This window comes from Schistocerca gregaria, chromosome 1 (genome assembly GCF_023897955.1).
Source record: "Schistocerca gregaria isolate iqSchGreg1 chromosome 1, iqSchGreg1.2, whole genome shotgun sequence".
In the NCBI taxonomy this organism is placed as follows: domain Eukaryota; kingdom Metazoa; phylum Arthropoda; class Insecta; order Orthoptera; family Acrididae; genus Schistocerca; species Schistocerca gregaria.
The window spans coordinates 332,880,934-333,023,098 of NC_064920.1; the positions used below are offsets into that span (position 1 = coordinate 332,880,934).

The 142,165-nt window shown below is 39.3% G+C and overlaps 1 protein-coding gene across 1 annotated transcript; it reads right to left on the minus strand.

The window, feature by feature from the left end:
* Window positions 1–8,687: 8,687 nt before the first annotated feature.
* LOC126291951 (esterase FE4-like) lies at window positions 8,688–106,566 on the minus strand. The gene is made up of 11 exons (XM_049986062.1): window positions 106,506–106,566; window positions 94,142–94,285; window positions 84,178–84,303; window positions 66,021–66,171; window positions 62,966–63,151; window positions 60,752–60,951; window positions 52,539–52,704; window positions 39,185–39,366; window positions 21,356–21,488; window positions 9,618–9,747; window positions 8,688–9,251 (listed from the first exon to the last, which is right to left on the minus strand). Exons 1-11 carry the CDS (start codon window positions 106,557–106,559, stop codon window positions 9,098–9,100), a joined length of 1,626 nt encoding a protein of 541 aa, XP_049842019.1. The 5' UTR covers window positions 106,560–106,566; the 3' UTR covers window positions 8,688–9,097.
* Between the last annotated feature and the right edge of the window lie 35,599 nt (window positions 106,567–142,165).

The following is a 142,165-nucleotide window of genomic DNA, read 5'->3' on the forward strand; positions in this document are numbered from 1 at the left end:
GGTGTCTCTCCTTTCGTACATGTCCGAAATAACAAACACTACGAATCGCAATAGACAATCTTGTTGTTGTTGTTGTTGTTGTTGTGGTCTTCAGTCCTGAGATTGGTTTCATGCAGCTCCATGCTACTCTATCCTGTGCAAGCTTCTTTATCTCCCAATACCTACTGCAACCTACATCCTTCTGAATCTGTTTACTGTAGTCATCTCTTGGTCTCCCTCTACCATTTTTAGCCTCCACGCTGCCCTCCAATACTAAATTGGTGAGCCCTTGATGCCTCAGAACATGTCCTACCAACCGATTCCTTCTTCTAGTCAAGCTGTACCACAAACTTCTCTTCTCCCCAATCCTTTTCAATACCTCTTCATTAGTTATTTAATATTCAGCTACCTTCTGTAGCAACACGTTTCGAAAGCTTCTATTCTCTTCTTGTCCAATCTATTTATCGTCCATGCTTCATTTCCATACATGGCTACACTCCATACTAATACTTTCAGAAACGACTTCCTGACACTTAAATCTATACTCGATGTTAACAAATTTCTCTTCTTCAGAAACACTTTCCTTGCCATTGCCAGTCTACATTTGATATCCTCTCTACTTCGACCATCATCAGTTATTTTGCTCCCCAAACAGCAAAACTCCTTTACTACTTTAAGTGTCCCATTTCCTAATCTAATTCCCTCAGCATCACCCGACTTAATTCGACTACATTCCATTATACCCGTTTTGCTTTTGTTGATGTTCATCTTATACCCTCCTTTCATGACACTGTCCATTCCGTTCAACTGCTCTTCCAAGTCCTTTGCTGTCTCTGACAGAATTACAATGTCATCGGCGAACCTCAAAGTTTTTATTTTGTTTCCTTCACTGCTTGCTCAATATACAGATTGAATAACATCGGGGATAGGCTACAACCCTGTTTCACTCCCTTCCCAAACACTGCTTTCCTTTCATGCCCCTTGTCTCTTCTAACTGCCATCTTGTTTCTGTACAAATTGTAAATAGCCTTTCGCTCCCTGTATTTTAGCCCTGCCACCTTCAGAATTTGAAAGAGTGTATTCCAGTCAACATTGTCAAAAGCTGTCTCTAAGTCTACAAATGCTGGAAACGTAGGTTTGCCTTTCCTTAATCTTTCTTCTAAGATAAGTCGTAGGGTCAGTATTGCCTCACGTATTCCAATATTTCTACGGAAGGTCGGCTTGTACCAGAGTTTCCATAGGTCTGTAAAGAATTCGCGTTAGTATTTTGCATCCGTGACTTATTAAACTGATAGTTCGGTAATTTTCACATCTGTCAGCACCTGCCTTCTTCGGGATTGGAATTATTATATTCTTCTTGAAGTCTGAGGGTATTTCGCCTGTCTCATACATCTTGCTGACCAGATGGTAGAGTTCTGTCAGGACTGGCTCTGCCAAGGCCGTCAGTAGTTCTAACGGAATGTCGTCTACTCCCGGGGCCTTGTTTCGACTCAGGTCTTTCAGTGCTCTGTCAAACTCTTCACGCTGTATCGCATCTCAGATTTCATCTTCATCTACATCCTCTTCCATTTCCATAATATTGTCTTCCAGTACATTGCCCTTGTGTAGACCCTGTGTATACTCCTTCCACCTTTCTGCTTTCCCTTCTTTGCTTGGAACTGGGTTTCCATCTGAGCTCTTGATATTCATACAAGTGGTTTTCTTTTCTCCAAAGGCCCTTTAATTTTCCTGTAGGCAGTATCTGTCTTACCCCTATTGAGATAAGCCTCTATATCCTTACATTTGTCCTCTTGCCATCCCTGCTTAGACATTTTGCACTTCCTGTTGATCTCATTTTTGAGACGTTTGTATTCCTTTTTGCCTGCTTCATATACTGCATTTTTATATTTTCTCCTTTCATCAATTAAATTCAATATTTCTTTTGTTACCCAAGGATTTCTACTAGCCCTCGTCTTTTTACCTACTAGATCCTCTGCTGTCTTCACTATTTCATCTCTCAAAGCTAAGCATTCTTCGTCTACTGTATTTCTTTCCCCCATTCCTGTCAATTGTTCCCTTATGCTCTCCCTGAAACTCTGTACAGCCTCTGGTTTAGTCAGTTTATCCACTTCCCATCTCGTTAAATTCTCACCTTTTTGCAGTTCCTTTAGTTTTAATCTACCGTTCATAACCAATAGATTGTGGACAGAGTCAACATCTGCTCCTGGAAATGTCTTACGATTTAAAACCTGTTTCCTAAATTTCTGTCTTACCATTACATAATCTACCTGAGACCTTCCAGTATCTACAGGATTCTTCCATGTATACAAGCTTCTTTTATGATTCTTGAACCAAGTGTTAGCTATGATTAAGTTGTGCTCTGTGCAAAATTCTATGAGGCAGCTTCCTCTTTCATTTCTTAGCCCCAACCCATATTCACCTACTACGTTTGCTTCTCTCCCTTTTCCTACTACCGAATTCCAGTCACCCATGACTATTAAATTTTCGTCTCCCTTCACTATCTGAATAATTTCTTATATTTCATCATACATTTCTTCAATTTCTCCGTCATCTGCAGAGCTAGTTGGCATATAAACTTGTACTACTGTAGTAGGCGTGGGATTCGTGTCTATCTTGCCCCCAATAATGCGTTCACTATGCTGTTTGTAGTAGCTTACCCACACTCCTATTTTTTTATTCATTATTAAACCTACTCCTGCTGTACCCCTATTTGATTTTGCATTTATAACCCTGTATTCATCTGACCAGAAGTCTTGTTCCTCCTGCAATCGAACTTCACCAATTCCTACTATATCTAACTTTTATCTATCCATTTCCCTTTTTAAATTTTCTAATCTGCCTGCTCGACTAAAGGGATCTGACATTCCACGCTCCGATCCGTAGAACGCGTTTTCTTTCTCTTGATAACGATATCCTCCTGAGTAGTCCCCTCCCAGAGATCCGAATTTTGTTAATCACTTAAATATCGAACGATGTCCAGGCTGTCACAGGGCGTTAAAATATAGCTACGGCGGCAGATGAAAATTTTGCCTGACCAGGTTCGAACCCGGATTCGTGGTGTACAGCACACATATATGCATATGCAGAGTATTTCAGAAGGAATAGTAGAGATTTTAGCAGATTGAAAAGTGGACGAACTGCATAAAATGTTCCATATAACTGCGTGCGCTTTTTATTGTGTATAGAGATACAGCTGTTAGTACGTAACCCTAACAAACTCGAAGCAAAGGCAAATGAGGACCTTCAAAGTTGATTTTCAAAAATTCCTCCACCAACTTCAATGTACGTTTGATTTCTCTTGATAACACCATGTGTAGCTTATCTGAGGCCTTCTTTGCTTTCTTTTATGAGGGCCGCACTATTCATAAACCGAACGATTATATCGGCTCTTGGGTTTACTTTTTCTTTGTAGACTTCGCCTTTCAACCATTCCCGCAAGCAAAAATCAAAAGAGATAAGGTCCGCAGACCTCGGTGGCCAAGAATTGTGCCCATTGATTGATCCACCTTCCAGGAAATGTTAGGTTTGGATGATGTGTCACCTGACGACTAGAATGTGCAGGAGCCCTGCCAAGCTGGAGGAACAAACGCATTCTTGTAGCCAAAGGAGCCTCTTCCGATAATGCTGGAAGCTGAATTTCAAGGAAGTGTAGACAACAGAGTCCTGTAAGGACCAACAAACGAAATGAAAATGCCTTGAACCCAGCTGTATGTACTCAATAAAAATTGGAAACGTGTTATAAGGCATTTTTTCTGCAATCTGTCTGTACTACCACCTCATACAATATTTACTGTTTCTCCTTAAACATCCTGTATAATTATTCAGGTCTCGACGGGCCATCGAAAGTTTTCACGTCATCGTCTCCGAATCCTCGCGGGAGCACAGTGTGGCTGCGAGTGAATGGAATAATGGACCGGGGGGGGGGGGGCGAGAAGGAGACCCGGGGAGGGGGGGGGGTTACCACTTATGTCGTATGCGTCACGTCATCGTCTCCGAATCCTCGCGGGAGCACAGTGTGGCTGCGAGTGAATGGAATAATGGACCGGGGGGGGGGGGGGGCGATAAGGAGACCCGGGGAGGGGGGGGGGGGGGTTACCACTTATGTGGTATGCGCCAAAGATGGGAATTTGCTTGTGGTGAGGAGCGTGTGTCGATAGGTCCAGCAGGCAGGTTGGCCGTTGTGTCCATATAGTGCAATGGTCACCGCGTATGGTTAGTAAGCAGGAGGTCCAGGTTCGAACCTCGGCCGGTCACATATTTCATCTGCCGTCTGTGCTGTATTTCAACGCCCTGTGACAGTGTGGACGTCTGTCCTTCAATATTTAAAATGAAATTGTTTTTTGAGGCAATACAGGTGATTTGCGAACATTTGTCTTGCCATCAATGTAAAGGGACTTCAACGGCATCCATTCCGTAGTCATTGGTTTGTGGTTGCGCTAACCGATGTCATATACATGCGAATCATATTGTAGCGCATATGTAGTCAAACAACGAATGGTCAGTATACAAGTATTTACGAACAGTAGAAGCAGGATTGCAGCGAGCTGATCACTTAACCAAGTCCAACATAGAGTACCTGTGTAGTAAGTCATTTCAGTTGCATAGCTGACGGTAATATTCGTCAAGCAATTCACTGCAGAATTAATGTAATACCGACACGATGATCTCTGTAGTCGCGCTGTATCATTAGTAGCTCGTGAATGGAGTACTATGTTCATTAAATCAGATTACTCAAGCTGATGTCAAATAAAGAGAAGCGACGACGCCACCACACTACTTTCACTTAGGTAGTCAGCGCTAGATTATGTAACGTTACTGTAAGCAGGTTGACAACATAACACCACCGCATGCATTGACAACACACAGTTGTTACTCGCAGTGATTACACGTTGCTGATGTTTGTCAAGAATAGCGGAAAGCGCCTCATGAAAGTGAAATTCTATTTGCATTACGCCTAGGATATAGAGAATCCTAAATAACAGTAAGAGATTACCCAGCGAAGAGAAGAGTCTACGTATTGTTCAGAGTTCTTGCAGTTTCATATTAATGCAGTTCCCTGTAGTTTCACACTAACGGATTCTTTTGGCTATCAGAATACTCATATGGGAATTATCAAAGTGTAATTGGTAGTACGCTCGACTACCTTAATAACACCTTATTTTGGATTGAATACGACTCGGAAAGCGTCTCCAAACGACTTACTGAGTGAGCCTGAAGTGCACTTACAGTCGGGTTGCCTGCCGCATGAATTCAGTAAAGTGTTGTGGCAGCTGGCAATCATTGCTGACTACAGACATGTGCAAATATCTTCACTGTTCTAGGGGAACTCGTCTTTGTTGCATTTTTTTCCATACCGTAATTAGCACAATAACATAAAGCTCATTCTGCTGAAGAACTCAATGCCGCAGAAGTGAGACCTAGATCACAGAATGTCGTTAACTGTGAGAATTACAATTGTAATTTCACAGCTCTTAAAGAAACCTAATATTCAGTCCTGAATCGACCTCACATTTAACTTTTGCGAGAGGTCCTGCCTATCGAAGTTCAGATATTACTTTTGGAAACACTTTGCAGTATTCAAAACCATTTCTAAAACTTTCCAGAGGTCACATTCCGCAACTAACACTTTCCAAAATCAAATCCGTTCCAACACTTTGCAAGATTCTTATCTCTCAACTAACACTTTCCTAGTTCCTATCCCGGACGAGCACCCAGTTGTGAGCTATCATCCCAAAGATGTTCGGGCTCACATGCGGTTCCTCTTCGTCGAAACGTCTTGGCTCAAATTCGTCTAGGGGTTGAACGGCATGTGTCGTATTACACACCTAAATTAGACACTTGTGACCCTTTGGTTAAATTGTCTGGCTAATGCTAAGTTTGCGAAACTGTATGAAACATACAATGTTAATATAACACATAAAAACAGTAATAATAATATCGGGATCCAAATTAACGATTCAGAAAGCAAACTAATAGCGAAAGTGGTCACATTTAGAATTGCTATTACACTCGAGCGCATATCCATTTGACACAATTCGACCATTCACAATCTCATCGCGAATTACAAGTCCAATACTCCACCTCGTTAACTTCCGAAATGTTAGAGTTCAGGTAAGGCGCGCGGCTGCTCACCGCTCAGACACTAAGTCCCGCGATACCTCACAACGCGACATTTTCTAAGTCGTTTCACTTCCTACCTACCTAAAGACCGACCGTCCGCTTTCGCATCTCCACCAGCACTGTCTCTCTGCCCGCCCCCGGCCGCGTTTCCCGCGCGCCAAACATCTTCACTCAACTGACTAGGGCAGTTCCCTTTCCTGAAGCTATCCAACTGATTGACTACAGCTTATTCTACATTTACATTTTAACATATTTAAATAATCAAAGCTTGACCACTTTCACGTTCTAAATAAAGTAACATTGATATCCATTACATAATAAATGTTCTTTTACGTAAAACCAATACGGTTTCCTTCTTAGCTTTGAATGTCATGGCCAGTAGCCTGGCCCCAAGGCGCTTTCTGATAAATAAATAAAGAACAAAAGTAACTATTATGCACTAAACTTTACAACAAATATTCTATTACTTAATGATTGAATAAGGTGTCATGCTGTCATCGTTCAATGTGTTTTTACTGAGGAAATGGTGTCGGATCTTAACTGAAAATACTGATAATTTAAATTTACTATACCTTTCAAACAAATAAAGTTACAGACTTGATATTTACAATATTTGTCATTCTAATGATGCGCTTCTATATGAAATGTCGATCGTTAAGATCGACCAAAGCTTTCAGATTTTAGCATTCAGGTCTTTGTTACAAAACTTGTTAATTTCCTAAACAATTATAGACATGATCAATATTCAAGTTCTATTGGGATCACCATGCAATTTTATGAAGGGCTGTAGAATAAAATCACTATGGCTTCATTCCCTGAATTACCACAGAATTAAATAATTTTCATGCATGTTTCCCTTTATGGCTGGTCGTAGGTCCGCCATATTGAACACTGCTATGTCTCCCTGTCCACAAGCAGCTTCTACGGAGTTTCCCCATGACGTAGTGTCTCGTCTATCTCTCTCGCACACTACAGCACATATCCCTCATCCAGCATAGTAGACGCCTGTGAATTTCTCCATCTCGTGGCGAAGCTGCGCTCTTTGTGGCACACAGTCCTGGACGACAGGGTTCGTTTGTCAATTTCTGAAGGCTGACTCTTTCGACAATTTACTTAAATGAGAGCTAAATGCTCGTTATCTCACAACATCGGCGGTAACTGCCTAGTCCGGCTACTGCTAACCTCTGACCACCTCTTTATGATGACGCAGACCGTTGCAGGGAACCCATCACTCATCCTCGGTTGGCAGTCGTGAACGCGAAGACGTTAAGGTGTGTTATGTGCACAACGCGGCGATTCTCCCTCCTGGTGGTCAGACGTGGTCGGTTGGAACCATGGCGACGAGTGTGCCTGCCTGTACCCATGTTGACAACTGTCAATATGAATCACACGAAACTCTGGATATAGCTCGATTCGACCATTTGGTCAAATAAAGACCCAGAATGTGCTGAAATGCTGTCGCACACGAGTATGTGGCATCTCCGTGCCCTTTGCATTTGTGTTTTTTTTCCTTTATTGGATTTCGATTTCCCCTGAAGGGGGCAGGCTGGCAGCAGCTTAGTACGCCGCTCTTCAGCCTAGAGAATTTTTAAAACATAAGAAGATAAGAAACAATAAAAACAGGTGATAAAACAGTGACATACAATGTAAAACGGCGGAAAATTGTGGAAAGTTAAAACTTAATAAAATACACAAGAATCAAACAGGGAAAGCAGTAGGCAGACAATTAAAAAACACAGCGATGGTCTGGATTCTGTTCGCAAGAGATAGAAAAATCACACCCTTCGACCGCATGATGTTCATTCGCAACACTTCGGAAAAGACGCACAACACTTGCCAGTCACTGGGAACACTGCACTAAAAAGTCAGCACGAAGATGACACACCACCGGCAAGGGCAGAGGGTGGGGATCGGGACCTGGACAGATGAGGGGAAAAATAAGGGAGGGGGGGAGGACAGGAAAAACGAAAGGGGGGGGACCAACGAAAGGGGAGGACTCAGTAGGGGGGAGCAGGGCAGACGCGAGAGGGAATGGGGAAAGGCAGAGGAAGGAAATGCAAAAGGACTCGGGGAAGAGAAGGGAGGCAGAGAGAGGGTAGGCAGGGAAAAAACAGGATGAAGGAGGGGGGAGGGGGAGGGGAAGAGGGAGCCTGGGAAAAGGACAGTGGGAAGGAGGGGGGTGAGGATCAGTGTTGATAGGATCGATGAATGGAGGGAGAGAGCGCATCATCCAGGAGGGGGTGTTAACGGAAGCCACCTTGGGAAAGGAGATAAATGGTGAAGAGATGGGGGGCAGGGGGGACACAACAGTGAAGGCACGGCAGAGGGCGGGGGTTGGAGAGGAGAGGAACAACCAGGGGATGAGGGGGATCAAGGCGGTGGGAGGTGTAGAGTATGCGGATATGTTGGAGGAATAGGAGCAGATGGGGGAAAGGACTCAGGTTGTAGAGGATCTGCATGGGGGGCGGGTGCATTTGTGCTGTTCATGTCCCTTATTCATCCTACCAGGCCTGGTGACAAAAATAAAAATGAACAACACTAATGCACTCTCGTGGTGGGTAGACTTGTCACAAGGAATTGCAATGCTAATCACTTACATACTTTTTAATAGTCATCTTAAATCTCACAAGTAACGATTATTTAAATACAAAGTATATATTTTTCCATACACATAATTTTACTGACATTTAATATATGAACAAAAATCTTCTTCTGCAACTGGAGCTCATAATGAAGTTTCATTGATGCAGGGAGAAAAACACAGTGTGTGCTGATGAAATCGAAATTAGAATGGAGCAGCAGCACAGAGAGACTCTCAGCAAGTTCTACATAAACATTAAACTAATGTTTTGTCTCAATGGGTACGATTCACTGGAATGTTGTTAAGAGTGTGAGCTGCATTTCGGCGAAGTGACTGGTAGATAAACGAAAGTGGACAGTCATTTGGTAGATAACAAGAGGGAAGAAATTCCAACTTTAAATGCTTCACATTGTAGGCCTATGGCAAAAGGCTGTGCCAAAATGTATATTCATTTTGTTTTAACTTGTGCCGAAGAGTTAAATTCGCATCGATGTTCAAATAAGGTGCCTCTTCTGTGGTGTATCGAGTCCAGTTTTGAGTAACTACAGAGTCCACATTAGGTGTTGGGTTCCTGAAACAAGCAATAAATCCGTTATTAACATATAAGACCAGTGAAATTCATTAATACTTTGTGGTCTGTTATTTTGATTTGCGTATTTAGTAGAATTCACATCATTTTTGTGTTTCTTAGTAAGATTTTTTACTGCATTTCTATGAACTACAGCAATGCATTGTGCACTATACTGAGATTTGCTCCCTTATTGAGTTAAAGACCCATAAGAATTACATAATATTTAATAGAGATATTGTCAATCAGCACGAAGTATGTACACAAAACTATTTATTAACTAGATAAACGTAGTGCCAGTGCTATACTTGGATTTATTCAGTATCAAAGTGTAATATAAAGCGACATGCAGCGTAACTGGACTCTTACCCGTATTTAGCGAAGTTTGTCCACATTGCAATGAGTCTGCTTCTGACAAGAGCGGCTTCAGATCCGTCTTCCAGTGTCTCAGCGCCTCTTCCAACGAACATGTAATTTATATCGTTGCTGTGATTGGCACCTATCAACGAAGTGAATTTATATTCCAAATTTTCCTAATCCAACGATATAAATATTACGTACATTATGTAAAGGATGTAAGACAGGGATGTAGTCTTTCGCCCCTGCTGATCAATTTGTTCATTGAAGAAGTAATGATGGAAATTAAAGAAAGGTTTAGGAGTGGAATTAAAATTGAAGGCGAAAGGATGTCAATGTACGAGTCGCGGATGGCATTGCTATCCTGAGTGAAAGTGAGGGAGAATTACATGATCTGCTGAATGGAATGAACAATCTAATAAGTACAGAGTATGGACTGAGAGTAAATCGAAGAAAGACTAAAGTAATGAGATGTTGCACAGATCAGACCAGCAAGAAATTTAACATCAAAATTAATGGTCACGAAGTAGTTGAAGTTAATGAATTCTGCTACCTATGTAGTAAAATAACAAATGACAGACGGAGTAAGGAGGGCATCAAAAACAGACTAGCAGTGGCAAAAAGGGCATTTCCGGCCATGAGAAGTCTACTAGTATCAAATATAGGCCTTATTAGAGGAAGAAATTTCTGAGAATGTGCGTATGGAGTACAGCACTGTATGGTGGTGAAAAATGGACTGTGGGAAAATCGGAACAGAAGAGAATCGAAATATTTGAGATGTGGTGCTACAGACGAATGTTGAGAATCAAGTGGACTGATAAGGTAAGGAATGAGAAGGTTCTGCGCAGAATCGGAGAGGAAAGGAATGTGTGGGAAACACTGATAAGGAGAAGGGCCAGGAAGATAGGACACCTGTTAAGACATGAAGGAATAACTCCCATGGTACTATAGGGAGCTGTAGAGGGTAAAAACTGTAGAGGACGACAGAGATTGAAATACATACAGCAAATAATTGAGGACATAGGTTGCAAGTGCTACTCTGAGATGAAGAGGTTGGCACAGGGGAGGAATTCGTGGCGGGGCGCATCAAACCAGTCAGAAAACTGATGACCCAAGAATAAATTATAATATGTTGTATAATCTGTTATATATGGTGTGAATATTATTAATATTAATAGTATTATATTATTTACGGCTGACATCTGAACACTAATATAGATTTGATGATTCTACATTGTACTGGTATGTTTGTACTTACTCATATGTTTGTTAACCTAAAAATGAGATAAAATCAGAAGTATATGTATCTATTTCTTTAGTCTATCAAAAAACTGCTAATTTCTTTGTCACGCAAAGCTGATAATAGTGTTATTATTTTGCCATTTAATAATATGTCAACCACTTACAAAAGAGTAACTCTATTATAGGTAAAAGCATGCGTGCCTTCTGTTTGAGCATTTTGATTTCATTCTTGATGAAAAAACTCTAAAGTTACATCGGTTTCACTCATAATTAACAAAGAATTTCTGGTTTATAACACACTTCAACCATGTAAAGAATGGCTTTTGAGTAAGCTAATTACTAAATGTCCTCTATTTTTTACTGTGCTTAAACAGGAGCCTTTTAAAGCATGCAATTCTTTACTGAAACCTGCCCTTACATATTTCAGTCTTCTATTATTCTCTGGAATATACCTGAGTTTGTTGTCCAAGAATTACTAACTGACTGACACACTGCATTTCAATGGTATATATATTACTATACTATTGAAATGCAGTGTACATTATTAATAACTGCAAGTTATCGACATTTTGTTCATTTGTCAGCAACAAGTAGTTTGTTATACAGGGCGTTATTAAGCTGATGAAAGCTGGTTCTATCTCGGTGCTAACGATGGCCGTAAGTTGGTTAGAAGGAGGCCAATTGAGGACCTTTACCCAATCTGTCTGCCTGCTATACACACTGGACTTACCCCTGAAGTTATGGTCTGGGGTGACTCTGTGACTATACCGTCAATGAAGTGGTAGGATGGGACATATGTCTTTAGCTCTGTTCCGTCGTAACGACAACTGCCGGCACGACGATCAAAAGCGGAAGAACAGAGAGGGCTGTCTGACGACGTCAGCCAATAGTACGCTGGCTAGGACGACACCAAGAAAGGATCGGCATCTCCACGAAGACAATATAAACACTGTGCCGCCCAGACACGGCCGGAATGGAATACGAGCCGTCATACAAACGCTACAGCAGTGACTTATGAACTGCATTGTTCTGCTTGCATTGAAATTGTCTACACCGAAGGTCGTCAATCGCAAACGACACACCTTTGTGAAAACGCAAAGTTAAGTATTGTCAATTTAAGTTACTGTAATAAACTCCATTAATACGATTTGCTTGAATTGTTGTCTAACGATCCGAGAAAACAGCATCCTAGGCATCCTATATGAGACGAGTGGGCAGACACAAACAGCTCAATGCGTAACTGACCGCACTCCATTCAAAACTGGGTAAGCAGTGAACTGCGTCCATTTCTCTGCTACATTCCCGAGTACTGTTCCATAAGGACGCTGTGACGCAATCACGTCTTCTGTCGGGATTTCGAACGGAAGTTTGAAAATGCGGATCGTGTATAACCCTAGTCCGATATGTTCGACAATTACTGGCCCGATGTAGCCGCCCGAATGCCGGAATTTGATGCCATCTTTCGCCCGTCCTAAGTTCTTGTCACAAGCTGCGTCGTTTGTCAGTCTGACGTAAACCAAGCTACTAACGATGAAGAGGTGTATTTCGATCATGTCTTCACGGGTATCTTCACTTCATCACGTAGGAATTGCTCAATGGCGAGTGCTTTTGGTCTCGCATGTTCGTTCGGAAAGGTGAACTTCAATGTCGTTTCACGGTAAGAGATGGCCATTCTATCGTTAATGGTAACATGCGCGAATATCTCTGTGAAGTAAACAACCGCAAGGCACACGCCGCGGCGAGGACACGAACACCGCTTGGCAGCCGACGGCAACCTGTAATTCAGTGCCACAGCAGAATGAGGTCACAGACAAGACGGGCAGGGGGAAAGTGGACTGCGTCTTCAGCAGCTTCGCATCTGCCCCTGTACGGACGGATTACTAGTGGCGCGAGCCTTCAGGGAGGCACTGCAACCCTATTACGACAACTACAAGGGTAGTTCGGGAAGTAAGGTCAGATAGGTCGGGAAACGACAGTAGAAATCCGATGAAGCTTTTTTGGGCAGTATCTCTAGTGTGCCTGTCGATCGCCGCACGTCACTCTTTTCAGTCCTGAGCAAATAGTGAGCACGTAAAAAATCCTAAGACAATACAATGATTTGACAAAAGTAATGGAACAGCGATATACAGTTATACAGATGCCGGTAGCACAGAGGTCGTTGAATAAGTAATGCCCCACATTTCTTTTAAAAAGTCATTAATATGCACAGTCAAACGTCCTTGGTGGTGCTTCACATCTCATGTTATTTCTATGCACCGGTGAAGTTTCGAACCGTTCTGGCAGATGGCAGAGCCGTGTTACAGCGTCAAAATGGCGTCTACATACGACGAACGTTACAAGCAGCGTTCTGTTCTTGAATTCTAGTGTGCAGAAAAAGAAAGCGTGGTGAACATCCATAAACGTTTGTGTGCAGTGAATGGCGATCGATGCTGCAGTTGATAGGAGTACAGCTGGGCGATGGGTAAAGAAAGTTACAGCCTCAGGAGATGCAGAAACATAGCTCCATGATGAGCCACGCACGCGACCTCCTGTCACAGCCACTGCTCTACACATGCTGAATCGTGAGGATGTCATTATTCGTGCCGACCGGCGCATCACAACTCGACAATTGCCTCTACAGTTGTCGGTCAGCATTGGAAGTGTGTCAGCAGTGATCGAGTCTCTCGGATATTCAAAGAGCTGCTCACGATGGGATTTACGAATGTTCGTAGCGGACCATAAGATTCAAAGAACGGCCATTACATCCAGTTCATGGAGCAGCATCGTCCCCATTCACCATTTTTCTGCCAGAAAAATCATGGTAACAGTCTTCTGGGATTATGATGGCGTCATTCTCGTGGATGTGATGCCAAGAGGGTCAACCATCAACTCAGAGGCATACGTGAAGACCCTAAATAAACTCAAGAATCGTTTCCGACGTGTTCGTTAAGACAAGAATCGAGCAGAAATCTTGCCCCAACACGATAATGCACGCCCACATAAAAGTCTGAGATCCTGGGAACACATCGCCAAATTGGGTTGGACATCATTGCCTCATCCACCCTCCAGTCCAGACCTGGTACCCTCGGACTTCCATCTCTTTGGGCCGCTTAAAGATTCTCTATGTGGGACACACTTTGAAGATGACGAGAGTGTCAGTCATGCAGTGAAAACATGGCTACGCGTAGAGGGCAAGAGTGTTTACCAGCAGGGAATATATGCTGTTCCACAAAATTGGCTTACGGCCATAGAACGTGATGGAAAAATAGGACATGGACAAGACATGTTGATGTACATTTTCGCCAGATTCTGACTTAACAATAAATATGTTCTGAGAAAATAAAGTGAAGCATTACTTATTGAACGACCCTCGTACAAGGTACACAAGGTATGAAAGGGCAGTTCATTGGTGAGTCAGGTGATTCATGTGAAACGGTTTCCGACGTGGTTATGGGAGCACGACAGGATTAACAGATTGTTAACGCGGAATGGTAGTTGGAGCTAGATGCGTGGGACATTCCATTTCAAAAATCGTTACGGAATTCAGTATTCCAAGACCACATATCAGAAGTATGCCGAGAATATTACATTTCGGGCATTACCTCTCACCACAGACAACGCAGTGGCCGACGACCTTCAGTTAATGACCGAGAGGAGCGGCGTTAGCACTGAGTTGTCAGTGCTAAGAAACAAGCAACACTATGTGAAATAACCGCAGAAATCACTGTGTGGAACGTACGGCGAATGTATTCGCCAGGACAGTGCAGTAAAATTAGACATCAATGAGCTACAGTAGGAGACGACCGTTGCGATTGCCGTTGTTAATAGCTCCGCATTGCCTGCAGCCCCTCTCCTGGGCTCGTGACTATATCGGCTAGACCCTAGATGGCTGGAAAAGCATCGCCTGGTCAGATGAATCCCAATTTCAATTGGCAAGAGTTGGCGGTACGGTTAGAGTGTGGTGCAGGCCCTCGAAGCCATGGGCCCAAGTTTCAACAACACATTGTGCAAGCTGGTGGCGGCTCCATACTGGTTTAAATGGAATAGACTGGGTTCTCTAATCCAATTGAACCGATAATTGACAGGAAATCGTTATGTTCAGCTACTTGAAGACCATTTTCAGCCATTCGTGGATTTCATGATCCCAAACAACGATGGAATTTTTAAGGACAGTGCGCCATGTCACTGGGTTTGAAGAACATTCTGGATAGTTCGAGTGAATGATCTGGCCACACAGATCGCTCGACATGAATCTCATCGAACATTTGTTAGAAATACTGGAGACGTAAACTGGCGCACACAATCCTGCACTGGCATCACTTTCGCAGTTATGGACGGCTATGGGGCGGCATGGCACAATATTTCTGCAGGAGACTTGCACCGTCTTGTTGAGTCCATGCCACGTCAAGATGTTGCATTGGGCTGGGCAAAAGGAGGTCGACACGGTATATTGGGAGTTATCCCGTGACTTTTGTCACCTCAGGGTAGTGTCTCCAGCCAAGTATGGGTGTCCGCTGCAAGTTTCGCATGATGTCATGCAACGTCACGACATAACGTATCTGTCATGCGTTTCCTTGTTCATGGCAGTTCTCGGTAGCACACTATAGAGGCAATTAGGATGCTCCTGCTGCGTTTTCGATGGGAAGTGTTTGATCACCTGCCAAATAGCCCGAACTTGACCCCGTCTGATGTTCATCTCAGTGCACATGAGCCGCTGTCTATTTAGACAACGCCGGCCGCTGTAGCCGAGCGGTTCTAGGCGCTTCAGTCTGGAGCCGCGCGGATGTGTGTGATGTCCTTAGGTTAGTTAGGTTTACGTAGTTCTAGGGGACTGATGACCTCAGACGTTAAGTCTCATAGTGCTCAGAGCCATTTGAACCATGTAGACAACACTTTGGCACAGACAGCGAACTGCAGATCAGCGTTGAGAAGTGGTGGAAGTGGCTGCCTTCTATGACGAGGGTATTTGGAAAGTTCGTACAACGCTAGGACAAATGTCTTAAGTCGGAGCGGCGACTGTGTAGAGAGGTTGCTGGAAGGTGTAGCGAGTTGTTGCATATAACATTTCTGATTTTCAGTCTGGTATCCATCTCGTGACCGATCGGGCCTTACTTTCCGAATAGCCTTCGCAGGGCGTTGGCCCCGGTCCAGAACCTTCTGCGCGACCCACTAACGCTGACTTTGCCGTGACATCAACACGGAGAAGCAGTATTTAAAGACGCACGAACTAACTCGTCATGATGGAACAGCTGGGCAGTAATGTGCCGCCGAACCTGCGCTACTCTTCGCCGCACCGATGACGCAGACGCTTCTGCCTTAGCAGGGACACGAGCCGCTGTTTGTCGTCTGAGCATATGGGCCCCAAAAGCACTCTCACAGTTGGCGGCCGTCACGGGAGTACGACGAGAGGATCCAGCCCTCTCTACCTTCGCCTGGGTGCAGGCAGAGGACCACTGCTCTCAGAGCCCTTGGGCGTGACACAGCCTGACGTCCTCGCAGCAACAGCCGCCGGACACACCGTCAACTGGAGCACGGCGACGCAAGAGCGACCTCTGCAGCGGAGGCTCAGTCAGCAGGAGGCCGCCGCAAATGGAAAACGCGATCGTATTCACTGCGCCACCAACTAATGATTGTAAACAAGCCTCGACAAAGAAGCCATTGTAACCATCGTCGGGCCGTCTTCATATGCACAACATCCTTCCTCAGCAAAGAATCCTAGCCCATATTAAGCTGTGTCATGTAATGATCGTATTCAGATCCGACTAACAACCTGCTGTGAAAAGTCAGAATTATACTCGTCCATAAATGACACCCTTACAAAATGCAGGTGTTACATCTTACTGAGGACGATGCAGATCGGTGTTCAGTCTACAATACGGCTGACATTCAAGCTGGACGAAAACCGTCATTCCCCCTGTAAGGTACTGTTTATGAATGAAGCTAATTCCTATATTAACTATACGTAAATATACAAAATCGCAGATACTGGCCATATGTCGCTCTTCACTGGAAGCATCCATCGAATTAGATGGCACATCGAAAGCGATGGTTTGTTGTGAAACACGAGATTCTCACATTTCTGGACTCCGCTGCATTCAGACTATTCTAACAGCAGCTCGTTATCTGAAGTCAAGCCGCCCGATGTGGCCGTGCGGTTCTAGGCTCTTCAGTTTGGAACCGCGTGACTGCTACGGTCTCAGGTTCGAATCCTGCCTCGGGCATGGCTGTGTGTGATGTCCTTAGGTTAGTTAGGTTTAAGAAGTTTTAAGTTCTAGGGGACTGATGACCTCAGAGTTCCCATAGTGCTCAGAGCCATTTGAAACATTTTATCTGAAGTCAGACTAATATGTGGCGCCATCTCTGCCATCTGAAGATAAGAAATTTCCATCTTTCTTTCAACACTCCTCTTTACGACTAGCAGTCAGTGCGTAATTGCATATCCAGTTTCCACCTGGGAGACAGACTAAGTCATAGAGGACTGGTGGAGTGGCCGCCAGGTTCCCTGGATTTACGTGTATTAGGTTTCTGTCTGTCGGAACACGTAAGGGGTGATCAAAAATTTCCCGTTTATGATCGTTGCTGCAGAGTATGTGCAACCGCGACCTTGATGTGGGAACGAAGCATCGACTTGTAGCCAAGGAGTAAGTGAGGCCATCGAATGGAAACGTTTTGATCGCCTCTTATAAAAGGCACGTGCGCGTGACATGAAGATCAGATGGCTTGCAAACCTCGAGGAGAGGATTCTTGTGTTTGTAGCCGCATTCTGATATATGTGTTGGCTAAAGCGCCTGTTGTTGTGTGCACAAAGTACGTCAGTTCTCTGTTGTCCAGCACGGGAGAAGGTAAATACGCATTATGAGAACGTTGCGCTTACCACATACACTTAGCGTTCAACGTAAAGGGGACAGAATCTCTCCCCTAGCACAGAAAATATTTATTGTGTTCAAGGTGGACCGCTAAGCACGCAGTCTCGTCACAGGGATAATTAGAATGAACAGAAATTTAAGGCAACACAGATTAAGATACATTTAATAATAATTTATTAAAGATTATTTACAAATACTTACCTTTAGAATGATAATGAGGATGATACAGCGTGATAAAAAGTTATAATTACCACAAATACAACTATGAACACTGGCCTAATTGCATCTCGTGGTCGTGCGGTAGCGTTCTCGCTTCCCACGCCCGGGTTCCCGGGTTCGATTCCCGGCGGGGTCAGGGATTTTCTCTGCCTCGTGATGGCTTGGTGTTGTGTGCTGTCCTTAGGTTAGTTAGGTTTAAGTAGTTCTAAGTTCTAGGGGACTGATCACCATCGATGTGAAGTCCCATAGTGCTCAGAGCCATTTGAACCATTTGAACTGGCCTAATTTGCGATTCCACTGAAGAATGGCTAACTAAGCCAGTAGTATGGCCAATCTGGTCCTGCTCGCGGTGATAGTACGAGATGTGTTCCACAGGGATACGTCATTCATGGAGCGCCATTTGACTCACAACCAGAGATGCAAGAACGTAGTAGAGCTTTGGTCAAACCGTAGGTGGCGGTATATTGCTTGACGTGTAACCCGTATTATACAGCACAGCCCGTTTCCCAACTGCTGTCATAGACAGCATGGAGTGCGATCATGAAGGACAGCGCTGCATGACACATTGTGGAAGGAGGGTGTAAATGCAGCCGATATTCACAGACCATTGGTGGCAGTATGTGGAAAGCGTGCTCCATCGCAAAAAGTGCTCTTGGAACAGGACAACGCTAGCCCCCAAAAAAGTCGGAAAACCACGGCTCCCATTGTTGAAATGCGGTTCCAGGTACTGCCACATCCGCCGTATTCTCTCGATTTGGGCCCGTTAACATTTATTGGTCATTCTCGAACCACTTTCTTGGACTCTGCCACATCCACCGCAGGATAGCTGATCACTGTTCCTGGAATTCTGCTACAGGATATATGTACAGAGGTTTCTCCACAGCCCCGAATAGATGCTGATCAGAAGAAGACTGCGGTGCGTGTGTCAGCGCCTGGAATCCCATTTCAGTGACGGCAGCCATGATTTTCCTACTCATATGGGGACGAGCATTGTCGTGTTGGAAGAGCACTTTTCGGGACAGTGCACGTTCTCCACACACTGTCATCAATCGTTTGTGAATCTCCATAGTGTTTACACGCTCCTTCTTCACAAACCACATCATCCAGCGTTGTCCTTGATAATCACTCTCCATGTCGTCCACTGATATGATGACAGCCGTTGGGAAATGGGATGTACTGTGCAAGGATTATTCTTCTGCTACCTATAATTAGCCAAAGTAGTACATACTAGCAACTGCCGCAGTTAGTCGAATGGCGTATATAATTATGGGAAAAAAATATGGCGCAAATCAGTATGTAAGTCTTGGTACTGTCTGTTGAGACACACACACTCTGACACTCGGTGGAGGCAGTGAAAATGTCAGATTATACAGAAACTGACTTACGAGGAAGCTGTACGTCCCCTTAAATCCGCGACTGGCGGATGAATGTTTATTTGCGAACTATTTGCGTGACGTCAGGCGGAAGCACAATACAGACCCTGTTATAGGCGCCTTCTGTGACTTCAAACCATATCTATGGCGGATGTAGAGGACTATTTGAAAAACTTTTTCCTGAAGCAAAACATAGTCCGTTATGTGCGCACTCTATGAAGTGTGACCATAACCATGTTGTGACACACTGTATGCTGGCCTTGCCGGGTGGAGGCCGCGGTGTGTTTGACTGTGTGCCGTATCTACTGGCGAACACAGCAGACAACATATTAATAGTGGGCAGCGCTCACTCATCGTCTATAGGTTACGTCGTGAGATACTAAGTGAAGCAAAGTTGAGAATTCAAAAGTGCTGCTCTACCGAGGAAGCGGTATTTACTTTCACTGAGCACGCAATAAAACAATTTTAAACGGTAAATATCACGAGTTCAGACCTTCTGTGGCTTATCAAATGCATTCGATTGTGTCTATCATTATATTTTATTCCATACCATAAGTTTTTACTGGGCCCATGATTCTGCAGATACCTAGCTTAGTTCCTGCTTAAGGAAAAGGAGGATAAAAGCTACATCAGGTTGTCTGAGTAATGCAAACAAGGACACTAAATCATTTTTTTTGGGAGAAATGACAATGGACGTACCACAGAGTTCAATAATGGGTCCATTACTGTTCTTACTCTATGTTAAATTAGTCCTTTACTAGATATACAAGCATTATTGTGAAGCTGATCAAAGAAGCATCCACAAGGAAAGTTGTAAATAATAATAGTTTTTCTCAAGTTATCAACTGGTTTTGCACAAACGAACCCCCTTAAAAATGTTCAGAAAACAGGCGATTCAGTCTTGTTCGGTCAAAAATACCCTTCCTCATATGAATGTAGTTTATCAACGAAAAATAGTTAATAGGATAGAAAGTTCTGAGACTTCAGGTGCTCAATTAATGAAAATTGAAATTGGAAAAACCGTGTACCAAACCTGCTGTTTAGTTTCAGCTACTTCCGTCACAGGAATAATGGTCAACTTTGGGGACATTAAATTCATTAATTTATTTTCATTCGTTCTCCGATGTACTATGAGATAATATTCTATGTTGACTTTACACATAGGCAAAACGTATTCAAAATAATTACAAGTAATGTTACTAAATAATTAGGAATATTAACAGCAGCATTGCAGTACATATACTGTCTCATGAAATGTCGTGTCAACAGTCCAATGCAGTTTCAGAGTAATAGAGATTTTCACCAATACAATACTAGAAGGACAAATGATGTGCACTTCCTTCTAAAGAATCTGAAGTTAGAATAGAAAGGAGTGCCAATACTCAACTATAAAATTCCTTGCTAATCTGCCTATTACTCGTAACTGTCTTTTAGGTAGTAGCAGAAGTGTTATCAAATGTATATTGAAGTTATTTATGTTCAACAATTCCTTCTATACTTTGGAGGTAGTTTTGAATATAAATAATTAATCAATTACAAACCTGTAAATTGTCATATATACACATGTGCCCATTTACAGGTTTGTAACTGACTAAACAATTTTATGTATGTGCAATTATTGAACGTATCATGGTATAACACAAAACAATATCTATCGCTGTGTGTCATTTCTGCATCTGTGGATACTCGGTACAAAGCACAAGTCACAAGTTCCCCATAGTTTGTGTATATAATTTCGCATCATAAAATTTATGGTGAATGTAATATGTGTAACATGGATCTAATATAGTAACAACACTCATCAAAGGGAAGGCCATGTTCGTGACGCCCACTATAATAATGTCATAGAGAATATAGTACATGGGGTCTACGTTAAAGGAGATAAAATTCCTGTCGCACCTGCGACTATTTCCGCTTATCAGGTGAGATGCATTTGTAGCACTGCCTACACTAGTATTAACGGGCCTGATGTTCTTTCCCGATTTGTTATCTCCATTTTTGCTCGAGTCATTTTGAAATTTTTATCAAAAGAGTAATTCTGTAACACTAATAAAAATAATATGTTATCTACCATCATATCCAGGATAAGCTGTGAGAGGACCAACGTAAGAGAATCGGTAATAGTAGACAGGCTGAGTGCCATGTTGTGCCATCCGCTGGACCACGAGATCAATCCCTTCGCCAAAAACCATGTCGCTCGTAAACTGCAAAAAAAAAAAAAAAAAAAAAAAAAGGTTCAAATTGCTCTGAACACTATGGGACTTAACATCTATGGTCATCAGTCCCCTAGAGCCTAGAACTACTTAAACCTAACTATCCTAAGGACATCACACAACACCCAGTCATCACGAGGCAGAGAAAATCCCTGCCACGCCGGGAATCGAACCCGGGAACCCGAGCGCGGGAAGCAAGAACGCTGCCACACGACCACGAGCTGCGGACCGTAAACTGCAAACATAGTAAACAAAGTACAGAAGTACACCCAATATGACACACAGTGCAAGCATTACCGTTAGGGTCCTCAGCTCCCTAGTTCTCAGTCAGCAAAGTCGGTAACCTGACGTCAGCAGCGTTTATTTTCCAGTCAACAACAAAATCCATGATCTAACGTGCAGGTACAATTGTTGTACATAATATAGCATAACACAAAACATTTTCTATCGCTGTGGGGCGTGGTTTTCTGTCTGAGACAACTTCGCCCTCACTTCATGGTAACTAATATTTGGGACGTCAGTTCATGCATTTGCTCCATGTACTTTCTCAAGAAAAGGTGGGGATGATTTATGAGAACATAAAGCTAGATTATTATGGAATAGAAATGAAAGCATGACTTTCTCTAACATCTTTGATTTAATTATGAGACATACGTTTCATATTTTCTTCATACTTCAGGTGAAGATAAAAGTGTGTACTATGGTGGTAATTTTGTACTGCAAATTACAACTGAATAGGTATAGTTGTTATTCCACTGTATGGACTTCACCGCAGTTTGTTATACACTGAGGTGGCAAAACACATTGGATAGCTCCTAATATCGTGGTCGGACTTCCTTTTGCCAAGCCAGTTGCAGTAACTCGGACCTGGCATGGACTCGACTAGTTGATAAAAACCTCCTGCAGAAATATTGAGCCATGCTGCCTCTACAACCGTTCATAATTGCGGACGTGTTGCCGGTGCAGGATGTTGTGCCTTAACTGACCTCTCGATTGTATCCCATAAATGTTCCAAGGGATTCACGTCGGCTGATCTGGATGGCCAAATCATTCGATCGAAGTGTCCAGAAAGTTTTTGATACCACTAGCGATCAATTGCGGCCCGATGACTTGGCACATTGTCGTCCACAAAGACTCCATTGTTGTTTGGGAAGTTGAAGTCCTTGAATGGCTAACAATGGTCTCCAAGTAGCCGAACATAACTATTTCCAATCAATTATCGGTTCAGTTGGACCAGAGGACACAGTACATTCCTTTTAAACTCAGCCCACACCATTATGGAGCCACCACCAGCTTGGACAGTGCGTTGTTGACAACTGGGATCTGCGCAGCACTTGAACCCTATCACCAGCTCTTACGAACTGAAATCGTGACTCATCTGACCAGGCCACGATTTTTCAGTCGCCTAGAGTCCAACCGATATGGTCACGAGCCTAGGGGAGGCATTAGAGGCAGTGTCGTTCCGTTAGCAAAGGCAGTCGCCTCGGTCGACTGCTGCCACGGCCCACTAACGCCAAATTTCGCTTTTCACCGTACTGCCCTGACAGATACGTACCTCGTGCGTTCCAGACAGATTTCTGCGCGTATCTCACGCAGTGTTGCTTGTCTGTTAGCACTGACAACTCCACACAAACCAAGGAACCACCAAATTCGTTTATCCGATACTACGCTTTTATCAATATCTGATCATTACTATGCTAAGATTGTACAAACTGGCCTTTCAAAAGCACAAAAATAGCTTCAACAGAAAACAAGATGGATTGAAATTAGACAAGTTGTGGGCCTTGGTACCAAATAAAACATACAGTGCCACCTCTTCCTCACTGCAAGCTCCATAACTCGCATCGAACACCGCGATGTCAGGCAATAACCTCGTGACGAACCGACTGTTGCTTGGATACGTATAAACAGTTCGGCATAATTACTTTGTCTGAGGGTGTGACTGCTTTTTGAGTTGTTATAGCCTCTGATGATGTCGCCACCACTGGAAGACGAAACGCTATCCAGTACTCGCAGACATGGCGTGGTGCGGACGTATGGCGGGGACGTGGCACTGTTTCAAGCCACTTCCATGTTCGCAAATGAAACAGTTCACACGGAGGTGCGTGGCGGAGACACATCGCTTCGTGGTCCGCGCAACGTAGCGACACGAGACGGAGACGTACGAGGATCGCCTTACTGTTTTAATTAATCTTTAGCATCAAAATGCGAGATGATGTAGTGCTACAACCGTCTCAATAAAACTGTTCCTTTTCGCGTCAAAAATTAAAAACCACTGTTTTGGGATTTTCGCGTGTTCCTTGCTAAGCACTCTTTCTCATTTTAGGAAACTATTCCTTAAAATAAATGTAAAAAAAAAACTTCTGCATCATACAGTCTGACAGCACAGCTTGATAGTGAACTGGTCTTCTTTCGTTAGTTCCAATAGTTATTGTGATACTTCGCAATAAGTAAGCTACAGGAATATTTTGAAAACTTCGCGGTGACGAATGTGGTCGTTGGCCAGTTTACTTTTAGGTGATCTTAGGTCATAGATTGCTGTATAAAAAATAAAGCTAACATATCGATATTGTTTTTAACGGTGGAAGGAGAGCGATACCTCTGTCCAGTCCCGAGCAAATAAAGAGGTATATGTTGACATTTGGACGTGACGAACTACGACACGCCCAAATCGATGTTACGCCCGAACTCCATCCATATATTTGGCTCGTGATTCCCTTTCGTATGTGGTTTATGAAGTCAGTTAAAATAATATTTTCAGTTAACATTGCAAATCTCAAGCAGAAAGGTACGCCATGTACCACGCCCAAATGTCCAAAAAACGAAAATCACCAAAACAGTATCAGTTGGCCTATTGTCTGTCACGTCTTTAATAATCAGGAATCACAAGGCAATTACCTGATGTTTGACCGAAGTTCCTTCTACATTTGTCGATGTAGAAGATAACATACTTTATCGTCCCTACCAGTAATCAGTAATCTAGTAATAAACTTCGTTCAATACTGCATATTATTCTACTTTTATTAATAGGCGCTGAAGTGGGACTGATTCAAATGCTTTCCGGAATTTAAGAAGTACACCGTTCTCCTGACTTCCTTTATCCACGGCTTTCGGGATGTCGTGTGAGATACGCACGAGTTGGGTTTCGCAGGACTGATGTTTCCGGAATTCTTGATGGTTGGGATGGAGTAATCATTCTCTTCAAGATACTTCATCACGTTTGACCCCGAAATACGTTCTAGGATTCTGCAATAGATAGATATAGGCGATATCTGACGCTAGTTTCATGATTCACTTGTGCTACCGTACTTGTAAACGTGTGGTATCTGCGATGCGCTTCCTTGCAGCCAATAGGCTCAGTTTTCGTTCGAGAGATCTATGGTATATTATGCTTGGAAGAGGGACTAACTCAGCTGAAATTTCTGTATAGGATTTGGCAGGCTATAAGGCGTTTGGATCTAGGCCAATTGTAATAACCTGAACTATTTCTCAATACCATGGACATTAATGTCTACACCTCTCATCTTTGCAGAAGTGCAACGATTACATTGGAACCGGCCCACTACTCACATATATTAATTTGCAAAAATAAAAAAAATAAAAATGAAAAAAGAAATTCAGCATTTCTACTTCCGCTTTGCTACACTCAAGTTTGATTCCTCTCACATCCATGATTTTCTGGACACTAACTTTGGCACCAGTGTGAGCTTTTATATGACAAAGGGCTTGCTGCAGCAGTAACACCAACTTCCCTCATATCACTGAAGTTAAGCACTGTCAGACATGGTTACCACTACGATGTGTGACCGTCCGTTTCTGTGGAGCTCCGTTGACAAGTGGAGTGCGCTCAGTCCTTCTGAGGCCAATAACGTATTTTATTGTTTTCAGCAAATCGTCTTAAAGATTAATTATGTTATTTTATGCTCAGAACATGCTTTTCCCACTTTTATGTCAGTATAAAAAAACTGAAATGAATTTCAGATATTCTGAAAGCCCGCTAAAACGCTCCATTTGAATCATGTGATGTCTGTGACGCTGCTGGCTAGCTCACTGGTCCTACTGTCGTCAAGCTTATTCATGGTGATACCTTGTTCCAGACTTTAAGTTTCGGAAAATAGGCTACAAACGGTGTGCAGTACCACTTTGGACTTAATCCATTTATAAAAGCTCCAAAAAATTGTTTTTGAGTGTTCCAAGGGATGTTGAGATGTGTCAAACGTGGTTGCAATGTACTGGCAAAATATCATCATCTTGTTGCACAAGTTCCCTAACTTAAGAAATGTCTTGCACTTTTATGTTAACATTAATTTACCTCCGAGGTATGTTTTCCCACTGTTGAAAGAAACGACAAAATTAAACTTGCAGTGACAATTGGGAAAGTTTACTTTCGTTATATCCAATCTTGCGTGCAAGCTTCGGCAGACCCGTTGGGAAGTATGGTTGCGTCAGGTGAGCTGCGCGGACTTAACGCTGTTTACATCGCTCCGCTGCTAGCCGAGCGCCGAGGGGCATGGTGAGTAAACTTGGTGCGAAGAGCGGTTGCTAGAACCTGTCAGATGTAAGTAATATTGACGTAACGATGGTATCCCACATCACACGCCCAAGACCTTTTGAAGCAGAGACGTTTCTGCTAGATGTGGTCAAACGACTGGGATATATTTGTCAATAGTAAGTGGCACGGTCTATCTGAAAAATAATAAAAACAGAATGCTGTGAAAGAGTCTTAGCCTCAACAGGAGGACGATTTACATTCAGTCTTTGTGACAGGAATATGGCGGAAGTAACAGCAGAAATGGCGAGATTCGGGATCAAGACCATAAGGATCTTTGAACTTCCATTCGAAGTGACTCCAGAATAAATCAGTTCAGTTCTAAACATGTGTGGCACAGTATTGAGTAACAGAGCGGAAAAATGGACACGTTTCCAGATCTTACCTAAAGCGTGTTACACAGGTTAAGACTGACCACCAGCGACATGTCTCCTCATATATTAACGGCTTTGGATGTAGAGCGATCGTAGTATATGAAGGGCAGCACATAATCTTTTCAGGATGTGGCAAGGAAGGACATGTATGATCTGAATGTGTCCATAAGAGGGTGTCAAAGTTTCCAGTGGGAGAAGCAGTTGCCCCAACGCAAATATCGACGTTACAAGTCGCTTACATTGGAACAGTCACGGGGACAATACAAATAGGAGGATCTACGAGAGATGGCTACTAGGAAATGTGTCACGCCAAAGGCGACAGAATCATCCATTGAATCAATGGAACAATGGGCAACCAGCGGTGGAGTAGAGCAACTCAGAGATGTATCTGTTGAACAAGTTGGGCGACAGAAGGTGGGACACCCGAAGCTGCCGAACACGAGCACGCTCTCAGATGATGACTGCAGCGTCACTAGCAAAATACAAGAAATAGCGAACCAAACGGCAAGGAAAATGCGTGAAACAGTGCAGAGAATCGGCATCACCTTGGAGGAACATTGGACGCCTACCAAGACGTAATCCCACCCCAGGGGGCTCACAGTTCTTTCGTGAGTTCGTGCGTGGCGCACACGGGGCCCGAGATATTGCAGCCCATGCTTCCTTCCCTGGCTGTATTTCCTTCATCGTGCCCCTCCCTCTATATCCTCGCTCCTCCACCTCTGTCCCCTCCTTCCCTCTCTCGGTGTTCTGATTTGTGTTCACCCGGCTATCCATGTGGTTTCCTGTACTGATTGCAATTTTGCTCCTCCTGAAAGGCTGAAATAAGAATAACTTATATAAAAATTTTTTTAAAAAAGATGTTGGTAGAGCGGTGAACTGTAATGGTTAATAAGCAGTTGTCCATTGGTTCTTTGTTCAGATCTGTCCCGAAGCCATATTTTACCTTATTTGTAAACCTCTCAACAGTCTTGTCGTATAAAAACCAAATCACATTTACAACATTCAACAACACCGCTTAGAAACATAATATTGTTGAAATTTCGCTGTGGGCTACGCGCGCTTACATTTGCAGTCGCCGTCTACAAACATCGTTTCAAGAATTTTTAGTTAATGTGACCGCAGACTTTTCATTTCATTGGAAACAGTCCCTTATTGTTTAAAGTTTTATCATTTAATAAATGAAGTTAAGTTTGCTTCAGACACTGACCTTAGTTTCCACTCACAAATCCTCCGGCCCTAAGGTTTCTGTTGCCTGCGTGATGTACATGCGTGTATACCTCTCCGCGTACAAAATCTCATCACTTAACACCCTCTTGCACTGCGGGCGTGTGGTAGTACCTTCACCACTAGCAATGCTTTCCAGAAAAGTGAATTGTGTGCACGCAAATTAAATGCATTTACCCTCAGGTGTCCACTTCTCAGACTAAAATTAAAGCGAAGCTGTATATAATTCATCCTATCAACGAAACAACTGCCAGAATAAGTTCTTGCTAACTCTATTTTCACCTTTCGTGTAACACTTTAAAGATTAAGGATTCGAATTTTTTTAAAAGTAATGACCTTACCTGAATTTGCACCTGGAAACTTACGACCTGTTGACACAGTTCATGACTGCAGTGACAATGAACGATGGCACGTTTCAGACGTTAAGCTCATCTTAATTTATGAAAATGTATTTCACATGAATCTGATAGTCGACAATATAGATACAAGTTACAGACCTACTTGCAATACGCTCTCCAGTTCCTTAGTTTTGAGCAAGTTCAATTATGTTGCCGCGAGCAGGGAAGAAAATGCCCAGTCTTGCACATATCGCTTATCAACGAGTCAGCTTTCGGAAGGTTTCCCTACAGGCGTTCACAAAATTCCCTTCCATTGTTAGTCAAAAGTTGTAAATGGATTTTCCCTCACTAAGTAGCTAAAAACCTAGTAACTTCGACTAACACTCCTATAACACAAATATACCTCCGTCTTGAACCTAGTTTATGACGTCACCAGAGTTTCAGCCAGTAACAGAGCGTTTTCGATCAAGTAACCAAATCTTGAAATTGAATGATTTTTAAGCTTTAATTACATAAAAATAACAGGTATTTTGTGATAAAACTGACCGGAAATTGTATTTGGAGGAACTACTTGACTGGGCAGCAGTGGCTCCGGTCACGTAAACGCAACGACTGTACGCCCCTTCACGTATGCATCCAATGGCGCCTATTGGCTGAGGACAACACGGCGGTGCCGTTGGGAGGCTTGTTCAGTCAGAGTGTTTAGATAGCCTTTACACATGAACCGAATTTCTTTGGGTTTTGTGTGAGGTCTTTCGATAAGCTTGTGCTACGGTAGTCGTTAATGGTTTCATTAATTCGCCTTTTGACAGCCAAATGCATTTCATTCAGGATCTCGCCATCCACGCTTACTGTGCATTAGTCACAGTTCATTCAGAACAACATGTCATATAGTTCACGGTGACAAACTCAGCTAAATGACTTCTTGTTACCGTTTTCGGCATGTATCTGATACTTTTAACGGAAGAAGAGCTGGACATAGGCAAAATTCTTAATTTCCAGGCAAGACATTTATCCAGAAACTTTATTATTGTCAAACGAGACTAAATCTGTGTTCATTCTTTAATGAAATAACACTTAATTCCATGATAACCTAGTAGTCTGACAAGAAACCAAACCTACAAAGAGATGTACATCAATTATACAAACGACGTGCAAATTATAATATAAACATCTAAATGGAAAAATCCAAATGGCATTTAGGGTAAAATATCGGTGGGATCACAAACTCTTGTAAATAAACCTGTTTAACAAGCCTCACACTCCAAATATTTCCTAGGCTGCGTCATATAAGCCGGAAAGTAACAAAATTTTTATCAAAAAATGAAAAGCGAGTGGGTTTTATAAACTATGACAGTTTTAACATTACTCTATGCTTCTTAAAAGCGGACCGTTCGCCATGCCAGCAAGAACAAAATTCAAGCAGCAGAAATAAGAAGATGCAGTCTCTCAGATAAAACTCAAATAAAACAACAAAATAACTAAGTGTGAAGTCAATGCTAAATCGTAACTCAAGAAGTAAATTACCTTGGTTGTAACATGTTCAAATAAAAATCGTGGAAAATTATAGTTTGTTGTCTCGTCGATGACTAAGTCATTAGAGGAAGACTAGAAGCTCGCATTGTACACGGCTGGGGAAGGATGAAGTGGTGTCCGTTTTAAAGACACCATACGTCACTCACTATACAGTAAAACGAGTAAATATTGGACAAGGGGACAGGATCAGCACTGTATTTCTCTTCTTACGTTAGCATCACCGAATGCAAGTTGTTACGCGCGAACTTTGCCGTTTCCAACTTACGTACTGTCAACCAGATTCTAGCATAAATTGTTGCACTTTGAAATTGAGATTGTGGTGTGTAACAGTTTTCAGTGCAGTGTACAATTACCGTTAGTTATCTTCAGGCGCATTTTACGTCGTTGTACTAGCACAGAAGTGGTATGCATAATTTTCTTACTTCACTTATTTAAACATTAAGAAGAAATGTGAATATTGTTTGTCAGCGTTTCTCACGTGCACTATCGTCCAGTAAACTATTTACAGATACCTACGTACGTTGGGGGGGGGGGGGGGGGGGACATCAGATAATACCACCGACTTATAAAAGGATGTTCTTCGGAGGTGTAATTACGATATCAAAATCTTCAAAAGGCGGTTTCTACTGAGAGATCATGAAAAACTGTTGTATAGAAAGGCACCAAGGAAATTTAACATATCATGTTGAACAACAGAGAATAAAGTACAGTGCAATTAGTGTCGTTTGTCATCCTCAGAAAATCGCCTGATGGATAAAATTCTCAAAACAATTCTTTGGATGCCTTCCTTAGAGCTTTGAAGATATACTTCAGAACGTTCGAATAGGAGCGAAAAATAGAAAAAATGCCCAACGAAAGCCAAAATTAGATGTTGCTCCAGGAAAATCCATTTTGGGCACTGATATGAGAAGCAGAGGTAATGTAGAATCAGTGCCTAAAATGCCTGTGAATAATGATTTAATACCCAATGGCGAAGAAAGGGGCAGAATAAAGGAAGCTGTTCTAGAAGTGAGGTCTTTTATTCTTTTTGCTTATCCACGCATGATTGGAAGGACGGAACTAATTCGGCAGTTTATCGAAATCATAACAGAAGTGGGTACAATAGAAGTGGAATTCAGATTTATGCGTCCATATCAAGGCGGAAAATCGATGTTTATTTTTCATGAGATTCCAGATGATGATACTGTAGACAAACGCCAAACTGTAATGGTGTTGACGACTCTGAGAGAAGAAAAAGGGGGAAGTTTTTAGTCACTGGCGACGGTTTATGGTATGAGTGGGTTGTCATTATTAATTAAATATTTTCTGTATATGTGTACCATTTTTTCAAAATATGAGTCAAATGTTTTGTGAACACATGTAAAATATTTGGTAACGATATGTAAATCATTTTCTAAAGATGTAAACAAAATTCAAAGCATGCCTCTTTTTTAAAAAGATACATTGTGTCCGAAATTACCCGATTAGAGAGAGAAATATGGAATATTGGATGTTAATCAATGAACTTCCCAAATTACCCCATTATTCCGTGTAACGTCGAACAGTTTTATTGCTAGGATCTAGTTACTTAAATACTATTTTTAGTTAATGTACTTTTATCATATTATTCTTCAGTGTCATCACAAATATATTGCACTTTTTGATGCACGAATTTAATATTCTTTACAAAGCTACGTTAAAGAATATTAAAATTCGTTCCGGTATTGCCCCATCTTACGGCAAATGATAATAATAATGCCGTGTGACGAGGGCCTCCCGTCGGGTAGACCGCTCGCCTGGAGCAAGTCTTCCGATTTGACGCCACTTCGGCGACTTGCACGTCGATGGGGATGAAATGATGATGATTAGGACAACACAACACCCAGTTCTTTTTTTTATCTTCGTTGTATTTGTTCGTGGCGGACGTCCGATGACACCCGTTCAGGTTGTTCGTCGATCTGTTCACTCAGTTATTTTATTACAGAGGGTAGCTAAACCCTCTACCGTTCCGGCTTTTTTCACTATCTTTCACCACTCAGCTACCCGGGCCGGACACGGCAAATGATGTACGGAAACCACAGAAACCCTACATTTGCATGGCTAGACAGGCATTTTAACACCATTCAAGTCCACTTCCATAACTACTGCGTCTGATCTGTTGGTAACATGTACGAGGGGACTTCAAATGCGATTTACACATTATTATGGTAGACCAAGTAACTTTTATTGAAAGCTACATTGTAGTTGAGAGTGGCACAGGCATATGACAATATTTTCCAACATAGTCACCAAAGCTCTGTAAGCAGCTGTCGAAACATTCTACCAATCGTTCAGTTCCTCGACGACAGAAATCTGCTCCTGGTCACAGAGCCGTTCGAGAACTGTTGTGTGAAAGTCCTCAACGTTGGGAAATCCTTTTCCTCCCAAACGTTCTTTCATCTCGCCGAAATGGTGAAAATCGCATGGTGCAAGATCTGGGCTTCCCGATCACAATAGCCCACGTCTTCCTTGACTTGATCCAATTGTTGGCATCATATCATTACGGCTTGACGTGACATAGCATTTGTTGCATACTCGGTCAGAATTTCACGGTGAATCTGTTCGCAATTTAGACTTTTTTGAGCAGAAGAATCGTACAGTCGTGCGAACTTCAGATGTGAAATATGTTTCCAGCTGCTGTGCAGTTTCATTCGCACACCGTGGTACACTTGTATGTACCGCATCAGAACTATGACTGCAGGAGACCCGGAACGTGGACCGACTTCGGACAATGCACCACTCCCGTTGCGCAGTACTCTTATGCCGGAATTACACTGCCTTATTTCTTTGACAAAGAAAAATATAACTTACTTACGAGTGGCTGAGAGTGAATTTCAGAGTTTGCTCAGTAAAGTGGCTTGTCATATCACAAAACAGAATACTCACTTGAGAAATGATGTATATGCAGAAGACATGCTCACCAGAACATTAGGATTTCTTAATGCAGGAGAGAGCTACTCTAGTTTATAATACAGCACTCGAATGTCATAGTACACATTAACCAAAACAACTCTCGAAACGCGTGGCGCGATTTATAAAGCACAGAGGAGGAACATCTGAAGTTAAATAAATGTTTAGTACGCTATAAGACTATTTTTATATATGAATTATTTAATTTACTGAATTAATGTCCCATTAGCTACAAAGTTAATAAAAAGTACGAAACAGATTAAGCACTTTTTAACTTGTGTCATCTAGAGTTTAAAAATGGGGAACGTAGAACGGAAAGCTAAGGAAAAAAGACTTATTTTAGAGCGTGCTATTCAGGCACGCTGAAAAGCTACCTGGATAATTCCAGAAATAGAAGTGATGGCTGCAACTGCGATTGTGGATTTGAAATCGCCTGCAGCATATTTCACTTGCCATCACCACACGATTAATAGCATATATTGTGCCCCTTGTTCACACCCCACCCCATTCGAAGCAACGTTATTGAAAAGAGTCGAAGGAACACTCCAACCAATCTTGGAAGCCCTGTTTACAATCACTCTACCGAGACGTCAGATGGCTGTAGCGATGACAAGCTCCAAACGGTTACATTTCACATTCCAGTAAATAGAAGACGAATGGCGAAGAAAGGGGCAGAATAAAGGAAGCTGTTCTAGAAGTGAGGGCTTTTATTCTTTTTGCTTATCCACGCATGATTGGAAGGACGGAGCTAATTCGGCAGTTTATCGAAATCATAACAGAAGTGGGTACAATAGAAGTGGAATTCAGATCCGGAGGCTCTCGACTTGATCATATTTCTTTGACAAGAGGCAAGATGTGACAAAGTTCGCTATTAGACTGTCAAATTTCTTTGGCATAAATATTTGACAGATAAATTTTAATAAAGAAATATGATAGCGTGTCGCTTACTTTGAAACCTCTTCGTAGAAATGGTTGAGGGAGGAATACTGCCAGAGGGAAACACGGCATATCAAGGAGAGATGTTAGCGGTTCATGCAAACGATAAAATTACTCTTCAAACCCAAAGAGGATGGGAGCCTAGTGCTGGAGGCACGGTACAGCGTCTCTAAAATGGCTCGGAATTGTAGAAATTGAAAGATCTTTTAACCCAGTATACGTTTTTAGCTGCTTGTGCGCCGGCCTATGCACGCGGATGAGCTTCTGGACTGTCTGCCAGCACGGAATAACCATTACGTCAAGGAGCACATTCTCATTATAGTTTTATCTGTTGTCAACAAAAACCCAACAGTATTTATGAGTTTAGAATAGTCGGTATACCATGGAAGTTGAGAAAGACAATCCAGAAAGGGAAAGACACAAAAAAAAAATTAAAAAACCTGAAAGTTACTGCTGCTGAGTTGTTGCTCCTCTAAACAACAACCCATACGACCAGAACAGTTGCCACTTAGCCTGATATTGATTATACATCAGTCACTAGGGCTACGCACGGCTCTGTTTAAAAAGAATAGCTTGATGTAATCATATGGCCGAGCCGCGCTCATCTGCTTTCATGAGCCGCAGCTAGTGCGCTGCAAATACACTACTGGCCATTAAAATTGCTACACCACGAAGATGACGAGCTACAGACGCGAAATTTAACCGACATGAAGAAGATGCTGTGATATGCAAATGATTAGCTTTTCAGAGCATTCACACAAGGCTAGCGCCGGTGGCGACACCTACAACGTGCTGACATGAGGAAAGTTTCAAACCGATTTCTCATACACAAACAGCAGTTGACCGGCGATGCCTGGTGAAACGTTGTTGTGATGCCTCGTGTAAGGAGAAGAAATGCGTACCATCACGTTTCCGACTTTGTTAAACGTCGGATTGTAGCCTATCGCGATTGCGGTTTAACGTATCGCGACAATGCTGCTCGCGTTGGTCGAGATGCAATGACTATTAGCAGAATATAGAATCTGTAGGTTCAGGAGGGTAATACGGAACGCCGTGCTCGATCCTAACGGCGTCGTATCACTAGCAGTCGAGATGGCAGGCATCTTATCCGCATGGCTGTAACGGATCTCGATTCCTGAGTCAACAGATTGGGACGTTTACAAGACAACCATCTGCACGAACAGTTCGACGACGTTTGCAGCAGCATGGACTATCAGCTCGGAGAACATGGCTGCGGTTACCCTTGACGCTTGACGCTACATCACAGACAGGAGCGCCTGCGATGGTGTACTCAACGACGAACCTGGGTGCACGAATGGCAAAACGTTGTTTTTTTGGATGAATCCAGGTTCTGTTTACAGCGTCATGATGGTCGCATCCGTGTTTGGCGACATCGCGGTGAACGCACATTGGAAGCATGTATTCGTCATCGCCATTCTGGCGTATCACCCGGCGTGATGATATGGGGTGCCATTGGTTACAGGTCTCGGTCACCTCTCGTTCTCATTGACGGCACTTTCAACAGTGGACGTTACATTTCAGATGTGTTACGACCCGTGGCTCTACCCTTCATTCGAGCCCTGCGAAACCCTACATTTCAGCAGGATAATGCACGACCGAATGTTGCAGGTCCAGTACGGGCCTTTCTGAATACAGAAAATGTTCGCCTGCTACCCTGGCCTGCACATTCTCCAGATCTATCACCAATTGAAAACGTCTGGTCAATGGTGGCCGAGCAACTGGCTCGTCACAATACGAGAGTCACTACCTTTGATGAACTGTGATATCGTGTTGAAGCTGCATGGGCACTTGTACCTGTACACGCCATCCGTTGGACTCAATGCCCAGGCGTATCAAGGCCGTTATTACGGCCAGAGGTGGTTATTCTGGGCACTGATTTCTCTGGATATATGCACCCAAATTGCGTGAAAATGTAATCACATGTCAGTTCTAGTATAATAACGGGTGATCAAAAATTTAGTATAAATTTGAAAACTTAATAAACCACGGAATAATGTAGATAGAGAGGTAAAAATTGACACACGTCCTTGGAATGACATGGGGTTTTATTAGAACCAAAAAAAAGAACAAAATAAGGTAAACGAAGTTCACAAATTGTCCGACAGATCGCGCTGGACAGCAAAGCTGCTACCGTGACGGGTGAGAGGTACGCCGATATGTTATAGAATCGCATCATCTCCAGCCTGACTGATAAACACCTGCTGGAACATACGATGTTTATGCAGGATGGCGCTTCACCCCATATTGCTGGATGCGTGAAAGATTGGTGGTGATCGTGTGCTCAGCCGCCACTTTAGTCATGCTTGGCCTTCCAGGTACCCGGATCTCAGTCTGTGCGATTATTGGCTTTGGGGTTACCTGAAGTCTCAAGTGTATCGTGATCGACCGACATCTCTAGGGATGCTGAAAGAAAACTTCCGATGCCAATGCCTCACCATAACTCCGGACATGTTTTACAGTGCTGTTCACAACCTTATTCCTCGACTACAGCTATTTTTGAGGAATGATGGTGGACATATTGAGCATTTACTGTAAATAACATCATCTTTGCTTTGTCTTACTTTGTTATGCTAATTATTGCTCTTCTGATCAGATGAAGCGCCATCTGTCGGACATTTTTTGTATTTTTTTGGTTCTAATAAAACCCCATATCATTCCAAGCATGTGTGTCAATTTGTACCTTTCTATCTACATTATTCCGTTATTTATTCAGTTTTCAAATTTATACTGACTTTTTGATCACCCTGCATATTTGTCCAATGAATACCCGTTTATCATCTGTATTTCTTCTTGGTGTAGCAATTTTAATGGCCAGTAGTGTAATAACCTTCAGCTGTAATCCTGCATCAGATAGTCAACGCACTGGCTAGAATTTTGAATTAATAAAATATGTAGAAAATGAAATTAAAAGTTAAACGATTATTTTCGCAACATGGGTTCTGTTCTAACGTCTGCGATTGGCGTAGACAACAGAGAATTATGTTGAATAATGTTTATTCTAGGTAGTAAATATCAAGTAAACGGAAAGTGGTCTTACGGTATTCAGTTAAAACGTAGACAGAAAATATCCTTGTCAAATGCAGTAAAGTTACGTTGTGGGAGTTACAACAATGGTAGCAAAATTCTCAGACTAAATAACCATCAAATAATCGCGAAAACTAAGTCCATTTCGCGATCACAATACACGAAAGAATCACCAGCTCAAAATAGTTCAGAATTCAACATTATGATTCACAAATTAACACACGCGATCTGCCTTGAGACCTTGGTCCGCTGGCATTCAGCCTTACAGAAATTCGTCTCCCCTCAATACCAGGCCTAGGTGTACGAATAACTCCCCCACATACTCGTAACGTTACACAGTGTAGCCCAGTTATTCCCATTTGATCTGCCATTTCTAAGGTCACTGTGAAATATTACTGTAGGTAAAGGACTTAGGTTTCTCGTAATTTTCAGTAAGACCTATCTTTCGCGAGAACGTTTGTTTGTATACATGAAAGTTTCTTTTTTTTGGTACTCAGGAACCATACAACATTATAATACAAAAGTACCGTAATTCCAAGGAAATCAACGATAAAAAATCAGCCTGTGGCTGAAAAAAAAAATAGCTTTTCTTTTAGGGAGTAGCTTCGTGTGTTTTTCAAGTGGCTTTATGGCCGGACCGCCTTAGCGAGCAGACGCATATCGGGCAGATCCCTCGAACAAAAAGGCGTGCTCAGTTCTTGGGGAGAAGCACGGGTCATACCTGTCTACAAGAAGGGTAGTAGAAGTGATTCACGAAACTACCGTCCAATGTCCTTAACATCGATTGGTTGTAGAACCTTAAAACATATTCTGAGTTCAAACATAATGAGGTACCTCAAACACAATGACCTCCTCAATGACACCCAGCATGGACTATGAAAACATCGATCATAAGAAACCCAATTCACACTTTCCTAATGTGACATACTGAAAGCTTCGGATCAAGGCAGTCAGGTATACGCAACATTTCTTGATTTCCGAAAGGCATTTGACTCAGTACCACGCCTATGATTATTGTCAAAAGTATGATCATATGGGGTATCAAGTGAAATTTGTGACTGGATTGAGGGCTTTATGGTAGGGATGATGCACCATGTTATATTGGATGGAGAGTCATCATCTGATGTAGAAATAACTTCAAGTAAGCCCCAGGGAAGTACGTTGTGACCTTTGCTGTTCATGTTGTGTATTCATGACTAACAGCAAAATCAGGCTTTTTGCAGATGATGCATTTATCTATAATGAAGTACCGTTTGGTAGAAACTGCACAAATATTCAGTCAGATTGAGATAACTTTTCAAAGAGGTGCAGAAATTGGCAATTTGCTTTAAATGTTCAGAAATGTAAAATTTTGCACTTTACATAAGGAAAAACCATAGTGTTCGATGACCACAATATCAACGAGTCATTGTTGAAATCAGTCAACTCATACAAATACCTGGATGTAACACTTTGTTACTATGAAATGGTATGGTCACATAGGCTCAGTTGTGGGTAAAGCAGGTGATAGACTTCTATTTATTGGTAGAATACTAGGGAAGTTCAGTTAGTTTACAAAGAAGATTGCTTAAAAACCACTCGTGCGACCGGTTCTAGTATATTGCTCAAGTGTGTGAGACTCGTACCAAACAGGACTAACAGGGAATATTGAACGCATACAGAGGAGAACATCACAAATGATCACAGGTTTGTTTGAACTATGGGAGACTGTCACTGAGACACTGAAGAAACTGAGTTGGAAGACTCTTGAAGATAGATGTAAACAATTCCTAAAAAGTTTATTGATGTAGTTTCAAGAAACAGCTTTAAATGGCTGCCCTAGGAATATACTACAATCCGCTCATATTAGGACCATGTGGATAAGATCAGAATAATTACTGCACGCACAGAGCCTTCAAACAATCATTCTTCCCGCACTCCATATTTAAATGGAACGGGAAGAAAGCCCGTTAACTGGTACAACAGGACGTACCCTCTGCCACGCACCTCACATCAGTTTGCAGAATATAGATGTAGATGTAAATGAGCTTAGAATTAAATGTGAAACAGGCTTGATTAACGTTGTGTTATTATTCTTACCATAAGTTCTCCTAGTGCGGTTATTTACATATTTGTGTGCAAATTAAGATAGTTTGAGATCTCTTCGGCTGACATATCGGAGTCGGCAGAGTACTGTGAAGGGACGTAATGGTAGAATGCGTATTGCATTCAGTTATTAATTTGATACTGAGCTTAGCAAATTGCAGCCCTGAGATTCGATGTCGATCATTTTAGTGTGTCTTGCGCTTGCTACGTGCAAGAAATTGTTGAGAATGACTCGGTCATTGTCTCTGGTCAGTGATTCTGTCGGGCTTCGATCTCGTCAGATAAAGTCTCCACTAAGTAATACTGACGGATGCTGGGTCACAAAAATCAGCTCAGGTATTTGATATCAACACATCTGCAACTTCTGCTGAGCATCTTAAGTGATCATATCACGCACAATAGCGGTGTGTCATTAAGGCCACATTCCCACTATCTAAATGATGCGTTGCACTGCCTCCCTCTTACGATGATATTTGCATTACTGTTGAAGGAATTCTTTTATGTCAAGTCCTATGAAACTAAACTGATTACCATATTCTTGAATGTTAGATGCAGTCCAAGAAATAACTAAATTTCTATAGGAGAGTAATGCATCAGCTAGTAGATAAATTGTTGTACACTACTGCCGAGTTTATTGCTGATGTTAACAAGAAGTATTTGGTGCACACTTACAGCAACTGTTGTGTAGTTATCCTGCAGCGTTATGGTTGAATTCCCGTAGTAGAACTGTCTCACTTCTTTCGCTCCCTCTTCTCTCTCTTCTTCGGTTGGAAGACGCAGATCAGGTGCTACGTACAGATCGAAGTTGTGGTCCAGATCAGCTACCTGTTCTGCCGTCGATAACTCACCATTTGCTGCACAGCAGTAATATAGAAAGCTTTAGGCACATTTGAATGGAAGTTCCATATAGTTGATGCGAAAGTAGTACAAAAATAAAGGCTGGCTAAAACTATAATTAAAGTGTGTCCCAATAAGAAAAAACAATTTGATTTTTGAATAAAACATATTAGTTTCTCGAAAACTGCAAATATTTTTATTTTCAAGTCTTCGGTATAGCTAACAGTGGAAATTAATATCTTGTTGCCAAACTGACACACTTTCTGTAACATTTTAATGACATTTTCGATTCCGAAAATGTGATGCTCTGTTTGGTTCACTTAGGAATCATTCTTGGTTTGTTTGCACGAACACTCGACTTCACGTAAGCCCACAGGTAACACCCACACAATGTCATGTTGCACGTTCTTGGTGGCCAATTCTGGTCTCCATAACGTGAAGTGACACTAATCTGAAATTTCTCCTGCCGCAATGAGCGTGATTCGTGCAGAGAGAGACAGGTGCCAGCACCTTGTTGGAAACACTTGTCTTCAAGATCCAACCCCTCTATGTGGGGAGCAAAGAATTTCATTTATCATACTGCGACAGCGTACTCCATTTGACATTAATGCCGTACCGACGGCTTAGAAAGATTGGGTCGTGCGGAAGGCGCCGGGCCTGACGAGATGGAAAACTTGACGGAAAAACAAACAACAAAGGAAGGCAGTTAAAGAATCAACTACATCTCCCGCCGCCTTGATCCCCCTCATCCCCTGGTTGCTCCTCTCCTCTACAACCCCTGCCCTCTGCCGCGCCTTCACTGTTGTGTCCCCCTATCCTCCACCTCTACACCCTTCATCTCCTTTCCCAAGGTGGCTTCTGTCAACTCCCTCTCCCGTATGATGCCCTCTCTCCCTACATTTATCCCTCCTAGCAACTCTGAACCTCATCTCCTCCTCCTTTCCTCTGTCTTTTCCCCGGGCTCCCTCTCCCCCCCCCCCCCCTTCCATCCTGTTTTTTTCCCTGCCTACCTTCTCTCTGCCTCCTTCCTCGCCCCCGAGTCCTTTTGCATTCCCCTCCACTGCCTTTTCCCACTCCCTCTCCTGTCTGCCCAGCCCCCCCCCCTGTTGAGAGTCCTCGTCCTCCATCGGCTCCTTCCCCTCCCTCCCCCCCCACTTCGTTTTTCCTCTCCTTCCCCCCCTCTCCAGGTTCCCTCCCGCCCCTCCCCCCCCCCCCTCCCCCCGTCTGCTCTCGGTTGTGGTGTGTCATATTTGTGCCAATTTTATAGTGGGGTCTTCAAGTGAGTGTTCAGTGTTATGCCTCTTTAAGTGCTGCAAACAGAAATCATGCTGTCACTGGGTGTGATTTTTATATCTCTTGCGAACAGAAACCAGACTGTCATCGTGTTTTTTAATTGCCTGTCTATTTTTTACCTGTTTGCTTCATGTGTATTTTATTAGCATCATCAACCCTTTCTTTTATGTTTTGAGTTCCACAATTCTCGGTGATTTTACCATTTAAGTCACCAATTTCATCGCCTGCTTTTATTATTTATTATCTTCATTTTTTTAAACAAATTCTGTAGGATGAAGAGCGGTGTACGAAGTGGTTGCCAGCCCGCCCCCTTTGGGGGGAATCGAAACTCAATAAAGGAAAAAAAAAAGATCAATATCTCCACCTTCATCATCAGGAGTAAATCTACTGACTTCCAGGACTGGCACGATGTTCCGCTTATGTACCCACGATTACGCCTGCTGGCATCAATCAGAGAAGGCCGAAACGACGTGAGTTGCGCAACTCATAGCAGCAGCCGTGGGACCTAGTGACGTCCAGTGGCGTCACGTTTGAAACTGCATCTCCCGCCTCCCTACAAGCGTTAAGCATTTTTCGCTGATAACTTTCGATATACAAAGATCGCCGCCACTCCCAACTGAGTGTGTACCTCTGGTCCCTGTTAAAATTGTGTTGATGTTCATTCTAATCACAATCGCCTCTTTTATAACGGAATCTCAGTAAGTTGCCGCATGAGCCAAGAGTCTCGTGTTCTCAGACTGTATATTGTGTCCCTTCTCCAGGTAGTGCTCAGCTTTGGCCGACTTTTCAAGCTCCCTTTGTTTAGTATGTATCACTCTTGTGCTCGGTACAACGCTGTGCAGTTGTGCGAATTGTCTGACCTAAATACATGCTGCCGTGCTAGCAAGGGACAGTATAACACAGGACACACGGAGAGCTATGTCGCCTTTAACAGGACGCAGCATATCTCTTATCTTGGAGGCGGGCGGAAGCTGGTCTCAATCCATTTCTCTGCAGTACACGTGCTAACTTGCTGCTTGTTGCCCCTCAGTACGGCAAGAAAGCCGTCTCCTTGGCTTCTTCTGCCGATTCACAAGGCGTCCTTCTTCGGTGGCACGTGAAAGCGTTTGCAGTGTCTCTCTAGTCATAACTATTACCTCTGAAAACGTGTCTGAAGTGCTGCAATGCAAGTTGTAGGTGGTCGTCATCCTAAATAACTTTTTCTCTGTTAATTGGCATGTTCAGGACCGCTTTCTTGTGTACTGGGCGATGAAAACTATCGGCATTCAAATTTCGACCCGTGTGCATCGGTTCCGTGTTCCTTGGCGTGCGGCATCATCTATATAGGTCAGACATCTCGCGCAGTTACAGAGCATTGCACCGAGAACCAGGGACATACATATTAAACAAAGGAGCTTGACAAGTTGGCCATAGCTGAGCATTGTCGGGAACACGGACACAAAATGCAATTTGAAAACGCAAGAGTCTTGGCTCACACGTCAACTTTCTGGTTCAAAAATGGCTCTGAGCACTATGGGACTAAACTTCTGAGGTCATCAGTCACCTAGAACTTAGAACTACTTAAACCTAACTAACCTAAGGACATCACACACATCCATGCCCGAGGCACGATTCGAACCTGCGACCGTAGCGGTCTCGCGGTTCCAGACTGTAGCGCCTAGAACAGCTCGGCCACTGCGGCCGGCCAACTTGCTGGGATTCCGTTATAAAAGAGGCAGCTGAAATCAGAATGACCAGCAACAGTTTTAACAGAGTTCAGGTGTACACACTGAGAAGGGAGTGAGAGCGGGCTTTGCATGACAAGAGAAAGCAACAACGGATGCTTAACGCTTGTAGGAAGGCGGGAGCGACAGTTTCAAACCTGGGCGTCGACAGCCTTAGCCATATGTCACTTTGTCCGGCGGCGGGCCGAAGCTGCTATGAGCTGCCCAACTCACCTTCCACGCACGCATCGATTCGGCCCTCTCTGATTGGTGCCGGCGACCATAATCGTAGCTGTATAAACGAAACATCGTGCCAGCGCCGGCACAGCAAGGGCTGGAGACCTTTAACTCGCAGTGACTGACTTGCTAGAAGCTACTCTTCTAGATTCAGAAGCAGTTAGCCAAAAACTTCTATGTTATCGCATCGGACTGACACCGCCGCTGCACACCCGTCGTCAGCAGTGTTTACAAAATCATCGCATAGAGGTCAGCTTCTTCCGTCACGGAGGCCACTCCTAAATTTCTATCGCCGGATTGCTATACAATGGCCAAAGCTTCAGAAGAGGACTTCGCCCGGAACTGCTGCCCAAAAAATACAGCCGCAATCTACACTATGCCGCGTGCTACCTGGACAACAACATGGGCAACAACAACCTGTCAAAAGTCCACTGGACCTGTTAACAACAGTCCAGCGCCACCTACAGCGCCACCGACTCCGCAGACCACAGCACCATCTCCATCACCACCAGCTCTCCCAGCACCAACCACATCATCGCAAGCTGCATCGTCAGTCGCAGTACCATAAGCAACAGCAGCAGCCACACTATCACCAGAGAAGCCCCAACACCGCCAGCCATGAGCACCAGCTACAATGTATACTCCGACACCAGCAGGTAAACATTTCTTGCCCTCTGTCGTCCTACAGCCTCCCTTCCACACCCAGCCAAATCTTATCACCAAAACTAACAAAAGGCCGAGTACCAGTGATCGTCATGGTGGAACCAAAAGAATCCAGTGAACTTTCCCAGATACTTATGGCATGTAAGTCGAACTCATTCTAGAACAGCAACACCTAGTACATTTCTCTTCCTTTTTTGCTCAGCAGCTGTGACCCAAAATTTCTCAATCCAAAGACACTCCCATATCACATTCAGCGCTACATACCAGCAATGTAAATCCAGCAAATCGTGCCTAGGAAAGCATCATTAAGAAACACTCCTCATTCCCATTCATCCCTCCTCCGACTTATTCCCTCTTTTGAAGGAAATGCTACCACTACAATACTTGCAAATCCTCCACCTAAACAAGCGCAACCTTCACACTGAACCCCCACGTTTACATTAGTGATCAAAAAGGTCAATTTAAAGTACACTGACAAAGAGACGAAAGTGAACTAAACCTGCAACTCGGAATCAATGTGTGCAAGGCACTCTGCATTCAATGTATTAATGGACCACGCTTCCTAGTACCAGCTTCTCAGAATCAACTGACACCAATAAAATATGGGGCCTTGATTTACCACAGGAAGCATCCTGTAGAAGCATCTCGATCCACTACAAAAGATTACAGATTTCAGGGATGCCTCCAATACAATGGAGATCTGACAGAACATTACAGGAACCCACCCCAACTGTCGTCATTGTAAGCAAAACCACATTCACAAACAGTCCCCAAACCCAAACTCGCCTCCTCCCTGCAACATCTGCGACCAACCTCATCCCACCTACTCCCAAAAATGCAAATCCAAGCCCTCTCCCAAAAAGACTGAACTCACCATCCCCAAACGCACAACTGATCAACCACTCCTCACATACAACTCTCTCTGTCCTCTACCCACCACTGAAAATATAATCAGTTTTACAACATTAATCCAGCAAAACATCTATCATTTTGAAAAGTCCCTTATCCTACAACAGACAACCCTCACCACCCACACCATCTTCCGTTTCAATACTTAGGTTACATATTCCAAAATCAAGCCTATTTCACTTTTGATCCTCTGGAAACACTAGCATAACCCACCCTTCCAACTCCTTGTTTTACTGAAAATGTTGTAGCAGACGTACAACATCCTCTATCAAAATATCCATTGAACATCTTCTTATCCATAACCTTGTACAGCAAGAACTCTATGATCTCCTCCTCAATGAAACCTTTCCCCAACCCCACCATTCCATCTGTATGTCTCCTTACATCCTACATCACACTGATAATCCGAAATATTTCCTCTATTCCCCATCTGCTCCTCAATTATCCAACTGAGCACCTTACCCCCGCCAATTCTCAAAACTGACAGTAACCCTTGCTACTATCTGCATCCATGCTAATCATCCCATCCCTTACGATTTCCAGACAAATTTAGACCAAACCCCATACATAATCACAGCCAATCTTAAACTTCAGTCCTGCAGAATTGAGAAAAACGTAGGTGGTGTGAGTTTGTTAGCATCCTCATTGGCCACAATATCCATCTCCCTGTCCACACCCATTGTGATGTATGTACCAACCCTGATTCCATTTTTGCCTCCTCAACTTCTTGAGGTGCACTACAGTAGAAGTCCTAGATCCAACTGGGAGTGATCACCAACCTGACCTCCTTCAGATCTCATACAGTGTACCCAACCCAACTCACACCACTCCTAATAATCCATCCCAACATATCCAGGATTATTCCTGTGCAGTCTGGAATGTATACTGTGCCCAAATCCATACCTTAATCGAAAGCTATGATTCCAGCCTCCAAAATCCTGAAGACATCCAAAGTGAGGTTGACTTCCTATAATACACCTTCTTGGAAGCCATTTCCAACCATATCCCACTCTGAATTCACTACTAAGACTGTCTTCCTCTTGCTCCATGTGCTTATGTGCTCTTGCCCTGCTCCAAGAATTACACGATGCAGTGTTGATCAAGGTACATCAGGCTGCCTAAATGCTTGATGAACTGCCTCATGTGGACTTCTGAGAAACATTTGATATCCTCCACTTTCTCTTCTGAAACTCCATAACGTACATCACCAGGATGTTTCATAACACTTCCTGTTGCCAGAAACTTCTTACATCATTCCTTAATTGTTTTCACATTAGGTGGATCATGTTGATACACACGACAATAATTTCTTTGCACAGTAATCAACGATTTTGTTCCTGCAAACCACACTACTGCTCGTGCGCACTGCTGTGGAGTTGCCATTTTCACTTCATGCAAGCATATTGCACAATGGCGAAGATGCTTGGCAGTTCTGACACGGGAATATAAATCCTTTGAGATGCTTTACAATGTGGTGCATTTGTCATTGTCATACTACTGAGGTTTCTCTCTCCTGGGTCCTTCAGATAAGGGAGGTTTGAATGGGACACCGTGTACTATGGCTCAGATTTTCAAGAATGGTTGACAGAGCACTTGATAGATATTTGCTTAGTAGAACAGTTCATGATGCGAGGTACCCTCTGTAGAATACAATCACTGTAAAGAAACTGCCTAAGAAACAGAAACTATTACACAATAGGTATACAACAAAGAATGGGGCTATAGACTCAGAGATGCTAAATAAAACGAATTTGGCTGTGAAGGCGCAATGAGTGAAGTATTCAATAGTTAGCTTAGCAGAATGTTATCGAGGATTCTCTCACAAAACCCAAAGAAATTCTAGTCATCTGTAAAGACTGTTAGTGGTTCCAAAGTCCATGAAGTCATGGTAGTGAAAAATAAACTGAAATTGCGGGTGGAAATCAAAAGCAGAAGACTGAACTCGGTTTTCAAAAGTTCTTTTACAAAAGGTAAACCAGGGGTATTGCTCCAATGTCATTTTCTTGCCACTGTAAAGATGAGTGATAATGATAGAATGTCTGTGGTTTTGAGAAAAACTGAAATCACTACAATTGAACAAAATTCTAGGGTGTTATAAAGTCCCTATGAGATTCTATGAGTATTCTGAATTTGCAGCTGAGTCAGCCCCTCTTTTAATTATAATAATATACCATAGATACTTCAAACAAGCAACAGTGCCTAGTAACTGGGTCAAAACAAAGGCAACACCCGTCTACAAGAAGGGTAGCAGAAGCGATCCACAAAACTTTAGGCTATTGTCCTTGATACATATTTATCGTAGTATCTTAGAGTGTATTTTGAACTCAAAAGTCACTGCAGGAATGACTGTCACACTCGAGGATCCTACCAGCATCAAAACAACAGAAAGAGAGCTCTATCAGCATGAAACTGCAGGGCAAGCTGGAATTCCAAAGTCATTCGTCAGTGATGCAAATGTCTAGACGCCATAAACTCTGGCTTATAGAGCAATGGAAGAAACCCATTTGGTCGGGCGAGTGTCGTTCCACATTGTTTCCAACTTATGGTCTAGTTAACGTCCTGAGAGTGAAATATGGCGGGGGGTCAGTGATGATTTGGGCAACCATATTGTGGTAATCCATGGGGCCCATGGTTACTCTGTAAGGGCGCATTACTGCCAAGGAATATGCGACTATATCGGGTGGGCAGGTCAATCGTCTGGTACAATGTTTGTTCCCCAATGTTGACCCTGCGATCCAAGATGACAGGTCCCATGGACACACTACCCACCTCGCCAGGGCTGGTTTCATGAGCACAAGGATGATTTATTGCATCTTCCCTGACCACCAAGTCACCTTAGATCAATATTATTGAACCTTTGGGGTCTATTTTGGGGACAAGGTTCCGTGAGCTCTGTTCACCTTCATCATTGTTACCTGAATTTGACACTGTTTTGTAGGTAGAATGGTATAAGATTCCCTTGGAAACCATTCAGGACCTGGAAGCTCTGGAATGTCAACAGTTTTTCTACATTGCATTAGAAACCATAATGTGTTGCATTTTTGGCGTTATCATATTATTGTCCACTCACTGTACACTGTAGTACCGTCTAAAACAAGCTGCGCAAATATTCAGTCAGATAAAGATAAGATTTCAAAATGTTGCAAAGGTTGGCAGTTTGCTTTAAACGTTTAAATATTTAAAACTGTGAACTTCAAAAAATGAAAAAAATACTGTTCCCCATGATCACAGTATCAACGAGTCGCATTTGGAATTGGTCAACTCATGTAAGAAAACATCTGGATGTGACAATTTGTAGTGAAATAAAATGCAACGATCAAATAGATAGTCATAGATAAAACAGATGGAATACTTGGGCTTACTGGTAGTTTGCTAGTGACATGCAACCAGTCTACAAAGGAGATGCTTATATATCATTCGTGCGACCCATCCTTGAAATTCTACACATTTCTCGTGACAAAACATCCACAGCTGCTATTCACTGTGAATGATAAAATCCGCTACTGTAGTAAAACTTATTTGTTTCTAAAAAGGGAAGCATCACCCAGTTTCATGACATACGTTCCATCTTTAGGTGCATATTAAAATGTGAGTCTACAAAGGATGCATAGCTAAGGCTAAAATATGTTACTAGGGACGCACTATTTTAAAATATGTTAACCTGTTTTAAACTCAGATGTGCATCCATTGTGGGCTTACATTTTAATGTGTTCCTGAAGATTTGACACACGTCCTGAAACTCATGCCCCCACACCTATCATCGTTGTGACTGCACAGATATCGATCCGCCATTCCCCCCGCCCCCGCAGTGGAGCTGATCTCAAAGGTTTGTGTATATATTGTCCCAGCTAGTTAAGAAACATTCCCTCCCATGTGGGCCGGGCACAAAACATCTCTGAATCACGTTGTGAATCTATTCATGTGAACTAGAAGTTGAAAATTGACCTTGTTTTTCCAGAGATATTTCATACACTTGCAACCATGATGGATCCAAAGGCAGCTTTGTTTATATTTTTATTACTCTGGAGTAAGATATCAATTGAATCCCAGTCTATTTTTACTAATTTGTTTCCCAGAGTAATTTGATTTAGTTACTTTAGCAGTCTGTATGCATTCATTGAATCCTAATAAATATGTTTGTAAAAAGGTTTGTCATCTTCCTTCAATAACCCTTGAATGTTCACAGATATTATTGTCTGTTTCAGTATGATAACAGTCAGTCAGTACTACATTCCTTCGTGTACATATCACCAAAGATATGCTTTTCCATGTAACTGTCCATTGCCATTAATGTGCAATAAATTATAAATATATCTCTGGGCCTCTCAGTGTCTAAGCTTCTCAATTCTCACAACATGATATTAATTATGGGTTCAAATCCTTTCATTGTCTGTTCAGCATAAATTTAGTCTTTTAACGCACTATTTTTCACTTCTCGTTTAATAGCAGAATCACCTTGACAATGAGCGGCAAAGATACTAGTGTGATAAGATCCAAATTATTTTCGGTCCCACTACTCTTTAATAATTCGCATACAGCGAATAACCCCCCACCCATGAACCATGGACCCTGCCGTTGGTGGGGAGGCTTGTGTGTCTCAGCGATACAGATAGCCATACCATAGATGCAACCACAACGGAGGGGTATCTGTTGAGAGGCCAGAAAAATGTGTGGCTCCAGAAGAGGGGCAGCAGCCTTTTCAGTAGTTGCACGGGCAACAGTCTGGATGATTGACTGATCTGGCCTTGTAACATTAACCAAAACAGTCTTGCTGTGCTGGTACCGTGAATGGCTGAAAGCTAGGGGAAACTAAAGCTGTAATTTTTCCTGAGGACATGCAGCTTTACTGGATGGTTAAATGATGATGGCGCACTCCTGGGTAAAATATTCTGGAGGTAAAATAGTCCCCCATTTGGATCTCCGGGCAGGGGCTTCTCAGGAGGACATCATTATCAGGAGAAAGAAAACTGGCATTCTACGTATCGAAGCGTGAAATGTCAGATAACTTAATAGGGTAGGTATGTGAGAAAATTTAAAAATGGAAATTAATAGGTTAAAGTTAGATATAGTGGGAATTAGTGAAGTTCAGTTGCAGGAGGAACAAGACTTCTGGTCAGATGAATACAGGGTTATAAATAAAAAATCAAATAGGGGTACAGCAGGAGTAGGTTTAATAATGAATAAAAAAAATAGGAGCATGGGTAAGTTACTACAAGCAGCATAGTGAACACATTATTGTAGCAAAAGTTAGACACAAATCCCATCTCTACCACAGTAGTACAAGTTTATATGCCAACCAGTTCCGCAGATGACGAAAAGACTGATGAAATATATGATGAGATAAAAGAAATTATTCAGACAGTGAAGGGAGATGAAAATTTGATAGTCATGGGTGACTGGAATTCAATAGTAGGAAAAGGAAGAGAAGGAAAAGTAGTAGGTGAATATGGAATGGGGGTAAGGAATGAAAGAGGAAGCCACCTGGTAGAATTTTGAACAGAGCATAACTTAATCATAGCTAACACTTGGTTAAGGAATCATGAAAGAAGGTTGTATACATGGAAGAAGCCTGGAGATACTCGAAGGGTTCAGATAGATTGTGCAATAGTAAGACAGAGATTTAGGAACCGGGATTTAAATTGTAAGACATTTACAGGGGATGATGTGAACTCTGACCACAATCTATTGGTTATGAACTGTAGATTAAAACTGAAGAATCTGCAAAAAGGTGGGAATTTAAGGAGATGGGACGTGGATAAACTGACAGAACCAGAGGTTGTAGAGAGTTTCAGAGAGAGCATTAGGGAATGATTGAAAAGAATGGGGGAAAGAAGTACAGTAGAAGAAGAATGGATAGCTTTGAGAGATGAAATAGTGAAGGCAGCAGAGGATCAAGTAGGTAAAAAGAGAAGGGCTAGTAGAAAACCTTAGAGAACAGAAGAAATGTTGATTTTAATTGATGGAAGGAGAAAATATAAAAACACAGTAAATGAAGCAGGCAAAGAGGAATAAAAACGTCTCAAAAATGAGGTCGATAGGAAGTGCAAAGTGGCTAAGCAAGGATGTCTACAGGACAAATGTAAGGATGTAGAGGCATATATCACTAGGGGTAAGATACATACTGCCTGCAGGAAAATTAAAGAGACATTTGGAGAAAAGAGAACCACTTGCATGAATATCAGAAGCTCAGATGGAAACCCAGTTCTAAGCAAAGAAGGGAAAGCAGAAAGGTGGAAGGAGTATATAGAGGGTCTATACAAGCATGATGTACTTGAGAACAATATTATGGAAATGGAAGAGGACATATATGAAGATGAAATGGGTGCTATGATACTGTGTGAAGAGATTAACAAAGCACTACAAGGTCCCAGGAGTAGAGAACATTCCATTAGAACTATTGATAGTAATGGGAAAGCCAGCCCTGATAAAACCCTACCATCTGGTGAGCAAAATGTATCAGAGAGGCAAAATACCCTCAGACTTCAGGGAGAATGTAATAATTCCAATCCCAAAGAAAGCCGGTGATGACAGATGTGAAAATTACTGAACTATCAGTTTAATAAGCCATGGCTACAAAATACTAACATGAATTCTGTACAGACACATGGAGAAACTGGTAGAAGCTGGCCTCAGGGAAGATCAGTTTGGATTTTGTACAAATGTTGTAACACGTGAGGCAATACTGACCCCATGACTTACCTTAGAAGATAGCTTAAGGAAAGGTAAACCTACATTTTTAGCATTTTTAGACCTAGAGAAAGCTTTTGACAATGTTGACTGGGATACTCTCTTTCAAATTCTGAAGGTGGTAGGGGTCAAATACAGGGAGCAAAAGACTATTTACAATTTGCACAGAAACCAGATGGCAGTTAAAAGAGTCGAGGGGCATGAAAGGCAAGCAGTGGTTGGGAAGGGGAGTGAGACAGGGTTGTAGCATATCCCAATGTTATTCAGTCTGTATATAGAGCAAGGAGTAAAAGAAACCAAAGAAAAATTCAGAGTAGGAATTAAAATGCATGGAGAAGAAATAAAAACTTTGAGGTTGGCCGATGACATCGTAATTCTTTCAGATACAGCAAAGGACCTGGAGGTGCAGTTGAATGGAACGGACAGTGTCTTGAAAGGAGGATATAAGATGAACATCAAAAAAAGCAAAACGAGGATAATGTAATGTAGTCAAATTAAGTTGGGTGATGCTGAGGGAGTTAGATTAGGAAATGAGACACTTACAGTAGTAGATGAGTTTTGCTATTTGGGGAGCAAAATAACTGATGATGGTTGAAGTAGAGAGGATGTAAAATGTAGACTGGCAATGCCAAGGAAAGTGTTTCTGAAGAAGAAAAATTTGTTAACATCAGGTATAGATTTAAGTGCCAGGAAGTCGTTTCTGAAAGTATTTGTATGGAGTGTAGCCATGTATGGAAGTGATACATGGATGATAAAGAGTGTAGACAAGAAGAGTATAGAAGCTTTTGAAATGTGGAGCTATGGGAAGAATGCTGAAGATTAGGTGAGTAGATCACATGACTAATGAAGAGGTACTGGATAGAATTGGGGAGAAGAGGAATTTGTCACACAGCTTGACTAGAAGAAGGGATAGCTTGGTAGGACATGTTCTGAGGTATCAAGTGATCAGCAATTTAGTATTAGAGGAAAGCGTGAAGGGTAAAAATCGTAGAAGGAGACCAAGAGATGAATACACTAAGCAGATTGTGAAGGCTGTAGGTTTCAATAGGTACTGGGAGTTGAAGAAGCTTGCACAGGATAAAGTAGCATGAAGAGCTGCATCAAACCAATCTCTGGACTGAAGACCACAGCAACAACAAGTTGATGATGCAATTTCCATTAAATAAAATTTTACGTTGAAAAGTCAGCTCTAGTGAAGGAGAAAAATGATGTTGTTTCTGATGTTATTAGTTATGTAAGGAAAAAGGAAACATAATGGGTAAGGTAAACAAACTCTACTTATTCCCTTATAATTATTGTTTTATGTGTTTTTTCAAGTATATTTTCGCTAGCAAATAAGTGTTGATGTTTTGAAATGTTGTTTCACTTCTCTGCATTTTACCACACAAAACTAATCAAGAGCATGTTATAAAGTTTGCTCTGGCCAGTAATAAAGTTTATTATTTTGGTTCCTTAAATGATCTTATGGTTTTGTTTGCCAGGAGGCCTCATTCAATTCAGGTACTACACATTGAATTTTGTATCACAGATGGTAAATCACAAGCTCACTTTCGCCATTTTGTACTGGACTAAGCAAATTGGCGCTATGTGATAGACTTTGTCAAAACATGCTGATGCTACAGTCATGTGATGCAATGACCAGTGTGAATTAACTGCATCTCTTTGTTCAGTACGTATTGTGAAGACTTTCTACTTACGAGCCACAAACTTCAAACATTCAGCAGATGTGATTCCAGTCATGTAAGCAACATCATTGTAGGCTCCACTCTGCACAAGTTCTATTGGCTCTACTGTGAGGAAGGCTCCATCATGTTCGGGCTCAATACTTGGTGTGAGCACGCATTTAAAAAGTGCCAGGCTGTCCTGTAATAGTATTAAAACTATTAGAATTGTAATCAGCCCAGTGCACGAAATAATCATTGCAGAGCATCCACCCAAGCTAGATGTATAGGTGATCATGTGCGTAATATTAAATAAATTAAATGGAAAGAAACTTCCACTACACTCGTAGTCTCTGCCGGAAATATCACTTTGCCACGAAGAAAAATAATCCTGATTCCACTCCTAATGATCCAGCTCCCCAAGACACTATCCAAATTGAACCCTGCCTGGAACAGTTCTGTCCTCCATCACAGCGGGGCCCACCTCCTCTTCCTCAAAATCACCCTCTCCAAACCTTCCAGGAATCTCTCACTTCCAGCCTTGCCTCTCAATCTTTCTTGAAAAACCTTAATCCTACTCCCATCACCACAGCCGAAGCCCAGGCTATCCATGATCTGAACCGATCCAACATCATTCTTCCGGCTGACAAGGGTTCCACGACCATGGTACTTGATCATTGGGAGTATGTGGCTGAGGGACTGCGTCAGCTTTCAGACAACTCTACATACAAAGTTTGCCAAGGTAATCCCATTCCTGAAGTCCAGGCGGAGCTTCAAGGAATCCTCAGAACCTTAGGCCCCCTACAAAACCTTTCTCCTGACTCCATCAAACTCCTGACCCCACCGACACCTCGCACTCCTACCTTCTACCTACTTCCTAAAATTCACAAACCCAAACATCCTGGCCGCCCCATTGTAGCTGGTTACTCAGCCCCCACAGAACGTATCTCTGACTACATAGATCAACACCTTCAACCCATTACATGCAGTCTCCCATCCTTCATTAAAGACACCAACCACTTTCTCGAACGCCTGGAATCCTTACCCAGTCTGTTACCCCTGGAAACCATCCTTGTAACCATTGATGCCACTTCCCTATACACAAATATCCCGCACGTCCAGGGCCTCGCTGCAATGGAGCACTTCCTTTCACGCCGATCACCTGCCACCCTACCTAAAACGTCTTTCCTCATCACCTTAGCCAGCTTCATCCTGACCCACAACTTCTTCACTTTTGAAGGCCAGACATACCAACAATTAAAGGGAACAGCGATGGGTACCAGGATGGCCCCCTCGTATGCCAACCTATTTATGGGTCGCTTAGAGGAAGCCTTCTTGGTTACCCAAGCCTGCCAACCCAAAGTTTGGTACAGATTTATTGATGACATCTTCATGATCTGGACTCACAGTGAAGAACAACTCCAGAATTTCCTCTCCAACCTCAACTCCTTTGGTTGCATCAGATTCACCTGGTCCTACTCCAAATCCCATGCCACTTTCCTTGACGTTGACCTCCATCTGTCCAATGGCCAGCTTCACACATCCGTCCACATCAAACCCACCAACAAGCAACAGTACCTCCATTATGACAGCTGCCACCCATTCCATATCAAACGGGCCCTTCCCTACAGCCTAGGCCTTCATGGCAAACGAATCTGCTCCAGTCCTGAATCCCTGGACCATTACACCAACAACCTGAAAACAGCTTTCGCATCCCGCAACTACCTTCCCAACCTGGTACAGAAGCAAATAACCAGAGCCACTTCCTCATCCCCTAAAACCCAGAACCTCTCACAGAAGAACCCCAAAAGTGCCCCACTTGTGACAGGATACTTCCCGGGACTGGATCCGACTCTGAATGTGGCTCTCCAGCAGGGATACGACTTCCTAAAATCCTGCCCCAAAATGAGATCCATCCTTCATGAAATCCTCCCCACTCCACCAAGAGTGTCTTTCCGCCGTCCACCTAACCTTCGTAACCTCTTGGTTCATCCCTATAAAATCCCTAAACCACCTTCCCTACCCTCTGGCTCCTACCCTTGCAACCACCCCCGGAGTAAAACCTGTCCTATGCACACTCCCACCACCACCTACTCCAGTCCTGTAACCCGGAAGGTGTACACGATCAAAGGCAGAGCCATGTGTGAAAGCACCCACGTGATTTACCAACTGACCTGCCTACATTGTGACGCTTTCTATGTGGGAATGACCAGCAACAAACTGTCTATTTGCATGAATGGACACAGGCAGACAGTGTTTGTTGGTAATGAGGATCACCTTGTGGCTAAACATGCCTTGGTTCACGGCCAGCACATCTTGGCACAGTGTTACACCGCCCGTGTTATCTGGATACTTCCCACCAACACCAACCTATCCGAACTCCGGAGATGGGAACTTGCCCTTCAATATATCCTCTCTTCTCGTTATCCACCAGGCCTCAATCTCTGCTAATTTCAAGTTGCCGCCACTCATACCTCACCTGTCATTCAACATCATCTTTGCCTCCACACTTCCGCCTCGACTGACATCTCTGCCCAAACTCTTTGCCTTTAAATATGTCTGCTTGTGTCTGTGTCTGTGTGTGTGTGTGTGTGTGTGTGTGTGTGTGTGTGTGAGAGAGAGAGAGAGAGAGAGAGAGAGAGAGAGAGAGAGAGAGAGAGAGAGTGAGTATATACCTATCCTTTTTTCCCCCTAAGGTAAGTCTTTCCGCTCCCGGGACTGGAATGACTCCTTACCCTCTCCCTTAAAACCCACATCCTTTCGTCTTTCCCTATCCTTCTCTCTTTCCTGAAGAAGCAACCATTGGTTGCGAAAGCTAGAAATTTTGTGTGTGTGTTTGTGTGTTATTTTATTGTGCCTGTCTACTGGTGCTTTCCTGCTTGGTAAGTCTTGGAATATTACATAAATTCATTTTTTGATACCAAACACATGTACATAAAAATTATTGCATTCCATCATGGCACGGACTTACAGTAACCTTCTATTACTACAATTTAAAACACAGCTGTGAGTTGCACAGTGTTCTTTATTAAGAGTCGCTTTCTGTGGTGGCTGTAGCTCATCCATCACTGACAAATTACACATGGAAAAAAAACTGGCAATTGACTGAGAAAGTACTCTGAGTCCTACAGTTTGAAATTACAGGTTTGCTTAGCTTTCATATTTGGGTAATGAGTCCTTAGCATAGCTAAACTACTTCATATTCAAAATATAAGAATAGTGTACACCACTTTATTCGATAAATATGCTGCCTCTGGTGTATATATGCTCGAGTGCTGTGAATGTCAAGCTGCTTGTATTGACCAGATGGGAAGAGCTTTTAAAAATAAGTTTCAGGAGAATTCCGCCTTCACTGAGTGCCTTGAATCCAGTGGCCATCAGTCACTTACACTCGGAAACTTAAGGGTTTTGCCCCATGCTTATGGGAAAAAATGGTTTTTGTTTCTTGCTGTCATTATCTTAATTTTACATTATAGGGTTATGCAGGATGCTCTGTACATTACAGTGTGGCTCTGTTTATCAACTGTGTCTATGTAATAAATGTAATTATTGAGGACATGTATTGACTAATTTTGTGGGATGTGGAACACAATGCCAGCACAAGTGAACGCTGGTACCAAACTCTTGGAATTGACTATTGTCACTGCAATTCTCCCATGTTTGTTGATGAAATCCTGTAGAAAATGAATTTTTTGGTGTAACAGTGCTGGGGAACTGAATTTAATTGATTATTAGGAAATGCAAACCTTCTCCCCTCTCTGGAATAAGGGATGCAGAAACTGCAGGTATAGGCAATTCCAGAAAAACAAAGGTGACCACTGTGAGAAACGCTATGATTTCAGCAGTTGTTATCTAATTTAAGTTTGTATGATGTACTGTTCACAGGAAACTGTGGTCAGAGCCATTTGAACCATTTTGTGAGTGGGGGCTATTCAGTTCTATGTGGTGAACCATTGCACTGGTCCATAAAGAATGTGGTCATGTTATGCAGTAGAACAGCTTGTTTCAATACCAGCAAAACCTTTGTGCAAAAATGTCAGTCATTTGAAGGCAAGATATTTTTTTCTGAATATAAATACATCTAAGACTGGCAGTATTTACATATCAAAACCAAACAATCAAAATGAGATTATTCACAACAACCAAGACATAGAATAAGTTGACTAAGTCAAATTATATTTATATCTGGATAAAACTTTGAGCTGACAGGTGCAATAGAGTACCTAACAAACAAATTGAGTGGTTTTACATTTACAATGCAAATATTATCACTGGTAACTGACATGAACACACAAAAAATGGTTCAAATAGCTCTGGGCACTATGGGACTTAACTTCTAAGGTCATCAGTCCCCTAGAACTTAGAACTACATACACCTAACTAACCTAAGGACACCACACACATCCATGCCCGAGGCAGGATTTGAACCAGCAACCGCAGCAGTAGTGCGGCTCCAGACTGTAGCACCTAGAACCACTCGGCCACTACGGCTGGCTACACACAGAAAGTAGCATGTACAAGCTGCTTTGAATCCATTATTAGGTATGCATGAATTATTTGATGGAAACCATTTTCTTAATTTACATGATGCAAGAAACAAAGAAATTTTATGCTTCCCAACCACAGCCTCAAATTGTATGCCCACAGACCTCAGTGCTTGAGGATGAAAATTTATAATAAATTACAAGGGAACAAACTAAAGCAAATGAATTTAGGTTCACTTAAAAGATAGCTGTTTGAAGCACTGACAATAAAATGTTATTACTCAGTGGATGAATCCATGAAGGATGAACTAGACATTTGAGTTGGACACAATGCAATACATGTCTCCATAAATATAATTTTAATGATGATGTAAATAAAATAGAAAGAAACTTCCACATGGGAAAAATATATTAAAAACAAAGACTCCAAGACTTACCAAGTGGGAAAGCGCTGGTAGATAGGCACAAAAATAAAATACACAAACACACACACAGTATTTCTAGCTTTCACAACTGACGGTTGCTTCCTCAGTAAAGAGGGAAGAATAGAATGCAAAGGTATGTTATGAGATGAAAATGAACCACAAATCCACAAAACATTAACACATGTGTTTTAACCAGTTTTTAGTCCATAGCATCCATGACATTCATATTTTGTCTTAAATTCCTGACTTTAGTACTGTTCATCAATGAATATACAAACATCAAAAAAAGTTTTGCACGACCCCAGTTCCCAGAACTCCTGAAAATAGATATTGCCTGTGGATATTGTATCACAGACACAGTCCCTTTGACTGTTCAGAGATGTCTCTAAACCCACCCAAAGATATAAACAACCATGTATGAGTTGCACTTATTAGATGGAGTGGGTCCAACAGCTGATCAGTTCTAGTCATTCCATCAGGAAGGAGGTACTTGGCTCATGTTGTCTACAGTTAAACCATGCCTAGATGATAAATAGCGTGGTTTGATCATGTCTGCATTGTTACTTTGTGCCAGGAAGGGCTCACAACAAGGGAAATGTCCAAGCGTCTCAGAGTGAACCAAAGAGATGTTGTTCAGACATGAAGGAGATACAGAGAGACAGGAACTGTTGATGACATGCCTTGCTCAGGCCGCCCAAGGGCTACTACTGCAGTAGATGACTGCTCCCTATGGATTATGCCTTGGAGGAACTCTGACAGCAAGTCACTATGTTGAATAATGCTTTTTGTGAAGCCACAAGACGCCATGTTATGACTCAACCTGTGGACAATAGGCAGAATGACATGACATGACCCACCAACCACTCTGAGGGATCTATGCTGAATCGCAGTTGAGGAATGGGACAATCTGGACCAACTGTACTTTGATGAACTTGTGGACAGTGTGCAAGACAAACACAGGCATGCATCAATGCAAGAGGACATGCTACTGGGTGTTAGAGGTGCCAGTGTGTACAGCAATCTGGACCACTACCTCTATAAGGTCTCGCTGTATGGTGGTACAACATGCAATGTGTGGTTTACATGAGCAATAAAAAGGACAGAAATGATGTTTATGTTGATCTCTATTCCAGTTTTCTTTACAGTCTGTGTGTGTGTGTGTGTGTGTGTGTGTGTGTGTGTGTGTGTGATGTGTGTGTGTGTGTGTGTGTGTGTGTGTGTGTGTGTGTGTGTTTTCTGTCTCTGACAAAGGCCTGATTGCCTCCATACTGTAACTATAGAACAAATAGCTCATATACACTGTATATATAATTTTTTTAACAAAATGTGTGAACACTTTCATAATAAATGTTGTGGTGCATAATTTACAAGGTGCACTGTCTATACACTATGTGATCAAATTAGGTGTATTGTGCTGCCACTTACTGCCAGGTACTCCATATCACTGACCTCAATAGTTATTAGATATCATAAGAGAGCAGAATGGGGAGCTCCGCGGAACTCACTGACTTCAAATGTGGTCAGGTGAGTGGGTGTCATTTTCATCACATGTTTGTACACAAGATTTACACACTCCTAAACATCCCTATGTCCACTGTTTCCAATATGATGGTGAAGTGGAAATGTGAAGGCACATGTACAGCACATAGCACAAAGACATACAGGCTGATGTCATCTGTTGACTGACAGAGGCTGCTGACTGTTGAAAACAATCTTGATGTGTAATAGGCAGACAACTATCCAGACCATCACAGGGGAATTCCAAACCGCATCAGGATACACTGCAAGTACTATGGCAGTTACGCAGGAGGGCAGAAAAATTGGATGTGCTCATAAGCCACACATCACATCAGTAAATGCCGAATGACACCTTACTTGGTGTAAGGAGCATAAACATTGGACGATTGAACAGTGGAAAAACATTGTGTGGAATGATGGCTTATGGTACACAATGTGGTGATCCGATGGCAGGGTGTGGGTATGAGAATGCCCAGTGAATGTCACCTGCCAGGGTATTGTAGTGCCAACAGTAAAATTCAGAGGCGGTGGTGTTGTGGTGTAGTAGTATTTTTGATGAAGGGGGCTTGTACCTCTTGTTGTTTCATGTGGCACTATGACAGCACAGGCCTACATTGATGTTTTAAGCACTGTCTTGCTTCGCACTGTTGAGGAGCAATTCAGGGAAGGTGATTGCATCTTCAACACAATCGAGCACCTGTTCATAATGCACGGCCTGTGGCAGAGTGGTTACAGAACATCCCTGTAATGGACTTGCCTGCCAGAGTCCTGACCTGAATCCTAAAGAAAACCTTTGGGATGTTTTGGAATGCCAACTTCATGCCAGGCCTCAGTCACCGACAGTGATACCTCTCCTCAGCCCAGCACTCAGTGAGGAATGGGCTGCCATTCCCCAAGAAACCTTCCAGCACCTTATTCAACAAATGGCTGTGAGAGTGGAAGCTGTCACCAAGGCTGAGGGTGGGCCAACATCATACTGAATTCCAGCATTACTGAAGGAGGGTGCCATGAACTTGGAAGTAATTTTCATCCACGTGTCCGGATACTTGTCTCCATTGGAGCTTACTGTCAACTGTAACTCCAAAAAATTTTATACAGGTAACTTCTTCTAAACTTGTTTCACCTCTGAATATATCTATGCCATCTGTCTTTTCACTGTTTGTGAACACCATAAACATTACCTCTTGGTTTTTGGAATTATAGCTAAGTCATTCTGCATGAGCCATTGTAGTGTACTATGCTGTAATCAACTCGATGAAAAGAAAATATTACAAGTTAACATTGAAACCATGGAATCACTTGATGGTTTTTTTTTATAATGGAATGTACTATACAAAATCAGTTTTGATTTATGACAGTGACACAGACTTTAAAAGTGAAAAACCATTCAAGAACTTTGGATTGCTCTATATGTATTGGAGAGACAAACACTGTAAATTATTATGTGAGAAAAGATAACAGTCAAATTAACAGGACACATACCACAGTGGAAAATGGAATTATGACTATATGAAAATGTGTTGAAGATGGGTGGCACTTGTATCTAAGCAAGTGGATTGTGCATGAACCATTGAAGTTCTTTGATAGGTAACCAGAGGTAAGAAAGGAATGAGACAATGACCAAATAGAAGTGGGGAAATGACACTACAAAAATAGCAGGCGTAAATTACAGTTCACTAAAGCTGTGCTCAAATCTGACTTACTCTGTTTGTTAAGAACTGAAGTTTGTTCAGCAAGGATAAATGAAATGCTATCTCTGCATATGCTTACAGAATCATATCCTCCAAAACATTACCAATGAAAGTTTGAAGAACTTACATACCTCCTCAGGAACAGCTGCAAAAATGTCTTTCATAAGATCTGTTGCATCTGCTGCCAAGAAGAACTCCATAAGATCTGTTGTATTTTTTGCTGTGTAACCAAGATTTTCAGCAAGTTGGAATGCTATTTCTACTGGTTTTCTCTGCAGTGCCCAAGTACTCAAAGCTGATCCACTTTGTGCTATTCCTCTCTTGAATAAACCTGCAATAGACTGACAGTGTTACAAATGAATTATTGGTTTATGCCAGCTCTCCTTAAACAAGAATAAGGTTCACTAGAAATGCCTTATGAATACCTGCTGTGGATCACACTTGAAATATAGAAAAGGCATCTCTTCAGCACTTTATCACACTCATGTGGCCAGAAAGGGATATCTTATTGTCAGATAGTCTGTCTCTCACTTCCCGTCACTGCTGCCTTCTGTCGCAACAGCAAAGTCACTTCATTTAGGAAAGAAATTACTTTTTACCACTACAGGTATCTTTAAATTTTCCTTGGCCATTACATTTGATAATTCATTGCTCCAAATTTTAACAAGTCCAATTCCCAAGCAGCATAAGACCACCTTCATTAGGTCATTAGATTGTGAGTGAAAAAAGGTGTCCCATATGAGTAGGAAATTTTTTTCATGCTGGTTACATGCACCAAATCACTTCTAGTATACTCAGGGCATTAAAGCATTGAAAAATTGTACAACTTAAACACATCCCATTTATTTTTGTGTTTTCAAGATCCCACATACTTTTGCATTGTAAATAATGAATTAATTTAGCAAGCTAATTGTAAAGACATAATCTGGGCACACAACAGAGCAGCCAAAATTGTCCTCAAAATGAGGTAAAGAAAATGTGAACTAATAAGTTTCCATTTCTTCATTGTGCGGCAGCCATGCATATCTTCCCTGCAGCATTTTAATATTAGTTATGTGCTGCTGTCATGAGTACATTCTGACTTATGTGTAGACTATCTGTAGACAATTGGAACTAATGACACAAGGAAACCCGTACATAAATAGCTAAAAATAAAAGAAAGTTAGAGGGTGGGAAGGAAAATAAAGCACTTATTACATCACCTTATCAGAACGAGAGTGATTTATGTATAAACTGTCTCAGAGATCTGATGTATTCTGGGTTTGTACATGTATGTACCACCAGTGTCATTAACCTATGAAGTATTGAATATGGAAATAACTTTATATGCGCTTTCAAAGGAAGAAGGAGGTATCGTCTGTCAGAGATATCCCACAAAGTAAAACTCATGGGAAAAGAATCTAGGTACTGATGCATTTTGTTAAATAAGAGTATGCTCACAGCCTGTATGAGAAAATATAAACAAAAGAAAGCAACCCAAATGACTTCCTACTTCTAGAGGAACTGTGTAATGTAAATGCTCTTAATAAGATGACTGTTAATTGCATGTTCCATGTATAATAATTATGACCTGTCATTGATGATGTGCAGAATGAGTTAGTTTTATCATTACAATGTAATCTGAGTGAAAAGTATGGCAATATGCTTTCCATTTACATCATCCTCATACAATTTTTTTAATGTACTGGTACTTATCTATGTTCATTCTCTCTCTCTCTCTCTCTGTTTTCTCTCTCTCAGGGAAACAGACATACCATATTATTTCACATTCAAAAATTCTTCTATGTCCTAGAAGGAGTTCAATTTTAGAAATTATGTATGACTGACATGTCCCTCCTCTCTAATCCTTCCCTGTCTGTCCCTTTCTCCTTCTTGATAAATGAACTAACAGCTCCAAAATCTATGATAGTTGTTATTGTTTTTTTATTTACTTTTTTCACATGTGTCTGTTGACAGTCCTTAGAATTTCAATTCTTGGAGTTAAGTGACAGACTGTCATCCTTTTTCCTCGTAATATTATAGTTAACTAAAGTGAATTTTTCTTTTCACCCATTGCAAAAACTGTAGTCTGTAATGGCTTTAGAAAAAGACACTTGATATACCAAAATAGTTTCTGATGTTTCCTAATGGTGATCAGATCCATTTGTTTTCTTCCTCATGATATTTTGCACATTTTTCCCCAATACATAATGTGCCAGTTTTATATTTTATTCTGCAATGATAATCTCTGCTCCAAATAAATGCTTAAATGAACTGAATAGATGTAACTGAATTGAAACTCCAGCTGAAGATAGTAATCTTTCTTTAACAACGCACATCACTACTTCTATCAGTAATTTCGGTACCTTTAGAAGTAGGTGAAAGTATGTGGAAATGTACAGATGCCCCTCCAGCACTTTGGCCAAAAATGGTTACATTGTCAGGATCTCCTCCAAATGCCGCTATATTTTTCTGCACCCACTTCAGGGCCTCCACTTGGTCCTTCATACCCATGTTGCCTGGTATCAGTAAATCTCCTGTGCTTATAAAACCTGCAACACACATAGAAAAGAAACTGTAAAACAAAACATCAGCTGAACCACTTATTACTTGTGCTAAACTGTTTGAGAACATAGAAGAGGAGCTCATATTACAATTGCTGGATCTCACTATAGCTCTCGTTCCTTTTCTAGAATGTAGTGACATCTTTATGTTTACAGGTTCTATAGAGGTCAAGTAGCAGATTTTTCAGTCATGTTACAATTTATATTATTTAATATTTGCATCTAACTGTCTAATCATTGTATTTGCTGGTGTACTTACATTGTACTGTGAAGAAACAAGATTTAAATGTCAGTTGCATATTACATGCTAAAACTGCACTCTTAATACATATTTTAATTCTTCTGACATTAGGTGGTTCTCAGTTACACAACCAAACTTTAAAATGACAGTAATTTTATTTAACGTAATTAAGGACCTGATATTGCAAAAACATGAAGTCCTATATCTAAAATTGTTAGTGCATTTAACTTTTTTCTTTCATTTTAATGCAGTGTACTCCCTTTGTCATTCCAAATGTTTGATTTTTTCATAAAAGCATGCTTTTTTTGTTGCAGTGCTAAGTTATTCATGTTGTCCCCTGGAGAAAGAAAAGATCAGCTCACTGAATTCCTTAAATATATCTGACACATATACATAATTCAAACAACCAGATTCTATTATGAAGCAAATTGACATATTCAGAATTATTTTGAGCCAAAGGTAGTAGAATTTCATTTTTTACCCTGAAAGCCACTTCAGAGCTCATTCCCTGCACAGTCAACACACTTTCATATGCACTAAAGGTTTTCTGAAATTCAGTTCCATTTAAACACATAAGTCTGCAAAGAGACAACTGTTAAACACTCATTTTTTGATTAGAATGACAGATTTCACTGAGTTTCTTAATGTGTTTTGACATTTGCAAAATTTTTATAGCCTCTTAAAGCTTCTCCAGGAATCATAAAACAAGTAAAAGTAACGCGACCAATGCCAAGAGATTTAATCACAATATGAAATCCAGCTTTTCTTCATGCTATTGGCACTGGACATCTGTTGCATGCTACCACACATTTATTCCACTCTAAATCCATTTCACTGAAAACTTTGTTCAATTTTTGAAAAATCCTCACACTCATAACATATATAATTAATTATCATTAATAGCATACAAAATAAATCTTTGTTCCCACTCTCAGATACCAACAGCTGTGTGAAATTTGCAGCATTAATCAATACATTCATCAATTTTTTAAATTTCAGAATCCTTTCTTTTTCATTATGCATTGCTCACTTAGTGGTCATTGGTAATTTCCAAAATATGTTTACATAAAGCATCAACTGTCAGGAAATTCTATTAATTTCATTGGCAAATTTTTGACCCAGAACTATTCCACTCATTCTTACTGCCACTTGCAACATAACATCTACACCGACAATATTTGGTTCCTTAGTCTTTGTGGTTATGTCAGAAGCCTCATACAATGGTATTTAGTGCTTCTTAGCAATCAGTGTATGGGATTTGACAGGCTTGTCTTGCACAGACTTATCTTGCGATACTAGTGCAAAAAGGTTAACAGATTTACTGGAACAGAAATAATATATTGTAGCTAGATGTGATATTAATTTTGCAGTTTTCAGGTTTTCTTTCACTAAGCACCAATAAAAACTTAAGCACACAGGTCTGTACTAAGTGGCATTTCCATAAATTGAAGTAAATGTGCATATTGCAGAAATGTTTCATTAATTTTTTTCCATTTGAAGTCATAATATCCATTGTTTTATCTGTTTACACATTCCTGTTGTAGCTGGATGCTCCTGGTGCTTCATGATCTATTGATTCAGTGTTATCTGTTATCTTCATCTCTAACAAGTTTAATCATTTATCCAAGGCTAAAAGTTTTGGATTCTTTTTTTCTTCTTTGCTCTAAAATGATGCCTGCCAGTAATTTGCCACAATTTTCTCTTGCAGTTCTAACTTTGCACATCAAAGTGTGATATAAAAATTGGACTATGTTAGAGCATACAAAATTCTGAATATTATGGACTAAATTTCTTGTAGATGAGTACTGTGGCTGAAACTAAGTGACTTGCTAGATCATCATAAACAACAGGTCACAAATTGTTTTTAACCATTCACACACAAATGACATAAACATGCAACACATCTAAGGCTTGAATGTGATTGTTGGAACCTGACAGGAGTTACTCATTTGCCAGAAGATAAACATTGCCCAAAGTAGTGGCTATAGAGAGGCCCAACACCACAACAAGCAAATTTGAACATTTATTGTTACTGATTACATTGACTGTTTAATGTGAAAAACTGTAACCAGTGGCTATAATCAGCTACTGATCACAATTATTCATCTTTTATTGCACATAAACAATGTTAGCACTGTTGTCAAAAGTGAATGAAACTGTCACAAGAAAAATTAATACAGATAGTAAGATTTTCCACTATTTTGAAGAAATTTGCCAGACTTGTAATTCCACCCTTGTACCATTTTCCTCCTGCTTTCACACAGTATTCTGGTCTTAACACTGATGAGTCACGTTATAGAATGAAAACTTTGTATTCGTGGTTGGTTGTTTTGGGACACACTGGCCAAACAGCAAGGTTGTTGGTCCCATTGGTTTAGGGAAGAATGAGGAAGGAAGTTGGCTTTACCCTTTCAAAGGAAACATCCCAGCATTTACCTGAAAATATTTAAGGAAATTATCAAAAAGGATGTCATGGAAAACCTAATCAGGATGGCCGGATGCAGGTTTGAACCATCGACCTCCTCAATGCAAGTCCATTGTGCTAACCACTGTACCATCTCACTCAGTTTGTATTCATGGATAAACTGTTAATTGAGTAGTACAGTGAGTACTTACCCAAAACTCCAAGACGATAATTTATAGTAACTACAACAACCTCGCTCTCAACGAAGTAATCAGGGCCATACGCAGACCCAGACCCACTAGTGAAGCAACCTCCATGTATGTAAACCATTACTGGTTTAAGAGTAGAGTTTCCCAAAGGCAACTGAAAATGAAAAATTCTAGTACATTATATAAACTTTTAAGCATATCAAGTTTCCACATCTGCATCATATATCTGATGATTTAAACACAATTTACATAACTACTGATTACATTGTATTGGTTAATAGATAATATATTTTCAACAAAAATGGAAAAAGTACATATTTAATATAGCAATTATCGGTGTAGTAGTAGGTTGAATAATACGTAGGTACACTCACAAATTAAATTCAAGTTTTAATTCTGTCCCAGAAATTGAGATTCCATGTTTTATCTGTGCCAAACTTTGTGACACAGATGGTATATACCAGTAGGCTACTTTAATTTGGTTTATTTCTATCAAAGCTTTATGTGGTTCACTAGATTCCTTGTGTGGAAGTACAATGGTAAATCTTCTAGTCTAATTATTGTGGATATATGACACAATAACCTGTTAGTTCCTATGACATTACTAATTGTAATGGTATTTTATTAACGTCTCATACCTTCACTGAACTCAGATGCATCACTATTTTGTGAAACTCGGACCACAAAACTTATTGTCATAGCTATTTGACATTCACTGTTGGATAACAGGCTACTCTACACTTTTCTGTGCATTCCAGTTTTCAGGTATATGTGTCCATGTTGTAGCTGCATGTTTTACAATGTTATGTACTTACCTTTAATTAGGGTATTGCCTTGGTATTTTCTAATCAATTGGAATTTAGTAAATATCTATGTGGGTTTAACAACAATGAATTCATTTATCTGCATGTCCTGTGCACCTCGATTTCATTTTTATGACAGCCATAATTATGTTTTACACTCTAGTGTGTTGCCTGATCTATTCATAGAGTTTTCTTTCTATTCTAGCAATGTTCAACATCCATGTCTCCAGAACCAGCTCAATGTTGTTAGGAAAAATAGATAATACATATACATTGTACACTTTCTGTTTCAGAAAAGGTGCTATGGGGAAAAAATTTCTGTGTTGACAAAGATTTCGAAATTGCAGTTCTTAAACTCACATTTTGTACTGTTCCTTTCTATGTCATAGATGTACATGGAGCCCCCTGTGGAAAATTTGATGCTTTTCTGAAATCATTTGATGGAGTTTTAAGTAAATTAATGTCAGGTTGAAGAAGTGTAAATCTTGCCATATTGAGAGATCTGAACATCAACACTTTACTTGATAGTCAGGAAAGCAAATTATATCCTGTCTTATGGGGGCAAAGATCTTCTTTGATTGGTACCCACAAGAATAACGAACACACATAGTAGTTCAATTGATCATGTTATCACAAATTATGACCATACCATCTCAACAGACATCATAAATAGTCACAGATTCCAATGGAGTAAATCTGCCCCACATTCATCTCGTGTATGACAGCACAATATTGTACGACAACGGGCATGACTGAAAGGACCTGCTGCTTGTAAACGTGAAATGGCACCTATAGAGCTGTAGAGAGTTGGGAACAATTATTTACTGATGAGACTATCGTGCACTGTACCAACAAAAAACTTGAGGACAAATATTCACCTCCATTATTACCGCCGTACTATGCCAAATACATTGATTGCTGTGAGTTACGAGCTTTACTTGGATTACTTCTGTTTATGTCAATATTCAAGTCAAATCATGAAAATTTTAGATCGCTAAGGGGCGACAGATTTTACTGGAAGAGACATTTTTGAGGTGTAATGGGGATAAACGGATTTTTATTCATTCATTTTAATGTAACCTTTGATGACATCAACACATGAGAAGAAAGAAAATCTACAGATAAACTGACTTTTATACAATGAATTTTTGAAAAGTTTATTAGAAATTGTAGCACAAACTATTCTTGTTCAGAATATTTATGTGTTAATGAAATGTTGGTAAAATTTTGAGGAAGGTGCTCATTCAGAATGTTTATCAAAAGTCAACCTGGAAACTATGGCCTGTAAATGCAATGTATTTGTGATGTGAAAACTCATTACTTACGTAATGTGTTTATATATTCTGGAAAACCACTTACCCAAAAAAATATTCCTTTTGCAGTGCCAACACAGGATGTGCTAAAACTTGTAGAGCCATTTTATGGAACTAATAGAAATATCACTGGAGACAGTTGGTTTACATCTGCTGAATTAGTAGACGAATTATTGAAATGAGGACTAACATATGTGGGTACTGCATGAAAAAACAAACAAGATATTCCTCATCAGTTTTTACCTGATAAAAGAAGACCTGAATCATCATTATTTGGATTTGTTTGGGACAAGACCTTGGTATCATTCGTTCCAAAGAAGTATAAATGTTTAGTTTTGCTATCTTCCATGCATCATGAAGTATCTGTAAATCAACAATCAAAGAAACCTGCAATTATAGACTTTTACAATGTGACTAAGTGAGTAGTTGATGCCTTGGATTTGAAATGCTCAGATTACCCTTGTTCAAGAAGATGGACGAACATAATCTTTGCTGCAGTGCTGAATATTTCTCTTGCTAATGGATATGTTCTTTGGCTCAGTTCTAATCCAAATAAAAAAGTCAGCAGAAGAGAATACATAAAGTCCACTGCAATGAGCCTTGTAAAGCCATACATTTACAGGAGATTAGAAAATAACTCAAAGCTGTCCAAAGATGTATGGGAAATTATGTGCAAATTAGTTGGCAGAGAACAAATGTTTTCAACGCCTAATGCAGATGAGCCTGGTGCTAGTGCTTCTAAACAGCAAAGGTGTTATATTTGCCCAAGATTGATAGAGAAAAAGAGCTCCCTAACAAGTAACACTTGCAAACAATGTATTTGTAAGCCTCCTTCAAAGGCAATCAATTTTTGTTTGTCCTGTGAAGCCAAAGGAAATGAATGATTTTGTAGGTACATACTGTGGTGTCTTTGTTTTTGTCTTCTTAGTTTTTTCTGTTTTATAATTTTTATTTGATTTTATGCTCCAATTCTGTACAAAATAAAAAAGTTTAGTTATAAGTTAGTATTTGTTGATTTTTATGACATTTTAACTGAACTATACAAACAGAATACCAAAATGATATGTTTTTGAAAATGTCTTGAAGTTTCTGATAAGACTGATTAATATAAGCACAATAAATGACTGAAATAATAAATACATATTCTTTTATTATGTAAATATAACAATATCCAATTTTTTTTCCAGTAAGCACACCTAAACACTGTTGGGGTACTCCTAGACCCCACAAGCTACTGTACATTACCAGAAACAGCACATATACTTGAAGGTTAAGCCAGGAATCATGAGAATCAGTTATTACTGCCAGTGGGGTCAACAATAAATGGAACATGTTCACAGAAATTCTGACTGAGAATTAAATAGAGACAAATCATTACAAAAAGTGAGTCTACAGAAAAGCCAACTTTTAAAATCTTTAAAATGAAAGATCTGAAAGAAAAAATGAAAAACATGTATAGCTTACACAGACTGACTAACTGAAGAGTTACATAAAGAATTCTACAAGCATTAAAAAATATAAGTACGTCAAAGAAGTCAGGAGATTAAAAGCAGAAAGAATCAGCCAACAGATATGACATTCAGTTAATGTTTCAGACTGGCTGTTGTAAACAAAATCAGAAACAATGAAACAAACTAAAATTAATAATGGACAATTAACTGTGACTAATGATATCTCTGATCCCCTTCTGGTTATTAATATTTTTAATAAATACTTCATAGATGCTGTTGAAAATGATGTGTCTATGAAACAGGATATACATCACACATTTGAGTCCAGTAACAAACAGAACCATGGTACACTACGTGCAGTAAGCACATATGACATTCTGCAGCTTATTGATAGCCTAAAAAAAGCAGGATTAGATAAAATTTTTCCATATCTATTGAACTAATGAAACCACTAGCTTATCTAACAAACTAGTTCTTGAAGATGGTGTGTTCCCTGACAAGTTGAAACTGGCTGTAGTTGAACCAAGACACAGATACACAGAAGTCCACCCCCCGGTAGCTGAGTGGTCAGCGCGACAGACTGTCAAACCTAAGGTCCCAGGTTCGATTCCTGGCTGGGTCAGAGATTTTCTCTGCTTAGGGACTGGGTGTTGTGTTGTCCTAATCATCACCATTTCATCCCCATTGATACACATGTTGCCACAGTGGCATCAAATCGAAAGACTTGCATCCGCCAAACAGTCTACCCGACGAGAGGCCCAAGTCACATGACATTTAATACACAGAATGGGGGAAATAAAGCATTTATATCACTACAGACCTGTTTTCCTAATCTCAACTTTCAGAAAACTGATAGAAAAAATAATATTAAAAAATCCTCATTCATTATAGCTATGCTGATAAATTAGGTGTCTTCCAGCATGGTTTCATGAGGTCAAAGTATCATGTCAACAATTTGTCTATCCTATACTTGAAAAAATAAATGAAAAATTCCAAGCAGCAGGAATATTCCTGGACCTCTGAAGAGCTTTTAATAGAGTACATCATGACATGCTCTTATCAGAAACTGCAAAGAAGGGTGTCAATGGAAACACATGCAATTGCTAGAAACTTATTTAAAGGATAGATAGCAGTTCATGGAGATTATATACTCTAATAGAGAACTGCAGGAGAGGAGAAGTTCAAGTATAAGAAATACACGTTTTGGTGTTCTTCAGGGCTCCTTTTTAGGTCCAGTCCCATTCATATACTATGCAACTGATTTCCCAAGTTCTCTTGACAATAAGCAATTGATCACTATGTATGCAGACACTATCTCTGATGTCTGCTGTGCAGACAGTGAGCCCAGCATAGCTGAAGGGTTACATAACTTTATTAAAAAGACAAGAGCTCACTTTGAAAGAGACATCCTAAAAGTAAACATAGAAAAAAAACTAATATTAGTCATTTTAACGCAAGTGGTCCAAGTAGAAAAATATTGTGATTGATGAAATTCTGCCAAAAACCTGTACAGATTGTAAATTCTTGTGTTTATGCATAGATGATTGACTTTCATGGAAGTTGCAAGCTGAATAAAAAAAAATAAGACCCAGTTTATGTGTATTAAGAAGATTATCACCATATCTTAATTCTGAAACCCTAAGGACTGTATATTGTGGATCAGTGTACCCTTCCTTGTCTTGTGGAACTTCTTGCAAACCCCTATTCATTAGACCCAATATTCTCACAGTTTATGCCATGTATATACTAGAAACTATAATTCTAGTGAAAGAAGACACTAAGATCACAAAAAGAAACCTGAATGTTCAGCACTATGAAACAAGGAATAAAAAAGACTTTAATATGGTTAACACAATATTCACATTAACAATGAAAAGCCTCTATGTCAAAGGAGCTGTTTTTAATAATTTGTTATCAAATGAGGTTAAGAGTTTGACAGGAGATACTTTTAAAAAGTGAATTGAGCAGTGGCTTATCCAAAAATGACCTTACAACTTGAATTTATCATGAATTATATTGTAATAAGAAATGATGTAAACTAAAAAAACTGTAATTGTAAAAATTTTATACTTATTTGAAAATGCTCATGCATAAAAAAATTACTTGTTAAGAGCAATAAAATGAAACTGAAATTTATCTATGATAATGATCAAAGCAGACGAAATGAATTAAAATTTGTGCTGTGGTTGGGACTCGAACCCAGGTCTTCTTGCTTGCTAGGCAGAAATGCTAAGAAACTGAAATTGTTTATTTATTTTCACTATCATTTTATCTCCCTGTTGCAACAAAAAGGGGTGGGAAGGGGAGTTAGAAAGGAAGATTAGGGTTTGTAATTTATGTTTTCCTGAGATAGGAAATTCTGAAAATTTTTCAGTTATTCAGCCAGATGGTATCACACAGAAAGCACAATATTGTGGAAAGCTGATTTCTTGACATCTTCAGGTGCTCCTGATGACTCTGTCTGCTGCTGTGCAACATCTTTATATCCCCTTGTCCCTCCCACAGCCTCCAGCCAGTCAGCTCAAGGCCTGGTCCATGGTGAGGGAAGCAAGACATTGGGGCTCAGTTCAATGTCTTCAATTGCATTGCTGCACATGTTTCTCTGCCAGCATCATGCTAATATATCTTTGTCCACTTCAGTTACCATGATGAGATGGTATTTCAAGACATATTGCTGCTGTGCTTTGACCATGCACAGGGCTAGGTCCAAGACCTTGCATAATTGTGCTGCTATTTTTATTTATAAGTTTGTCTTGTAGTTGGATCTCTACAGCCTCAACCTCTTTTAGAATGCATTCCTATAGGTTGTTGGGCTTTTGTAACAACCTGGTGCCATTGCAATTCATGACATATGCACAAGAGTTTCAGTGCTCTGCCACAGTGGTCTTTGTTGGCTATTCACTGCCTGTGTGTCATTTATGCTGAATCCATCTCTCCTGTATATGAGGGTTGTATCTAAAGAACAGCCTCGGGGGAAGGTGCTAGGCTAAATCTGACAACAGTGCCATGAACAGTGGTTCATCCACTATGAAGCTCACCCATCTGTGATTCGCTGCCTTGCTCAGTGTTGGTTTGGCAGCCATCTGAGATGGATATGTTGATCGCCAGTCCTGCCAAGTGCGAGGTTCAAGCAGTGCTCTGATTTCTTCATGCAAGGAAGTTATCACTGATGGAGATTCCTTGGAAACTGACTGAGGTTTATGCTGAAGAGTACATGTCCATTGAGCACATCCACAAATGGTGCAGGGCTTTTGCTGAGTCTCGTACGGAAATTCACGATAAAGAATGGAGTGGAAGACTACCGACTTCAGATGCGATTGTCTAGAAGATCAACAGTGAGTTGCTCAAAGTATCAGAGGGTCACTGTCTGTGAACTTGTTGAATGCATTCCTGAAGCTTCCCATGGCACAACTGAAAGAACTTAAACATTAACATTGGGTTATCATGAGGCGTGTGCTTGCTGGGTTCCCCGGATGCTAACTGGCAGCCACAAGCAGAAATGCCTTGACTGCACTCAGAAGTTCCTTTAACAGTGTGAGGGAGGAGGCAACAAGGAGAAGTTGTTGGACTCTGTCAACATTGGAGAGGAAACATGGGTGTTTAATTACACCCCACAAAAGAAATCAATAATCTTGTCAGTGGTGTCAATCTGATTCACCGCCACCAAAGAAATCCAAGCAAACGCTGTCAGCAGGAAAGGTTATGGTGACTATGTTTTGGGATTGGAAGGGGGTAGTCCTCATTGATTTCATGCAACCTGGGATGACAATAAACTCAGATAGATATAGTGAAACAATGGCCAAACTACGGCAATCCAGAATCACCGGAGAGGGCGACTAACAGAGTGAGTAGTACTTCTTCATGACCCACCCCACATCACTCGTCAATCACAGGAGCTTGTGAAGAAATTTAAGTGGACTGTTATGTCCTGTTCCCCGTTTAGCATGGACTTAGCCCCCAGGGATTAACACCTCTTCCCCAAATTAAAGGAACACTTCGGTGCCAAAAGCTTCAAGAGCGACGATGAAGTCCGATCAGAGGTCACACGCTTCCTCAATGGGTTGGTGTGGAGAAATCTTTGACTCAGGAATACAAAAGCTGGAGCATTGTCTTCAAAAGTGTGTCGAAAAAAATGGAGACTGTGTTGAAAAATAGAGAAAAGTGTAAGCTTTTCAATGCTGCATAAATTAATAACAATAAAAAATGTCTTCTATTTATAGAAAATATGGGAACCTTACTTTTGGTGCAACCCTCATACATTCTCCAGTAGTAGCAAGAGATGGAGTAGACTCAGGATTTATGAGTCCTACATCATTCTTAACTGACCCAGAAAAGGCTTTTGTCTAGTCTGGTAGATGGAACATGCACTTGACATTATGTTTCTGAAACATTATATTGGGTCTTGTTGATGTGATCCTGATCTATGAGGTAGACACCATTGAAATTGGTTTTGCTTCACTGTCAGCAGGTTGTGGTATTAGCATCATGGTCTTTGGGCACACTGTATCTGTTATATGGAACATGGCCTCTACACACTGCAAATCAGCTGCTAGCCTGTCACAGTCAAAGGTTTCACATGCTCTGTGTACTAGCACGTTTAACACATGTCATTGTGAAGGACCATGACATCAGGAAGCATGCAAGCACAAGTCTGTATGCAGTTTACAATAGTTACAGTCTCCTAGTGTGCCACTGGGATTCACTTGATGAGCACGTTCAGAAATGGAAACTGATTATTTTCTTCTACATCTGTCATGAGTTTGATGTCCTGAAGCAGAAAATCCAGGTCTTACATGAAGTCTTGTTAGTGATGTCATCTATGCTGCCAGATTACAATCATAACATCTACATATCTAAAAATTCATGATGGCTTATAGACTACTGACTCCAAGGCATCCTCTTCAAAAGCTGCCATAAATATATTGGCCACCACTGGTGACAATGGGCAGCTAAATGCTTTCCTGACCCAAACTTTTCTCCTACAAGGCTTAAGCATTCTCTTGGCGGTACCCTTGTAAAGAGGAACACCAGACCAAAGGTCACTATAAGGTCTTGATCTGGCTGGAAAATCTTGAGCTGCTGGATAAAATGTGCTAAATTTTGTTTGTGGTGCTAGCATTTGCCCACAAAAGGGCTGAGCACTGCTGTCAGGTGCTTTTGCTAACGCATATATTGCTGCAACAGTGTTGCTATCAACTGAATGGAGTGGCATTCTTTTCTTCTGGAATTCGGACAGTCTGTAAAATGTAAGTAGCACAACTGCTCAAGCATGAAGTTTCTCCTCCATCTTATTAAGTTGGAAGTGCACTGGAGAAGCTTGATGGTTCTCTTCTTCACTCAGTTGGTAGAATCATCTTCAGTTCTCATGTAGGCATTATCCTGTAGTAGGTCATATATTTTGCTGGTATATTTGACATGGAACCAGGTCCATGCAATTTCCTATGTCTGCAGGGAGGATGATTGTTTCAGAGTCTTTGTGGAGCTGCTCAAGTGCTTTCCTCTCTTCCTTGGAAATGTTTGGCTTCAGTGGAAGAGCCCTAGTAAGTGTAAGGCATGTATCACTAGGTACTTCCTCTGCAGCATCTTACTGAAGTGCAAGAGCAACCTGTTCCACTGTGCTGATACATTCTGCTGTATTTGGGGTCTTTAGTGTCAATGTATTGTTCTGCTCTTTCCTTGAACAGATAAAGCTGCATCATCAATTATTTTCTGTGTACAATTAATTACAGTTCTCTGACATCCTTCTTGCAGTGGTTTAGCCATAAGGCATTCATATTTAGCAGCATGTATGCAAGTGGCCAGCTGCCATGCTCTGCTGGTTTGAGACCAGCTAACTGCATCTATCCACTCCCATGGGTCATGGGGAAGTGTCAACTCCAACTGCAAATGGAATGTGAAGAGTTCTCTTGAGGTGTTATTGAATATGCATCCAGTGCATCAGATCCTCTCCCAGGCTAGGGTGAGATTGTCTCTTCTGGTGATTTGGCTGGTGGCTGGATTTCTGATGTTACGAATGACCTCCAAAAAGATGGTAGTATTCAGCTCTCGCAGCAACTCAACACAAAGACAAGAGATGCCAGAAGGCAATCCGTTCTGTCCCAAAGATTATCAAGCTTCTTAATTTTGCTGAACATCTCCTGCCCTTAGAGGTACTTGATGTATGATTTTATGTTTTCCTAGCATAGGAAAATTTGAATATTTCTCAGGTATTCAGCCAGGTGTCATTGTCTATAAGGCACAATAATTTAGTAAGCTGACTGCTTGCTTCCTATAAGCATTCCTGATGAATAGGTGCCATTTTTATATCCCTTCACCAAGCCCACTGCATGTAGCCAGCCGGCTCTGGGCACCGACCCTGTATGACAGTGGGGGAAGCGAACATCAGGGTTTGATACAATGTCCTCAGTTGCAGGGCCCTGGTCTCTTCCTATGTGGCATCATCCTCACCAACTGCCATGATAGGAGTGGATTTCCATATAGATTGCCACTGTGATTTGTACATGCTTATGGCTGAGTTCCACAACTTGCTTAATTGCATACCATTTATTTTAGTTATTAGTTCATAGTGTAGCCTGACATCTACAGCAGAGGCATGCACCAAGCCTGTGCAGCCTGCCCAGGACCAAAGCCTTGACTGCCAGGGAAGCCTTTACTCACACTGCCCAGTCAGCTGGTCAATCCACACCAAGGCCCACACCTGTACGGTGCCCCACCAGAACCAGAGTATGTCCAGAAAGACATGTGGCTCGGCTGCTCAACAAGTCATGCTAGGTGCTATACTGTTGTGGGCTCAAAGTAAAATCTCTGTGGTCCATTTGCAAGCGGTTTTTTACTTTGCACAGTACTCCATATCCAGTCTTTTATTAAAATAACTGATGGCTGTAATATCAGCAACATGGTGGTTACTTAAAGATCCACCACTGCTTTAATTGCTAAATCAGCTTATTGTTATGTGCATGAGAAAAAGCTCTGTACATTAAAAGTGCAGTGAAAATAGTTTATTTTGAAAATGGTTGTCCTCCTAATTAGTAAATATTTGTAATACTAACCTATGTATTTAAAAGTTGTTATTGTCTCTCATGGATGTAAGATGGTTATATCAGAGCAGAACTGATCTCATATGGTGTGACATTTGCTTTTATTGCACCAGGTGCACCTTTCTCTATGCAAAGTGTGCTTCTGGCTGTGGCTTGTTTGTCAAACATTTTATTAAAAATTAACAGTTTAAATTTATTTCTTCAGGGTTCAAACACAAACCTGTGTAAAGTATAAGATCATATTGAATCATCCATAGAAAGCCTTACAGTTTATAACCTGTCTAAATTCCTATCACATTGAGTGCCTCAATACCTTTTATGATTTCCCATTAGAAATTCATCTTACTTCTGATGAAAATGTCAAAAAGATTACGGGAGATTTGAAGGGATTTGGAAAAATTTGAAAGACTATTTTCCTGCTCTATCTAGTAATAACAACTGGATTTGCAATCACTTTAAAAAAAGACAAGAATTTTTGAATCCACATGAAGTGTAAATCAAAACAAGCAGCTACTTGAAACTTCCAGTGACTAAGTTACAAAAAATAAATTTTGGTTGCAGATAAATTTCTGGTTAATCTTAAAGCCCAAGTTTCCATTGCTAGCCGATAAAGTGGTACCATGTTTATTACCAGATATGTGTGTGAAAAGGTTTTCTGTCTTACATGCACATAAAAACTAATTCCAGAAACAAATTTCGCAGTGGAAGTAGTATGAGATTGACTTTACCTTCTGTGGATCCTCATTTCAAAACTATGTCACATAGAAAGCAAGCAGATCCTCCTCAATGAATTCTGAGGGAGGGTTGAGCCAGTTAATTCCATAATGAAATCTTTAGATTAACAGAAAAGTGGAAAATACCATAATGTTGCACACTAGACCTATCCATTGTGCGAAAGTTTCATCAGGCCTTTTAATGTGGTAAAGGTGAAATGTAAAACTATATAGAATTCAGTTACTTCAACATTGAAATATGTGCTTTTTTGTTTTACATCCATTATTTTCCTTTATGTGTTATTTTTATTTGTAAATAATGAAGTACACTCTGTTTCTAGCACATCAAACCTTCACAATTCTCAAAGGAGTGCAGATGATTTATAAAGCAGTTCCACACATGTATGACCAGTCAGTCTCACCTTTACAGCACTGCCTGTGTGCTTGGTGCACCGAGCCCTGTTGGCACCCATACTGGAACAAGTCATGGGCCTTGAAAGCACATTGTGGCTTGTGTACTCCATTGCTGGTACACTTGAGCTTGACCACATGTGGTGTAGGCAACAGGATGTATCAGTCGGCCATAGCCAGGCTTGGGTGAGTGAATGTGGCCTGATGCACAGTTCAGCTCTACACCCCCTTTTATAACACAATCCCAGAATTTGTTGGAGTGTTAGCTGATGCTGTCACAATTCATGACAATTATATGGGAGATGCAGTGCTCTTCCACAGTGAACTTTGTCAGAAGTTCATTGTCCATGTGGCATTTATGCTTAGTGCATGTCCCCTCTGCCATCTAGATAGTATGGCCACATAAATATTACTGCACTGCAAGGATTGCAGGAGATTCCTGGTTTACAGAATCCTATGTCATCTCCGACTGAATCCAATAACACTTTTGTCTTTGCTGATAGGTGGAACACTCAGTTGATATTATTTTTCTGGAATATTCTTCCAGTTTTTACTGATGTGTTCCAGACATGTGTGGTAACTGCCATAACAACAGAAGTGCCTTCATCCTGAGCAAGCTGTGGCTTTGGCTTCTTTGATCCAAGAGCACATTGAATCTGGCAGCTGTTGTAACTGTTCATTTGGAATGCGGACTATAGATGTTGCAATTTGACTGTCAGATTGGTGTGGCATAAGATTTAATGTGATATGTGGACTAGTGTGCTTAACACACCTTATTGAGAAGGACATGACAGGTGAAGGCATGCAAGTACAAATCTGTGTGTGTTGGTTTACAGTAGACACTCTTTCCTAATGTACCATGTAGTTGTCACTTGATGAGCACATCCAGAAATGGAAGTTGATTATTTTTTTCTATCTCCATCATTAATTTGATGTTGAGATGCAACAGTTTCAGGCACTGCACTTAGTCTTGAAGGTGATGTTCCATAAGAACAGAAAACTCATGACAGAGACAGAAAAAAACTACTTTCATTTCCAGATGAATTTTTCAAGTGAAGACCAGATGCCATAACTGGACACAGCATCTACTGTAAACTGACACATACAGATTTGACTCGCATGTCTCCAGTTGCCATGCACCTTCACAATGAGAAGGTGTCCTAAGCACACTAGTGCACAGAGCTTGAATAATCTTGGACTATGACAGTATGGCAGCTGAACTTTAGCTTTTTATGTGTGAAAAGCTATGGAGACTGTCAGACACAATGTGCCCTAAGACCAAAGAAGCTGAGACCACAGCTTGCTGATGATGAAGGGAAATCTATTGCATTTGTAATCATCTCATATGTTGGGAACACATCTGCAAAAATCAGAAGAATATTCCAGGAACATAACATGAAGTGCATGTTCTGCCCACAAGCCAAAATGAAAGACTTCTTAGGATCAGTCAAGGATGATCTACAACCTCAGAGACCAGGAGTTTATCACATCCCTTGCCAGTGCAGGAAACTGTATACTGGCCATAATGTCTGCATGGTACAGGACAGATTTTTTAAGCATGAACACAATACAGACAATGGGCATCCAATGAAGTCCACTGACATGGAGAACTGCAATTCCCACATACACATTATGAATTACAATGGCACCAAGTTGTTACTGGGATTGCATTCTCAAAGAGTGTGCAGAGATCCAGGGCACAACAGACTAATAAATAAAGTCAAAGGCTTTCAATTACACAAGGCCTGGTACCCAGCCTTAAGCTTGGTTCAAAACACAGTGGTAATCTGTGTGTAAATCCATTACTGTCATTGGAATTGGCGAGGACGAGGAAGAATTTTTGCTATACCAGCAAAGCACTTGAGGTGCCTACTGCAATGTGACTGACAACATTGGACTGAGACATGGTATCACACTTGCCCCACCACTGTACCACAATTATGCTCATAGCCAGCTGGCCAGAGACTGCATGCATGGGTCAGGGGATGTTGAAGCAGTGCCCAGCAAACAATAATCAATTCTCAGGAATTCCAGAAGATGGCAAGAAGTCAGCTTCCCAAAGCATAAAAGTTTCTGGATGTTGTAACCTGGCTGAATAACTGAGAAATATTGAAAAAAGATTTGGATTTAACATTCAATTGACACTGAGGTCACTACTCACAATGTATTTTTGCCCTCTGTGAAGAAACCATATTGGAATTTCTCTGGTTTTAAGAAATCATTCTGTCACTTGGCCCAAGTGGTTATGAAAACCAAAGAAAACCTAAATTTGTATGATCAGATGAGAATTTGAAATGCTTTCCTCCTGAATGTGAGTTCAGTCTCTCATCTACTGTGCTGCCTTCTGCCTCCAAGAAGATCTGTGCATAATCATATGGATACATAGGTATTGCATAGATAATCATATCTTTTTGAGACAGACCTCATCATTCGGCTTTTATTTTTATTTATTTTAGTTTATTTTATTAATTCTGTAGGAATTTAGGTACATTCAGGTGAAATGTGAAATGACATGGATCCACCAAATGTACTAGCATAACACAGGTTGTGTCCAGAACAAGCTGGCAGAGAGTGTCTAGGATATTCACTCAGAGCCACTCAATAGTCAGAGTCTCACTGGTCAAGTCCCCATGGAGGCTCCTCCCCTCCCTCCTCTCTCTAGCACAGGATAATGAGAAAAGAGGATTTGAATATCATTGTGATCATCTTTGCACAGGTGCATGTGAACCTCCATGTCGTGGCTGCCTGTGAGGCACGGCATGGGTGGTCCATTTCTCACGGGGTTAAGGCACAAATTTACATGATTGGCCATGCCATAAGCATTGTTAGTATGAGGCTTCACTGGACCATTCTCACAAAGATTGCAGGGTATGAATCACCAGGTTGAGAATTTGTAATGTGGTAGGGGTGGCAGATTGCATGTCCTGCACTTTACTTGTCTTCTGTTGTGAGAGAGGGTTGTTTGAAACCAGCAAATTGTACACCATGACTTGGTCACACAGCTGTTTCAGTCATTCAAGAGGGAGCAAATGTTGTGAAAATGGCTTGTTAAGTGTAACAAGTCACCCACTAAATGTTGGTGGATCCATGGTGTGCTGTTAAAACGTCCTGCTTAATGCAATACTTGTTCTCCAGGCAACACAAGCACTGCAGTATGACATCATTGCAGATGAGCACCTTGGGTAGCAGGCTGCACAGAATGGTGGTGAAATGTACACAGCCATTGGCATTTGAGCACAGAAGAGCCAAAACCCAAATGGAACCAGTATAGAAACATGGTGAGTGGTGCAGTAAGAACAGTGTCCACTGTGCAACAAATTTTTACGTTATCTGGCAGCCACTGTAGGGAAGTGTTGCCTCTTCATAAGAAAGTGGTCAGCCAAGTCATGCTGTCTCAGTGTCATTCAGATGGAGGAATGATTTCATGGCTGACTTTCATGATATGGAGAGAATGCCAACTTCTTCATCAGCTGTCAGGAAAAGTCAGGATATATCGACCAGCTGGGATGGCATGACTATGAGGATTTCTTGACTGGTCAAGGGCAACTAAATCCATGTGTGTTTGGGTTCCTGCTGTCAGGGGGCCTGTGGACATTACAGCAAGGAAAGATGGCTGCCACTGTTGATGGTATCAGTTATACACTGTTGATTGTACAAAATACAGAGCATCCCACATAAAACTGGGTGTACCAGTTAATCATCTCTAGTTGAGTTGCTTGTGAAGTAGACTGGATGCCCATGACCACCACTTCCAGCATTTCTTATAAAAAGATAACTGCATGTTTTTTTAACATTACTGTTCTCTAGTCTTTTTTAATTACATTATTGTTACTTGAACCTAATGCATGAGAGGTACCGATTTTCTGTATGAGGCTCACTCCAAAAGAAATGCACACAATTTTTTAAAATAATCCATCATTTATTTTACATGTTTGAAAGTTTTACATCCTTTAGGAACAATATTTTCATTACTCCACATAATTTCCATCCCTCTCAACTGCCTTAAACCATCTTGGAACCAGCCCCTGTATACTTGCATGGTAAAATTCTGGACCAACCAGTTCGAGCCACTGTTTGGCAGTGTGCACAAGGGAATCATTATCTTCAAACCTTGTTCGACGAAGAGAGTCTTTCAGTTTCCCAAAGAGATGATAGTCACATGGAGCCAGGTCAGGACTGTAAGGCAGGTGTTTCAGTATTGTCCATCTGAGTTTTATGGTTGCTTCCATGGTCTTTTGACTGATATGTGGCTGTGCATTGTCGTGCAACAGCAAAACTACCTGCTTTTGCCAATGTGGTTGAACACGACTCAGTCGAGCTTGAAGTTTCTTCAGTCTTATCACATATGCATCAGCATTTATGGTGGTTCCACTTGGCATGATGTCCACAAGCAAGAGTCCTTCAGAATCAAAAAACACCATAGCCAACTTTTCCAGCAGAAGGTGTGGTTTTGAATTTATTTTCTTGGTTCAATTTGCATGATGCCACTCCATTGATTGCCTCTTCGTCTCTGGTGAAAAATGACGGAGCTATGTTTCATCACCTGTCACAATTCTTCCAAGAAATTCATCTCCACCATTCTCATACTGTTCCAAAAGTTTGCTGCATACCATTTTTCTTGTATCTTTGTGAGCCACTATCAACATCCTGGGAACCTACCTACCTTTTTTAACACCAACACCTTCAGTATTCTGCAAATGCTTCCTTCCCCTATCCCAACGTAGCATGACAATTCGTTCACTGTGATGCACCTATCAGCAGTCACCAATTCATTAACTCTCTGCACATTGTCTGGAGTGTCTGCAGTATGTGGCCTGCCACTGCAAGGACAATCCTCAATATTGCCGTGCTGACTTTCATTACATAACCTGCTTGCCCACCGACTAACCGTACTGCGATTGACAGCAGCATCTCCATACACCTTTTTCAACCTCTTGTGGATGTTTCTCACTGTCTCATTTTCAGAGACTCATGGCAATAGATTGAACTTAGTTTGAAAACAAGTGGGAAGGCTGTATCTACACACTGTAAAATTTTCACACTTACAGAATGAAAACTGTATTTTTACAAAAATAGTGTGGATTTATTTTGGACTGACCCTCGTAGGATACCCTGTAGTAGGGCAGAAAATAACATCCAAGCACTGTGCAGGTGGTTGAAAGGCGAAAATGGTTGCTGTCTGGATACAGCTTGGTTAAAAATGTAATACTGATAACAACAAGCTGTCTAACTAGTTGTCTTCATCCAGCACTGTTAACGACACCTCTTACCTGAATTTAAGACCTATGGAGAGTGTTGAATCCGCAATTGGGAGCACCAAACATATCAGTAATATATCCCAAATAAGTCATTTCTTGCGCATTGATGGAGGGTGGAAAGCTGTAGATGCTCTGTGTGGTCAGTACATTACACAGCTGTGGTGTTGTTTCAGATTTGAACACAGTCTGATGTATTGCACGTTGACATTCTATGTTGTAGTATGACATGTAAAACAGGGATGCAGGAAAATCAGTGTCATTTTGTGTGAAATGTGTAGGGGTGGGGTGCAATAATGGCTGCATTGTTGTCACACAGTAATCAAATTGATAGGAAAATGAGAAAATATGGCATGATGTGGTAATCATCGGTCACCATTATAGGAATCCGGGTACAGACATCCTAAAATAACACAAGTCAAGCACAGTTTAAATGGGCAGAGAGTATCTACTCAGTGCCACTTGATGGAGATGTTATGTTGGGGAGTCTTGGTGGTCAAGTTCCTGCAATCCTTAGGAGTAACATGACCTGATTCAGGAATTTTTGGGTGCTGTCTTCCTTAACATATTGAGCAATATATAAGATAAACAAAGGTTTGTATTGGTGCTTTAGTCAGCAACAAACAGAAACTGTAAGAAATATGTACAGAATGATAACAAATATTTTTTTATTTGTTGTACACACTCAGCAATTGCTGTGCATGCAAACACTAGCACCATTGAGTAGAAAATTCATGAGTGCAATGTGCAATCCTTCACAACTGATGCTAGATTTCTGACACGGTGTGTCAGTTCTTGGTCAACATATTTAAGGGTGCATTAACCCCAGTGAACTTTTGTCATGATTGACTGTTACAGATGAACATGTTTAGTCTTCCGCACAGCATAATGCCTGTAGCATGTTCGTATACTTAGCTGGCAAACTAAATGTTTGAAGTTTTTTTTTTGTACAGTATTTCTTAGTTATCTTAATGTGAGAAATGTATTGTCTGAATTTGTTAATATATTTCAGAGTAATTCTGTATACCTAAATCAGTAAGTCAAAAAGCTAGTAACAGAATGTTTTTTTGCATCACCATACAGGCACAAGTGCCAGTATGACCAATGAAAATTCCAATAATACCCTTTTATTCAATTGTTGGTTAATTGGTCAAGCTACAGTATTATAGCCACTTACTTCTGGTGAGTAAATATTAAGATACAGGCAATCTTCTTCACCACTGTCACCTCCTTTCTGTACACACTTAGGCCCAAATTCCAAAGCATCTTTCGTGTCACTCCAGGGCGATACTGGAACTGGTGGCTGAAAATTTTTATTGTCATTTTACTTTAATATGTTCTGTGCAACTACAATACTTTCATTGGTTAGTTACATAATGAATTTAACATCAATCAGTCATGCTTCATGTGACAAAAAAATAGCATACACAAACAAGTACTAACAAATCAGGCTTGTTGTGACACAAGCAGTTGAACATGTAATCACAGATGTGAACTATCTTTGTGGCTTATTGACAGATGATCTATCAGCATCTTTGGGTATATTTAATGGCTCTGAGTTATGTCTCTAGTTTTCTCCTGTTCCTTGGTTTTTGTGTCTGTTCTAGTAATACAGTGTGTAGTACTTACACTGCCATTACTCAGTTGTGGATGGCAGTATCCACAAAGGTGAATAATGGCAGACAATAAGCAAATCAAAAGTGCAATCATTTCACTTATTAACATGGACTCTACACCTTCAAGACATTTATTGAGTGTTTCAGGAGACCTTCAGACTATTTCACAACTGGTATTAACTTCTGGACAAGTGCAGAATACTTCATATTATGTGTAGCTCATGGACAGTTCAACGCCAAGCTACATCATGCCTCCCTCACCATGTAGTAAATTCATTGCACAGCCATACATGTCACAACAGCCTTTGCTTTGGCTGCAGCTTCTTGAACTTTCCTTTGAGGCTTATGGCATCTCAGATGATAACATACAATTCATCCTCACTACTGGAGCATTGGACTCACAAACTTTGTTGTTATTATTGGAGGTTGTACACATCATGCTTCCTGGGTCTATAGATACACACATAAAGAACAGAATTCTTCACTAATTGTGCAAACTTATGGACATCTGTAGTCAGCGACTACTGCAAGATGAAACTACTGGTGACAAGGCCCCTTCTGTTTTTTGGTGTCACCTGTGATAATTGGTTTCCACAACCAAGGTTTAAAACACCACATTTAAACAGATTTGAATGAGCCAGTTATCTTTTGTGGTGACAAGTGCAGTGATTTCCAGTACTTCCACACCTTTCAACTCCAAATTACTGATTGCACCTCAGCTTTATCAGGTTCTATGACTCAGTAACACAAGGGGGGTCCCATAAACTGGACAACCCTGGCATCATGGACATGATTATGGATGCACATACCACTTGCAGGTGAGTGCACTGCGATGCAACTTTGACGCTCTATAGCACCAACTCTAAGGAGTTCCAACCTCTCCCAGCACCACCCAACTTACCAGAAGGTGCAGCACATAAGGTAATATCAGTCAGCATGAAAAACTGTGCTGATATCATTCAGGCTTCAGACAACTGGCATGAATATGCACACTACCATGCAAGTACCCAAATGGAGGTAGTGAAATTATGGCCAACCAATTACTCCACTGTACAGTGCCTACCCACTGCTACAAACAGCTCTGACACCACTAAAGGAATGTTTACCACTCATACTCCACTATATGCTTACAATATGCTCTCTTATACTGCCAATGTTTCTGTCTCAAAAACAGCTGAAGGACACGCTATTCTTTACAGTATTCCTACATCATATAGGATATACATCAAGGACATGTGTAACAATCAGGTGTATTTACTTCACACAGTCTCAGATGTCATTGTCCTCCCTGCAACATCAAAAACTCATAAATCTGTAAAATCATGACTCACAGCAGTGAGCAATTCAGAATACCTGTGTTTGGCCAGCAAGATACATTTGTGAATTTAGGCCTCTCACAGAGTTTTTGATAGACTTCCCTGTTCTGTGACATCACTGACCCCACACTCAGTGTGATTTTCTCCACTTCTACAGCATAACTGTGACCATATGGGAGGATACACTTATTATGAACAATGAAATTTTTCATTATCATACAATAACATTAAAGAGATGCCCCATGTCAGCAGCAACATGAGAGGACTTTGATGTGTACAGCAGTAGGAGCAAAAAACTGCTGTTATACACATCAGAAAATAATTTAATGGTAATTACAATTTAGGCTGATTTTCAGAGCATGTACATCAACAAGACCACAGAAAAACAATTCTGAGCAGCAGTCGGTGAACATACACAACATATGCATTGGAAATTAGTATGATCCTCTTACTGAAGGTAGTCCTACTCTGCAACATAACAGAAATATCCCAGTTTCTTGTTAGATGAAGTAGATTACTCTTTGTAGCTCCAGAATTTAAAGACTTACTTTCAAAAGATACTTGCCTTCTTCCACTAAGATTACTTCATTCCTTCAGTTATGATGTAAACCATCATAATGTCTTGGAAACACTAATCGAACACTAGCAACAGTTGGTACTAGAGAGACATTGTATATCATGTAGAAATTTACTGTAAAAATTCTCAAAGCACAGATTTAATCAAGAGACAAACAATGCATTACTTCCTCTCCTCATTCTCACAAAAGATGGGTCCCCTCTCACTTGTGGTCTTATTGATTTATCTCTCCTTTTAACCCCCGCCACCCACTCATCTCTAACCAACAATTCCTGAAGAAGGACCAAACAATATATAAAAGGTAGGATTAGTTTATATTAGATTAAGCTTTACTGTTGGCAGTACCTGAAGCTTATTATTGTGCAACCATTCTGCCTCCTTTACTAATTTTGTCAAATGAATTTCCCCCTCGACACAAATTTCTTTCTCCTCCATACATCCTGTCAATTAACCATGACAGGAAAATCAGAGAAACTCAAGTTTATGTGAAGGCTTATCAACAACTGTGAAATAGGAAGAGGGACAATGATAGTGATACATTCATATCCTCTGCCACACTCTTCAATAGACAAAAATCAACGAAAATTTATATTTTGACTTATTGTAAAATACATTGAGTTATTTGTTTTGAACTGTATTTTGTCTACCCTACCACCAAAAAACTGACAAGATCAGAATTGCTGTTCACAACATAAATCATAATGCACTTGTGTGCCAATTGTTTCAGAATCCCAATGGCACAGGTTTTCATGTATCCACAAATAAATTCTACATAAATATTGTTCACACAAATGAACTGACAAAAATAGACCTTACAGGAACTGTGTAAAGCAATATGTCTAGCATGCCTATGAACAAACTAAATCAACTCACAGTTGTGAAACAAGGTTTATGGGTTTTCCTTAAAGATAACAGTGCAATGATGTTAAGGTGGCAAAGGAAGTGACAGTTGATGCCACAGTGCTGACAAGCAGTGGATGCAGCAGAAATGCACAAAGAATATACAAGTGTTGTAAAGCCAAGAGTAATTATAATACACAAGAAAAGAATTGATTTTCTCAGCAGAATGAATCCTTACATTTTTAGCTATAGTTTTGTCATAAAATTACTGAAGTCATGGAGAAAAATGTTTTACTGGTTTCTTGAAGTGCTTTACTAAACAGTTTTATATTGTATGAGAAAAGCCAAAATAACATGGCATCTAAAATGCATTCACCCTTACAGTAAAGAAACATGTAATTTAACAGCTTGTTGGCAAAATTTGAAGCAAAGAAATGGCTGCATACCATCAGAAGATGTAAACAGAAGTTTAAGAAATGGAAAATAACATGCTAATGCTGCTTTTCCTATCAAGAAGGCAAAAGACTGCAACTGAAATAATCAAAATATATCAAGCAGACAGGTGAAAAAAAGGGAGAGAGTGTTTTTAATGGAGGACACACAGACATGAAGTTGTGTTGATCTTGTACTAGATAAAACTTCTCTGACTGATTGTGTTCTAGGCAGCCTCATTTGTATGAAAAGTTCTCAGGTTTCCAGCTACATTAAGTGATTAAAATTGCATGAGCTTTCAGCCATACACTTCTTGACCACTGTCAGACGGTATGACTGCCAGTGGGCTGCTGGTATGCCCTTGTATACACCATATATGAGCATATGTTGATGTGGCATTTCATGTGCCTACTTCAATCTTGCAATTTGTGGATTCCACACTGTGCTTGGCTGCAGGCCAACAATTATATCTAGGTTGCTGTAGGTGATTTTTATTTCAATGGCTTCTTTAATTATTCAATCCCAGAAGCTGTTAATGTGCATCTTATACTGAACAAACAGAACTCACTGTGAGCCAATGCAGGAAGGAGCACAAGAGATTTTATCACTTACAGTATCTCAAGAAATCTGCTTTAACTGAGCATGCTTTAGGAAACATACAGCAGATAAAATCTGAAACATCCATTGTGGCTCACACAAATGGCTTCTGGTATTGTGTTATTAAAGGAACCATTGAAATAAAAATCGCTGATAACATCATAAATAGGGATGGTGGCCAGCAGTACAGCACAGGATTGGATCCCGTGGTGACATCGAATGCCAAGCCAACAAATACCCACACATTGCTAGGCTGTCAGCATCAGTGAAGTCACAGATGGCAGCTACCATAGATAAGGGGTGTACCAGCAGCCCACTGGCAGACATTCCATTTGACAATGGACAAGGAGTGTTTGACTGAAAGCTCAAGTAATTTTTATCAATTGACTTTGCTGGAAACTCGAGAACTTTTAATCCAGTGCATTCTTACACTCTCATGTGCATCATCATACTTCTGAAATCCTGTATGTGAAAATAAGTATTGAAAATAATGTTTTGAACTTGTCTCTACAGATTCTACAGAACAAGAGTACATAGAAAGTAAAATTTGTAAGTAATGTAGAATCTAAGCTGAGCTGGAGATGATTAAGAACACTATAAATAATAATAATGCATACCCACATAACAAAACTGACAAGGAGATGGTAGCAGAAAAAATTAAATTCTCTTAAACAAATAAAATGAGACATCATATGTATCAGTATGTCGGGTTCAGCTAAACAGGTGGCTGTCCGACCTTTGTTTAACGTGATTCAGAAGAATGAAGACCTTCAGTTGAGCAACAATAACTTTATTGCGAGCACGTATCTGACGGCGCCCGACACGCATGGACTGATCAGATTTATAAAATTTGCTTCCAGTCTCTACAGAATGATCCTTAATCCTGGGAAAACTTCCGTAATTATTGGAGAGAAAACAGTACTTGTCCACACAAGCCAGGAGGCACAGAACTACTCACTAACTCAAAAAACAAGGAATAATAATAATAAACAGAACGTATATAAAAGATAGAAAACACAGCGCCTCTAGAGGCTGGGTGCGGAACTACACTGACATCGTGTACAGTAATTATGACTGCATAACACTGCACTGACACACTTACACAGCACACACACACACACACACACACACACACACACACACACACACACACACACACACACACACACACCAGTGGGATTGAATTAGCGTGCGGCAGCATGGCTACAAGTAGATTAGCACCAAAATATAGAGTATCATTTGGTACAAAAGGTCTACTGGTATCAATTACTGACATGGAGTTAAGGAGAAATTTTAGTAACTGAATGTCTGGAATCTGAAAGATAAAAATGTACCATTGAAAAGACAGAGAAGAATAAACTAGAGGCATTTGAAATGTTCCACCAAACAAAATAGCTAAAAATAAACTAGGCCTATAGAGTATTAATGAAGAAGTACTAAAAGAAATAGGATAGACAAAAATCCCTAGGAAAACTCATAAAGAATGAAAGCACAGTGGCATGGACCATCTATGAAGGTATGCAGGAATTTTCATCTTAGCACTGAAAATACAATAGAGGAAAAGCTACCGTGGCAGCCAAGGAGTCCATAAACTGTAACATCTGTAACATATTATCAATGATGATCTAGTAGCAATATGAAAATGAGAAGACTGCATAAAACAGGAACAACTGAAGAACACCATCAAAACATTCAAAAAGGTGAGGTGCATAAAATCAAAAGACTTGTTGCAGCAGCAAGGTTACAATTTTGTTGTGCCATATGTTAACAAACAGTAGAATTGGCATAATCTCAAATTTCGCTGAGGAGGCATCAACATTTGTAATTATCAATAACTTTTCATATTTTTATATTATTTTTAATGTGTACTGCTTTTCTGTCTATGACGAAATCAAAGTGTCAGTCATGTTTATCTTCTGCTAAAGATTATTTCTTGCAAGTTCACATTGACAAATTTGGATTAACTGATAAAACTTTATATCGATGATGACACACAAAGGTTATAGAAATTTACATCTTGAAAACTGCAAATCCTTGATGACACACCAAAGCTGTTGAACTGTACCTCAACAGAATGATTGTGTATTGGGCATTTTATGCCTTAAGGCTTATTCTTCTTTGTGAACAAATATAGCAAGAATGAATACTTAACGTTATGAGGCAGTTCACCTTCATTTTACACTATCACAATGAAGCCAGTGTACAGAGTGGTATTTATTATAGTTCATTCTCATATAATGAGATAAAGACATGCTTATAAATAATAATATAAAAGCATGTCACTAATGTCAAAGTCTACAAGTCAAACACGGTCCTTAACACTACTGTGGAACTAGACAATCAGCTGCTTACCACTAATGAAACACTCTTCTGGTAGAAATACTAAACAGCCAATGAGTTGCAGATTGGATGGTTTATTAAAAACCCTTTCCATGGTTTCAACATTTATAGTAACATCTTGAGAAGGTTAACATGGACCACTGGATTAAATGTTGCTGTAGAAGTACATTAAAATGTAGCCAAAAGGTACTGCAAGACATAAAATTTAACCCTCATATTAAATTAAAAGATGCACAACAAGGTTGTTGTCATATGGTACTTCCTCACCTTGTGCACTAGCTGTATATTGGTGAGGGAGTACCATATGACAAGAACCATGTTGTGCATGTTTTAATTTAATGTGGAGGTGAAATTTTACATTTGATGATGCCTTTTGGCTATATTTTAATAAACCTGTGCCACAACAGGTAATTCAGTTGTCCACATTTTTCTTCTGAAGAAGATGTTTTTATGAATGTTGAAACCATGGTAAAGTGGTTTTAATAAACATTCCAATTTGCCATTGATTGGATGTCTACAAGAAGATTTCATTCTATGGTTGCTGCTCTAGCCAAGTACAAAATTTTAAAATTAACACATTGGAGTTGACGGATGTATGAGATACGTTCACTATCGTTTAACCATAAAATCCAATGGACATATGTCATATCTTCTTCATTTCCGACTTATTTATTTGTGATTTAAACACATGTTTTACATTTTTAAGTGACAAGACTAATTGTTTGGCTTGTTGCAAGTGCATTGTTGATGTGTAATGTGTGCCAGTCTCTCATGAATGGTACCAGTGTTACGTGAACTATGTGTGCACTTGGAATATTTTGAAGGTTGTTTTGTTCTATATTGCCTGCCGTGTTGTACTATTGTGTGCATCCTCTCCACGTGTAAAAATATATGAATAGTGAATATGGCTAACACACATTGCTTGTCAAAATTAGAGATTGAAGAACTCTTGAACAATGGCTTAGAACTTGATGATCTTTCAGACGACATTGGCAATTTTTCAGAAGATGACTCACGATGACTCATGTGATCTGGAGAGCAAAACCTGTGCTTCTGATAGAAATGATGGTAGTGAGTATGAAGAAGCTAATGCACAAGTTTCTATTAGTCAGGTTTGTCATTCAGTTCAACAACCTGCCTTGACAATGAATGGTGTTATTTTGATGCACTCCCTGAATTACCTCTGTTTGAAGAAATGAGTGGAATTCAGATTCCTGTAGATACATTATCAACAGAACTAGACTGTTTGTTGCCATGTTTTTATCACAGCATGGTTCTAAAAGTAAAGTCAGAGGCAAATATATATGCTACTGATACTGTTTCTGAACTTTGCAATCAGAACAGAATCAAACCAAAATCTTTATCGAATAAATGGAGAGCAGTGAGGATATACTAAGTATATCAATTTTTTGCAATTGTTTTGCATATGTGTGTTGTAAAGAAACCTAAACTTAGGGATTATTAGTCTGAAGACCCTGTGCTTGCTTAATCATTTGCTTCTCAGCTAACGTCACGAGACAGATTTTTTGCCATATTCAGGTTGTTACATGTGGACAGTAATGCACTATGGACACTTCAGCAAGAACCAGACCATAACCCTCTGCATAAAATGAGACCTGTTTGGGACTTTTTGACTGAAAGATGCAAAAAGTCTTTTATCCATCACGAAATCTGACTGTGGATGAAGCAGTAAGTCCTTTTCAAGGAAGAACTGTATTCGGTGTTTATATGAAAGACAAACCAGAGAAATATGGGATAATACTGTATGTTGTAAGTGACACTCAGACAGCTCACGTGTGCAATGCTGAAGTTCATACTGGAGGAAAAGTAAATGTTGACAATTCTGTCCAATCCCTACTGTTTACTTGGGAAAACCACATGCGATATGACAGATTTTATACAAGTCCAGCAGTCCTTGAAGAACTATGAGAAAGAAACACGCTGGGAGTTGGAACAGGATAGGTTTACCTGAAGACCTAATAAATCAAAACTAAAGAAAGGAGAAATGACATTTCATTGAAAAGGACACCTTTTCAGCTTGAAATGGAATGACAAATGTGATGTACACATGTTGTCAACATAGCATAAGATGACTACTTTGCATGTAAGTGTAAAATCCAGGAATGAATATGTTGAGGTAGTAAAGCCAGGCGTTGTACTATACTACAACTTGTCTAAAACAGGTGTTGACAGAGGAAACCAGCTGATGTGTTACTATCCCTTCCAGTGAAAGACTGTAAAATGCTGGAAAAAGATGTCCATATTTTTGTGAGGGCAGTTGAGAATGAAAACATTATTCAAAATATCAAAAAAATGTGCATTAGGAGATTTTACCTGTAAATTAGCAAAACAATTGGTTTAAAAAGGAGGATCAGAACTAAATAAAGACACACATTCTGCATTTGGAGTTGCAAGTGCAAACAGATTAACAGCATGTCATTTTCTTGAGAAACTGCCTCCAACAGAAAAGGGAAAAAGGGAAAGCTGCAGGAAAGGTAGTGAGGAATGAGACCAGATACTACTTGTGTTTCCGAGTGTTTTAAAAGTTTTCATAACCAAGTGAAGTTCATGAGAAAAACAAACATTTCACAATAAAACACTTTACCTATAAATCAAGCACTTAGTATTTCCTGCTGACAAGTGATTTTAAATCAATAGCCTACCATTCCCTACAACTTATGAAAGTTTTGTCCACTTTGGGGAAAAATAAAAATGATGAAAAACAGTATCTTTAGAGTAATATCTACAAATCCCACTATAATTTATTTCTACTAAACATATACATTATCATCAAGAGGAAGGATGGAAGATGAAGCTGATATATTGCCTAAAGAGGTAAGTGGATTAGTAAATCTATCCAAAAAAACTGTAAACTGCAGCAAATTTCCTCAGGATCATGTAATAACTGGATTTCCAACCTGTCAGGCTCCAATGTGTTAAGGAAACAGTAGCACACTCATTGTACTGGCATACAGGAAAAAGAAAGACCTACAGATATCAGGTCTTGATCTTGGAGTTCGATAAAAGGAGGTTCCAATTGAACTGAAAAAGAATCAAAATGCTACTTTCAACTCTTTCCTACATCTTGTAAATAATAAATGAGAAATAGAAATTTGTTTGTGACCTATAATATTAAGTGTTTTGTTGAACTCTCATGAACTAGAAATGCTCTTAATCATATTTACATTATTACTATTCATTACTTACCAACATATATATTTCTGCTCATTAATCCATTATAGCATAATATTTTGTAAAGATCCACACTTTTGACAGTAGCAAGTTGCCACACAAACAGAGTACAGAAAGGCTATGTAGCATATCTTTAAAGAGCTGTACTTATTAACAAGAAGGTCTCACACATGATGTTCACATGAGACACTTTATTGATGTATCAGAATTTTTTTAAATAGGTCTGCCTACCTTAAAACGTAATTCAGCAACAGGAGGCTCTGCATAGGGAACACCTTTAAATGTATATATTGTTGTGAGTCCTGAAGCTGTTTGCTCCACAAGTCCTCTTAAAGACCCTAGAGTTGTTGTAACTGTTACATAATTGTTTTGTCCCTGTAAAAATAAACAAATGGGCTGTGAAATCTGAGTCAAGGTCCATTATTTCATATATTGTAATTGTTATGGAGAAACTGGTTAAAATGTATATTCAAGCTACATAAATTTATAAAAATGGATCAAATATTTTTGAGATGAATAGGTAGAAAGAAGGAAAATTCAACCTTTTGGAAATACTGATTCCATTCAAACTAATACAGAATAGGATTAAGAGAAATATATGTTGATGTAAATGAAACAGAGGGACTAGATCACTCACTCAGAATATATGATTCAATTATCTCATGGTATATTTGTCATAAATCAAATACAGCGTGAATGCCCTCTTTCATTTGATATGTTTCTCAAAGCATTTCTTTTTTTGTCTACCTCCCCCTATGTGCTGTAGTTGTATAAACTAATGACATTCTGCATAATTATTGGTAATACTTTAATCAGTGCTTTCTTTTTTGTAATGGTTACTTTGTTTTATCATTTTTCAAATATTTGTAAATTATTGGCTTAGTCCTTAAGTCTTAATGTCTATAAGTTAGCTGGTTCAGTTTTGCCCTAATTATATCTTCCTAAGTGTATGTTTATATTAAAAACAAAGATTCCAAGACTTACCAAGTGGGAAAGCGCTGGCAGACAGGCACAATGAACAAAACACACAAACACACACACAGAATTACTAGCTTTCGCAACCGATGGTTGCTTCTTCAGGAAAGAGGGAAGGAGAGGGAAAGACGAAAGGATGTGGGTTTTAAGGGAGAGGGTAAGGAGTTCAGATGAAGATATCCTCAATGAACCTGAAAACTAGAGGTTCAGGATTTTCTGAAGCTATGAAGGTCTCCTCTAGGTGGGCCATAAAAAGGTTAGCAAAGAAGGGTGCCATGCAGGCGCTCATGGCTGTGCTGCAGATTTGTTTGTATACCTTCCCTTCAAAGGAGGAGCAGTTGTGGGTTAGGATAAAGTTAGTAAGGTGTATGAGGAATGAGGTAGTGGGTTTGGAGTCTGAAGGATGTTGGCAAATGTAGTGTTCAATAGTGGTAAGACAATGGGCATGAGGGATGTTGATGTATAGGGTTCCACGAGGAAAAGGGGTGGGGATGGTGTAGAGACGGCGAAGTAAGTGTTTTGTGTCTTTGATTTGGGAGGCTAGATTACCAGCATCTGGTTGCAGGCATTGGTCAATGAGGGCCAAAATTCCTTCAGTGGGGACACAATAACGAGCCACAACAGGGCATCCAGGATTTTGGGGAGCATGTAGAAGGAAGGTGTGTCGGGTATCATACAAGCGGGAAGGGAAATGGATTCAGGGGAGAAGTTCTGGGAAGGGCCTAAGGTTTTAAGTGGCGATTAGAGGTTGTTGGACTTCTGGGGTGAGATCATTCTGGTGGAATTTATAGATGAAGGAGTCAGATAACTAGTGGAGGCCTCCCGTCAGATAGTCACTGGTATTCATGACAACAATGGTGGAACTTTTGCAGGTAGAATGATCAGGTCAGGATTTGTTTTGAGGTTGTGTATGGCTACCATTTCTTCAACTTATGGGTTGTTTTTCTGACTAAGGGACCTGGGAGAGGTTGGATTGGATGGTGAGGGTAAGTTGGAGGTAAGATATTTCTGGAATGGGACCAGCAGGTGGTTATATGTTAGGGGAGAGTTGGATGCTCGTATGAACTGGAAGAGACAGCATTCAAGCATTCACTGTGGCTATGGTTGGAAGGACTGGTGGTAAAGAATTTCTTCCATTGCAGGGAACAGCAGAAGGGGAACAGATCTTCGACAAGTTCAGCATGGTTAAATTTTGGTGTGAAGCTAAGGGTGAGGCCTCTAGATACGCCTGAAACTTTTGTAGAGCTGAGGGTTTTCGTGGAAAGGTTAACAACAGTCTTACTGATGTTTTGGCACTGGATTTGGTGGAGAGTTGGAATGGAGTTTTGGGGGACGTGGCAAATTGAAAAGGTAAGGTAGTCAGGGTTTAGTTATGAGGAGTGGATGAGGAATACTACTGTCGGTTTGATAGCGATGAATAGTAGTGCCCTGAAGTGGCAGGAGGCTGTCAGCAGGCTATATAACTTATGCAGGTAGTGTCTGAAATGCTCCTCCAGATGACGGAGAGCAAAGAATTCACTTTGAGAGATGTGATGTGTGGAGTAGGGATTGTGCAGTACTAGCAGCTTGCTGAAGGAGCAGAGGTAGTTCTGGGGTGCCTCTGCTAAGGAGATATGTTTTTGCTGTACCAGGCTTCTGAGGCTCAGGGATTAGTGGAATCTGAAAAGGTGTAGGTAATTGTGATGGAGGGGATGGGATTCAGAGAAAGGAATGTTTATTGTTCAGCTATTCACAGGGATTCTGTTGTTTAGGCAGCATTTGAGAAAAAGAATGTTGCATTGGTTTTAGCCATGGTAAGGGATACTTTTCTAAACTGGTGCAGAAAGATGGAGCAGGGGTCCATTGTGGCAAGAATTGTGTAAAGAAAAAGGGAATGATGTGGAAAAATGTGGCAGTGGAAACTATATAGAAACAAGATACATTAATGAAAGTAGCCTTTGGAATTTTCATAGCATGTTGCATAGTGTTGAATGGGACAGAGACACAAACAAAACTGTAGATTTTAAATATGAATCATTTTTCTATAATTATAAACACCGCTTTGGTGTCACTTTCCGCCTTTGAAAAGTAAAAATCTCTCTCAAATCTAATTCATGGTGAACTGTGGGAATTAATAAATCTGTATGTACTCTTAGAAATCTGGGATGGCATTCTAAGCATAATGCAGCATTAAAGCCATATCTTAGATGCTTCAGAAAAGTCTGCAGAAAGGTTATTCATGAAGCAAAAAAACTGAACAATGATTTAATTATCAGAAAAGGCAGCAATAGAACCAAATCAGTTTGGAAGGTTATAAACCATAACATTGGTAAATCCAAAGTGACAAACAATAATCTTATCATAAAAAAGGGAGGAAAAGTTTTTGAAGACCCTTGATGCATTACCAATATGTTCAGTGACTACTACATTAACAGTGCTCAAAAGACAGTAAGTCAAAAGTTCCCACAAATGAAAAGACAATGTTTTTGTAACCACTTACACATTCATAAGTAAGAAATGCAATTAATAAGCTGAAAAATAAAATGTCCTATGGATGTGATGGTATTTCTGATAAGGACAGAAAACACAGTGCAAACAGAATAATAACTGAACTAGTTGATATTATTAATACATCATTTAAACTGGTGAATTGCCTTCTGCACTTAAAAAATCAATAACAAAACCACTATATAAAAAAGACTGTCCTTATACCATACAAAATTATAGACTGTTGTCACAACTCTCAGCTTTTGCTAAAGTAACTGAGAAGATTATGTATGAGTGACTGTTGAGTTTCCTAAACAAATGCAAATTCTAACCAATGCACAGAATGGGTTCAGAAAAAACAAGTCTACAGAAACAGCTATGCCGGTATATCACTTCTCGGAACAAGTGTTAACTGCAGTGGATTATGAGGACTTACACTGTGGAAATTTTTAAATATCCAAGGCATTTGATTTCTTCATCAGGCGTGATATTTTCCTAGAGAAACTGTATTGCTATGGAGTACATAGAAAAGCGTACAGCTGGTTTCAATTGTATCTGTGCAATAGATATCAATGTGTTGAATTAATACATAATGGCACAAAATACCACTCAACATATGTGAAGTCAATTGTGGTGTACCCCAGGGTTGTGTTCTAGCCCCTCTGTTCTCCTTAGTTTTTATTAATGATTTTCCTAATCATTTAACAACAGCAGAATTAGTACTTTATGCAGACGATATAAGCCTTTTTATCAAGGGAGTTAGTGACGCAGACCTACAAGGAAAAATAGCTTCAACAATGAATGAGGCAGCTGAATGGTTCAAGGACATTTACTAAATTATAAATGACGAAAAGAAATCACTTGGATAAATTTTAGGCACACAAGGAACAAAGTAAAGAATAACATAAGTGTAGAGATTGGGTAATGTGTGATAGAACAAACTTCTTGTGCAAAAATTTTAGGTGTATGACTGGACAATAATTAAAGTTGGGAAAAACATGTAGAACTATTGAATAAAAAACTTAGTAAATACTGTTATATATTAAGAAAACTTAAAGGAAACTGCAATTTTGAAACAGTATTATGTGCTTACTACTCTTACAAGCATAGTAATCTAAGATATGGCATTATATTTTGGGTGAATACAGGTTTTACAAAAAGTTATTTTAAGCTCCAAAAGAGACCTATTTGTATTCTGAAGGGTGGTGCCTAGAAAGATCCATGTAGAGGACTCTTTAAGGAGTTGAAAAATTTTACCCTCCCTAGTTTATTCATCTGTAGGTCAGTATGTTCCCTGAAGACAAATCATGAATTCTTTTATCTAAACAGTGAAGTACAGAATTATCAAACCAGAAACAGGCATGATTTCCATAGAAAAAAAGGTTCAAATGGCACTGAGCACTATGGGACTCAACTGCTGTGGTCATCAGTCCCCTAGAACTTATAGCTACTTAAATCACACACATCCACGCCCGAGGCAGGATTCGAGCCTGTGACCGTAGCAGTCACACGGTTCTGGACTGCGCGCCTAGAACCGGGAGACCACCGCGGCCAGCAATTTCCATAGAAACATACATTCAAAAGCCCTGTACCACAATAGTGTGATGTATCTATCTAAACTGATAGTGCTCATCTTTTGATGTTTATGCATAAGCCTTCATTCTTTTCTGACTTGCGTGTAAAAAGAAGACAAAATATCTAAAGTGTAATTAAGAAAATGTTAAAGTGTAGTTAAGAAAATGTTATTTCCCTTAATGGATTTTTTTTGTATACACTTTGTAATTTCTTTTTCATCTTGCATGTAAAAAAAGGCAAAATATGTAAAGTGTAATTAATAAAACGTTTAAGTGTAATTAAGATAATGTTATTTTCATTAATTGTTAAATATATAAATCATGCTCTCTCTCCCTAATAAATTGAACTGATGGTTATGAGAGGAGCTGGATAAGTGAAAAGACGAGTAAAAAATACATAGACACATGCAGAAATAAGCACAGATAAGCGGAAATATGTATAAATATGTGAAACCAGGTGAAAACATGTGAAAATAAGCACAAATATCTTAACAATAGGTAGAAACATGGGTGAAATGTAACAATGAGATATGTGTGTGTCTTTTGCGTTGAAAGAAGAGCGAGGAAAGAGGGATGGGTTAGGTCGATGACTTAATGTTGCATCAACAATCTGTGCAGTCAAGAAGTCTGTGTTGTGTACGGACAGTAGTTGATACAGTGGGTCTCAGAAGTAGATGTTGTTTGGAAGGTGGCAAATAAACATAGGAAAGAAGATAAAGGACACTGAGAAGAGTTATGTTCAGTAAACTAGATAAACAATCAGTAGTGTGGTAACTCCACGAGGAACTTGATACTTTCAGCACAGGTCAGGAGCATGTAGAGTAACTCTGGCTAAGATTTGAATGAATAATTGACAGTGCTGAAATCCCTGGGCTAGCAGGACAGAGCAGATGAGGTTATATTTGTGGAAAGGGGTAAAAAGAAATTACTGTCTGTTGTACTCAACATATAAATTTCATTTGTTAAAACACACAATGACACAAGCAAGAATCAAAACTCTCAAGGTTTTAACTAAAGGCCTCCTTCGATTTAATTTAGATAGGCTGAAGGCCACATCGAAGATCCAAGGCACAAGCCTAAGCAAGGAATTGAGGTACAGGAGTTCTTCTGGAGGTTTCACTTCTTTAGGAAAAACAAAATTTATCTTCAATATAAATAGGCTGAAAACCTTAGCTCAAATTTTTCCCATAGAATACTTAAAACTAAAAAGGAAATCACTATGTATAACACAAGGAGCAGCACTCAGAAGGTTCCAAGTGTCGTCCTGGGCAGGTAACACTAATGCACATTTCGGAGAGACAGCAGCCAGACTGACATCCTCTTAATTGGAAGGCAACACAACCTGGGGTTGGTTCATGACCGTCCAACAATTTGACCGATTTCCAATGATCAGATCTAACTGCACAGATAATGGAAAATATTGACCTATGAAAAGTAAACCAAGATACCAACAACTTCAAACTCGGCCTCACCAAGATCAAGGATCAAACACCACTCAAGACAAGTTTAAAAGAATACCAAAAACACAAGTCACAACTGTCAAGTCACTATGAGAGGCTGCAGATTTTAGGCAACAAAACACATGACTTATTATCACATGTGTCAATGGCTGAGGACACAACAATCCACAAATAACGAATAAATTGTAACAGTCAAATTTTAAGAACAGGTAACTAATTACTCAAGGTAAGGATCCTGCTTCGAAAGAAAGCAAAGGTTCACTCTCACAGCTAGTGCCTCCAAATGCAACAGCGCATGCCCACCACCAAAAGTACTGGCCTGGCTTTACACTGTGGAGGCTGCGTTGCTACTCAATTCCAACAAACCAACAAGGTCCAAAGACATCCCAAGTAGGAAAATGGTGTTCATCCTCAAGATCCAAGACATTGTCAACTGAGATCACCCACCAAGCAAACAACCAATGGCAGCCCAATTTCACCGACAGCGGTCCCAGTGAATACTACACCACACGGACCCGACTGTTGCTGGCTGCCAACTTTTCCCTGACTGATAATGGTGTCTGTGCTCAGCACACCACATGTTGCCATTTGATGACCAGCTGACTGACCGACCAACAGCCTTCCATCTGCGTTGACCACAGTCCCAGCGCATACTTGCACAGTGCAAACCTGCCTGCTACTGACTACTAGTTCGTCCAACCGCTGAGCAATGACGAACCTGACTCAGTCCACAACCCAAAGGAGACTGAGACTCAGAGTTGACTTACTAACATGCAACTGTCTGCCTTGCAACTGACTCTGCCAACTCACTGCACCGACTCACTCCAACAACTCCCTTTCCTGTCAGTGTAGAACCCAGAAATGCTCACTGTTGCTTCACAGATAGTAACACAAAGCTAGTATCAATAACGCTGGTGCTGCCACTCAAGGACAGAGAAGGTAAGCAAGGACATTGGTGCCAGAAGTTATTAACAGAAAATTTTAAAAAATATTCTCGCCATTTCAGAATTGCAGGAAGGACAGGTCACAATCGTGAGCCCCTCACAGCTCAAGTGCACTGGACGGATATGTGTCCAGTAGAACATTTCATAAAGAGGTAGAACTCCCATGGTATATACTCACTGAAAAGAAACTTCTAATTAAACGGATATTACTGCATAATAGATGTATAACACAGACGAAGTACTTCAGTTGCCACTGTTGTATTAACAATAGTTTCAAGCTTTTTGATTTGCTTCACATAGTCCCACATGACTGACCTTCTTTTGTCTCTAACTGAGCTTGGTACGTTTAATATTCTGATCGCCGTTCTCTGGACCCCTCATTGTTTTCCCTGAAACATGTTAAAGACTTCACTATTACAGCCTATCGGGTGGGACACATTGGAATCAGACATTGAGTTCTGGGGTTTGGATTCATCTCTCTGACACCATATGGTAACACAACATCTCATACACGTTTTTACTTTTTGCGGATTCTAGAAATATGTTTGAGTCATCTTTCATAGTGCAAAACATAGTCGATCACAGATTCTTGAAACTTCCGGTAGTGCCAGACCCAATCCATGATTGCTCCAGTGGATGTAACAAGTCTTTGGCTGGTCTTGAAGAAAGATTTCTTTCACACCTTTGTTCCGTCCAGACGTAGTAGCTGCAGCATCCAAACAGTGGGCACATAGGAACTCAATTTCTAGTGACAGTCTTAGAAGGATGCCTTGTATGCAAAGAATGAACTGCCAGCAACAACTGTCATTGAATTTGGCGTAATTCTTCAAAATGGGGAAGTTTTCATTTGCTGCACAATTTCTCACTGGATCATGTGAGTCATGATTTGCAACATTTCATTTTGCATCACTGGCGCCAATTAAGTGTCACGACATTTCAGCTATATGTTCAGTCATGGCACATCATTCTTCCTCTCATCAAGAAGTGTCATGAGGTTCCCAGAGACCTTTTCATGACCTCTCAACACGTTTCCTGTTTGACCCAGGATCCTGGGTGAACTGATAATTACTAGTAATGCGGTTCTAGCTTTCTCCTGATTGGTCAGCAGATGTCATGTGACTTGGGCAGTCACAGGTGTGCTATTTTCATGATGCCGAATAATTACAAGAGAGTCTCGATGAAAAACTCTTCTTGTGTATCTTGAACTTTTCCATAGATTTTTACAGTTACAGGAACCTTCTTTAAGAAAAGCCATCTCTTTCTTTGGTCTTCTATTGCTCACTAAGTGGATAGATTGAACACAGTCATAGCAGAAAACACTGCCACTCTTTTCTTTGTAATGTAGCCACAGATAAGCCACAAACCATTCCAATTTACAAGATCTTCCAATCTTCCGTGGAAACTTACACTTCTCTGGAGGGTGAAATTTTGTTTCAAAGAAGTAGATCACATTGTATTTTCATGTGAGAATGAGGTGCCTGCACACTTTGACAGTCCAATGTCACAACTTTTATCTCTATTGCTTCTACTTGAAATAACATGATGTATCTCACACACATCACACTAACATTGAAATAGCATTCAAAAAGCAAAGTATATTAATGGTGAGCATATAGTATAATAGCACAAGTGTAGAAAGCATAGGAAGAAACACTCATAGTTGAACAAAACATATTTAGCTTCTAGTATCAATGCTTTAAGTATCTTCAACTACTACGAGGATGGTCTGAAAAGTTCTCAGAATCACCACAAGAGGTCTGTGCTGGAAAAAAACAAGATTCGGGTGTGATTTGATTTGATTTGATTTCGTGTTCCATAGGTCCATTTGTGTTGGATTCACAAGGGCTTGGAACGAGTCAGTTTTTTTTATAAATACAGTATAATAATCTTAGAGCATATACAGACATTTGAGGACATAATTATAAAAAAATTTATACATTAAATTCTTTGAGCAGCAATGAAGAAAAAAGACGCTACATGTTTTCTTAGAATCATTAAAGCACTACAGAAAAATGGATACAGAGTACAAATGGATACAGAGCTCAAAATGGTTCAAATGGCTCTGAGCACTATGGGACTTAACTTCTGAGGACATCAGTCCCCTAGAACTGAGAACTACTTGAACCTAACTAACCTAAGGAAGTTTCTTTCTATTTTATTTACAACTTTGTTTTTAGATATATAAATAAGCATTTTGATTATTATACTCTCCAAACTAATAAAACTCAATAAATATTGCCTCCTTTTGTTCTTTGTTCACTGTTGAGTATTAGCAGAAACTAGTTTTTGATGCATAGATCACTGGCACAACAAAACACTTTCTTGGGCACAACCTTATTTTTTTAGTATTTATATTTTTTTCCATGGTTTCTTAATCTCTTCATTGTCCTTCTACTCATTTTATTTACAAATTCTTATTTTTACATGTACTGTTGCTCTTTTTTCAGGAGTAACAGTAAAACAACACCTATTGCTGCCATCTTGGTAACATTTGAACAACATTTGAGAAATGCCTTCTAATTGGCTTTCTGAAACCAAGTTAACTAATGAGACAAATTGTCTCACAAGACACAGAGATACTATTGGCATGGACCTCTTTTCCACTGGGAATGTGTCAGTCCTGAATAACAGCAAATATAATATGCTCTCCTTAAAGGAACGGGCACATGCCACTGTGCTATAAGTTCCCACCTACGATATTAGATGGCATCAGTTGTCTTCCTGTACCAAAATCACAAAATTACCATGCAGGTGGCATGTGCCTCTTTTCCACTGGGCCCTTCAATTACAGGCCAACTGTTCTATTGTTTGGCATCTCATAAAGTTTAGACAATGTCTTCCACAAAAGACTTTCAGGCTTTATGCAAAAATACCATATTCTGTCCACAGAATAATATGGGTTTAGGAGGAGCTGCTCAGCTAATTCTGCTATCTAGGAATTCTTGTGTGGAATTTACCAGAAGTGTACAGTGGCAAATACATTACTGAGGTATGCCTTTAATTGTCAAGAGTATTCAGTTTTATAGATCATGAAGCAATACTACAGAAATTAAATCAACTAGACATTCAGGCATACCTAATGACTGGGTCAGGTCCTATCTCTGAGGACATAACCAAACAATGGAAATACAACACACTGAATGCAACAAAACTGCAAACAATTACTCAGATTACAAAAGATGAAATTTGATGTTCCCAAAGATTCAGTAGTGTTACAGTGCTGTTCCTATCTATGTAAATGACCTACAGTCAAATATACATTGTCAAAATGTGTACCAGTTTCTGATGACACAAGCCTTCTCATCAGCAGAAAAACAGTAATTTTACTACAAGAAAAAATAATAACGACAGTGGGCAGTTTAACAAAATGATTCGTGTACAGTGAGCTAATCAGAAATAAAGAAAAAACTGTAACACTAACCTTCTATAAACTCAAGGAAAAGGTCTGGCAGATTATAATATCTTGTTTCAAAGAAATTTGTAAACAGGGTTGACTTGACAAATTTTCCCACTTTGATTCAAGAAAATGTCAGATGCAGAACTTACACTGAGAGCCTCATAAAACAGTTCAGCACCTCCTGCTGTGTGATGAGGATCCTTGAGAGCTGCTGCAGCCAAGACTGACTAAAACATGTGTACTATGCAAATATCCAGTTACTCCTGAAGTATGGAGTCATTTCCAGGGGAGCTTCTCCAAACAGCATTAAACAATTCAGAATGCAAAGAGGAATCATAGAAGGTACCACACACAGAAAATCTTGCAAACCAGTCTCCAAAAAATGCACATCCTTCCATTCTCGTGCTGTGTGTATACAAAACCATGGTGTTCAGAATGCAGAATGTGACTGATAATCCTGCACTCTTCCTCAAAAATGAATACATACAATCCTACAATATAATGCAAAAAATGGGTCTCTATAAGCACTAAACAAAACTAAGCTCTGCCAAATAGTAATTGTGTATCTTGGAAAGAAAGATATTTAGAACATTAGCAAATAACATATAGTCAATAAACAGCACTGCAGGATTCCAAACTGCAGTGAAGGCACATCTGATTGACTATTCCTTCTATAGCCTGAAAGAGTTCTTTGGTAAATAATAATAATATACCAGTATTATGCATTGAAACCATTATTGCATTGTAACCACTGAATGAATACCATTAGTAATATACCAATAATCTGTGTTGCAACCATAAGTAATGAATGATATTTTATAATGATAGAAACAGTACTGTGTTAATTGATGTTCTACCTCTTACTATACATTCTATGTACCCACAAGAACTCACGGACAATTAAATAAATAAAGTAATTGACTGGTTCACAGGAAATGGATTAAGTCTTAATAAAACAAAGGTTCATATTATGCAATTTCAAACAAACAAAAACAACCTATTGTTAGTAGATCAAGACATCAATGGTAATCCATTAAATGAAATACTGTGTAATATTCCTCGGGTTCCAAATGTATGGTAAGTTAAAATGGAGTCAACACATTGAAAACTAATGAAGAGGCTCAGTTGAGCAGGTTTCAACATAAGAAGTATCTTTCAGTGTGTTTACCTCTGGTTATGATGTTGGATTATTTTGGATGTTTTTGTGCTCTGTTGTCTTATGGAATGGTCTTCTGGGGCAGTGGATAGTGGATGAAATATTTCTTCAGAAAGAAGTTAATAAAATATTGTGTTAAGTAAATAATCAAACATCTTACAAAGGTGTATTTAAGAACATTTGTTTCAGTGCTGTAATCATCTCATGGAATGCTAAAAGCTTAAAAAGTATATTACTAAAAGATTTATATATGTTTTTATTTCTAATAAGAGAGAGAGAGAGAGAGAGAGAGAGAGAGAGAGAGAAATTAGCCAATTAATGAATAATTCAAACACACTTATAATATTTTTTATAGTTTTTTGTCTTGTGTCCTTTCAATACTTCTTTAACATCTATAGAGAAGAATGCAGAACAGACTCACATTTCAGACAGCAACATCTTAACACTCTTCAGTTTGGTTTTTGGATGGCTACTATGTTAATAAATTCAAACATAATCTCACACATGTAGGTTTAGGGGTACTAAAGCAATGGCAACTGTACATTACTGTGTGTGTAAATATCTTTTTGGTAAGCTCCTGATACCACTTTCGTACTGTACATATTTACATTTCTCAGACCTACCAAAGATTGCTGGAAAAGTAATATTATTGTAAAGAGACTATGTTTAGAAACCATTTCTGTACTGTTGATGTAACAGACCCTGTGAAACTATACAGAAATTGTGATCTAATTTGATATAGCATACACAGCAGTAGATTTTATATACCAGTATAGCTACAGATGCCATATCAGTACTTCAGTATGATAAGATTCTTCAGCTATAATTACAGAAAAGTGCTCTTGGAGATTATCAGTGCTTGTAAAGTATGCATAAGGTTTTTACCAACAGTTATCAATTTATCAGTTTATTTGCACAGCAGGTTACAAAGTAGTCATTTGTCAAACACAAACTACATTACATTTACAATATTATTACATTTTTATGATCTATTTGAATTAGTGAATTGCAAGTAATTCAAAGAGTCAATACATGAAACATACCACTATTTGCATTAATGATTGTCATGCATAATTAAATTGTATAGCATCCCTTCTTATAAAAGACAATTATAATCTATTTTACTTTCTCTTTGTGCAGAGTACTACAAATGTCTCAGAAGAAGTTGGAATATCCCTTTAGATTAAGAGGCCCAGGGAAATAAGTTGCATTTCACACCATTCTCTAATTTTGTGTCAGCATCAGTTGTTTTCCATTGAAGGATCAAAGTGGATAAGAGAAAATTATTGATTCACAGATATTTGTTGTTGTGGTCTTCATTCCAAAGTCTTCTAACTGATGACTGGCTTAATATAGGTCACTGTGCTACTCTATCCTGTGCAAACCACTTCATCTCATCATCTCTCAATAACTTTTCCAACCTACATCCATTTGAACCTGCTTACTCTATTCACCTCTTGGCCTTCCTCTAAAATTTTAGCCCCAATATTTCCCTACAGGACCTAATTGATGACTACTTCCTGCCTCAGAATGTGTCCTATCAATTAATTCATTCTTTTCGTTCAGTTCTATTCAGTACCTCCTAATTAGTTATGTGATTTACTCATTTAATGCTTAGCATTTTTCTTTTGCACTAAATTCCAAAACCTGCTATTCTCTTATTGTTTGAACTACTGAATGTCCACATTTCATCTACATACAAAGCTATATTCCAGACAAATACCTTCAGAAAAGATCTCAAATTTTTTATTTATTCTCATTGACCTCATAGATATAAAAGTTAAGCATATTTGTAAAAACCACAATGGTTCAATACATTATATAATTTTAAATAGATTAAAGATTAAAGAAGGAAGGAAAAAATAGAAAAAATACTTCAAATCGAGGCTTAACAAGAACCAAACTTGTTGAAGAGCAGGTTCACTTTGGCAAAGTTCTGAGGAACTTATAGTGGGAAACAGAATCCATCTGGCATAATTAGTAAAGCAGGCACGAAGGCCACAACTATCATGGTTACAGAGAGTGTTCTGCAATAGGATACTGAGGATTGTCACTGTTTACTTTCTGTCTACCTTCCTTAATCCACATTTACCATTTGGTACTTGCCATAACAATATAAAATCTTGGCAGTGAATGGACGTAAGTTGATATACAAGATATATTGCTTTGTAGGTAGCTTTCTATTTTCTGGAATATGTTTTGCAGTTAATGTTAAGATTCTGCCTAGTACAAATCTTACAATGTGAGCAGTCAAAGGGATAACAATCATAAATGAATAAATTGATTCAGATGGAGTATAGTCTCCACCTGTGTTGTGGCAGAAACTGGATGGGAAGTAGAAAGTTATTTGAGATGGTGCAGAGCTAATATTTTGCAAATTAGATCCTGTTTCAGGTCATTATATCAGTCCATGACTGTAGGCAAGAGAGTTGTACCTAGGAGCACACAGTGGTTTTTGGTCAGTATTTCAGTCTATCCACTGATTTGAGAATCACAAGAAGAAATGCACATTAGAGACTACCACAAGTAGTTACTGCTATTTTGTACAGTTTTTGACACAACTAGATGTGAGTTTGTGTTTTTTGCAGTATTTGTAAATGTTTTAACCTCTACACAACTAAATGTTGTATAATGCATTAAAGCTAATTGGAATACATCGTTAATTCATCATGTACAGAATTTTATGTTAACTAAAACTCTACACATTTTTAAAACAAGTTATATAACATGTGGATGATGAAGCCGTACTTCTTTGGCCATGCATCATTTTATAGCTTGTAACAGAAGAAGGGCTTTTCAATTCAATTCAATTCAATTTATTAGCATCCTTGTATTACATCATCAAAAGGACTTGTCAATAAACATTACAATTTAAAATACATGTACATGAAAATTTATAATTGAATTTACTTGTCACTTAGACATTACAATTTTAATGGAATTATTAGAACATTAACATAAAAATATACAAGTAGGATAACAAATGTACAAAAAAAAAATGTTAGTGGTTCTCACATAAAATATTATTTATATTCTTACATTAACACTGTTCCACACTTTCATAGAAACAGCAAGTATTTAAATGTGAGCAATCACACATATTTATTATATCAGGGAAATATTAACTGCACTTTTATTGTCAATGATTCATAAACTCTTCAATACTGTAAAAACTATTGCTCATTAACATGTTATTTAGTTCTCTTTTAAATATGTGCCATTTTGGTATTATTTTTAGTGCTTTGGGGAGAGCACTGTAGAGGATTTTGGGTTGGTATGGCACACTTTTGTGATACATAGCTGTTTTATGAATTTCTCTGTGTAAATCATTCCTATTCCTTGTTTTGTAGTTGTGAAATTCCCTGTTTAATGTAGAAAATTCCTCGTGTTCTTTTAAGAAACATATGCTTTCATATATGTATAAAGATGGTAGTGTCATGATTTTTAATTCTTTGAAAGCATGCCTACAAGAGTCTCCATATCCTATACATTTTATTATTCTGACTGCCTTCTTTTGTAGTCTAAATGAGTGTTTTGTTAGACTGATGTTCTCTCAAAACTGTACACCGTATCTTAACAAACTGTGCATGAATGAGAAGTAAGCACATAACACTGTTTTAATATTACATGAGCTTTTAAACATTCTAAGTATATAACATGTTTGACTTAATTTTTTGTTCAATGATATTACATGCTTTTCCCATCTTAAATGTTCATCAAACCATCCTCCCAAGAATTTAGAGTATGATGCTTGTTCAATCTTACACTTACCCGGCTCTACTGTAAGGTTAGCTTTAATTTTATTTGTAATATGTCTGAAGTAGATCCCAAGAATTTAGAGTATGATGCTTGTTCAATCTTACACTTACCCGGCTCTACTGTAAGGTTAGCTTTAATTTTATTTGTAATATGTCTGAAGTAGATCCATTTTTCCTGTAAGTCAGCTTCACTATTTGCTTTAACAAACAAACTTGTATCATCAGCAAACAGTACTGCCTCTGCTTCAGATAGTTGACTTGGTAGGTCATTGATAAATATTAAAAACAGTTATGGCCCTAATACACATCCCTGGGGTACTCCATACAAAACTCTCTCGAATCTTGATGAATATGTCCTATCCGCCTGGCTTATCTCCACCTTCTGATACCTGTCTGACAGATATGATTCAAACCATTTGTGGGCAACTCCATGTATCCCATAGGCATATAACTTCCTAAGCAGTAACTTATGGTTGATGACAACAAAGGCCTTTGATAAGTCTAAAAACAATTCACAATTTAATTCCTTTCTGTTTATGGAATTTAGAAAAAGTTGCAAAAAATTGAAGGTAGCTGTTTCAGTTGATTTTTTTTTACAGAAATCATTTTGCATATTAACCAATATTCTATTCTTAACAAGAAATTTGTATAGTCCCTGATACATTATCCTTTCTATTATTTTTGAGAAACCTGACAACATTGATAAAGGCCTAAAGTTACTAACATCATATTTATCACCATTCTTGTAAAGTGGCTTTATAGTTGACATTTTAAGTTTTGATGGAAACACCTCTGTCTTAAAAGATTCATTTATAACTTCTCCTTGCACTTTGCTCAATGACTTTTTCAGGCATCCAATCACACCCACATGACATTTTATTTTTTAACTTATTTATAGCATTTAGTACCTCTGATTCAGTTACTGGATACAGGAACATTGTCATGTCATTCATGTGGATTTTTACCATGCTATTGGAATTGCATTTAGTTTTAATTAAATTTATGGCTATATTTCTGAAATGTTCATTAAATATGTTGGCAATCTGAAGTGGGTCCTTAACAGTTTTACCCCCACTTTTAATGACAAAGCTGTTATCTTTTCTTTTGTGTCTACTTATATTTTTATTTATTGCCTCCCAAGTTGACTTCATTTTGTTGTTACCTTTCCCAATATATGTATCAGTATCAAGCTTCTTAGCTGCAATTATTACATTTTTGTACAGGCTTCTATAACATTTCACATGTGCTTTCAGTGCTACATTCTTCCTGGCTGGTTTATTGAACTTTCTGAGAGTGTCTGATGACTTTTTAATCCCCAGTGTAACCCATGTTTTGGTTTTATGTTTAGTTTTGACTCTTTTTATAGGAAAGGCAACATTGAAGCACTGTTTGTAGCTTTCAAGGAATGAGTCAAACTTTCTGTTGACATCACGACTTGATTCACTACCCCAATTGTTATTTTCCAGAATGTAATTAAAAATTCTTATGCTTTCATCATTTATAAATCTCCTTTCTCACTAATTGTTATTGATAACAGGGTCCTTGTAAGATGTGACATTTAAACTCAGTTTGATACCCTTGTGAGACGAGAAACCAGTATCAATTACTTCAGTGTTATATTCACACTTGTCCTTGTTGGTAAATGCTTGATCTATTATAGTTTCAGACATTTTTCCGCATCTGGTAACTTCATTTAGAGTTGCCATCATATTATGACCCAGAAACAGATTGCACAGTTGCTGTTGTTTACTACAATTGTTCTTAAAGTTAACATTAAAATCACCAAGAACAAATACATTATGTTTAAGTTCATTCAGTAGTCCCTCAAGGTTTTCCATAAAAATGGCAAACTTGCCCAATGGTGATCGGTACAAACACACAATTGTAATTTTTAATTTGGTTAGCTCACATATACTGTATTAAAAATCTTTTTCTTTTGTCATGGAATATGGAATATCTACAAATTAACTGAGTTTTGTTATCATCTTGACAATATACCTTTCATGAAAATGGATATTTTTGTCAATTTCAAATAGCTTCTGTTTAAAAATTTATTTAACTCATTACTGGTTTTTAATACTTCTGCGACTTCAGTCACAAAAACTGACAATAGGCAGGAGAGCCCATCATATCAACATCCTGTGATGCCCATTAGCTCAGGATGACATGGATGACATTGGGCCCTATGAGGCCTGTTTAGACACAGAGAGATGAAAGAACAAGCAGAAAAATTAATGAAATTAGACAAAGTGTCTAACAGTATTAGAGATTTAAAAAAATGAGGGCATGAAGTAGTTTTGAAAGTAGATTAAACCTCTAATACAGAAGAGACCTTATTAAATTAATCTAAGGAGTTACAAGTTGAGATAGAAAAACAGTATAACTTGGTCAGGAAACATAATTGTGAACTTGTTAAGGAAGTAGACAATAAGATGAAATGTAGAGAGGAATTGTCCACCCAGGAATTCAAAGGTATACCTGGTCAAATCTCAGATATGCCTAGCTGAGTAGGTGTGTTAGAATGTAGTAGAGAATTGGTCAATGTAGCTAGTGACCCAAATGCTTTGAATATTTGGAGAAATGTCTCCAGGCATTAGTTGAACAAGAGGTACAAGAAAAAGTAGATTCTGCCACTGCTACAGCTAATTATTTGGTTGATACTGTTGAAAATCAAAAAGAAGTTTGGGGCCCAAACAAGTATACTTGGATATACAGTGATTGTAAACCTAGCCCTGAAGAGTATTTCAGTTGTAATGAATTCTCAATAGAAGATTTCATCTATGAATCCAACATGTGTGGATCCAAAAATGTATATGAGTGTTAAGGTGGACTGTAATCAGGATATATTTATAAATGGAGTATTAAGTTGTGAATACACGTTACATGGATTATCATATCACCTATGTCAGTTGAAACAGCAAAGTTTGTGCAAATAGCTTCTGTGATGGGTTTGATAAGGTTCATTATGTTGGTGCACAGTATGAGCTAATAATATGTGTATTGTTTAATTCAATGAGTGGAGTAAAGACATAAGATGTATCTATTTTCCAAACCTGGGAGGAGACTATAGTAATTAATCTGGAAGCTGTTATGAACCATTATGGGTGCAGGATCCCTCATGTTGACAAACACAGAACTGGAGGAAAGACTTTTATTAATTTTAAAGGTTGTGAGATAAAATTATATGATTTTATTTATTTTAATTACTTGTCTGATGCAAGAGCACCTTGTAACTCATTTACTTGTTTATTGTTTAAGGAAATGAGGGGAGCAATGAGAGTTTTCATGCTTACATAATGTGTTAAGAAGTCAATTGTTTTCAACTGCACTAGCAGCAAATCTACTGTTGAATATAATAGGATCACTAATTCAGCAACACAATGTAAGATTAACATAAAGTAAATTACTTGCAAGCAGTAAAGCATTTCTGCACAATAAATATTATATTCATTTTTTTTTTTAAATTGAACCTTAAATGAATATTATAACTGCCAGTGCAACTATATGTAGTTACAGTTGTTTTTTTAGTATATTAATAATTGAGGTGTTGCTAATTATCTAAGGCAATAGAGCTGTTTGTTTATCTATTTATTTATTTATTTAAGATTAAGTAGTGAAAGAGACTGGATGTCTGTGTCAGCTATTCTAACAAGGATACCACATGGGCTCTACTGATTGCAGCTCAACTGATTCCTGAGTTCCAGACCATTTTGAATGAACTACCCCATATATCTACAGGGTTTATCACCTCTAAAAATTATGAATAGAAGTGTTATTCATGAACTACTGTTTAAGTTTAAGTGCCTACCTTCAGTGCCAATTAAGATCAACTAACTACATAGTAAGGTAAGATAAATTTACAAAAACAATCAGAAGGTAGATTATGAAAATATAATGAAGAAGCAATTTTACATGCCTTCTATATTAATGACTCAGTATTAGTTGAAAATATCCATTCTAATTCTAATTTTAAGGAGGAGACACTCAATTTTTTGCACACTGGAGAGGATCCTTGAAGGTTCTGGATCTACACCCCCCAAAGGCAGTATACTCTGCTGACCCAGAGACTGGTAAAGAGAAGGGCTTATACAACAGTGATATGCTGAAGAAATTCAGACCACTAGAAGAATCTGTGGGCTTTGCAGTGTCTGCCCAATGACTCACTGTGCTTTTGCTCACTGCCAGGTCTCCATAGATACTCTGAAAGTGCCTATGAATGTGTGTGATGCTCTGGTTTTCTGCCCAAAGATACTGAACGACACCTATGACACCTCACTGCTTGGAATGCACCTTTGATATGGGCACTATTTTGAAGACTATGTATAGTGCCGCCATGTCTTGGAACTTCATGAAACTATAGGAGATCTTGTCTGAGTTAATGTATCAGTATTACATATTTTGTTTTCTGTGAAGCAATTTCTTTTATTCTTGCTATATTGTGCTCTTTAATTTGAATGTATCTCTCACTGTCCTGTCCTGGTCATCACACCACACATCACAGAGGCTTAACATAGTTCTCTCGTAGATATAAGAAAGAGATACAATAATACAGAACCCATTATAGTCATTCTATATGTCAAGCCAGAATTGGCATATATATGATGTGTAATATATACTGGGAGTAAGGAGAATTTTTTACTTTTCCTACACTTATAACATTTGGTAAGGGATGTTATCAATCAAATGCAAGTAGCAAGGTAGGGAGACAGTGTTAATAGATGGCTGAGTGGTTCCAGGTGCTTCAGTCTGGAACCGCGCAACCGCTACGGTCACAGGTTCGAATCCTGGGTATGGATGTGTGTGATGTCCTTAGGTTAGTTAGGATTAAGTAGTTCTCAGTTCTAGGGGACTGATGACCTCAGATGTCAAGTCCCATAGAGTTCAGAGCCATTTTTGAGTGTTAATAGAAAGACTTCCTTGTTATGATGACAGCTTGATGAAGTATGAATGTGTTGTTACTTCATACCATCATTCTTACAATAAGGGTACATTAGAATCAATTTTTGGGTCCTATATGGGTGAAGCTGAGACAGGTCTAGCATATACTTCATAATGTGGCATCTTGTTGAAGAACACATCAGGGAGGGATACTGGTATGGGGGATGGTATGGGATTCTTTCTTTGGAGGTCTCATCTTATTTCTTTCCTTGCTCATACTCATTTATTAATTTTCTTTTTCTTATTCCACTGACTGCAGTACCTATTGTATCATTCCCATTTCCACATTCATTCATTTCTATTACTGCAACCCTTCTTTTCCACAGACCACATCAAGGTAATTAAAGTTTACTATTGTAGGATAGCGTGAGGTAATAACACATCTACAACAACGAGACACACATACAGTTAACTGACACAGACAATATATCTGCTTCTAATACATATGTTAGCCATGTCAGAAAACAGGAGGAAGCACTAGAATGGAAACCATTCCCTAACTGAAGGTAAGTGTGATGGATCAACATACAGTGTCCAGTCATATTAATGTGAAAAGACTGAATAGCCACCTTTTGCAGTGCTCTGCACTGCAAGGAAGGCAGGAGGAGAGTCAGTGAGGTCCTTGAAGGTAGCAACAGGGATTTGGAGCAGTGCAAAGTCCAGTACTATGATCAGGTGTGCTCAGTTTCTTGATTGAGGATCCATATCATGAACAGCCCAATTGAGGTGATAATATAGATTCTCAACTGGGTTTAAACCTGGGGAGCTTGGTGGCCAGGACAGTATGGTAAACTCATTGTGGTAGTGTTTGATCCATGCATGTAAACTTCAAGCTGTGTGCCCCTTTGCGTAGTATTGCTGGTCAATGTCTTCATGGTTAGGAAAAACTACATGGTTCTCAAGAATGGATGCATAGTTGTGTCAATCCATTGTGCTTCTAGAATAATGAGATCACCCAGGCAATTTCACAAAAACAGTCCCAAGACCATAATGCTCCCTGCTCTAATTTGGACCCTTCTGACAATATTTGCAGAGTGTTTGCTTTCAGACATTTCATTCCAATGGAGCACAAAATGTCACTCATCACCTGCTACAGAGGCCCATATACAATAACATTCACTGAACAGTTGTTAAGGAGACACTATTGGTAGTCCCTTGGTTCATCTGGGCAATCAGTTGCTCAACTGTTGTACATCTATTTGCCTATACACGTCTCCATAGCCACCATTTACCCTCGTCATCATCTATGGCCCACAGTGCAGCACAATGGCCTCAGTGCAGGATTTGGATACTGCCGTTTTGCTACATACAGTATACTTTAACCACAGCAGCAAGCGAATAGTTTGTAAACTTAGCTGTTTCTTAATTGCTTTCACCCTTGGCCAAAAAGCTAATAATGATGCCCTTTTGGATGTCAGATAATGCACTTCATTTCTACATTATGACAGAAACTGCAATGTTTACAGTGTCCCCCAGAAATGCGTTATATGTCCACCACTGCTAGTGCTACCATGTGCCATCTGTGAGTGGTTATTGAATGCTGATGTTGAACAGGGGTGGCAGTCACATTTTGATTAACAGATGAGCAGCAAATATAATGTTGGAGGGTCAAGTTATCACTGAAGAGATAATACTAGTATATAAATGATTTGAATAAATGCAACAAAAAAGCAACATTTAAAATTTATTATGTCTTTCAAAATGAAATGGTTGAGTTGATGAGATGTTATTAGATGTGTCACACCTTATAATCATGGAGAAGTAAGAGCAAAATAAATTTATTCTCAATAGAACATGAGAAGATGCTTTTGATGCATGTGCACATATAAATCTCAAGAAGTGAAAAGTTGAGTATGTTATCATTAAACTGTTCTCCTGTTGGATTCTTTTAGTGTGCATAGAAAGTGACCAATGTGGTAACACAAAAAGATAACTCATATAATTCAGTAGCTATGAGTAGATCCTGGGAGACAAGTAATTAACAAATAGTGTTTATGCATAAGCAACTTATAGGTTGAAGTTATAAAAGGAGGAGTTATGTAACACTTTTGGAACAACCCAGTATAAGTGATATATTCTGGCGGTTTCTGGCAACTAGAGGAAGTTATGTGGTGGTGGTGTGCAAGACTTGCATGCCCCTTCATCACTGGACTTACTTGGAGGTGCTTTGCTGATCTTCTTTTCAGGATAGGCAGCTGCGATGATCTGCCCAACTTCTTCTCCAAAGATATGATGCTATTTCAAGGAATTTTATCTACTCTTAAAATGAGTGTGTACACTCAAGATACCTTTAAATCAATCCTACTATATTTCACGTCCACAAGCAGAACACCACATAACAGTTTTCACATAAATGAATCACATTTTGTAAGCACAATGACTCGCAGTCCATCAGAAACTATTATGTACTTTTGCAATAAATACAGTTCCAAAAACCTCTCAAGGTTCTTTTAAGTCTACCATCCCCAACTCTGGAGAGTCAGTAAGTAAGTAAGTAAGTAAAAGTAGTGTCTCTTCTTTTCTTTTACACAATTCAACTTTTCACGATAATGACTGACATAGCACCATCACAGAGTAAGACGCGCTTGCTCCTAGTGCTGCACATGTAACTTCTGTGACGAGTGCGGTGACCACTTGCCCGCACTGATCACCCATCACTATTGCCATATGCTCCCGATACACATCCATCTGGCACACATGGAAACTGGTGGCAAGGTAGACACATCTCCACTCTCTCACTCTCATACTTAAAATATCAGGTGTTCGATATGGCGGAAAGCTAAGTGTCTCTGGAATTTACACCAAAATTCTTGAGGTACTACAATATTATGGCAAAACTTCACCATTAGAATGTATAAAGAAATGGGATCAGAGTCTTTGGCATACTGTTAAAGATTTAAGATGGGATGCACCTGACTTTTGGTAAGTGTTGGAGATTAAAGGGTAGATGAACCTGTGGAAGGAATGGCATATGCATACATAAGGAAAATCGATAGGAGGAATGACATGTACTGTTTCTTTTATGTAGGGGGTTGAGGTGACTGACATCTACATTAAAGAGATTCGAAGTTATTCACTGAGTATCTGCCCATAGATTAAGGTGTGAGTACGACCCTTAAAGAGATATGAAGCTGTACAGTGACAGTTTGACATGTAGTCGCTGTGTTCTCCAAAATATCTAGAGTATAATAGATATACCTGGGCACTGGTGATTCTTTGTATTCACATTTCCATACATGTTGACTTACCACAAATCATATTTGAAGCTGTAAAGAGGTTCTAGTTTAAAATATCAGTTTGTAACTTCTTATGTTAAAGAAACTAATATTTTATTATTATTATTATTATTTACATTAATAAATATGATGTAAAAGCACAAAAAGACAGTTGTACTTGAGTAGCTTTGATAAAATGTTGATAAATAGACCTACAGTTTCTCATATTCTATTCACTATAAAAAGGGAAACAAAATGTATGAAAAGAGAGCAATAAAATGCACAAGAGAGAAATTATTTAGTAGAATACAGGTTGTTATAAATGAAGGATTGGTCAACTGGACAGGCATGAGTATTCCTGATGAAGTATATTAGGTATGAAACAATTCCTTGTCTGATTAAACTGGAGTAATTCATAGAGATTTAGTTTCAAAAACAAAAATGCACTTTGTCTTAAAACATGATAATAGAAATAAAATCAAACCCAATATTGTTTATTTTGTTGTTGTGTGATGCTATAATTAGTTAAATATGTTGAGTTACAAAAGGATGTTCATGAGAAATGAAAACAAAGTTCAAGTAGTTTTTAAGTGTAGAATATCCCAGTGGGTGCACTCTCATTTTGTATGTACACACGAAATGTAAGTCATGTCAGCTCTAGACATCGACAAGGCATGATGGTGAATAAACTTTCCCACAAGCTGTGGAGTTTAGGACATTGCAGTTTGGCAGTGCCTTGAAGATCTGCAAGGTAATGATGACGTGAGAACTTTCCAGTGTGATCATTTCATGAGTGAACTGTGAATATTAGGGATCCGGTAAAACATCAAATCTTTGACATCAATGTGGCCTAAAAAGATCCTGCAAGAACAGGACCATGATGACTGTAGAAAAACTTCCAATGTGACAAAAGTGCAATCCTTACACAAATTTCTGCAAATGTCAATGCTGGGCCATCAACAAGTATCAGCACACTAACTATTCAATGAATCATCATCGTATGGGCTTTTAGAGCCAGAGTCCCACACATGTAGCCTTGGTGATTATACAGCACAAAGATTTACACCTCACCTGGGCCTGTCAGCACCAACATTGGAGCATTGATGACTGGAAACATGTTACCTGGTCGGTCGAGTCTCATTTCAAATTGTATCGAGTTGATGAATGTGTACTTGTATAGAGACAACCTCATGAATCCATGGATCCTGCATTCCACCAGGGGCTGTTCAAGCCAGAGAGGCTGTAATGGCATGGGGCATGTGCAGTTGGAGTGATATAGGACCCTAATATGTCTAGATATGACTCTGACAAATGACATGTAAGTAAGCATCTTGTGTGATAATCTGCATCCATTATTGTCCACTGTACATGCTGATGGACTTGTGACACCTCACACGTCTAGAATTGCTACAGAGTGACCCCAGGAACACTCTTCTGTGTTTAAATACATCCACTGGCCATCAAACTCCCCAGAGGTGAACATTATGGAGCATATCAGTGATGCCTTTCAACGTGCTGTTCGGAAGAGATATCCATCCTCTCGTACCCTTACCAATTTATAGACAGCTCTGCAGGATTCACGGTATCAGTTACCTCTAGCACTATTTCAGACATTAGTAGAGTCCACATCATGTCATGTTGTGGCACTTCTGCTCACTCACAGGTGCCCTACACGATATTAGACGGATTTATCAGTTTCTTTGGCTCTTCAGTGTAGGTAGTCCTCCCAAACCAAATACACCAGCCTTTAAAAGGGGTCATAAAGGGCAAGAGTTATTATATTTCTATTACATGTACAAAAAGCATTTATAGGAAGATGCTCATTTCTATGAAAAGGTCATTTAATGACAATTTAATTTACAATGCAGTGAATAAAACCAAAGCAATGTGGGATGCCACGACACAGGAAACAGGGAGAGACAAACTCATAATAACATATTGATGAGGGAGACAGATAAAGCAAACTATGTAAATGTGCATTTTCAAGTACTGCAGAGGAATTATAACAGAACCTCCCAAAACCAAAAGTAAGGTTCAGCACATGGAGATGTGTGCTTGTGAATTAATGGTGAGAAATAGTTCACTTTTAATTGTAGCTGTATAGAGATCCCAGCTGGGACATTTTGAACTATTAATGAGAAATCTAGATTAGTTATTGTGCTATCTGTCAGACAACAGCAAACAGTTAATAGTCTGTGGTGAATTCAGTGTAGATTTTCTATAGGGTTCTGGTAGGAAAAATGACCTGGAAACCTAATTTGAATCCTATACTTTAGTCTCAGTAATTAACTTTCCAACATGGATGGGTAAAGGAAGACAGTGGGACCCTAATTGATAATCTTTTCTTTGATGAAGCTCAAAGTAAAAAAAAAAAAATAAATAAATAAATAAATAAAATAAAAAAATAAAAAAATAAAAAAAATAACTGTTTACCCGTTAACAAATGCTCTCTCTGTAAACAATGTACAGTTTTTTTTAAGATGAATAACATAGCACTTTGCAGTATGGACATTCCCCAGTGGAAATCAGTTGGAATAATTAAAGACTCCAGAACAAATGTTTTTAAGAATAGTTCACAGGAGATGACATGTGATGGAATTTATAATGTACAAAATGCTAAAATAAAATGAAATGTATTTCATGATAAAATCATATTATTATTTGAAAATAGCTTTCAGGATAGGCTAATCAGAAAGGACACTAAACAGCCATATAATAACCATGAATCATTAGAGGGATTAAAGTACCTCATGAAAGAAAAAGTGAAATGTATCATTTGGCAAGAACAAGTATGGACCCTACAGTAGTTGAACACTACAAAAACTACTCAAAGTTACTATTAAAGATTATTAAAAAATCAAAGAACATTCACATAAAATCAGAAATCAGTACCTCCAACAACAGACTGAAGTCTATATGGAATGCAGTGAAAAAAGAGACATGACAACCAGCCACAGAACAAGACAACATCACTACTGACCTTAATGAAAGGCTATAAATGATGAGTCACAGATAGCAAATGCAATTAATAACCATTTCTTAAATATAGTATAAAGCATAAGGACAAACAGTTGAAGAGAGAAATCACAACAGTGTTTCATAAAATGCATTCGTATGAATTTATCACCAACTTCCCCTTCTGAAATTATGAAAATTATACATTCTCTCAAAAATAAAAGCTCATTGTTTTTAATGGTGTTTCCAATAGAGTATTAAAAATTTGTTCCAATATAATAACCCAGGCTTATCTGTAATATGTAATGCATCATATATTATATCTCTTTCTCTTTTTATTTTTCTCTCTCTTCCTCTTTTCTTATTCATAAGGGTAAAATTTTTGTATATAAGTATCGCAATTTTAGGCACTGTAGCACCACAAACTGAGAAGAAAAGGAAGTCTCTTGGATAGATCTACAATGTGCTGCAGTATTGAAACTACATATTTGTGCAATACGCAAGTATAAATACAACATCCATCAAATACAGCACAACAGCTTTGGAAACTGTAAAATCAAGATTGTGATTTGTGAGTGCTTTTTGTTACACAGTCTGAGTGCAGGACACATGATCTAGTTTGTGAATTACAGTGAGCATGGAAGACCTGAACCATTCAACCAATGATAAAGTGACTGTTTTGTCATACACATGCACAAATTAATACACATACAGTACATAAACAAGTAGAGCTATGGCTTTATAAGTAAATTTGGCTGCTAGAAATACTGGCAGTTCTTTTTCATCACAGATGTGGTTAGGCTGGGATCTAAGATAACATCTTAAGTAGATGTGAATAAAGCAGTGATATTGTTCCTTTTATGTGCATGAAATATATGGCTCTTTTATTCTGAATATGACATAGTTTCCTTATCATGATTTCTGAGGGCATAATATAGCTTGGATGAAACAACAGAACTTAATCCTAAAAATTAAAGTTTGGGACACTTACTAAATGATCGTAAATTTTGTTACACCATATTATATTTAAAGGAAGTCATAATTTATAGTTTAGTCACTAGTTAATTACAGTTATAAGATCTTTGAGTATGTCACATACAAAAAGGTATAAAATGCTCTGTTTTGCATTCTGTACTGACCACGGTACTGCTCAAAATATTGACAAGAATGAGGAATTGGTACCATCTGCAATCATAAATTTTTGGAGCATTTTCTAAAATTACACTGCTGAGAGTGAAGCAGATACTTTGTTGCAAATATTTGGCCGGTCTTCTAAGACTAGGTAGCAATTTTTAAGGTGTGTTGATTCCATTTTTGGCAGTATTTTCTAAATATCTAATGATTTCCAATGGTGTGGTTAGGCTGGGACATATTGATTTTTGGCCAGAGATATTGTGATTACTTCAAACTGCATCCCTAGTGGTCCCTCTGGAGCAGTGAAATGACACATTATCATGCAAGCAGTGTTGATACCATATCGAGTATTGTGACATATTATGAAATTTGGCCCTATTCAAAGTCGACTCTCAGCTTTCTAGTCATAGGTCAGGTAAGATGTTTTACTTTTATGTATGTATGTATGTATTTATTTATTTATCCATCTTTAAGCATTTACATGCAATTGATGTTGCCATGAGTAATGTACAATTTACATATTAAGAAATATAACTATTGAGAGGTATCACACAAAGCTAAAGTATACATTTTAAAAGAACGTACATAATAAAGGAATACATTTGATACATAAAGATATCCCACATAACTAAAGTGTGCATTTTAAAGAATGTGCATAATAAAAGAATACATCTCATACATAAGGATTTCTCCACATGTTTAACAGTTAAATGTGGAACTACAGAGACAAAAAAAATCTTAGGAAGAGGTACAAACAGAGTTGAAAGTTGTTTGGTATGTCAGATCTATTTTTTAAGAGTTTTCAAATTCTTTAACACTGTAAAAAGCTTTCTCTATCAGCCATTTTTTAGTCTTACTTTTAAATATATTAAGAGAGACACAATGTGCCTGCACAGGTAATGTGTTGAAAAGTTTTATTCCCATGTATTCATAACTATCTTGTGTTTTCTTGAGTCGAGTTGTTGGTATGTCTATCTTAAATGTTTGACGAGTGTTATGATTATGAATGGACTGCCTAAAGTTGTAACTGTAGAAATTTTCTTTTATGTACAAAAGGCAGCTGTATATAAAAAGAGGAGGGGCTGTCATTATCTGTAATTCTTTGAAGTATGACCTACATGATATGTTATTTTTGGTAATCCCAGAGATGCTCCTGATGGCTTTCTTCTGCCAAATAAAAATTTTCCTGGACACTGAAGAATTACCCCATAGAAGAATACCATAGCTAACATGGTAATGAAAGAATGCATAATAGGAATTAATCAGCAGGCTTTCAGAAACACAGGTGTGTAATTTTTTCAGTAGATAGATAACTTGCAAAAGCTTTCGAGATATGTTGTCTATGTGAGTCTGCCAGGTCAATTTTGTATCTAAGTATATACCAAGAAGTTTGGTAGAAGTGTACTCAGTATCAGCATTGGATAAGCCGAAGGATATATTTACAGTTTTTTCATAGTTAATATAGCTAACTCATTGGCTTTGAATCATATATTGGATAATCTGAGAAAATCTTTACTTTGCTCCTTCAGTTTGTTTATGTCCTTGTCTGAAGTGATGAAGGTTGTACCATCTGCGTAAAGCACAGTATTGCATGGCACATTGCTGGGCAGGTCATTTATAAATATTATAAACAGTAGTGGCCCAAGCACTGATCCTTGCGGAACACCTCTAGTGACATTCAGTAACTGTGACTTTTGACCGTTGTAGCTTACAGTTTCCTTTCTGTTACTGAGATATGATTTAATGAGGGAGAGTTCCATATCCCTAATGCCATAACACCATAGTTTTTCCAGCAGTATTGTGTGGGTTACAGAATTAAATGCTTTGCATAAGTCCACTAGTGTGGCTTCAGCAGATAATTTGGATTCAAAAGAAGATTGCACAATAAAAACAATATTTTCAACAGCATTAATGGTTGATAACTGGGCCCTAAAACCATATTGAGACTTAGTCAGTATATTGTTTTTTGACAAATGCATGTTAATTTGCTTTTGTATACAATATTCGATTATTTTTGAAAAAATAGGTATCAGAGAAATTGGAAGATAATTATTAGTGCATGATTTATCACCCTTTTTGTGTAATGGAATTACTACTGTCTTCTTTAGGCACTCTGGAAAAATACCACTGTCAATTATCCAGTTTATGAGTGTGCAGAGAGGGAATGATATCAAGTTGATTATTTTTTAATCAGAAAATTTGAGATTCCATAAATATCTTCTGATATGGAGTCACTTAACTTTGCCACTGATTTAATTACATCACTTATTTCCACATGTCTCCAATTACAGGTTGGCACAGTATCAGCAAAGTTTTGTAAAAACTGGTTTATATAAGTAGATTGTGAATTTGATTTTGAACTCTTCTTATGAGGAGACAAGGTATTACGGTTTGCTGCATTGATAAAAAAAGAAGGTTAAATTCATTTGGGGTGACATTTAACATCAGTTGTAACTTTTACACTATGACTACCGGTACCTAATTCTGCTTTAATGACCCTTCACACAGCCTTACACTTATTATTGGAGTTTTTGATGGAGTTATCATTTGCTCTACATTTTGCTAATCTGATTTGTGATCTATAGTGTCTCTTGAGGCTAACACACATTGTATTGTCAACACTACCATTTTTTACCTTATCATAGCATATCAAAACCATTAATCTTAGCTTCTGCAAATATGGTGTGAACCACCTGTGTGGAGTAGTTCGACCATGCCTTCTTGCCATAGTTTTGTTTCGTTTGGTAACCACTGGACAGGAGTATTGAAAATTTCAGATAGAGTACTAACAAACCTACTACAAGCCTCCTCAACGTTGTTGGAAGCATATATTATATTATTCCAGTTTAGTACCCCAGCTTATCCCTGAAGCTATTTAAGCTTTTATCATTTAACAACCTAACATACCGGGTTGGTTCACTATCCCCCATTGTTTAATTAATTGTTAGTTTTACCCATATACCGTTGTGATCTGTCAGATGGTTGACATTAAGGAGTCCTAATTCAAAATCATCTTTATATATATTTGTAATAAAATTGTCGAGACAAGAAAGTTGTCTTGTGGGGCTATAATTTGCACAGAAGAGATTATGGGATCTTAGCATGTTACGCAAATTAGTATTTTTCTGTGTTTTTTCCCTTATATCAAAATTTAAATCTCCTAAAATTGCTGACTTGTGTTTGGGATATTTTTCTGTACAGTGAATAAGTTTATCTAAACACTCTACAAATTGATCGGCATCACTATCAGGAGAATGGAATATTGAAATAACTGTGATTTTTCATGTTGGTAGTAGCATGACAGTCGCTCCAAGAATGCCTTTAACACATATGTCCCTAACATCAAGCACAGTATATGTTAACCCTAGGTTGTCACTTATATTTATTGAGGAACCCTCATAACCTTCATTGGACCAGCAGTAACTTGTAATTTAATTAAAACATGGTGGTACATACAGTTATATCTCTTCTTCTCTTAACCAGTGTTCATTAATACATGTTACTATTCTATTGTTTCCATTCAATACAACACCAAGTTCATCAGCTTTATATTTCATAGATCTAATATTTACGTGCATGAATAATGTTGATTTTTCACAGCAAGAGGGAAGATGTGTGGTGTCTTGTGCCCAATTGGATGCACACATGGTGGTTTGCCTTCCACTGGTCCTCATGTTTGGTGTGGTGATGGTGTTATGTTTTGGTAGGCAGGCCACAAAAAATTAATTACTTCTCTGTGGTATTTTTTTGGTTCACAAGCAACAGAAGCAGAAACGGTGTCAACAACAACTGTAGCAGTTCCACTGCAGTCACTGGTATAAAAGAGGAAGGAAATCACAGTGAGTATTGTATCACCATCTCCATCCTACGCCAAAGTGTTATCAAGTGCCTCAAATCAGCCTGTCCACATAAACTATGTAACATGTGAAACAAACAAGAACCTTGAGAAACAGACAACAAAAATGTCACCTCCATTAGCAGATAAGAAGACAGAAAGATGGTATGTGAAGACTGTCTAGTCAGTAAGATTGCACTTTATAGAATGAGCAAAGGTGAACTATTGTCATAGTCAGTGTCTCAAAATGTGGTTTCATGGTTACCTAGCTGAGTACATGTTCTGTCAAATACATCACCAGAAATAAATATTACATCACTTTTTTGCTGAAGCAGGTAAACTTTACCCACCTGACAGAACTGTGTTGCAATAATTCTTTTGAAGAATTCCATGCCTACAATTACAGGCTTTTCATCGACGCTGGTATTTTCAATTTCCTCAACACTATAGGTATGCTACAGCTTCACTTTGCTTGGTACTGTGTATTTCTTACATTACTTTGCAATATGTACTTTATTCAAGTGTCATGCATAATATTTTGTTGTCGGTTGAGTGTTTTGAAGACATTATTGGCTGACTACATAACATGTAATGTACACTGGTTGGCGAAGGATGTCATGTGCCCTGCTCTCAGACTCTGTAACAGAAGCACATTGCTCAGTGAAACATTGATCTCACAGTTTCCAAAGCTATTATGCTGTATTTGGCAGAATTCATAATTATGCTTCTTTATTGTCCAAATATGTAATTTCAGTGCTGCAGCTCTTCTCAGTTTGTTATGCTACAGTGGCTGAAAGTGTGATACTGATAAATAAAAATGGTATCTTTATAAGTTGTGACATCATACATATTTCGCACACTCATACTAGTGGCTAAAATGTACACTAACATTCATTAATATCACTATGTGGGCAAATAATTCTGAGTATAGCTATTAGGTTGGGTTTCAATGATTTACTATTGTTGTCAACACACACAGTTAATTCAAAAATATGCACACTGCATTTAAAACTGTAGTAGTTAATGCCTGATAAATCAATATTGTTGCAGATAGAGACATGATGTAACACCTGCACAGCTGCACTATTGTTCTGAGTGTTACATAAATTCTTTGTTAAACACTAACCTTTTATACTGTTCATTATGATTTCAATAATATTCACAGCAGTTAAAATAAGATTTTTACCACTCAGCAGTTTACTCATAAGCAAACCCGAGCCTCATATTATTACTCATCATCTTTGGGTTCATCATTTATCACATATATTTAATGAAAACATCTCTGTAAAAATATTTTCTTTTCCTAGTAACTAAATACTGTAAGTAAATTTTTTTATCTTGTAGATGAAGCCCGAAATTCATGTGATTAATTATATTTCATGCAATGGCTGCCAATGCACCATTATGACAAAAGAGTGGCAGATGGCCAATGATAGAACTTGCATTCTCACAATAATTAATTGTTTCCATTTCATTATATTCACATGGAGGGAGACATGTGAAATGAGGTTAAAAGGCCAATACTTTTCATAAAAGATTGGGGAAAAACTGATGAACAATTAACAAAATCCTGCATTCAGAATCAACCTCATACAAAAGCATTGAGTAGATCTGAGAGCTGACGCCAGAGTAATCATTTTATTCATCCAAGTCTTTATACCAGAATTATAGACACTCCATAACATGATATACTTAGTCTTTGTTATTCTTAGTGTTTATTACACGGAAATATTTTTATTATTAATATTTTTATGTTCAAAACATGTAAGGTGGAGAGTTTTCTAGTTCCAAAATAATAATACTACAATATTTCATCATTAATAACACTTTCACAAATGTAAACGTATATTTTCATTTGTTATTGGCACAGTTTACTTGTGGTTACTTTAATATTTTGTTACAGAGTTTAGAAGGCTTTCCAGGAGATGGTGCAATCACTAACTAAAGGCATTTTTATGGAGAGACTGAAATATGATGTTGATAAACCCATCTAAAAGAAAGGTTGATAAGAAGATGTTACTAATTACTAAACTGTTTCATTGCCGACATCATTCTCCAAAATTTTTGAGAAGCTGATGTATTCTGAATAATATGTCAACTTGGCAACAATAGTATCCTTCGCAAATCACAGTTTGGCTTTCAGAAGGCTTGATCTACTGTGAATACCATGTTAGACTTTCACTTACCAGATTTTACGAGCATTAAATAATTATTTCTTAACAGACATCATAGTCACCATTGACTGTATAAAATATTTATTGTTACTATTGCAATTTCGGCCTTATGGGCATTTTCAAGTAACACTGCATAGTTACATTCTGTCAGAATATAAAACTGTCTGACATGAGTACATGTCATCATCAAAATGCAGCCTTTTGACTGTGAGAGTCCCACGAGATCTGATGAGTGCGACTCTCACAGTCAAAAGACTGCAGTTTGATGATGACATGTACTCTTGTCAGATAGTTTTATATTCTGGCAGAATGTAACTTTGCAGTGTTACTTGAAAATGGTCATAAGGCTGAAATTGCAATAGTAACAATAAATATTTTATACAGCCAACGGCGACTATGATGTCTTTTAAGAAATATTATATGACTGTGAATCCCAACCATGAGAAGTTAATTAAATAATTAAATAATTAAATAGTGCTGGTTAGTATTTCATGTGACCTTTCTAAGGCATTTGACTACGTGAATCACAGCAGTCTCCTACATAAATTGATGATTTATGGGATTGACACTATATCCAACCAACAGATAATATCACATTCAACCAAAAGAATGTGGAAAGTTGTACTTAAGTAATCCAGGGACATAATTCTGACTCAGGAGAAATCACGTATGTGGTTCCCCAAGGTTCTATTTTATCCATGTAACATACAACAAGCATAATTAGTTCATTTTGCAAATCACATTACTATTGTAATCAATCCCAGCACACATACAGAAACAGACGAAATGGTAAATGAAAGTTCTTAACAGTATCATTGACTGGTTTTCTGTGAATGGTCTCGCCCTCAGTTTTAAAAAGACACATCATATTCAGTTCTGCATATCTAGAGGTACTACACCAATGGTAAGTGTAACACACTATGAAGAAATTTTAAATAGGGTGGGAACTTCAAAATCGTTAGGGATCCATATTGCCCATTTTTTTTTTTTTTTTTTTTTTTTTTTTGTAAATAATTCACTATAGATCAAAAGGAACAATAGCTAAATAGTTATAATACCAGAAGGAAAAATAACATTCATTACTCCACATTAAGGTTATCTTTAGCATAAAAAGGAGTGCACAATGCTACAACTGAAATTTTTGATCTCTTACCCAGTGAGACAGCAAAGTAAAATTTGATGCCCAACTGACAAAGTTTCTTCTTGACAATTCCATCTATGTCACAGAAGAATTTCTATTACTATAATTTGTAAAAGGTGTGGGTAGGAATTATTAACTCACATCTATATATTTATTTTTTATTTTTGAAGGAAAAGAAAGAACCACTTAGAAATGTCCAGAATGTGGCAGTATGGACAAATTAATTTGTGATGTGAAAGTAAAATTACTCATTCCACATCATTGTCATCTATGATCCATGGAACAAGTAACTAAATAACTGACACTGTCTAAATAACTACATACTAAGTACAATGATATTAAAACCAACCACCAGAACATCAAATCTATAAAAGTGTACAAAACTTAAAAAAACAAAAAAACAATATAGTTAGATGAATTACTTATGTGCTTGCTGAAACAATGCATGCAAAGTATACAAGTGGCCTTAACAACTATAACAGACAAGTGTTTATGATCAGGGCTTTTAAAGGGTAATTAAAACACATGAAAGTTGTGCCATTACTAAGGAAACATAATGCAGGAGATATACATGCTCAGCCAGAACATTATGACCACTGACCCACTATAAATGTAAACCCACCCAGGCGAAATCAGTGTCACCAGATGAGGAATGAGTGCTAGTCAGACACCTGCATGGTGGATGTAGTATCAGTGAGTATGCTGTCCTTGTGTAGAAGAGGAAGAGTGCACAGTCTATCTGAGTTTGACCAAGGGCAAATTGTGGTAGCCAGGAGGCTCAGCATGAGCATTTCAGAAACTGCACAACTTTTTGGGTTTCACCATACAGTGGTGAGTGTTTTCAGCATATGGTGAAATCATGTCCAGATGTTGTGGGGTAGGGCGCCACCCCTCATTAAAGATGCAGACTGGTAAAACACCAACAGATGGCAAACTGTGGAAGAACTAACATCATATTTTAATGCTGGGCAGAGTGCAAGTGTGTCTGAACACACAGTGCACCAAACACTCCTAATGATGAGCCTCTGCTTACGATGAGCCATGCATGTGCCCATGTGCCAATGTTAACACCATGGCATCAGCAACTATGACTGAAATTGGCTTATGGCCATTGGCACTGGATATTGGTGCAGTAGCAGAGTGTTGTATGGTCTGATGAATCCTGAAACCCTCTTCATCATGACAATGGGAGGGTGCTGATCTGTTGTTCTTTCAGAGGAATAGCTCCTTGATACCTATATGGCTGAATGGAGACAAGCTGGCAGTGGCTCCATTATGCGCTGGGGAACACTCACATGGACATCCATGGGTCCAGTGGAGTTCATGCAAGACACCATGATGGCCAAGGAGTACTGTGCACTGGTTGCAGACAACATACACCTCTTCATGATGATCATGTTTTCTAACACCAGTGGCGTTTTTCAACAAGATGACACACCATGTCACAAGGCCAGGAGTGGTTTGAGGAACACAATGGCATATTCCTATTATTCCTATTGATGTGTTGCCCCCCCCCCCCCCCAACTCACTCACCATATCTGAATGTGATCAACCACATCTGGTGCACTCATCTGCCCCTCCTGGAGATTTATGGAAACTGGGTGACTTGCATGATGATGTAGTGTCAACTTCCTCCACCAACCTACCAAGGCATCATTGCTCCAGTGCCATCAAGCACTGCCACTGTTATCCATGCCAAAGGTGGACATACTGGCTATTACATAGATGATCATAATGTTCTGCCTGAACAGTGTAGAAAAGTACTGGTCTGTTTCCCTGCTGTCACCATTCTCAAAAATAACAGAATGAATTATGCAGGATATTAATGAATTACTTGAATAATGATTTTGCCAGTAGTGTTATTCATGGGGAAAAAATCTCTTTACTAGTGGCAGCTATATTTTAGGCTTTGGGAAAACAAGAGAACTCCTGTTAGAAAAAGCAAATGAAACACTCAGGAAAGTTTATGTTTCATCAGTACGCAATACAGTGAGATTGAACATAAAGAAATCTAACGCAAATAATTTCTGTGTGAAGTGGGAAAATGACACTGTTAAATTAAATGTAGATCACTATTCTATAGGCTGCATAATAAACACAAAATTTTGAGGAATTAATGTTGAGTGTCAGTTGAAGTGATGAGAATATCCAAAGATACACCATTACCATGTTATGTACTTAGGGTCCTAACATTAGTGTGTAGCAGTCAGTGTCTTTCAGTTACATAATCTTCATATGTACACTCAATTCTTAGGTATGGACTTCTTTTCAGGAGAATAAATGCACAATACATGAACACAGTTTTTAAACTACATAAAAGAGCCCTAAAAAAGAAACCAAAATAGTAGTTATTTATTTATTTACGTCCTGAATCTTTGTGGTACATATACCATACCTTAGATGTTGGACAAAATGACATTACATTTATATACTGTGACATTGATTGTATACATTACATTTATAAATTGTTACATTTTTATATTTCTATATTGTTAAATTACATTTGTATATTGTTTCAACCAAAATTAACTTATTTTTCAAGGTATTGTGTTACTGAGTAAAAACTGTTTCCCAAGAGATATGATGTTACAGATTTTTTTAAAGCTATGGATTTTGTTTATGGCCTTCAGGTTACTTGGCAGCTTATTAAACAAATGTGAGCCTGAGTGATATACACCTTTCTTGCACAGTGTGGTATAACAATTATGTCTGTGTATGTCACTATTTGCCCTTGTATGGTGTTCATGTACAGATTTATTTTGAATAAATACATTTACATTTTCTAGCATGCTTTCTTTAGGAACATTACAACTTCTAGTATATAGATGCATGGTAGGCGTAGAATCCCCAGTTCTTTAAAGAATGGTTTGCATGATTTTCGGCTGTTAGCATTTTTCATTATCCTCACAGTCTTTTTTTGTTTCCGGAATGTGGTTATGCTATGAGGAGAATTTCCGCAGAATATGATGCCATATCTCAATAGGGAGTGTATGCAAGTGTAATACACCACTCTAACTGTTTCAGGACTTATGTTGTTCCATATAATCCTCATCGCATAAGTCATTTTGGATAGTTTAGAATTTAATGAAGTGATGTGGGAATTCCATTTAAGATTGTCTTGTAAGTGGATGCCAAGAAATTTTGTTTCAGTGACACTGTTAATTCTTTGGTTTTCCATGGACATGTTTGGTTTTAATGGGTTTTTATTTTGTTGTGTATGGAAGTGTAAGACGACTGTTTTTTGTGGGTTTATCAGTAATTTATTCCTCATAAACCACCCTGTGACATTTTCACTTCTGACTTTAGCATTTAAACTTAGAGCCATTTCATTTACACCTTCAATTAATATGCTTGTGTCATCTGCAAACAGCACTGGTTCGGAGTGTTGAACATGTAGGGGGAAGTCACTTATGAAAATTAGGAAGAGAAAGGAACCTAAAATTGAGCATTGTGGTACACTGTGGGTTAATGTGGAAGGTTTCAATTGATAAGCTTGGAGTTCATTTTTTCCCATGTGTTTTACCCCTGTTATCTGAGAGCGATTTTCTAGGTAGGATTTCAGCCACTCGTGTGGCAGGCCTCTTACACCATACCACTCTAACTTTCTTAGGAGAATTTCATGGTCTATTAGATCAAATGCTTTTGTTAAATCCAGGAAAATCCCCAAAACATTTTTGTGATTATCCACTGAATTTAAAATATGATTTAGGAGGCTAAAAGTGACTGTTTCAGTACTGCACTGAGGCCTGAAGCCATTCTGACATCCTGAAACCATATTTTTTTGTTAAATAAATCAGTTAGTTGTAGCAGAACTAGTTTTTCAATGATTTTTGAAAAACCTGATAGGAGTGACACAGGCCTATAGTTGACCATCTACTGCCGATCGCCCTTTTGGTAAAGGGGTACAACTTTTGCAGTTTTTAACTGTTTTGGGAAAATATCACTTGATAGTGAAGAATTGCATATATCTAGCAGTGGTGCGAGTATCTGTTCAGCTGATACTTTTATAATATAGTCTGGCACATCATCGACTCTGGCTGAATATTTATTTTTTAATGACTTTATGCTGTTTAACAGTTCTTCCCTACTTATTGGTCGGAGGAACATGGATGTATTTGTTACACTATTTCCAGAAATTTCCTGTAATGTTTTGTTTGATGTTTTTCCTATTTTTTACTTCACTAACTCACGAGCAATATTGGTGTAGTAAGAATTGAAGTGGTTAGCGATTAATTTTGGATCAGTGATTTTGCTGCCCGCCTGTGACAATATAATGGTTTTGTGTGTTTCCACCTTTCCAGTAAGTGTCTGTACTGCATTCCACATTGTCTTAGCTTTGTTTGATGATTCCATAATAAGTTTGTCGTTTTTCCTTAATTTTGCTTCCCTTATTACACGACCCAAAGTTAACTTATATTTTCTGAAGTAGTGAACAAATGCAGGGCTGCTATCTGTTTTTGATAGCGCAAAAAGTTCTCTTTTTCTTCTACATGATATACAATACATTGTCCAAGGATATTAAAACAATTACTAAAATGAATATGTATAATTCTAACCATTATCCTATTTCTGAACTCAACACAACACTCATGACAGAAGGGTGCTGTCAAAGTCATTCAGGCTATCAAGTAAAAAAAAGGCAAGTGACATACATAAAAATATCCACCAATAAGATGAAAGCCCTATGGAATATTGTCAGGAAGGAAACTGCAGCAGAGTAGATAGATTTCCATAATGTTAAATGCCTAATCGAGAAGTGAACTGATAACTGACCCTACAAAAATTACAAATAAATTTCATTCCTACTTCACACAGTTAGTTCAACATCTTATAAATCAAAATTTTCACTGTACTTCCAGACCCCCATCCAGATGCACTATAAATAATAAATGTATTTTCTACACTACATCAATGAAAAGGAAATATTTGCTATAATCAAAGAACTGAAGCCCAAATTTTCTGTTGGTACTGACAATATGCCTCACTACATCATGAAGAAATGTGCTCCCCTCATAGCCAGGCCACTTGTTGACATATGTAACTGTTCTCTATCAGAAGGGTTGTTCCCAGAAAATCTACATCTACATGGATTGTCTGCAAATCACATTTAACTGCCTGGCAGAATGTTCATTGGATCACCTTCACAATAATTCTCTATTATTCCAATCTTGTACAGTGCTCCAAAAAAACGAACACCTATATCTTACCATGTGATCTCTGATTTCCCTTATTTTATTATGATAATCATTTCTCCCTGTGTAGGTCAGAGTCAACAAAATATTTTTGCATTCAGAGGAGAGTATTGGTGGTTGAAATTTCATGTGAAGATTCTGCCACAGTAAAAAACACCTTTGATTTAATTATGTCCACCTCAAATCCTGTATCATTTCAGTATCACTCTCTGCCCTATTTCTCACTAATACAAAATGTGCTACCCTTCTTTCAACTATCTCAATGAACTCCATCAAGCCTATCTGGCAAGGATCCCACTCCATGCAATAGTATTCTAAAAGACGACAGATAAGTGGAGTGAAGGCAGTCTCTTTAGTAGACCTGTTACATTTTATAAATGTCCTGCCAATAAACACAGTCTTTGGTTGGCCTCGTCAACAAAATTTTCTATGTGTTCCTTCCAATTTAAGATGTTTGTAATTGTAATTACTAGATATTTAGTTGAATTTATGGCCTTTTGATTTGACTGATTTATTTTGTAACTGACTTTTAATGTATTCCTTTTAGTACTCATGTAAATAAACTCACAGTTTTGTCATTTAGGGGTCAACTGCCAATTTTTGCACCATACAGATATCTTTTCTAAATTGTTTTACAATTTGTTTTGATTTTATGATGACTTTACCAGTTGATAAATGACAGCATTATCTGAAAATAGCCTTAGAACACTGCTCAGATTGTCTGCTAAATCATTTATACAGATAAGTAACAGCAAAAGGCCTGTGACATTACCTTGGGGAATGCCAGACACCTTTTCTGTTTTACTCAATGACTTTCTGTGAAATTACTATGAACTGTGACCTCTCTGACAGGAAATCATGAATTCAGTCACATAAAATGAAGGCCCAGAGAAGAATTACTGCATGAGGTTAAAAAGTGTACCATACACATGACAGACTGGTTTTCTGGAAACAATTTATTAATAAACACAGAAAAAACAACAGTTACAATGCACTTACACATTGTGAAAATGAATGTCCACTAACACCAGACATAAAGTTGTTTACCAGAATCTTTGAAAATGTAAGCTGTACAAAAATTCTTGGAATATGGATCCAAGAAGATCTAGGAGGGTTTCTGGTTGCACATCAAAAGATACACAAAAAATGTATACTTCACCAAGGCAGAATCCATACTGTGATATGGCATAAACTTTTAGGGAAATGTATCTGCCAGCAAAAATTGTTTTATATGTCAGAGAGAAATGTAAGAGCCATAGAAAACACTGCCTCAAGAAGCTTAAGCAAGTCCTTCTTTAAGAAACTTCACATTCTTCTACTACGATGTCTATATACACTATGTGATCAAAAGTATCTGGACACCTGGCTGAAAATGACTTACAAGTTCATGACACCCTCCACCGGTAATGCTGGAATTCAATATGGCGTTGGCCCACTGTTAACCTTGATGACAGCTTTCTCTCTCACAGACATATGTTCAATCAGGCACCAGAAGGTTTCTTGGAGAATGCCAGCCAATTCTCCATGGAGTGCTGCACTGAGGAGAGATGTCAATGTCAGTCAGTGAGGCCTGGCATGAATCTGATATTCCAAAACATCCCAAAGGTGTTCTATATGACTCAGGTCACGACTCTGCCAGGCCAGTCCATTACAGGGATGTTACAGTCATGTAACCACTTTGACACAGGCCATGCATTATGAACAGGTACTCGATCTTGTTGAAAGATCCAACCACCATCCCTGAATTGATCTTCAGCAGTGGGAAGCAAGAAGGTGCTTAAAACCCATGTCGGCCTGTGCTTGGATAGTGCCATGCAAAACAACAAGGGGTGCAAGCCCTCTCCATGAAAAACATGACCACACCATAATACCACCGTCTCTGAATTTTGCTGTTGGAACTACACACACTGGAAGATGACATTCACAGGGCATTTGCCATACCCACACCCCACCATTGGATCGTCACATTGTGTACCATGATTAGTCACTTCACACAATGTTTCTCCACAGTTCAGTCATGCAATGTTTACACTCATTACACCAAATGAGGTGTCGTTTGGCATTTACTGGTGTGGTGTGACTTATGAGCAGCTGCTCAACCATGAAATCCAAATTGTCTCATCTCCAGCCTAACTGTCATAGTACTTACAGTGGATCCTGATGCATTCTGGATTCCTGTGTGATGGTCTGGATAGATGTCTGCCAATTACACATTGCAGTCCTATTCAACTGTCGGTGGTCTCTGTCAGTCAACAGACGAAGTCGGCCTGTATGCTTTTGTGATGTACATTCCCTTCACATTTCCACTTCACTATCACATTGGAAACAGTGGACCCAGGGATGTTTAGGAGTGTGGAAATCTCACATACAGACATATGACACAAGTGACACCCAATCACATTTGAAGTCCGTGAGGTTTGTGGAGTTCCCCATTCTGCTCTCTCAAGATGTCTAATCACTACTGAGTTCGCTAATATGGAGTTCCTGGCAGTACAATGCACCTAATATGAAAAACATATGTTTTTGTGGGTGTCCAGATACTTTTGATCACATAGTGTATTTTGATAGGATCAAACAATGCAAAATCATGGATGGAATGTAATAATATTATGAAAAGGAAAGTTGCTACTCACCATATAGCTGAGATGCTGAGTTGTAGATAGGCACAACAAAAGGACTCTCCCAATTACAGCTTTCAAACATTAAGACCTTCATCAACAATAAACACACACACACACACACACACACACACACACACACACACACACACACACACACACTTGTGCACACACAACTGTGGTCTTAGGCAACTGAAACCACACTGCGAGCAGCAGCACCAGTGCAAGATAGAAATGGCAACTGGGTGGGGGTAAGAAGGAAGCTGGGGTGGGGAGGGGGAAGAATAGTATGTTGGGGGTGACAGACAGTGAAGTGCAGCAGGTTACACTGAGAGCAGGGGAGAGGCGGGGAGGGGGGAGGGAGGGTGGGGGGGGAGGGGGGGAGGGGGGAGTAGTGGAAGAGGAGAGGAATAAAAAGATTGGGTACGATAGTAGAATGACATCTGTCTAGTGCTGGAATGAGAACAGGGAAGGAGCTGAATGGCTGAGGGTAATGAATAATGAAGGTAGAGGCCAGGAGGTTTAGGGAATGTAGGATGTACTCCAGGGAAAGTTCCCACCTGTGCAGTTCAGAAAAAATCTTTTATTGGTGGGAAGGAACCATATGGCACAGGCTGTGAAGCAGTCATTGAAATGAAGGATATCATATTTGGCAGCATGTTCAGCAACATGGTGGCTCACTTGCTTGTTAGCCACAGATAGTTAGTTGGTTGCCATTCATGCTAACAGACACCTTGTTTGTCATGCCTACATAGAACACAGCACAGTGGTGGCAGCTTAGATTGTAGATCACATGACTTGTTTCACAGGTAGCCTTGCCTTCGATGGGATAGGTGATGTGAGTGAGTGGACTGGAGTAGTTAGTGGTGGGAGGATGTATGGGACAGATCTTGCATCTATTTCTATTATAGAAGTAGGAGCCAGGACGTAAGGGATTGGGAGCAGGGGTTGTGTAAGGATGGATGAAATGAGAAATGTCCTGCACACTATCCTTCCCACCGCTGCCACAGTGGTATTCTGCTGTCCATCGAACCTACACAATATACTCGCCCATCCTTATACAACCCGTGATCAAAATCCCTTATCTCATAGCTCATACTCCTGTAATAGACCAAGATGCAAGATCTGTCCCATAAATCCTCCTGCCACTGCCTACTCCAGTCCAGTCACTAACATCACCTATCCCATCAAAGGCAGGGATACCTGTGAAACCACTCATGATATACAAGCTAAGCTGCCACCACTGTGCTGCATTATACGTAGGCATGACAGCCAAAAAGCTGTTAGCCTACATGAATGGCCACCAACAAACTGTGGCCAAGAAAGAGGATCACTCTCCTGCTGAACACACTGCCAAAAAAGATATCCTTCATTTCAATGACTGCATCACAGTCTGTGCCATCCTGATCCTTCCCACCAACACCAGCTTTTCTAAATTTTGCCGATGGAAACTTTCCCTGCAATACATCCTATGTTCACGTAACCCTCCTGGCCACATCATTCATTAGTCACTGTCCTCACCCATCTGGCCCCTTTCCTGTTCCCATCCCAGCACTACACAGCTGTCATTCCACCATCACCTCCAGTCATTTTATTTCTCTCCTTGTCCACTATACTCCCCCTCCCCCCCCACCCCTTCCCCACTTCTCCCCTACCCTATGTCTAAGCTGCAGCACTTAACTGTGTGCCACCTCAACCACACTATTCCTCCCCCTCCCCACCCCAGCCTCCTTCTTACCACCACCCAGTTGCCACTCCCCTCATGTGTGTATGCTGCTGCTTGCAGTGTGGTTTCAGTTGCCCGAGACTCCAGTTGTGTGTACTAATTGCTTTTGCATGTGTGTGTGTGTGTGTGTGTGTGTGTGTGTGTGTGTGTGTGTGTGTGTGTGTGTGTGTGCGCGTGTCTGTTGTCTATTGTTGATTAAGGCCTTAATGGCTGAAAGCTTTAATTGTGAGAGTCTTTTTGTTGTGCCTATCTGTAACTCAGCATCTCTGCTATATATTTTGCAAGTAATAATATTTGTTAGGAAAATCTTAGAAAACAGCAACAATCTTGTATCAACTAACCAGAGTATCAATCTTTATAGCACAAGAAGAAAGCACAATGGAGAAAGAATGATATAGATGCTCAACATGCCTAGACAACACTAAAACAGAATGGACCACTGCAAACAGTTAACAGCCTATACAATAAGCTACCTAACAATAAAACAATAAAAGACACTTCAAAATTTAAAACTGCTGTCCATAAATATTAATTCAAAAAGTGTTATAGTATAGCTGAATACCTTGAAATATGAAAATTTTTTGCCAAATATTAAAAAAAGAATGAATGAAATGTTCATCAAAAGTTATATGAAAAAAAAAAAACTGATGGAATTACTTGTGTTAAATATCATATATGAAAACTGCATTTTCAGTTGTGATAATTTAGGCTTAAACCAATGTAAATAGTCTTGTATGTTTTAAAAATGTGTATTGTAAATCACAGTGACTGATCCAGTATATGTAAGTGCTTATGTATGTATTGAATTGGGGACCTATAAATGACAGAGGGGTTTCATCCCCACCATAGCCCTCAGTGGTTCACAACCCCACAACACACTACAGCATTCCACGCACCCCACCTCTGCCCCCACCGAACCCAAGGTTATTGTGCAGTTTGGCCCCCAGTTGACCTCCACCCCCTCCCCCTCCCCCTGGGAGTGTCTCATTCCAGATGAGTGTAACCCCAATGTTTGAGTGGTGTATGCATACATGGAGAGAGTGTTTGAGCAGCAATCGCTGGCATAGTGTAACAGAGGTGGAATAAGGAGAACCAGCTTCCATTCACCCAGGCAGATGTAAAACCGCCTTAAAAACCATCCACAGGCTGGCCAGCACACTGGACCCCGAACTAATCCTCTGGGTGAATTCGTGCTAGGAACCAGCACGGCTTCGCGCTCAGCAAGCAGGGTGCTAGACCATACGGCTAACTGGGCAGGTGTCCAATATCATATTGTATATCTTGTACAACAAATTATTAAAGCGACCAATCAAAAATGTAATGAAATGAAATTAGACACCAGTTGGCAGTGTTTGTCACAGTACATTATGAAATATTGTGTGTATAATGTGTGTCATGTATGAAGTACTGGGAGTGAGAAATGAATGAACACTAGCCTTTTACATTATTAAATAACATCTTTGCGGAACAGTATTGTACTCTAGGAATAAAGTGAATGAGGTAGCGTTATTTTAAACTGACCAGCCTTTTATCTTGCCATTCTGATCTAGGTTCTCCATCATTTTCCTAAACTACTTAAGGCAAATGTCATGTTGGTTCCCACTTTAAGGTCATGACGGGTCAACTGTTCCGTCACCGTTAGATTATGAAACCTATTACTGCTGCCACTACTACTACTACTACTACTACTACTAATAATAATAATAATAATAATAATAATAATAATATAAAACATGCATTTATCATTGTCATAGTTTGTTATTAAATCTCTATATTGCCGTACAATTTTGCATTGATACATTTCAGTATTTAGGTTTTCTCTCTAACTTTTATTTTTCATATAATCATTATTGAATATATGATGTAGTTAACAAAGTCAGTTACTAATAGCAATAGGTAAATCACTGTATTGTTAAAGTAATGTAAATGGATAGATAAAATATCTGCTCACCAAGCAGTGATGGCGGAACACACACACAATAAGGTTGAATGTTTACAAGCTTTCAGAGTCAGTGGCTCCTTCTTCCAGCAGAAGAGTTGAAGAGAAAGGAAGAGGAGTGAATTAAAAGGGCTGGAGAGGTTTGGGGAAAGAGGTACAATTCAGAAAAGTCACCCAGATCCACACATCAGGGGAGACTTACCGGACGAGGTGAGAAGGAAAGGCTGATTGCTTGGCACTGAACCAGTTAAAATTTAAAAACCTAAGAGATTAAAGGTGGAAGATAGGGTAATATACAAAACAGAGATTACTACTAAAACAACATGCATGTGTTAATAAAAGTGAAAAGTAAATGCATTGGATATAATCGAGGCGTGGTGGGACGGGGGGTTAAGCATATACAAGTCAGAAAATGAAAGAAGTAGAAAACTAAAATGGAGTGAAGAAAGGAGTAGTTACTGTCAAGAGATGCTGAGAAGGAAGGAATTAATGAAAATTAAGGCCAGGTGGGTGTGGAGAACCAAGGGTATGTTGTAGCACAAGTTCCCACCTGCAGAGTTCTGAGAAACTGATGTCTGTGGGAAGAACCCAGATGGTTTGTGTAGTGAAACAGGCACTGAGCTCTACAACAGGATATTGTTTGTTGCTGATATACACCCTCTGGCTATGCTCATTCACCCTGACTAATAAATGGATGGTAGTCATGCTGATGTAAATGGCCGAATAGTGTTTACATAACAGCTGGTATATGACATTTCTCATTTCACAGATTCCTCTCCCATCAATAGTACATTTTTTGCCAGTTACAGACCTGGAATAGATCGTGGTAGGAGGATGCATAGGACAAGACTTGCAGTGCGGACAATCATAGGAGTAGGAGCCATAGGCTAGGGAGATGGGTGCAGAAGGCGCATAGGGTCTGACAATGTTATTGGCTAGATTGGGAGGGTGATGAAAAGCTATTCTAGGTGGTTTTTTTTAGCAGTACTGCTAAATCTGCTTTTGAACTAGGCTGTTGGGATAGTTACATCCAGTGAAGGCTGAGGTGAGAGTGATTGTGTAAAGAGTCTACATATGAACAAATACGTTTGTCTTGAATGCCAAGGCTGTGTGGGAGGGAACAGTTGGCATGGAAAAGATCAAAACTGTCAAAATGTAAGTACTGTTGTTTGTTAGTAGCTTTAATGAGGACAGAAGTGTTTAGCTGGTCTTCAGTGAGAATGAGAGAAACAGCAAGGAAAGTGGCATGGGATTTGGAATAGCACCATGTGCAATTTAATTGGGAGAAGGTGGAGATTTGAGGAATTTTAACAGGTCAGCTTCACCATGACTCCATATGGCGAAGATGTCATCAATGTATCTAAACCAAACAAGGGGCTGAAGGCTTATGGATCCCAGGAAAGCACACTCCGAGAAATCCATGAAAAGGTTGACATAGGAAGGAGCCATCCTGGGTCCCATGACCGGACCCCTGATCTGTTTGTATGTCTGCCCCTCAAAGGTTAGGTAATTGTTGGTAAGCAAAAAGTTGATTGAGGTGAGGAAGAAGGATGTCATAGGTTTGGAATCAGGTGGACATCGACTGAGGGAATGTTCAGCAGCAGTCAGACCAAGTAAGTTTGGCATGTAGGTATTAGGGTGTTGGCATTAAAGGTGAC

Bases quoted from the DNA above. Each gene is read 5' to 3' on its own strand.
- LOC126291951 (XM_049986062.1), bottom strand. From the start codon at position 106,559: ATGGTTTCTAAACATAGTCTCTTTACAATAATATTACTTTTCCAGCAA. The intron at 94,286-106,505 runs GTAGGTCTGAGA...TTATTTTTACAG, and splicing joins TACTTTTCCAGCAATCTTTG to GGACAAAACAATTATGTAAC. The intron at 63,152-66,020 runs GTAAGTACTCAC...TGTGTGTTGCAG, and splicing joins TTATCGTCTTGGAGTTTTGG to GTTTTATAAGCACAGGAGAT.